The following is a 121,896-nucleotide window of genomic DNA, read 5'->3' on the forward strand; positions in this document are numbered from 1 at the left end:
TCGACTTGTCTATAATTCATCCGCGGGTTAAATAAAGGATACTGACTGGCAGACTAAAGCGAAATAAGGACACGCTGGAGAAACACGGCCAAATGTCTAATAGCGCCATGCCTTTGTGGAGGAAACCTTGATAGGCTGCCCTAACGCTGACTGAAATTTAAGAACCCCACTGTTAAATGGGCGTCCTCATAAGCATGCAGCCTGGCAGCTGAGATAGATAGCGAAAGGTTGGAGAGTGTGCACTATCTAGCCCTACTTTCTTCCGCGTTTTGTGATGAAGCCTACCGACACAACTGGGAAATGCTCAAAGTCTGCCATTCAGCACACCTTCAGAGAAGATCAGCAGTCTTCGTTATAACCAGCGTTATAGAATATTTGATTATAGGACCCAGAACAAAAAGCTGGCGCGACCCAAGGATTAAACACTTCCATGCTTGATATGTTAATAGAGTTCCCTAATCTCCATGTATTAATGACTCATTTTTATATTTTTAGATGCCACCCGGTATCTGTATTGTTGGGTTATAAAGATTCAGCTCCTGCTGGAGAGGCACAGAGAGAAGAACCAAGCTGTGCACGTGTCGTTCCTCGACCTTGAAAAGGCATTTGACAGGGTCCCCCACGACCTCATCTGGCACTCGCTTCGATCCCATGGAGTCCCTGAAACCTACGTGCATTGGGTGCAACTCCTATACAAGAACGTCACCAGTGCAGTCAGGTGTGCAGTGGGCATATCACCGCCATTTCCCATCAGCGTTGGAGTGCACCAAGGATCGGCCCTGTCACCACTCCTGTTTATCCTGTGCATGGACACGATCACTGCCGACCTGCACACGCCCCTGCCATGGTCAATTCTCTACGCGGATGACGTCCTCCTCTCAGATGAAGAGAGAGGAGAAGTGGAAAGACAAACGAGCCAGTGGAAGGAACGTTTGGACGAAAACGGGATGAGGTTCAACATCAAAAAGACGGAGTATATGGAGTGTGGCCCCCAAACCGACGGCACCATCAGTATTGACGGAGAAGATCTGAAGAAAGTGACGGACTTTAAGTACCTGGGCTCCACCATCAGCTCAGATGGTAGCATCACGACTGATGTGAGGTCACGAGTCAATGCGGCGTGGATGAAATGGAGGCAAATCACCGGAGTCCTCTGTGATCGGAAAATTCCGGATAGGCTGAAGGGAAAAATATACAAGACCATCGTCCGACCGGTGGCACTCTATGGATCCGAGTGCTGGCCAGCCACAACTGTACACGAACAAGCTCTCCACACCATGGAGATGAGGATGCTCAGATGGAGCCTCGGGCTCACTCGATGGGATCGTGTCAGGAACGAAGACGTTCGGAAGAGACTTGGTGTGGCCCCCATTGCGGACAAGATGCTTGAGGCAAGGCTTCGGTGGTACGGCCACGTGATGCGAAGTGAAGAGTCATCAGTGGCCAAGACTGCCTTGCGTATTGAGCCAGAGGGCCGCCGTCCACGCGGGCGTCCGAAGAAGCGATGGATGGACCGAATAAAGGAAGACATGAAGACGGTCAACGCATCCCCTGAAGATGCCCTGGACCGAGCCAAATGGAGAAGACAATGCCGAAAAGCGGACCCTGCGCCACAGCGGGAACAACGCTAGGAAGAAGAAGATAAAGATTCAGCTCGTGTACAAGTGCGAGAAAGATCCTGGCATGGCAGGATAATGAGTGATGGTAATGGCATCGGGAGTCCTTCATTCAGATAGACAATAGCTGCTGATGATGATGATGTAATTTGCAATGCCCCTTAGCCATATTGAAATTATGAACATTGAGTATTAAGAAGTGAAAATTAACCTCCCTGCACAATGTGATTACTCTAAGTGGCCGCATTTTCTTATCAAGGTAGAGTTTACAGCCTTTTCCTTTCATGATGGCCAGATTGATCAGACGAACCTGGGAACCCACTCTCTACCCAACCTCTAGCAAGCTACCAATGAACTTGCATTCAATCGTAGGCACATGACTAGACATATACCTATTGATAAATGTTGTGGGTAATGGGTTAACGTGACTCAAGTGACCCACCAGAGGGTCACTACATTCTAGATTTGAAGTTTTAGTGACTGCAATGATCCATACTCTTTGGTTCTTTCGGTAAAGTCACGTAGGTGAAAATAAAAAAATAAAAATAAAATAGTGATTTAATTTAGTTATTTCTATTTTTTTTATTCTTTTTTTTTCACCTACGTGACTTTACCGAAATAACAAAAGAGTATGGTCACTCCATTCTCCGCAATACAAAAAAAAGTGTGATTATTTATTCCATCGCGAGACGGGTGAAACCTTCCATAAACCATTCCAATAATCATTACCTTCATCATCATCAGCCATGATCTATCCACGGTTGAGTAAACTCTAAGATGGTGCATCTCTATCAGTCCTACGATGCCCCCGTCTATCTCATCGCTTCTCATGAGCCGATGTCATCCGCTCCGTCCCTGCAGTGGTCATTACTTGGGATGAATTCTCCCCTTCGACACGCATTCCGTCACCGGTCTCCGTCTCTACGGTGGTCACCGTCTCCGTTTCTACGTCTCGCTCCGTCCCTGCGGTGGTCATTACTTGGGGTGAATTCGCCCCTTCGACACGCAGCGGCCATCCCTTCCCGTGATGCATGTGCCCCTGCGCAAGCTCACTTGACTCTAATTTATATTTGTTCTCCGAAATGATATGTTTCCTCTTCTTCTCGTCTCTCTGTGCAATTCCAAACGTGGATTTGCCTCCACGCTTCTTTGCACACTGTATACATATTGTATGCGAGGCATGGACCTATTATTTGTTAAAAAGGAGAGCAACGCGCCTCTTCTTTGGAGACATGATTACAAGAAAACTATTGTTGTCGTGCATTTTCTTGTGCCTTTGGACGAGGATGCTGTCAGCCTACGAGAGAGGGAAAAAAATAAACCCCAACACTCGAGCGCTGTGTGACCACAACAATGCACAGTCGCAATCAGACCCAAGATCGAGCACATCCAATTTCCAGCGATCAAGAATTGTGGAGGTTTTGCTCAGAGGCTGGAATCCCACATGTGAAAATCAGCTGGCGCCTTGGGGAAAAAAATCGCCTGATGGAGGCTGATCAATAGAGACGGGCCTTAGCAGCAGCGTTAATGGCACAAGCCCAACGCTGCACACGAGGGAAATTATGAAGTGACGTGCGTTGCGCATGCACGCAGGCGTTTCGTGCACGCAGGCGCTACGTGCTCACACGCGCATAGCGAATATTTAGATGTGCACGCGAACGCACACATATGCTCCAAGGCAAGTGCATGAGCACTCAACACGATGACATTTTGCATGAGATGCATTTAAACCTGAGCATAGTCTGAACGCCACCCATTCTCTCTCACTATCTCGAACATGGACAAAGATCCCCCGGATAGCCTTGAACAGACTGTTGAGGCAAGCGCTGTTATGAAGGCCGGCAGGCACACGAGGGGGTGGGTGGCCAAAACCACGCCCGGCCACCTTTGTCTCCCTGTCGCACCAGGTACTCGTTGGAGGCCGAGACCACCAATGGGGAGGCTCAGGACCGGCTAAAATATTGATCGTGATCGGGGAATCGAACTCGAGTCGCTGGGTTTTGGAACACAGTGCGCTAACGACCGCGCCACCGCTCCCCACCACGCACAGACAAACACAAACACACGTGCCATCGACGTGCCTCCACCATTCGCGCGCGGTGTACACAAGCGGGCGGTGCACACACCGTGCACAGGTGTTGATGCGGCGTACCGACGACGTAGCAGGCTTTTTCAAAACCACGCTTAAAAATAGCTCGGGGTCAAATCAAACGACTCGCGGCGAAACGCCACCGCCACGTCCCGACACATCCTCCTTTTCTCCTCCACCGTACACTCCCCTCGGCTCCGAGGCGCCGCCACAGACTTTCCGCCCTCCTCCCACCTGGAGCTTTGCAGCCGCACGAGCAAATTAGGAACCCACCGTTATTTCGCGAGCGGCCGACCCCTCTTTACGAGAATCGAAACCTCCTGGGACCCCACCCTCCCGCTCGCAATCTGCTCGCTGATTGGAGGTGCGCAATCTTGCGATATGCACCTTGTTCCATAATTTCCACGCGTTTTATTTTGTCGGCAGATAAACAGAAGGTGCAGACACACCCATTGATTGGCTGTCATGTCAGCGTCCTGTGCGGCAGATTGCGGGTGGATTCCACGCGCTCGTCCTGAAAGTCCACGGCTCCAGACGCTCAAAGCCGGAATAACAAAACGTGCGGGTTAATTGGCAAAAGGGATCATCGATGCGTCTTTGCGCTTCCGATATAATGCAACTGCGTATAACACCATCAGATATACGTGCGGAGACATTCATCAATATTCACGCATTTGTCTACGTCGCGCGCCAAGAGGCACAAGCCGCAACTCGCATATGTATTTTTTAAAGACCGCACTCTTGCAGCTTTAATGTCTAATTCCCACTCCTATATATACGGAACTGTTAAGCCCTTAATAATTAATGTTACATTTAACGATTTCCCACACAGCACTGGGTAATGCATGGGACGGTCCATTCGGGAAGAAATGAGCAACAATTAGAGTAAGTAAGTACATTTCTAAAGGCGCAACTCTTGTAAGCTACGCTATCACGAGTGTGCACTATTCATACATTGTAAGCTCTATTAAACAGTACCATTGTTGCATTGTATACCGAACTGGTTCAATGTCTGTGCAGAAACATAATTGACTCGCTCCTGTCCTGTATACATAGATGATAGGAATAATAATAATGTACATCCCATTATAATTCTATTGATGGATGAAGGCCTCCTCATACCTTGTCGGTCAATGGGGGGTGGTGGGGGGGTGACCATACTTTACCCTGTTCATTGTGGTTTGGAGAAGTGGGGGAAAGTGGGGAGCCAGAATTGGTTACGATATCACACGCAACTGATAAACAGGTTCAGAGCGCGGTGCACAATGTAACGTGACATTTCGTGGGGGTAAAAGGTGCTTATACAGAAATTAGAGATAGTATCATTAAGCAGCTGTTTCAAATTAGAATTAAAAAATACCCACATGTAAATAGACTGACACACACAAGGGGGGAGGGGACCATTAAAATGAATCTTACAGGTTGGCCCATACGTAATTGTATTCATGTGGTATAAAAGAAAGATGCTGCGATAAGATAAAGGCAATGTGCTGTACCCACCAGACATCATTTTATTATCAGTGGTGTGCCTGGTATCGTCACCATTATGGAGGGACGAGCCAGCGGGAGTGGAGACATGGAAAGGACACAACAGACAACAAATAATAATATCATCGCCGTTGCAATAATGTTTCACACTTCCGCATAATAATTTCAATTCTCCAAAAATATATATGTCTGTTGAACTTCTTTCGCACAGTACGTAGCCAACCAAGCTAATCGGAGGTGTGGGGGAAATCGGGGTGGCGTAGGTTATCTTTCAATATGTATAAAAGTCTAAAAATTACTATTTGTGGGTTTGTGTGTGGCTTTGTGTGTGTTCGCGTGCTTGTGAAAGATTTGGCTCTCCAACAGTGGGGTTTTACGTTAAGTAAAAATAGCCAGGTACCAAGCCGTAAGCCCCGCCGTGAGCAAGCGCTATTCCTTTTTCGCTTCCGTCAAATTTAAATTAGTTTAATTAGCAATTTAGTGCGATTTGTGTGTGCTATCTCTTTATTTATTTATGACGCGTGCACGACCATACCAACTCACGCGCCTTTGGTGGGGGGGGCGGCCCATGCCAAGTCACACGCCTTCGGTGGGAGTGAGGGGGACATTTTCTTTCGCGTTAAAAATGCTATAAAAATACACTAAACGCTCACGTAAATGATTTACTGTGTGATGTCCCCCCCACCCCGATGCGTGCAGTTACTACTATATACAGTCGCTAGATGCTACCACTATAGGCCGTAGATATTACTGCAGAGTAGCTGGGGAGATCGTGGCTTGGGGGGGGGGGTAGCAGCCCAGCCCCAGCCTGCCAAGGTGCCACCTCGGCCAGCTGAACAATCTAGGCGAGGCCGGACACTCTGCACGGGACTAGGCCTCACCACGCCACTCTGTCAGGTGAGTACTTTGTGCTATAGGGTCGATAAATACAACTATAGAGTCAGCATGTACTACTGTAGTGATAGCAGGTACCACCACAGTCGGTATGCACTGCTGTAATCATAGTAGCTACCACCACAGTCAGAATGCACTGCTGTAATCATAGCAGGTACCACCACAGTTAATATGCACTGCTGTAATCATAGCAGGTACTACCACAATATACACTGCTGCAGTGAAAGCAGGTACCACCACAGTATGCACTGCTGTAATCATAGTCAGTTTGGACTGCTGTTAGATTTTTAAGAGTAGAATCTAGATTTGAAGTTTTCGTGACTGCAGGGATCTATACTCTTTGGTTCTTTCAGTAAAGTCACGTAGGTATAAAATAAAATAAATTAAATCACGACGTTTCGATTGCAACACAAGAAATCATCATCAGGTGGGAAAACCACAGCAAGAAAAATTGCTGAAGTGGGAGAGAGAATTGCCATGGTAAGAGGTTATATAGGTAAGAAAGGGGGAGGAGCAAGGGGGGAGAGGGAGGTGTGGGGTGTGGGGGTGTGGGGTGTGGGGTAGGGGGGGGGCGAGCGCTGTGTGGTGTAGTAGTACCCGACAGATATGATAGACGACAACCACTACAAAGCAGTTAGGATTTTACCTGGTTAATAACATCCTTCCAATGATTGCTCAGTTTGTATCCATCTTCTCGGTTGAAGTTATGTCTATGTTTATATATCTGGATGGCTTCATGAACAAACCTTTGATAGTAGCCTGAAGGTTTGCAGAGTACCTTGGTCTTGGAAAAAAAAATATCATGCGAGCCCACAGCATTATAACAATGGTCAGCAATGGCTAAGGTATTGGTTCTGACGTGTTTCAGGTTTGCCTTGTGTTTGTGAACACGGTCCGAGATATGTCGTTTTGTTTCCCCAATGTAACAGCCACCACAGGTGCAACTTAGTTTGTAGACTCCAGGATATTGCATGTCAGGAATGACATCCTTCACAGATGGGATTAGATCACAGATGTTGTGTACTGTATTGAATCGGACCTGGATCTTGTGTTTGTTTAAGATTTTGGAAATCGTTTTGGTAACACCTGCTATGTATGGTAACGTAATGGTTTTAATCGGCATCTCAGGGGGTTGTTTCTCCATGGTTGGAGAAACAGCTTTGTGAATAATGTGGTCCGAGTATCCATTCATCTTGAGGGCCTGGTGTACGTGTTCCAGTTCACTGGCTTGGTGGTGTTGGTAGGAAATGCAGTGGGCCCTATGGTGTAGTGTTTTGATGAGGGAATTCTTCTGTGCCGGGTGGTGGTGGGAATCAGGTTTCAGATAGGAATCTGTGTGGGTGGATTTCCTGTAGACAGTGTCCCAACGAGCCGTCAGGTCTCTTCTCAAACAAAACATCCAGGAATGGTAGCTTACCATCCTTCTCCACTTCCATGGTGAAATTGGTGGATGGGTATACGGAATTAATGTGGTTGAAAAATTGGTTCAATGCTGGCAGGCCATGTGGCCAAATGACGAAAGTGTCATCTACATATCTCTTCCACAAGGAAGGACGTAGGGTGGATGTCTGGATTGCATCTGTTTTAAATTTCCCCATGAAAACATTCGCTATCACTGGTGATAAGGGGGGACCCATGGGGGTACCTTTATTTTATTTGTAGAAAGTACCATTCCAGGTGAAGTAAGTGTTGGTAACGCAGTGCCTAACCAGAGTAGGAACATCAGGATTCAGTCCATGTTAGACTAAATCTTCAATTATTGCTAAGGTGTCAGGCACAGGAACCTTGGTGAATAGAGAAACTACATCAAAGCTGACGAGAAAATCATCTGGGGACAGTGAAATGCCCTTGATTAGAGAGACCAAGTGAGCTGAGTTACGTACTGCTGAGGTAGTCTTGCCAATGAATGGAAGCAAGGTATCAGACAGAAAACGGGCGAGTTTGTAGGTAGGTGAGTTGATAGTGGAAACGATGGGCCGAAGTGGAGTACCTTCTTTATGGATTTTAGGAAGACCATAGAATCTGGGTGGTCTAGTAGCAGAAGGTTTTAGCGAGAGCCGTTTGAATGGTTCGATTAGAGAAGTCGAACTGGTAATGGTATTGTTGGTTTTTGTAGCCAGGCTGTTAGTAGGATCTTTGTTGATTTTGGTGTAACTGCCATCATTAAGAAGGTCCTGGATTTTGTTGTTGTATGTGGTTTTATCCATGATGACAGTAGCATTGCCCTTGTCGGCTGAGAGGATGACTATGTCATCTCTCTTTTTCAATTTTGCGAGTTCAGAGCGCTCCTCTTTGCTGATGTTACTAATGGGTTTCTTAGCATTTTTAAGGATGGTGGCAATTTCAGATCTAGCACGTCTGTCGCGATGTATCCCAAGCTTTTGAGGGCTACGTCGACCTGGGAGATTATATAATCTACTGGGATGTGCTTAGGGGTGACTGCGAAATTCAACCCTTTAGCTAGTACCGATTTTAGGCTGTCGGAAATTGGGATGTTACTCTGATAGATGACAATCTTGTTGACATCTAACTTTTTAACGTGTGGCTCTGACTTCTTTTTTGACAGGAGGTTGAATTTAGCGATCAAGTTAACTTTACATTTGGTTGACATTGAATTATCAGAGGAGACTATCATGTTAACTGCATGGTCCCAATCATAAGTGGACATTTTATCTGTTAATTTTAAGTGTGATTGTAAGAGAGTCTTGTCTAAATGATCAGGTTCAAATCGGAGCAATCTTATTCTCTCTGAGATTAGCGATAGGCTGGCTTTAAACAAGATCCAATTCGCGTTAAGAGTAGTTTTTTAATATTTTAAGACCCAGCAACGCCGGGTACTTCTCACTAGTACGACATATAATAATATATTACATATAATAAGGTACCATTATATCAATTATCTTATTGCGCATGGCAATGTGTTCAGGAACTCGATGCCAATGTCGAGGTGTGATAGCCACGATGAGATAGCTTCAGCAAAAAGTGCGTGTCATGTTCCTATTCCTCAATTGAAAGGATCGCAGACTGCAGTTGTTTACTATTCAGTGAGGGAAAAAAGTATTTGATCCCCTGCTGATTTTGTACGTTTGCCCACTGACGAAAAAATGATCAGTCTATAATTTTAATGGTAGGTTTATTTGAACAGTGAGAGATATAATTTAAAAAATCCAGAAAAACGCATGTCAAAAATGTTATAATTGATTTGCATTTTAATGAGGGAAATAAGTATTTGACCCCTCTTCAAAACATGACTTAGTACTTGGTGGCAAAACCCTTGTTGGCAATCACAGAGGTCAGACGTGTCTTGTAGTTGGCCACCAGGTGTGCACACATCTCAGGAGGGATTTTGTCCCACTCCTCTTTGCAGATCTTCTCCAAGTCATTAAGGTTTCGAGGCTGACGTTTGGCAACTCGAACCTTCAGCTCTCTCCACAGATTTTCTATGGGATTAAGGTCTGGAGACTGGCTAGGCCACTCCAGGACCTTAATGTTCTTCTTCTTGAGCCACTCCTTTGTTGCCTTAGCCGTGTGTTTTGGGTCATTGTCATGCTGGAATACCCATCCACGACCCATTTTCAATGCCCTGGCTGAGGGAAGGAGGTTCTCACCCAAGAGTTGACGGTACATGGCCCCGTCCATCGTCCCTTTGATGCGGTGAAGTTGTCCTGTCCCCTTAGCAGAAAAACACCCCCAAAGCATAATGTTTCCACCTCCATGTTTGACGGTGGGGATGGTGTTCTTGGGATCATTCCTCCTCCTCCAAATACGGCGAGTTGAGTTGATGCCAAAGAGCTCCATTTTGTCTCATCTGACCACAACACTTTCACCCAGTTGTCCTCTGAATCATTCAGATGTTCATTGGCAAACTTCAGACGGGCATGTATATGTGCTTTCTTGAGCAGGGGGACCTTGCGGGCGCTGCAGGATTTCGGTCCTTCATGGCGTAGTGTGTTACCAACTGTTTTCTTGGTGACTATGGTCCCAGCTGCCTTCAGTTCATTGACAAGATCCTCCCGTGTAGTTCTGGGCTTATTCCTCACCGTTCTCATGATCATTGCAACTCCACGAGGTGAAATCTTGCATAAAGCCCCACGCTGAGGGAGATTGATAGTTCTTTGGTGTTTCTTCCATTTACGAATAATCGCACCAACTGTTGTGACCTTCTCACCAATCTGCTTGGCGATGGTCTTGTAGCCCTTTCTAGCCTTGTGTAGGTCTACAATCTTGTCCCTGACATCCTTGGAGAGCTCTTTGGTCTTGGCCATGGTGGAGAGTTTGGAATCTGATTGATTGATTGCTTCTGTTAACAGGTGTCTTTCATAGAGGTGTAATAGAGTTCACGACTCGTGGACGCCGGAGTTGGAGGCACACGGGTTTTATTCACACAGCACGGTTCTGGCATACAACACTAGAGGGGGTGTCGGCCCCCTCACCCGGCTAGCTGGGGATACACGCGCTAGCTACTTCCTAGCCTGCCTCCTAGTCCTCCTCTAACGGGCTAGGGGAGGCTATCTGGCCCGACACTGGTAAGTCGGGCCCGGTACCCTGAGTCCCAGACCAGCGCTGACAAGAGCACCGGCTCTGGATCTCGGGACCACGCCGCTGGCTCGGTCCTGTTCGGCCCTGATAAGGACGGCGAACCAGGGGAGTCCAGGGCTCTAGCTAAGACGTCTTCAGTCTTCACTGGTTAGCTTAACAAGAACCCCGAGCCCTCCGATACATCCCCTTTTATACCTAACCCCCCGCTGAGGGGTGGGGGGGCCCCCCCGGGGTGCCTGGCGCGGACGTCGTAGAGAGCACCTCCCCGTGCACTCACGTAGCCCCGCCCACTGTGTTTGTTTGCCATAAGCTGCCATGCATAACGGGCTCTCTCTCTAACACCCCTACACAGGTAACAAGTTGAGATTAGGAGCACTCCCTTTAGGAGTGTGCTCCTAATCTCAGCTCGTTACTTGTATAAAAGACACCTGGGAGCCAGAAATCTTTCTGATTGAGAGGGGGTCAAATACTTATTTCCCTCATTAAAATGCAAATCAATTTATACCATTTTGACATGCGTTTTTCTGGATTTGTTGTTGTTTTTATTCTGTCTCTCACTGTTCAAATAAACCTACCATTAAAATTATAGACTGATCATTTCTTTGTCAGTGGGCAAACGTACAAAATCAGCAGGGGATCAAATACTTTTTTTCCCTCACTGTATTTGTCCAGACTGAAAGTATATTACAGTGACTGTCTTTCAGTATGTAGATAGGTTGAAAGTATTTTTTGCCTGTTAACTTTTTTCCAACTTATTGCATGAAGGCATACGCTTGGGTTTGTTTGCCGAGTAAATTATCCACGAATGCAGGTGATGTGCGAAATGGTACAAGTGAGAGAGAAAAACCATCTCACGGAAGAGTTGACAGAGGCTGTATACAAGATTGGGATTGGATTGGGTAAAACACGGCAGGAGTTAGGCACCGACAAATCATCCAATTCAAACCAAACAAAGCTGAAGATGAATTCAAAAGATTTTCCTTTAACGAGTTCGCCAGATTTTCTTTAAAACCCTAAAGCATTTACAAATCCTTTTTCACTCCAATGTTGGATGCAAGGCCTTCATATGCCATAGTCGGAAATTGAACTCAGGTCACCGGGTTTAACAGCATAGTTGAGCTAACCACTGCACAACTGCTCCAAATAAACCCTTGATATGATACCAAAAATATATTTTTAAAACATACAGTATATCATGTCATAACATCCTCGCTTACACATTTTTCTTGCATCTCCTCCATTACTCAACAACTGTTTTAAAATATTAGCAAAAATCTCAACTGATGGGGGTGGAGTGCTGGTGCAGTGGTGAGCGCACTTCACTCTGAACCCAGAAACCTGACTGATTCCCAACCAAGGCTATGTTCAACTTCTTTCGCACCATACGTAGCCAACCGTGATAATCGGAGGTGTGGGGTGAGGACAACATACTAAGCACGAAAAACAGTTCAACAGCGGCGAGTGATATCTGAAACCATACTTTGTTCACTCCCTTCATCAACCCACGCTGACCAGCGTGGTGAAGTATGGACAAACAATTCCCATATTAAATTATACTTTCAGGAATTATACCACAACCACCGACTCAGTCTCCAGGCCTCTGTTTCCAACGATGATGCGAAAGCACACAAACATTTGTGATGTTTTGTAATTGCTCCGCTTTCATTATTTTATGCAAATGAAAAACAGCAGTATCATATAATGTGGCACAGGCTGTGACTTCATTATTCACTCATTAACACAGATGTCGGTCTAACAAAGTGCATTTTTCTTCTTCAGAATTCACTGCAATTTGGGACCATACGTTTCCCGTTTTTTCTTTCAATTCGCTTGTAATAAAGATGTTTATTTATCCATTTGCATTGCACCAAAATCGAGCATTCTCACAAAGCGATCGATCTCTCCGCTCTAGCTCAGCGTTACGTTTTAAGAGAGAGGAACATACAACTCGGGAATGCCGCCCGCAGAGTGAGTGACGGTCAGCAGACCCGACTGGCAATCAAGGAGATCGCCGACTCGATTTGACCTCCAGATGCGGCAGATGAAACATCGGTGGCAATATTTTGTTAGTTTTTTTAACCCCTCCGCTGCCGTTTCTGTTCACCCAGCAGTGTAACATGAGCTCACCATCAGCAGCTCACGTGTATTAGGGTGAAGTATGTACTATGTTGAACTTCTTAAAACACCGTACGTAGCCAACCGTGCTAATCGGAGGTGCGGGGGGAAGATAGACAACCCAAACTCAAAAAGCAGTTCTAGAGAAATGAGTTTTAAATCTAGATTATTTAAAAGTGGAGAGCTCCCAGTGGCTTCCCAACATCGGAAGGAAGAGCATTCCAGACGGCCACATCATCGCATTTGAAAGTGCGCGATGCCAGTGACGGTCTTTGCTCGATGGTGAGCCAAGAGGAGTGAAACGACTCTCCAGGGCTGCCTCTAACGGAGGAGGAGGCCCCTTCTGCCAGCAGTGCCCCCTGAGCAAACATTTCAGCACTGCTCCTTTACCTCTTTACCCAACTAAAACTCAGAGCGGTTCGTGCTCATTTGGAGACAAAAAAACATTCCGTCTCTTGCAGCTCTTCTGCCTGCGTTGTTTGCCTGAAACCCCGAGCACTTCATAACACACGGAAACACAAAATGCAGAATTCCAAAGTCACACTCCACCTCTACCTCTCTCCCCAATGACATCACTTGTCTAATACCAAAGCAGCTTAAATAAAAGAAAAACTTGAGACGTGAATAAAAGAACAATATTTGCACCTTGCCATGGATACTTTTATTTTATATAACGACCGGCTTGTGTGTGATTTGGCCAAGCTGCGAGTGTTGTCTTTAGATTAATTAATTATTTCGAGCTTGGGACGAAGAATCATTTAAAGCCCCCTTTGTCAATCCTGTCAATCTACTGTTGGGCGAAGATCTTCCCAAGCAATGTTGATCGTGAGTTTTCTTTTTACCAAAATTCACCATCCTGGTCAATCTTGGCGAGTGAAGAAGGAACCCAGGATCAATTTAAATAAAAAGATAAAACTCGCCAATTATGGCAGCAGTGGCCTCGACTCGAACTCAGGTTTGCTAGGTTCATAGTGCAGTGAGTTAACCGGTAACCAGTATACCGCTTTGATTATATATGCATTTGAATGTCCCCCACAACATTCAACGTGTGCACGGTTATACATGAGGTTTTAAATTTAAAACATCAAAAAGTGATCTGCATATTGGCCATTACAGCCACGCTATTGGACAACTGCATGTTGATCCCAAGCTAACGATTTTGAGACGTAATTGTTTCATAGGCTGCAAATGGTGTGGTGAGTGCAAGCCGTGTCCTGTCAACCTTCCAAAAGCAGTGAGAATTTATCTAAGCTGCCTCGTGACTGGGGAGCAGTTTTTAGCAGGCGTCGTTTAAACCAGTTTCGTTGGATCGCTTAAAATACCGCATTCAAAACTCGAAATGAATATTTGCTGGCTTGAATTATTCAACCATTTGCACAAACATAAAACGCTTAATATGTACAGAGGACTTAACAATCATGCTTTTGGATGTGCAATGTAGAACTTTATGGTGGCATGTATAATTATGCTACCAGTAAAGGCTAATGATGCAGTTTCTTCCCCAAAATTGGAAAGCATCCCCTGAACAGTGCTCCGTTGTCTAAAGCAGTAAAGTGTACCATTAAATAAGGTATGCTATGTAGAAGACATCCGCATCTCTCCAGCTCCCATATTCATACCTCTGCTCCCCACGCCCCCTCCTCCCCCCATCTCTCAAATCATTCTGCTCCGTCTTCACATAACCACATACAAAAAATCACACCGACGCATTAAACTTCCCTTTGTGCGTGTTGACAGATTGGGAGGATCGCTAGTCGCGCATGGCTGGCCAGTGGTATCTACTGAATTGAGAACCACTTCAGTTTTGGTTCTTTCAGAGTAGAACACGCGAGGTCTTTGAGATTGTACACCGCATACACTTGAGCACGCCGTGTTACAGACCAAGTCACTTTGACACTTCACTCCCCGAGGAGGGATTGCTGCTGTCAAAGTACAGAACAGATCCTTCCTACAAACTCTCTCTCTCTCTCCCATCATCAAAATCCTCTTACTTCGATCAAACAGCCAAGTGGCCGGCAGCTGTTGGTTTATGGTGGAACAATGGCTTTCACTTCCCACGAGGCAACCTCAATATCACTGGCATTCGCTAAGAAAGTCAACATTTCACAAAGCTGAAAAACAGCCTCGGGGTTAACGTTATGCATGGAATTAGCATACAGATCAGACATTCATTCATTATTTAAGATTTGAATGTATTTATTTTTTTAAGGAACTTATGGAATGGATATTTTTGAATTTCACAACTGTACCCTGAAGAGGGCTTTAGTGCCACCATATTTGTGCAGAAAAATTGTGAAAAATGGTTTTCTGCACCGGTTGAGGCCTAACCCTCGGTCGGCTGCGACTCTCGAACGACAAGCGAGGGATGTTGGTGGCTATACTTGCCTTAATTAATGTGAGTAAAATTTGTGTACCGAAGTGTGTGACCACAGTTGAACAGTCTGCATTTGGCAAGCCAGCCACCAACGAATTTCTGTCATGTTTTTTTCCTTGAGGGAGAACGTGAGGATTCGGTTAAACAGAGCCTCTAATCTGCAGGGAGTGGTCCAAAATGAAAGGGCCCTAAACAGATTAACAACCAGCGTCATATTCTTGGTTCTTTCGGTAAAGTCACGTAGAAGGGGAACAATGAAATAATAAAATAAACAACATTTATTGTTTCCCTTCTACGCGACTTACTGAAAGAACCAAGAATATGAATCCCTGCAGTCACGAAAGCTTTAAATCAAAATTTAACTAGCGTCATATTGGGTTTGAAGTAGATATGTTTTTAACCCACAGATACGCAAACTTTGATTTTGTAATGCGTGTTTTCAGTGTGGCACACTTAATTTAAGCGTTACCTACATATTCCATTAGCAACTTTATTAATATTTTGGTCTAGTCAATGTCCCAAATAAAACATCACTAAAAGCATGCCCTTAGTTAATATTGTAACACTAAGTGCAATCTAGGCCCAGACAAAGTTACTCCCTCTGGTAATGTTGATGGGGAATGGGAAGGGATGGGGGGCCCAGCCAACATTATGGAAGTACTATATAATGATAATATAAATATATAACAACACAAATATATAATAATATAAATATATAACTCGCCTGGTAAAGGATGCCCCCTGGTAGACTCACCCTGGAACTCTACCGGGCAGCACGTCCCACTGGGCGAAGGCCCAGGAGCCGGCCCAGGACACGCTGGCGGGACTTTGTCGCTCGGCTGGCCTGGGAACACCTGGGAATCCCCCAGGAAGAGCTAGAGTAGTGTAGTGTATCGTATAGTTTATAGTAGTGTCGTGTATAATAGTGTATAGTAGTGTAGTGTATAGTAGTGTGTAGTGTATAGTAGTGTATAATGTGTATAGTAGTGTATCGTGTAGTTTATAGTAGTGTCGTGTATAATAGTGTATAGTGTAGTGGATAGTAGTGTAGTGTATAGTAGTGTAGTGTATAGTAGTGTAGAGTAGTGTACCGTGTAGTGTATAGTAGTGTAGAGTATAGTGTAGTTTATAGTAGTGTCGTGTATAATAGTGGATAGTAGTGTAGTGTATAGTAGTGTCGTGTATCGTGTAGTTTATAGTAGTGTAGTGTATAGTAGTGTCGTGTATAATAGTGTAGTGTAGTGTATCGTGTAGTTTATAGTAGTGTCGTGTATAATAGTGTATAGTAGTGTAGTGTATAGTAGTGTGTAGTGTATAGTAGTGTAGTATATCGTGTAGTTTATAGTAGTGTCGTGTATAATAGTGTATAGTAGTGTAGTGTATAGTAGTGTGTAGTGTATAGTAGTGTAGTGTATCGTGTAGTTTATAGTAGTGTCGTGTATAATAGTGTATAGTAGTGTAGTGTATCGTGTAGTTTATAGTAGTGTCGTGTATAATAGTGTATAGTAGTGTATAGTAGTGTGTAGTGTATAGTAGTGTAGTGCATTGTCGTGTATAATGTCGTGTATAGTAGTGTGTAGTTTATAGTGTAGTGTATAATAGTGTATATTAGTGTATAGTGTAGTGTATAGTAGTGTATAATGTGTATAGTAGTGTGTCGTGTATAATAGTGTATAGTGTAGTGGATAGTAGTGTAGTGTATAGTGTATTGTATAGTAGTGTAGTGTATATTAGTGTATAGTGTATTGTATAGTAGTGTAGTGCATTGTCGTGTATAATGTCCTGTATAGTAGTGTAGTGTATAGTAGTGTGTAGTGTATAGTAGTGTATAATGTGTATAGTAGTGTATCGTGTAGTTTATAGTAGTGTCGTGTATAATAGTGTATAGTGTAGTGGATAGTAGTGTAGTGTATAGTAGTGTAGTGTATAGTAGTGTAGAGTAGTGTACCGTGTAGTGTATAGTAGTGTAGAGTATAGTGTAGTTTATAGTAGTGTCGTGTATAATAGTGTATAGTGTAGTGGATAGTAGTGTAGTGTATAGTAGTGTAGTGTATAGTAGTGTCGTGTATCGTGTAGTTTATAGTAGTGTAGTGTATAGTAGTGTCGTGTATAATAGTGTAGTGTAGTGTATCGTGTAGTTTATAGTAGTGTCGTGTATAATAGTGTATAGTAGTGTAGTGTATAGTAGTGTGTAGTGTATAGTAGTGTAGTGTATCGTGTAGTTTATAGTAGTGTCGTGTATAATAGTGTATAGTAGTGTAGTGTATAGTAGTGTGTAGTGTATAGTAGTGTAGTGTATCGTGTAGTTTATAGTAGTGTCGTGTATAATAGTGTATAGTAGTGTAGTGTATCGTGTAGTTTATAGTAGTGTCGTGTATAATAGTGTATAGTAGTGTATAGTAGTGTGTAGTGTATAGTAGTGTAGTGCATTGTCGTGTATAATGTCGTGTATAGTAGTGTGTAGTTTATAGTGTAGTGTATAATAGTGTATATTAGTGTATAGTGTAGTGTATAGTAGTGTATAATGTGTATAGTAGTGTGTCGTGTATAATAGTGTATAGTGTAGTGGATAGTAGTGTAGTGTATAGTGTATTGTATAGTAGTGTAGTGTATAGTAGTGTATAGTGTATTGTATAGTAGTGTAGTGCATTGTCGTGTATAATGTCCTGTATAGTAGTGTAGTGTATAGTGTAGTGTATAGTAGTGTGTAGTTTATAGTGTAGTGTATAATAGTGTATATTCGTGTATAGTGTATATTAGTGTATAGTGTAGTGGATAGTGTATTGTATAGTAGTGTATAGTGTATTGTATAGTAGTGTGTAGTGTATAGTAGTGTGTAGTGTATCGTGTAGTGTATAGTAGTGTATAGTGTAGTTTATAGTAGTGTATAGTAGTGTGTAGTGTAGTGTATACTATTGTATAGTAGTGTATAATGTAGTGTATAGTGCCATTGGAACCTCCTTTTCCAGTAGCAAAATATGATAATTGTTTTTTTACCCTTTTATCTTGCAACAAAACTGACACCTTTTGTGGCCAATGCAAACATGACTCCTTGTAAAAAAAGGTGTCAGTTTTGTTGTCAGATAAAAGGGTAAAAAACCAATTATCATATTTTACTACTGGCAAATGAGGTTCCAATGGTGTAAATGCTTACCCCGAGCTCTCTTACTCTCATGGTGCATTGCCTTTGAGTTGTGCGCTTTTTGGCGTCATCTGGTCCAACACCATGTGAGACGAGGCTCTAAGAAAAGCTGTCTCGGGGGTGGACCAATCAATTTCAAGGACAGTGCACACATTATCAGAGTTTTGTTTTTTGTTTGCATTCAGGTATTGTGGTCAATGCAAACATGACTCCTTGTAAAAAAAGGTGTCAGTTTTGTTTCCAGATAATAGTGTATAGTAGCGTAGTGTTTAGTAGTGTCGTGTATAGTGTCATGTATAGTAGTGTATAGTGGAGTGTATAGTGTCGTGGATAGTAGTGGATAGTGTATAGTAGTGTAGTGTATAGTAGTGTAGTGTATAGTGTAGTGTAAAGTAGTGTATAGTGTAGTGTATAGTAGTGTACAGTGGTATATAGTGTAGTGTATAGTAGTGTTGTGTATAGTGTAGTGTATAGTAGTGTGTAGTGTATAGTAGTGGAGTGTATAATAGTGTATAGTATTGTATAGTAGTGTATAGTAGTGTAGTGTATAGTAGTGTAGTGTATAGTAGTGTATAGTAGTGTATAGTAGAGTGTATAGTAGTGTACAGTAGTGTATGGTGTAGTGTATAGTAGTGTAGTGTATAGTGTAGTGCATAGTAGTGTGTAGTGTATAGTGTAGTGTATAGTAGTGTAGTGTATAGTAGTGTACAGTAGTGTATAGTGTAGTGTATAGTAGTGTTGTGTATAGTGTAGTGTATAGTAGTGTAGTGTATAGTAGTGTACAGTAGTGTATAGTGTAGTGTATAGTAGTGTTGTGTATAGTGTAGTAGTGTATAGTGTAGTGTATAGTAGTGTAGTGTATAGTAGTGTACAGTAGTGTATAGTGTAGTGTATAGTAGTGTTGTGTATAGTGTAGTGTATAGTAGTGTATAGTGTATAGTAGTGTATAGTGTATAGTAGTGTATAGTAATGTAGTGCTGGAGTCCGTCGCCAGGGAAAAGGAGGTCTGGACCGCCCTGCTCAACATGCTTCTGCCAAGACCATCACCAGAACAAACGGATTGATAAGCGAATGAAAGAATATATAAAGGTAAGATAAATAATAATGTATTATCAATGCATTGCTGGATAAGGGCATCCCAATGTCACGTAATTCATGAGTTGTGTTTTTGTGACCGTACGTCACCATACTGGTTCGTGTGGGTTGTTGAAGGGGGGAGCCCACAGACGGGTTCAGATATCAAATCACCGCTGATGTTAGTTTGTAGCCGACAATTGAACTCCGGTCGCCGGGCTTTTATAGCGCAGTGCGCTAGCCACTGTGCCACTGCTCCCTCCAACATTAGGAAATCGTGGAAATTATCGATTCTCACGCACATCAAGTGTGTTGTTTTTTTATTGATCATATAATAATTTTGCCATTTGCTCGCGAGCATCAGTCTCTCCGTTACTTGATTAATTTACTCATTCCAGTCAGCGCCTTGCCACATGTTACAAAGACAAAGATCCCCCGTGTAGCCTTAACAGACTGTAGGAGCAAGTGCCGTTAGCGAGCACCTATGAAGGTCGGCACGGCTCACAATGCGGTGGGTGGTCAACACCACGCCCGACCGCCTTTGTCTCCCCAGTGGCAATGTTTACACACCGCACCAGGTACTCATTTGAGGGCGAATCGACCTATGGGAGGCCCGGGACCGGTTCTAATAATCGTCACTGGTGTTGGCCGTGAACAGGAATCAAACCCGGGTGGCCACACGTTACACACACACACGTGTAACACCAACACTCGTACACCCTAGAGATGCGGTGTTTCCTTCCACATTTTGGCCAGTTTGCACAATTGTTTTAAAACCCACAGCTATAGCGTACATCAGCTAAATATCAGCTGTCGTGAGCAGTGAACCCATTAGCTGCTAAGATTGGCTTATTTGAAGTATAGGAATCACATTATGTGCACTTATATATGTACAGGGTTATTATAAGGGTATTTCAACGATTTTGGAAATGTTTAAGATATGGGAAATTTATATATTATTTTTTATCGGGTATAGTTCGTCAACCAATTCGCATCGGCATTGAAATCCAAAATAAATCCGCGTTTTCTGAGTTGGGGAAGAATCCCCCTTAAAGTACCACGAAAAGTGTCACTTCCATGACCATTGCAGATAGACTGGCGCGTGACGTCACCAGGCAGTGGATCAAAGCTGGCGCCCACTGAGGCAGTCGCAGTAAGTCGAGAGGGGACAGTTGCAATGGTTACTGTTGTTTAATAGCGACTCGTTGTTACCCTTAATTATGTATTCATCACTACCAGACCATCCTGAGCGTAATCACCGTACACTCCTTAATTCGTAAGAAAGGTTGCCAGGGTAGAAAGCAGAATAGACATCACCGTGACAGAGTCATTGAATTTTGACATCAACTCTAGACACATGGCCCAGTGCTAACTATCGCGCATCACAGCAAATAAGTGCCTGGGTTCGATACCCGAGACGGGCACCTTCTCTGTGTGGGGTTTGTGTGTTCTCCCCCTGTCCTGCAGTGGGTTCCCTCTGAGTTCTCTGGATTCCTTACACAGCTATGAAAAAAAAAATTGCCATCCAATGTAGCTGTCGTTGCAAAACATCCAAATGATGAAATAATGACACTGCATCTTACCTCATTTGGATCACACGTCGTGACATCGCCCACTACTGCGAAAAATGTGCAGCACCCTCCTCGCAAAACAATATTGAGACTCGGTGAGGCGTCCCTTGGCAATCAAGCGTAAAACAAATAAAATAATCATCAGAATATGTATGGAGACTGGAGGAACCCGATGAGCTATGAAGCTCTTTTTCACAGATGTCCATTTGGGGCACTTCAAAACGTCACAACGACAAACAACACAAACACACGACAGGAAGGGTAAATAAATCACTTTAAATATACTTTTAGTTCTTTCTGTAAAGTCACGTAGGTAAAAAAATAAATAAAAATTAATAAAAGTAAAAACAATAAAATCACGACGTTTCGGAGGCAACACAAGCTTCCGTCTGTGTTGCCTCCGAAACGTCGTGATTTTATTGTTTTTACTTTTATTAATTTTAATTTCATTTTTTACCTACGTGACTTTACCGAAAGAACTAAGAGTATGAATCCTTGCAGTCACGAAAGCTTCAAATCTACACTTTAAATATATATATACATACACACCAGGGGCGGTTTCTTCATTAGGGCGATTGGGCGACGCACCACCAATGTCATTCAACCACAGAGTCACGCTAGCCGTCACTGTGCCTCTGGATATAGTCCAATCAGCGTCATGCTATGTTCTTTTTGGGCGATTTCCCTCCAGCTGAGAATCGCCCCGAGTGGTCCCATAGACTTACATTCAAAGATGTTTTTTTTCGAACGGGGGCGCTGCAATGCATTCTCTATGGCTTCCGGGAGGGCTCGCCCTAACGTGCTTACGTCATCATACGTGCTTACGTCATCATACGTAAGCACGTTTCATCCAACAATATAATTTGTCGCCACCTAGTGGAATCTTTAATAAAAGAAACTTGAGTGGTTTGTTTTAATAGTGAGTATAGAAACAAACAAGATGTATTGTAAGAGTCACTTTATTTTTCATTAATATTAAAGAAGTGAAGTTGCCTTTACATGCTTAAGCTGTTAATTTATCCATTGCATGGGTGGACCTTATCCTTATCAATCATCCAGACATTTGCCCCCCCTGAGAGATTTTGCAGGAGCCGCCACTGATACACACACACATAAAACCAAACCCAAAAAACCACACGGCACATAGAGTACACGGACAGAAACACCTCCAAAGTGCAAGCGACAAGCCTGGGGCTCGTATCCGGCTCCGTCGTTATTCGGCACGACTCATCGAGCCAGGGAGCGAACGCTGCGGGCAAGTTGCGGTGCCGACGTCTCGCGCGGCCGCGGCCCCACGGGGCTCTCGCCCAAGTCGCGACGAGGCAGAGCAGGCCGGCGCGTACTCGCCCGTCGGAGGTGAAATTAAGCCCAGCTAGCACAGGGTGGGAGGGCGGGTGGTGGGGGTGGGTAGGGGTCCCTCCTCGGTCACGTTCATGCGGGGTCGAGGGGTTTGCTCCCTCCCATTGACAAAAGGGACCACGGGCCCCCCAGCCCCCCGGCCCCGGGGCAAAAGCTCACCGCTAATAATCGGTAATCACCAGCCGTGCAGGGCGAGCTTGCGAATAACAACAACGTACCATCTGTAACGTCCTTGCAAAAAACAGTTGACTGGTGCCGCATTGCCGGATAACTTCCCGCACCACGAATCGTCTCGTGGTTTGTTTTTTTTTGCGTACCCTTGCACACATGGAACATAATAATCAATGTGGGTGGTTTCCATTAGCAGCACTACCTGCGGGTTTACTCCTTTGCATTGCTTATTTAATTACCTTTTTTTTGCTCTGCAAAAGAGACGGAAAATAACCCTTGCCAGTGAAAACTCTTCCACCGCGGTGCAAATGTCAGCCCGCTTTATATGGATGGATTTGGAGGCGTCGTTTCGGAAGAGACCCTGCGTATCTCATTAAAGCCGGTGCTCGCGTTCGCGCTTGCTGTGCTGCCGCGGCAATTAGACAGGTTATGGTATGATAAATCAATGTAATGGTCAGAGACAGCCATCCGCGCCATCCCCTATTCAGCGTGCCGACAGCTGTAAAATATTGCGCGTTCGTCCAGCCCTCTCGGCATGAGGCCCCCCTTTCCCTCTCGGTTAAACAGCTTTATTATGCAGAGCAGCGCGGGAGCATCCGGCGTCTCGTGCTCGCTCTGCCGTGCGTATAAGTCGGGAGCTTAAACTCGAGACGGTTTTTTCTTTTTTACGATCATCTTTACACCTCGAGCGCTCGCGGTGAAACTTTTAAGCATCGCGGAGGAGGTGGTTCTCTTCAAGATCGCATAAAGGTGGACAAACGAGGGTTTCCCTCTTCCCTCCGCTCCTTCCCAAATGACCCACGCCAATAAACGATCGCTTCGTGCAAAGCTGTGGCTTGCCGGCGAATTCACGAAGAAAAAAATATATAATATCGAACTGCGTGCGGCCACATTTTTTATATATATAATCAGCAAGTACATGCAATTAATTATTCAAGACGTTATTGTAACAAGGTTGAGAAAAAGGGGTCAGCGTAGACGGCGAAACTTCACATTAAGCCGAGGTCCATAATTGACACCGCATGGCCACTGCGAGCTTCCCTTCTCGCTCTTCCCAGTGTCCTCGCTCGTAAATAAGTATCTGGCTGTTTAACGCGCGCAGCTGTGGACACGCAAACTGTGCATATTTACTACGCCTAATGAACAGGGCATGGCTTCGCATAGGTCCCTGCCAACAAAAACAACCTCCGACTTGTCGAGGGGCGCTCATTAACATTTTGCCGTTGGGTAATTGCAGGCCACATTCAGACTTTGCAAATTTGGGCCACATCTCTGATGCAAGACTGCCTTCCCTCGGCCATGTCAGAGGATCTTTAGGTCCATTATATAAGAGGCCTTTACTAACGCGTGCTTTGTTCAGGAAACCGAAGGGTTACTGTATTGGAATGTCTTCGCCGATTATCTTTTAATTGGAGTTTTATTTTTGCATGTGGAGGGGGAACTCACCTTAAATTCCATTAATGATTTCGTTGAAGTGCAAAAGGTGAAATTATAGCTGCCAAAACCCCTCGCAAGCCATCGTCCCAGGGGTAGTCCATTGACACCACCTAAGTGGTGTCAGTCACCGGCATGATGAATGCACGCAGTGTCTGGGAGTATGTGCCCTCGTGACGACGAGGCTGGGGCACAGCAGCCTTTTATCTTTAACAAGCGAGACGTCTGCACTCCAGCAAGGGGATAGTAGCCATCTCCAGTCTGAAATTTAGAATTGGATTACCGTATATACACCTAGAGTGGACAGTCACTGTATGATCCATCATGTTGTAATTAAATTGAGATAATGAACAGATTATCTGTGTTGTGATTTTGGCCCTGTATCCGAGACATCACCAACGACAGAACATGAAATCTGCAGTGGGTCTGGGCCTCCCTTAGGTTGACTCCAGACTTAAATTAATAATTAGCATGGAGTGATAATTCACAAGTCTCGTCAATGTGTAATGCTGACATCAATAGGCATTCCCTAATCATGGCCACGTCTCAGTACAGCTATACAGGGACTCCTCTACTTACGAACGAGTTAGGTTTCAAAGGTCTGTTCGTAAGTCGATTTGTTCGTTCGTCTAAATTTACTCCTGTCGATTCCAAACATGTTGTACGCCATGTACACTAAACAAGGGAAATTGCTTCAAAAGTTGTATAATCTCCTGTAAATGTAGATGCCACTGGTTCTTCATGTTCTGCAGATGTAGATGCAGCCACCGCCATCTATTTCACGGCGGTTGAACTCTCGGTCTGAAGAGCTAACTGGACATACGCACAGGTTTGTTCGTATCTCTGAAAGTTCTAACATTGAATGTTCGTAAGTAGAGGAGTCCCTGTATTGCGTCTTTATCGTTTTCAAGGTGATTTCTTGCACAGTGGACAGTGCTCATATGCTGTTTATAGCCCTATGGAACCGGCGGTGGAAATTCGTCATTCCTATGGCAGGGCTGAGTTTATCCATAGCACCACTTGAGTTAATTTTACAAGAGTGCATTTAATTGAACCTGCATGAACGTGTGCGTCCAGCTCTGTGTGAATATTTGTTGACTATCTAAATTTCTCTGTGGTAAAATCAAAAGCATTGACCATGTAGCTGATTTTTAGTTCGTGTACGTGTATGCTTACGTAACTTTCTGATGGCCAGCGATCTATTACTACCCAGCATGTAATAATATAATCCGGTGCTTAAAATCGATTCTTATTCTTGCTATACATGCATTGACCTATCTCACAGCTGTTGTATCTATTCATGCTATATGCCATTTATTTCCTTTAGGATAATGGCACAAATAACATAGGGCAAATAACAAGCAATGGCTAAAACGAAGCAGTACGAACAAGGCCAAAACGTATCGCCCTGGATCATGATGATTATTAAAATCTCGGAGTGGGCGAGGGGGCGTGATTGCGGGCAGTGAGAGATAGCAGGACAAATTGTATTTGGCAGTGGAGAGTGGCGGGAGGGGACAAAGTGTAACATTGTTGGAACGAAGCACTATTCAAGGTTACTTTTGACTTAAGTCAAACAGGAAAAGATATTTTCAACAATTCAAGATTATTCCCCCCCGTACACATATCCGCAAGGACGATGCGTGCGCGTGTGTGTAAGTTATAGATTCAATGCCAACAAGAGTCAGACCTTAAGCCGGTGCCATCCTATTGTGATTATTGCTGAAAGGAGAAAGCCAGTTAGAAACTCAGAAAGTTGGCTGCAAAGGGCCAGTTGCTTTTATCGTGATGCGCTTGCAAATAAAGCCGAAACAATAATAATGATGGCAATTATTTACCCAGGAAAGCCTCCAGACGTTTCAGGAAAACGCAGCTTTGGGATGTTTATCCAAATTCATGGATGGAAAAAGCTGGAAAACCAGGAGGCAATGCACACGGGGGGCGGGGGCGGGTGGTGACACTCAGTACTGCCATCTCACAGCCATTATTCACAGCCCCTCATCTACAAAACTTGACAAGCCCCAATGGCCACCCATCAAGTACAGCACTCGTCAAGTTCAAGCCTGCTTTGCTTTCCGGGCCCTGATATCCATTCATAGACATTTCGCCATAGGCAATTTCAAGGTTCCTTACGACTGGGGCTGTGAATTTGGCACATCTTCACGCGATGATCTACTCCTGCACTGCGCCAAATGGTATTTTAGCGTCCACTTTCCTCAGAGGGCATGTGACCAAATCACCCGGAACGTGCCCAATCTCATCAGATCTCAGGAGATGAGCAGGCGTGAGCGCGGGGAGCTTGGATGGGCGACCGCCACACATAACAACAACAACAGGTGGCTGTGAGGCTGCTGCGTGGTAGCCTTGTTGTCAGAAGAGGGCAGTGGAGAATTCGGTTGTTTCTACTCGACCATCGCTCCAACGTCCATTGCTTTTCAACCTTCACCAACGCACAATGGCCAGCGTGCTGAAGTATGGTCAATACCCCCCGCCGCTCCCTGCCCCCCGACCCATGACCCGCACTCCGCGGAAGGGGGAGCCGTTCTCCCAGCAGTGGAAGGATGAACAGGGGCTGCAGTACGTGTGCATACTACAATAATAATATTTTACATTTATAAGGCGCATTTCATGCGCAGTTCCCAATGCGTCTCGTGTGTGGAAAGCAAAAATAAACAGAACCTCGAGGGTAAACGGCCAGAACTCGAGGGAGCAGGGGGGGGGGGTTAAGGCCAATTTTAAGAGGTCAGTTTTCCAGACAGACTTAAATATATCTAACGACTCTGGCTGTGGGAGGAGGGGGGGGAGAGACGAAAAAGCTCCCAACGGACAAGGCAGAGGAGGAGGAGGCATGGGGCAGCCGGCGATTGGATTGGCTCGAGCCGTGCAACAGTGACCGCACGTGCTGCACGAGGCGCGTCCTTCTGGCTCAACTTGGTGACTTTTTTCTAATGCGCCCGTTGTGTGAGAAAAGTCCGCGGTGGGGAGATCAACAGAGATCGATTGTTTTCCGTAACTCGCAGACGTGATTGGGCGCGGCGTTGGCACTGTGCGCAACTATGAACAATTAAATATATATTCTTCCAGGTAAGGCCCGCTGAGCTGTATAGATATTTTTGCATAAGCGACCTGGCTATCACAAATGATAGCTCAACGAAGTGGCTAATCATCATGTGGAAATGTATAGCAGACAAATACCCTAAACGCATGTTCATTCTAAATTTGGTGGGGAAAAACCGGAGGACGAGGATAAACATCCACGCGACCACTGAGATAGAGATAAGCCAACTCTAAATATACAGCAGGCGTCAGGGTCAAAGTTGAACCCACGATCTCCTATATACCAGGCGAGGTAGTTAACATCTCGATGCTTTCCATTTTTAGAAGAAGTGAAGCGGCGAGTAACGCTCGGATCGACACTGAGAGAGGCAGCAGCAGGAGGAGCATGTGGGGGCTGAGAAGGACCAACGCACATCGGAGACATCGCATTGGCAAGGTCACGTTGCGGCTATAGAATGGATGGCGATGATGATGATGGCTATTGGGTGAGTGGTGGTGGAATGCCAGCCCAAGGGTAAGTCGAGAAGGCGCCGAAGGACGACCTCCGTGGAGATGAAACGAAGTGACCACCTGGCACTGTACGGGATGCTCACGCGTGTACGGGTGTGTGCACGCGTGCATAGGTGCTCGTATAACAGCACTTGCCCCAACAGTCTGTGCAGGCTATACGGTGGATCTTTGTCTGTGTGCGTGGCGCGCGCAGTGGACAAACACATCGATCTTGATTTCAAGCTTTCGTGGCTGCAGCAATCCATACTCTCTAGTTATTTCGGTAAAGTCACGTGGGTAAAAAAAAATAAGAAAAGAAAAAACACGATGTTTCGGTCGCAACACAAACATCCGTCTTCAGGTGAGAAAAACATTATCTGCTGTTGTGGCTTTATATAGGCACGGCGACAACCGGGCAGGACCAACTCCTCGGTGGCCGATCATTGTTTCAACGCTGTGGGCACACATGACATTGTTTTCTCCAAGACCAAGGTGCTCTGCAAACCCTCGGGCCACCATCAGAGATTTGTTCACGAGGCCATCCAGATATACAAACACACAGACACAACTTCAATCGAAAAGATGGATTCAGATTGAGCAAGCATTGGAAGGATGTGATAAACCGCGTCAAGTTTTAACTGCTATGATTTTCACTCACCCACCCAGTTTCCGTCGTCCGATTGCTACATGTACTACAAGTTCATTTACTTGCTAATTTCTCTAGCCACACCCGTCCATGCACGCCACAAACCCTCCCCATCTCTCCCCTGTGAACTCCCACAGCCAAACTCCTTTCCCCCCTTCCCTCCCCCCTCCCGTGCCTATAAAAAGCCACAACAGCAGATCATTTTTTTCTCACCTGAAGACGGACGCCCCCTTGTGTTGCGACCGAAACGTCGTGTTCTCTTTTATTTTATTGTTTTTCTATCTACGTGACTTTACCGAAAGAGCCAGAGAGTATAGACACACACATTGCTCTGTGAACCTGATTACCCGAGGTCTTCCCAGCAACGATTTCACATCAGTGCTCTGGGACTCGTCTGGGTCGACTCAGCCACAAATGAGTACCTGGTGCGCTGTGTAATCATTAAAAGTCGACTAGGCGTGATGCTGTCCACACCACCCACGCGTGTGCCGTGCCGGCCTTCGTAGGTGCTACTCGATAACAGCACTTGCCCCAACAGTCTGTTAAGGCTCATACGGGGGATCTTTGTATTTTGTCAGTTGAAGCGAGTGTACATGTGTATATTGATGGGTAAGTATGCATGCATGTGGGATGTAGCGATGAGACAATGTAGGGTGCAGGAATTAGAATGTGGAATCGCAAATCTACGATGGAGGCGAGCGGGGGGCGGGGGGGTTCATTCAGCAGTGGATAGACCAAGTCTCGTGATAATTTAATACAAAATAAATACGTCAGAAAGCAGAGTTACGTTGGGCCGGGATTACTTTGGTTTCACTCTGCGCACGTATTGAACAAAGTCAACTCGGTCAGCGTTGATGAAATATTGCAGAGGAATGGCGAGAGGCGAGCAGCTGGGCTCGCTCAGGGATGATTAATAATGCACGAACAGGGCCGATGTTGTTAAATGTCCGTTCATGCGCCAGCAAAGCGCTCAATAGCCTGGCAGCCTGGCAGCCTCTAACCTGCATCTCGGAGGAAAGTGGCGGCGTAAATGCTGAGGGCCCCAAAAACGCGAGTCAAGGGGATCCCCGGAACACATCGACTGAACCAAATATCATCGACAATTAATATCCTAATCAATATTATACAAAAAAAGACAAATTAATCTGTCGCATTCATATCTGGTCTGGAATCTCTCTTCTCGTCTCCTGCCTACATTTCTCTCATTCCACCAGAACTCGGTCTCATCCCTATCTCTCTTTGCTGGCATCACTCCAGCTCCGTATTTTTGTCAACATTTATCTGCATTCTCTACAATTATCTTCTTCACACTGCGGACACACACGGTACCCGTGATGTGTGACATGGAGGGGATTCCACAGCACTCCAGTCCACGCAGCCCACCAAGACGCACCAAGACGAACCGCCTCTCCACGTGTCCCCCCCACCCCCCGTCTGCTCCATTCAAATACAAATCGGCACACACTCTTCACGCGCCTCCTGATTGGTAAACACGTTCCACGTGACACACAGAGCCACGATTCAGATATGATTGTGTGTGGGGGCACCGTGGTTCGCGAACTGTGCACACAGATTCAATGGCGAGTTTACATCTGAACCAAGACTCCTCTAGGTCGACTCAGCCAAAACATTACAAACATATTAATTGCCTCATATCGTATTTTTACATTTGTACTACGCTCTCACCAATTATTGTAACTCCTGACACCAGTTGTAGCGCTTTAATAAAGACATACCACACTACGTGAGTTGAGGCGAGTCTATTAACATTTCCCTAACCGGACGGATTCTATAATTGGTGTAAACGTAACTACCCCTATGTAACACTCTGTAACAATATGTAACCCCCTTACACACGAGGCTCACTCACACATCATACACTCACACAACCACTGAGCCATTGACTCATCATACACCAGAGGTGTGGACTCGAGTCATGTGACTTGGACTCGAGTCAGACTCGAGTCATGAATTTGATGACTTGCGACTCGACTTGGACTTGCATAACAATGACTTTGTCCCACCTATGAGATGTGGACTCGAGTCATGTGACTTGGACTCGAGTCAGACTCGAGTCATGAATTTGATGACTTGCGACTCGACTTGGACTTGCATAACAATGACTTTGTCCCACCTCTGTCATACACTAATTCACTCATCATACACTCACTCATCATACGCTGACTCACTCACACATCATACACTCACACTACCACTGACTCACTCACACATCATACACTCACTCACACTACCACTGACTCACTCACACATCATACACTCACACTACCACTGACTCACTCACACATCATACACTCACTCACACTACCACTCACTCACAAATCATACACTCACTCACACTACCACTGACTCACTCACACATCATACACTCACTCACACTACCACTGACTCACTCACACATCATACACTCACTCACACTACCACTGACTCACTCACACATCATACACTGGAAGTGTCATACTTCCAGCTATGGCTGCAAGTTTGGTCGTACATGTTATGTATATCGTTTATTGTTACATTTGAATCACAGTTCCTATGATTACTGTCGTTACATTGTTTGTATAGCTTTATTTTGGTGATTTCGAAAACATATATTTAATCTAAAACGTCTTATGGTTGTTATTGTTTGACTTGCATCACACTGGGATTATTGCACACAGCGTTGTAATACGTTTTTTTTTTTGGAAGATTTGCCGGTTTATCCAGGATGTTTCTGTCGCGCGTCGTCGCTTTAAGATATTCTCTGTTCATGTTTTGTTTGTTGCGGTTGCACCCGACTCAAGAGCCGCATGGCTCACAGGGCTACACCTAATAAATTAAACTTAAAACTTGCTATTGAAGATCCCAAGCCGACGACGTGACCCGACCCACCGAGTTTTACCCACAATGACGACCCTTCACCGTATCCACGCTGCCCTTGTATCCCCCTAGCGGGGCCTTCCCCCCGCCCTCTGGCTACCCCCTCCTTCTGGCACTCCGCTGCACGCTCGCTCCCTTGATTACCCGAATGACGGGATGTACCGGCATTACACATTAATACACATTCATGCAACACATTCCTGCGGAGGGAGCTGGTAGGAACGTTAGGTTGCTCGTCAATGGCCAGTGTCAACGGCGGCGTGGTGTATTTCGCAAATATGCCTGACTGTGAGGGCGAGCACAAGCCGGCGTGAGTAGGTTAAACGTTGAGTTTTATAAGGGCACCACGGGGTGACCAACCCCTCCCCACCCAGCTCCACCCCTCCCACCCCCCACCCAGCCCCACCCTCCCCACCCAGCCCCTCCCTCCCCACCCAGCCCCTCCCTGCACGACGGACACAATAATCCCCTGTGGGTTGGTGTAACCAGGAGGTTCCTACCAGTATAACCACGCTGATAGCTGCAGGCTCGTGAGGCTGTAACGGGTTGCCAGGGAGGACCGGTTCGGATATCACGCGCCACTGATGTCGACCTCGGGTCACCAGGTCAGTCGCGCAGTGCGCTAACCACTGGCACCACCGCTCCCCACCACCACATTACGTGGCGGGACCCCAGATTCATCTCGCTGGACCCTCCCCCTGTAACGCCGCACCCAGGGCAGCAATTACTCTAATAAAGCAATAAAGCAGCAGCAGCAACCCTGCGATGGAGCCGTGCGCGTGGAGGATGCGTTTAAGAACCGCGGTGACTGTGGGCTATTTTCATGGCGTGGGAAGTGTAAAATAACGCTCCTCGAAGACAATCTGCCTTTGGCAATGAGGGATTAGGGGATTAGAGGCCGGGTTCAGGTTTACGAGGGCCCATATATCATTGCAAGTAAAAAAAACATTTTTAAACACGAGCTGCGTGTGCGCGTGAGCGCGTCACGTGTTGTTTAACGTCGATTAATTGCGCGCCAGCACCGTGATCGTGATTCGACGCGTTATATCATCAACCTGCAGCAGCAGTGCTCAACCCCAGCCAGAGCCGGCCCGGGACGCTGCTCAGGATGCTAGTTTGGCATCCCACATCTATCTCACCCTTTCACGGATTTATCGGGATATAGGGTGCAGCGATACGATGGGATTAATAATCCGAATATATGTAATTTTCACTCTAGTGGTAGTGCCTTACGCCGGAGCATATCAAGCAAGAAATGAATCCTTGAGTTAGGACTACCCAGTCAACATGCCACTAACGTTGGCCAAACGTTCGGCGTGTTTTTACTTGGTAGTAACTGATAACGGGGTTTTATTTCCCATCATCTTTAGCGTCACGCTTCACAGCAGTTGAGTGACGTGGTAATTAGTTCAGTCCGGATGGGGATCGCAATTATTAAACGGATTTAAAAATCGATTACATTTTTTTTGTCAACCTTGTAACGATTATAGCGGCCTCTTGCGGCTTCAGGCGTCACGCGAGCCCAATGTATACAACGTATATGCGTAATGCGGAGAGACTGATTCATAAACGTGCCTGCCGTGTTACTTAACCGATGCATCAGCCATCATTACACCACCAAAGGCTCAACACGAGACTTGGAGCCTCATTGACCTCTGGGCTGACGCTGCTCTGAGTGAGGCCAATACTTGTTGAGGGCCCAAAGTCGAGTTGGGTCTCGTTATGATTGTGGACTCAGCTTAATTTGCGTAAAAATTCAGCTCTGTGGCCCTTCTAGATCATCATGTATACAGAATCGGAATCTTTATTTAGTCTGGCGGAAAAATCCGATGTGCAATGAAGCTCTTTATCACAGATATCCAGTCGGGATGGGCCAGCGAGTTACAACAAACAACAATACACGATGACTGTGCGATTGCTTTATCCGCAACTCCACCGATATTACATAGAAGATATCCACTACCTTCATCCAGCAGTGGATAGATAATGGCAAGTCGATGTGTGGTCGACGGACGAACGGCAGGTGTACACACGCAAGCGTATTACGCGGAAACATGTTTACACTTCATTTACAAAATGCTTTGGGGTTTTTTTTTACATATTTTATCGCGTCACTTTTCTTCATTTGTGCGCGTCGCCGCAAACGACAGGGAAATGTATTTAATTAGCGACCCAACTGGCTTGTTAAAAACAATAAAAGCCGAGGCAGCGAAAACGCGGCAAGATAGTGGATGGGATTCATTCCAGACCGGAGCTCGTGTGAGTTGAGGCCCCCTCCCCCTTCGCCCCCTCTCCCCTCTGGAGTTCAATCGCTTCTGATTGACAAGATTCGTATCAATAATCGAAACATCAACGGGTAACGTTTACACAACGGAGAAGAGAGAAGAACGCCGTTCTATAAAGTATAAAAACAACTTTTTAAATATTTTTATTTAACCAGGTAAGGCTCGCTGAACTATATAGCTCTTTTTTTAGAAGCGACCTGGCAACACAACCAAGTGGCCAATCATGCTGGGGAAATTTATAGCAGCGGCCAAACACACTAAAAGCATGTGTCTACACGTGGAGGGAAAAAAACCGGAGGACCCGGAGAAAAATCCACGCGAGCACGGAGAGAACGTGCAAATTCCAAATATGCAGCAGGCGTCGCTATCGAGATCGAACCCACGCACTCTTGTATACCAGGCGAGGTCGTTAACATCTCTTAGTCACCGTGGCGACCCCACGTTGGTACGTAACGTGTTTGCTGTGCACTGAGACAAAGAGACTCAGTGTGGTCGCCTCCAGGAAAGTTGTGCCAAGTGGTGTTAACAGAATCAGAATATGTATGAATACTGCTGCTGGTCGACCGCGGATTACTCTCCTGGTGCTGCTGGGTGGCTTTGTCTCCCCGAAAAACGTACTGTACTCATTTTGAGGCTTCGTCCAACTACAAGGGAAGACGTCAGGACGGTTCACATGTGAGTCGTGAGTGGCAATCGAACTCGGATCGCCAGGGTTTGCTCGCCAAACTTGCTTGGGCTTCTCCCTAACAAAGACAAATATTCCCCGTATAGCCTTTGCCAGACTGTCGGAGCAGTGCTGTCAACGAGTTAGCGCCTCTGAAGGCGATGTACGACACGCGAGGGGGTGGGGTGGGCCAACAACTACGCCCGGCCGCCTTTGTCTCTTTCTGCTGTGCTGATGTTTGACGCACCGTACCAGGTACTCATTCGAGGCTCAGTCGCCCTACGGTGGATGCGCAGGACCGGTTCAAATATTCGCATCTGTTGTTGTTGTTGTCGTCGTCGTCGACCGTGAGCGGGGAATCGAACTGGGGTGGCCGGGAGTGGGGGGGATGGGGGGGGTCGTAGCGCGCAATGCAGCGCTAACCGCTGCGCCACCGCTCCCCCCGTCGAATCGCCACGCGTGCATGCGCGGACAGCGTCACCTACCGTGGCAAAGTGACTCGGAGGGGGCCGATCGTAAAATATTTTATTTATATTCAAAATAATAAATAATAGCGCCTAACTCGCTTAATAGGCTTGCATAATTTATGCCCGTAACTTTGCGAAATGAAAACGGAGGCTTTAAATTCTTAATTAAAGCGAGACCCGCCGCGTCGCCATACGCACACACGCAGTCGCCCTAAGTCAACACCGCACCACCCCCCTCGAGTTGTGCCAAATCGCGGCTCACAGCGAATACAGAATCCCCCCCCCCCGCCCCCCCCCCGTGTCCGTAATCCGAAAGTCGCCTCGTTCTTTCGGTCGCACTTTTGCCCGCATTGTCCACTTATTCGCTTGTCCCCGCAACCTCCGGTGAGCACATTAGGCTACGTACGGCGCGAAAGAAGTTCAACATAAACACACGACACACGTGCCGGATTATAAGACGCTGCGGGAAGTAAACACGCACACCCCCCAATGCAGTTGTGGGGCCGTTGGCCCCCGGGGTCGCCCCCGCCTGCATCCCCTATTCCGGTTGCGTTACCGCACCGCCCTAATACCCGCTAGGGTTTTGCCGGCATTCGAACGAGACGCCCCTACTGTTACAGCCTCACGCAACGCTCCCACGCTGCGAGCATACGTACGCACAGCATCATCAATCAAACCCCATACTCCCCCTCACGCAGCTTCGCGCAGCACTCACTCGCTACGAGTATACGTATGCCCGTCTACAGCCCTGAGCAGTACTCGCCTCCACGCCGAATAACCACGTTACCAATCGCGCACCTGTATCCTACACGTAGCGAACGTACGCCCACACCCACACACAGCTCCACACGCGACACCCTCTCTTGCGCCGCTCCGCGCAGCGCTCCCACGTGGCGAACCACTGTGTACCCAGCACCACACGCGTGCACCCTTCTCAGCGAGATCACACGAGGCCACGATCAGCTATTAATGATTTATTCTCGGCGACTGCACTTTACTGTTAAGTCAGTATGAATCGACGAGGCTGGCCTACGCTGATACCTCTATGCCTATTCCCGATGTATCTCCTTACGACACTATTTCACCTTCTTACTCACGGTTAGGTGCCCACGGCGGTCCGTTGATCCCGTCCTCGCAGCGTACCTCGATGCGTCGCACGGACGTCCGGGTCGCTGGGCTGGAGAGCGTCTCGTGGCCTGATGCTGGAGCAAGAGAGAGCTCTACCCGTTTTCGCCCCCCCCCTTTTATCGTCCCTACATCAAAGAGATGCTGCTCCGCCTGTTGTGGTGCTCTCCCAGTTTTTCTTTAACAATGGGCGCGCGCCAGTCAGGGCGCGTGCGGCGGTTCCGGGCGCCTTTGCTATGCTAATAAGATGCGCTGCGTGTTGCGGCGTTTATTCTAATTAATCCCTTTCTCATGCATGGTGCCTTGGTTATGCACATTATGCAGCGGCGTCCATCACAATGGCCTGCCGTGGGAAGTTATGCGCGGAGCCTCCGCGTACCTCCGCTTATTTGTAATTCTAGCTTTTACCCTTTAACTTCCCTAATTTCCCTAATCTTGGTGCCCACGTGCTCAAGCGTAACCATCCCAACCATCAGCGACTAAGCGCAAGAACCCCTGCGGTCATGCTAACCATGCCGTCCCGTCCCTCCCCTGCCTGCCTTGTCGATACGTGTGTGGGTGTGGGGGGTGCGCTTCAACCGCAGTGGCCGAGTGGCCCCTCGCTGCGACCTTGCAATCTTAATGCCGGTCGCAGCGCCGCGAAGTAGCATCGGGGGAGGTCGTACAATTCCCTGGTCACCAGAAACCGTGAAAGTTATCCCGATAAGGGCTTCTCGGATTAAAACCGGTCGGCCAGGTGACTTCCCCTCGGAGCTCTACGGGGGGGGGAAATGCGTGCGGGTGTGTTCATGTGAGGTGAGGTGGGGGGACGCGGGGGTCGGCTCCGTCACTTGGTGGTGGCGTGGTCGGGGATAGGGCGCCCGCCGAGCGGCTTCATGGCGGCGGCATCACATAGCCCCCCGAGGTGCCAGTCCCCGTCCCGGGGTGACTGGAGCACCTTGCTTGGGCCGCGCCCACGAGGAAACGCTGCGGGGTCCGGGGGATCCGTCCGGACCTTGTGGCTGGTCTCGGGGCAGGTGGCTCCGTCCTCTGTAGCTCCTGCGGCGGCCTCCTCCTCCACTCCAGCGGCTCTCCCCATCCTCCGGCACCTGTGGGCTGGGGCACAAACTCAGCAGCGGAAGGGTTTAGGGGCCGTCGTCCGCGCCGTCTCCTGACTGGATCGGGGCGTCTCGGGATCGGGGGCCCGGCGGGGCCCATGTAGCGTGCGAGGCCCCCAAACACGGGGGGTGCGGGTACCCCGGGATTCCCGGGCCTTCGGGTGACGGGGTTCTCTCTCGCCGGGGCCGCTTTCCATGGTTTTAAGCGGCGGACGTTGACCACTGTCTCTCGACCCCTCTCCCCGCCATAGATTAGTACCGTCCAGGGGGAGATCTGCCGCACCACGGTCCAGGGTCCCCGCCAGTAGGTTGTCAGTTTCCCCACCTGCCCGGCCCCGACGCGAGGGTTGTGTAGCCATACCTTAGCACCGGTCAGGAATAAGGGGGGTTCCATGCGGGGTCGGGCGCCCTGTTCTTGCCGCCGATGCGCGGCTTCCCCTTGCGGGTATGCTCGGGCTTCTCGCAGGGTCTCCATCAGGTGTTCCACAGGGCGGCTTCCCTCCTCCGGCTGGGGGGAAGGAACGCCGAACAGCAGGTCTGCGGGTAAACGAGACTCACGGCCGAACATCATTAAAAACGGGGTTTGTCCCATCGACGTGTGTACGGTGGTGGCGTAGGCAAAAAGGGCGTAGGGGAGGTGTTCGTCCCAATCCCGTTGATTTGCGGCCGCCATACGTTTGAGTTTCCCCGCTAAGGTCTGATTCATGCGCTCCACCATACCGTTCGCTTGGGGGTGGTACGCTGTGGTTCGGTCCTTCTGGATTCTGAATTCTCGGCACAGTGCCTGGAACAGCTCGGCCTCGAACTCGCTACCCTGGTCGGTGAGGACTCGTTCTGGGATCCCGTGCTTAAGTACGTAATGCTCCACGAATGCCCGGGCCACCACCAGGGCCGTTTTATCAGGGATGGCCACTGCCACGGGGTAGCGGGTGAAATACTCTACTGCGACTAGGATATACCGGTTGCCTTGATGGGACCGTGGGAATGGCCCCTGTAGGTCGATCCCGACCAGCTGGTTCGTGCGGCTGACGCGGAACGGCCTTAGGGGTACCTGATATCGTGCCGGCTTCGGCCCGCACTGCTGACAGGCGCGGCAGCCCTGTACCCAGGCGGCCACGTCTTGTGCCAATTTGGGCCAGAGATACTGGCGACGCAGGGTCTCTCGAGTGCGTCGTTCCCCATCATGGCCCCCGAGCGGGTGGTCATGCACCAGCCGTAGCAGCTGGGGTCGCACCTGGGCAGGAACACAGATGCACCCCGGCTGGCCGGCCTCGGTTAACTCCCGTACCACTCCGTTCTGCACACACAACCGGGCATACAAACCGCTCCAGGGTCCTAGTAGGGCGCTCTTTCCCTCCCGCAGTGCCGCCTCCACCGCCGCCAGATCCGGATCCCGCTGTTGGGTCTGTCTCAGCTGCTCGTCGTTCAGGCCCGGGAAGGCGCAGCCGACGTCCTCCTGGATCCGTCCGATCGGGGCGGGGTGGTCCGCCGGGCCCCGAGCCGTGGGTCCCGCGCTTGCCGGGTGGTCGACGGGATCCTCTGTGCCACCTGTGAGGGTCTCTGTGGCGCACACTGCACTCTCTCTCGCTGGGGGGGGATCAGTGGCCGCGGCCTCTCGGGGGTCCGTTGCCTGCCGGCAGCGTCCCCCCGTGAAATACGGGCAGGCCTCCTCCGGCCTTGTCTCGGCGTACACCGTGGGCTGCCTCGACAAGGCGTCCGCGTTTGCATGCGTCCAGCCAGCCCGATACTCGATTTGCAGGTTGTACTCCTGCAACTGCGCCAGCCACCGGGCCATCTGCCCCCGCGGCTCCTTGAATGTAAGAAGAAACTACAGAGCATAATGGTCAGTGCGTACGCGACACCTCCTGCCGTACAAATACGGCCGGAACTGCTTATATGCGAAAATCACGGCGTACAACTCTTGGCGGGTCACGCAATAGTTCAGCTCGGCCCCACTCAAGGTCCGGCTGGTGTACGCGATGACTCGTTCCGTCCCATCCTGCACCTGTGACAACACCGCGCCCAGCCCGCTGCTGCAGGCGTCGGTGTCCAAAATAAAATCGGTGGTAAAATCGGGGAAAGCGAGGGTGGGGGCGTGGGTGAGGTGGTTTTTGAGAGTGGTGAAGGCCGTCTGGCAGGCCCCCGTCCACTGATAGGGGTGCTTAGGGGAAGTGAGTTGGGTGAGGGGGCGTGCAATCTCGCTGAATCCCTTTACAAATCGACGATAATAGGTGGCGAGCCCCAAAAATGATCTGATCTCCGTCAGATTCCTTGGCCGTGGCCACTCCACTACGGCGCGTACCTTCTCCGGATCGGTGCGCACGCCTGCCTCGCTGACGCGATGCCCGAGGTACCCCACCTCGCGTTGTGCGATGTAACACTTACGTGGCTTGAGCTTGAGATGAGCCACTCGCAGTCGCTGGAACACCTCTCGTAACCTGGACCAGTGCTCAGACAAAGATCTACTGAACACTATCACATCATCCAAGTAAATCAGGCACTGTTCCCATTGCAGGCCCCGCATCACCAACTCCATCAGCCGCTGGAACGTCGCGGGCGCATTGGTGAGTCCGAATGGGAGTACTCGAAACTCGAATAGTCCCATCAGGGTGGTGAATGCGGTTTTCGGCCGATCCTCCTCCGCCATCTCCACCTGCCAGTACCCGGACGCGAGATCGAGGGTGGAAAAATATCGCGCTCCGGCGAGGCTGTCAAAACTGTCGTCGATGCGGGGTATGGGGAAGGTGTCGCCGAGCGTTACTGCGTTCAATTTACGGTAATCGACGCAGAACCGGGTTGACCCATCCTTTTTCGTTACTAGTACCACTGGGGCTGACCAGGGGCTCGCCGAGGGCTGAATTATGTTATCGCAAAGCATTTCCCCAACCGCCTCTTTGATCTGGGCGCGTTCGGGTGCGCCCACTCGGTACGCAGGGAGTTTGATGGGTCGGGCTGCACCGGTGTCAATTTGGTGCTTAACAAGGTCGGTCCGACCCACGTCCGCGTCGTGTTCACTGAACACGTCGGCATACTCCTGCAGTAACTCGCGCAGCCGATCGGCCCCTCCCTTAGGTAAATCTGCCCATGGTACATGTAAGGCGTCGAGCAGGGGAACGACCTCGGCTCGGGGAGTCGGGCCGACTCGCCAGGCCAGGTCCTGGTCACCCTCAGGACGACCGGGGTCCTCAGCCCAGAGTGCGAACACCAAGTCGTCAGAGTGGCGTGCGTGCAGGGGGTGTACGGTGGCTATCGGGGTGCGCCGTCGCAGTATCGCTGGGGTACTGTGAGGGTTAAACATCCGCATAAACAAACGGTCCCCATCTGCGTTTACCAACGTGGCGGATCCCACGACCCCATATCGTTTTGCCAACTCCGGGTGAGGAGTTAGCATTACCTCACCCGATGGTCGGAGCGCGGGGTCGATGGGGGGTGTTGCCACCGGCACCAGCATCTCGGTGAGCGGCCCGATGGTGACTGCCGTCGCCAGGATAGCGGCCACAGGTGCGAAGCGGGGGCGCGTCGGCTCTCGTCCCAAGAACGGAATCCGCTCGCCGCTGCTCTCCATGGTGGCGCATCGCTGGCGGGGTTGCACGTTGAGTCCCAGCTTTTCTAGGAGGTCGGTACTTGCAATACACTCGTGACACAACACACTCGACACGTAGAACTCCTGGGTGCACACCTGGCTGCCTATGCGGACCTCTAGGGTGGCTCTCCCCAGTAGCCCCATTCCGGCTCCGCTCGCCGTGTGCAGCGCGCGGTCCGGGGCCTGCAGGCGGCTCACATCGACCCCGATCATGCTGCAGTGCGCAGCGCTCACGAGTGAGGCCACCGCCCCCATGTCCAGCAGGATCTGGGTACGGCGTCCCTTGACCTGCCCCTCCACCAGCGACGTGGCCCCCGTGATTCCCGCCACCAGCTCCCGCAGCCAGTCACCAGGAGTCGCCGCGTTCCTTGGTGTCGTTGCTGGAATCTGCGTGGAGATCACTCGCTCGCCATTATCCTTACAGCTTGTTTGGGTCGGGGCTACGTCGATTTCATCCCCCGGTGGTCCCCTCTCTAGCGGCTTCATGGCAGCGGCATCACACAGTCGTACAAATTCGGTCACGGGCACACCGGTTTACAAGACGCACCCCCGACTTTTTTCTTTAATATACAGCGGATACAAGTGTGTCTTATAAATCCGGAGAACACGATACGCGTGTTGCCGTACAGCAGCGAGCAGCTTTTGTTGGTGGGTTTAACCTTGATGTTATATGAAGGGAGCGGTGGCGCAGTGGTTAGCGTGCTGCCACTATTATGAACCTCTGAGTTCCTACTCCCGGTCACGACTCACCAATCCGCACTCACCAGCTTATGGTGAAGTGTGGTCAAACGAACCCCTATGACCGACACGGCGCGCGGAAACTTTCATCCAGCGGCGAATTGACAAAGGGCATCACCTACAAAAACACCACACTCCATGCCAGGGTCCCACGATCTACGTGGCTTTGGAAGCAGAGTCGAGGTGGCTTCCCCTCCCTCGCCTTCCTCCACTGCAGTCGCGACTGTTTGTAGCCCCAGGTGGAGGAGGCAACAAAAGTCCACTTCACGTTTCCCAGTCCCACATTATAGCGTGGACTTATTGATAATTGGAACACAAAGACAGCGTGTGGTGGTGGTGGTACTGGTGATGATGACGCAGTCGCCCTCCAGCAACAACAGGCTCACAACAATGAGCGGAGCGCTAGGCGTATAAAATGCAGCAAGTTGGCACAGTAGGGGGTACATGGAGTGCATCTACCAGCCATCTCAGTCAGCCAAATCCATGGCACCTGGGTCTGTCCCGAGACCTCCTGTCAGCGAACCTTCGACACTTCACGTGGCCTCCAAGTGCACCTGGCCCGGCACAGGCGGCGTGGTGACGTCACCGTCACTGAGTGGCGATTAGCGGGTATTGGTATTAGATGATGATTATGCCACTGCTCCATCCGTGCTGCGCTCCCACCAGACCGGTTCCCCCTGGGAAGCTGCGTGAGCTGCGTGTGTCCGTCTGCTGGAGAACGCCGATGATGATGATGCATCCACTACTAGCGCATTCCAGTGTCGCAGTGGGTCCCTATGTGACTCTATGCGTATCTGTGTGAGTATGTGGGTTTATGTGTGAGTCTGTGGGTCTCTGTGTGAGTCTGTAGGTCTCTATGTTAGTATGTGGGTCTCTGTGTGAGTCTGTGGGTCTCTGTGTGAGTTTGTGGGTCTCTATGTGAGCCTATTGGCCTCTATGTGAGTCTGTGGGTCTCTGTGTGAGTCTGTGGGTCTCTGTATGAGTCTGTGGGTCTCTATGTGAGTATATGGGTCTCTGTGTGAGTCTGTGGGTCCTTGTGTGAGTCTATGGGTCTCTGTGTGTGTCTGTGGGTCTCTATGTAAGTCTATGGGTCTCTGTGTGAGTCTGTGGGTCTATGTGTGAGTCTGTGGGTCTCTGTGTGAGTCTGTGGGTCTCTATGTGAGTCTATGGGTCTCTGTGTGAGTCTGTGGGTCTCTATGTGAGCCTATGGGCCTCTGTGTGAGTCTGTGGGTCTCTATGTGAGTCTATGGGTCTCTGTGTGAGTCTGTGGGTCTCTGTGTGAGTCTATGGATCTCTATGTGAGTCTGTGTGTCTCTGTGTGAGTCTGTGGGTCTCTATTTGAGCCTATGGGCCTCTGTGTGAGTCTGTGGTTCTCTATGTGAGTCTATGGGTCTCTGTGTGAGTCTGTGGGTCTCTGTGTGAGTTTGTGGCGCTCTCTGTGAGCCTATGGGCCTCTATGTGAGTCTATGAGTCTCTGTGTGAGTCTGTGGATCCTTGTGTGAGTCTGTGGGCCTCTGTGTGAGTCTGTGGGTCTCTGTGTGTCTGTGGGTCTCTGTGTGAGTCTGTGGGCCTCTGTGTGAGTCTGTGGGCCTCTGTGTGAGTATATGGGTCTTTGTGTGAGTCTGTGGGTCTCTGTGTGAGTCTATGGGTCTCTGTGTGCGTCTGTGGGCCTCTGTGTGAGTATATGGGTCTTTGTGTGAGTCTGTGGGTCTCTGTGTGAGTCTATGGGTCTCTGTGTGCGTCTGTGGGCCTCTGTGTGAGTCTGTGGGTCTCTGTGTGAGTCTATGGGTCTCTGTGTGAGTCTGTTGGTCTCTGTGTGAGTCTGTGGGTCTCTATGTGAGTCTGTGGGTCTGTGTGTCTGTGGGTCTCTGTGTGAGTCTGTGGGCCTCTGTGTGAGTCTGTGGGCCTCTGTGTGAGTCTATGGGTCTCTGTGTGAGTCTGTGGGTCTCTGTGTGAGTCTATGGGTCTCTGTGTGAGTCTGTGGGCCTCTGTGTGAGTCTGTGGGTCTCTATGTGAGTCTGTGGGTCTCTGTGTGTCTGTGGGTCTCTGTGTGAGTCTGTGGGCCTCTGTGTGAGTCTGTGGGCCTCTGTGCAAGTCTATGGGTCTCTGTGTGAGTCTGTGGGTCTCTATGTGAGTCTATGGGTCTCTGTGTGAGTCTGTGGGTCTCTATGTGAGCCTATGGGCCTCTGTGTGAGTCTGTGGGTCTCTATGTGAGTCTATGGGTCTCTGTGTGAGTCTGTGGGTCTCTGTGTGAGTCTATGGATCTCTATGTGAGTCTGTGTGTCTCTGTGTGAGTCTGTGGGTCTCTATGTGAGCCTATGGGCCTCTGTGTGAGTCTGTGGTTCTCTATGTGAGTCTATGGGTCTCTGTGTGAGTCTGTGGGTCTCTGTGTGAGTTTGTGGCGCTCTCTGTGAGCCTATGGGCCTCTATGTGAGTCTATGAGTCTCTGTGTGAGTCTGTGGGTCCTTGTGTGAGTCTGTGGGCCTCTGTGTGAGTCTGTGGGTCTCTGTGTGTCTGTGGGTCTCTGTGTGAGTCTGTGGGCCTCTGTGTGAGTATGTGGGCCTCTGTGTGAGTATATGGGTCTTTGTGTGAGTCTGTGGGTCTCTGTGTGAGTCTATGGGTCTCTGTGTGCGTCTGTGGGCCTCTGTGTGAGTCTGTGGGTCTCTGTGTGAGTCTATGGGTCTCTGTGTGAGTCTGTTGGTCTCTGTGTGAGTCTGTGGGTCTCTATGTGAGTCTGTGGGTCTGTGTGTCTGTGGGTCTCTGTGTGAGTCTGTGGGCCTCTGTGTGAGTCTGTGGGTCTCTGTGTGAGTCTGTGGGCCTCTGTGTGAGTATATGGGTCTCTGTGTGAGTCTGTGGGTCTCTGTGTGAGTCTATGGGTCTCTGTGTGAGTCTGTGGGCCTCTGTGTGAGTCTGTGGGTCTCTGTGTGAGTCTGTGGGCCTCTGTGTGAAAAAGCGCTGACAATGAAGAAGCCACCTGCCAGCCCGCTTCAGGTTATCGATAAATCCACCTGCACACATCGTCACCTCAGGCTGGAAAACAGATGCGAACTTTTTGTTTGCCTTTGGAACCTGATGCCCCGCACCGCCGCTGCTTCGTGGCTTCAACATAATAATAAAAAACATTGTTTTTTCCTCTTGCGGGACATCACAGGATGCGGTTTAACGTGACACCCGCGACGACGGAGAGACAAATATTAGCACGCGCGTGAATGCCGCTGCCGGCGATGTCGCCACTAATCAAAGTGCATACCGAGACGCAAATCGGGGTCGTCACTCGCAAGCTGCCGGAACTCGCGTACGCATTCGCAGATGCGTCGAATCGAGCGCTCTCCCAGCCACGCTTGAACGCTCGTGAAATGAACGCCGACACCAATGACTGTATTCATCCTAACGTTGTTGGGGTTAAGGGGGCGTAATGTTGTGCCCGGAGGATAGATTACGGATAGATTATTGAATCTATCCGCTCGTGCGCATGTGCTTTCACCGAGGTCAACTCAGCCTCAATTTCCGCCTCGGTTGAATATCTGGTGCGGTGTGTAGTAACCATCGCCGCTAGGAAGACAAAGACGGCCGGGCGTGGTGATGACCTTCCTCCGCCCTCTTGTGTGCCGTGCCGGCCTTCATAGGTACTCGCTAACAGCACTTGCCCCAACAGTCTGTTAAGGCTACACGGGTGATCTTTGTCTTTGTTACCGAGTGGTCCAGTTTCCCCCCCCCCCCCCACGTGGAGCCGGACACTGGTTAAAGTGGAATTTGGCCAAACGTGCCAAACAATGCGGGGACAAAACCTCCTGAGCAAGATGTCTTGAGACACGGTGAGGCTTTTCCTGGATAACCAAAAGGACAATATAATAATTATTGTCATTGACATATATATATTTTTTACAGCTAAACAGACAAAAAAAACATGCACATTTGAAGCAAAACGGACCGGTTCCTTGTGAATACTCGCACGAGTCTTAAATAAAATGTTACCGGAGAAATCAGCCAGCATGAGATGGTGAGATGGGCATTGTTTAGCTACTGAGCATAGTTGGGGAGGGGGTTATTTCTTGGAAAGTTTGTCCCTTATTAATTTTAAGTAAATCGCATGGCCAGATATGCTGCGTTGAAATTTGTGTGCGCTGCTAGAAGTTGAAACCAATTGATGGTTAAGCAAATGTAAGCAGAAGCTTAATCCGCGCGAACCTATTTGACACTATATTTTCACTTAGTTATTTATCACACGTCCTCACTAATGCAACAAACATACATATGCCCTGATAATGCTCGAAATTTGGCGGCTATAATTACGGGCCCGTCAACCGGGGTAGACACGTGGTTCACGATTGCACGTTCCTTACAGCTCTCCCGCGCTGAGCCTCAGAGCAATTTGTGAACATGCTTATCCCCACTGCGGTCATTTACAAACACTTGCACTCTACAACTTGCATACCGAAATGTCAACGTCTAACGTGCCAATAAGTCTGCGCCCGTTATTGGGTCACGGCAGTAAACTTGCAGCCCGAAGAAATATCTAACGATTGTCTTCAGTATAATTGGGTGAATTATGCACCTGCAATAGTGACTAGATAAATGATGGCAGCGGCCGGTTAATCAATTGATATGCTCGAGGCCACGGATCGAATTTGCAGAAGAGAGCGCGCGTTCCGATGGCTCTACAGCCACCGCTGTTGACATGTTCCATCACACACTCAAAACCAGCCGCAAATTGAATGTTTGATGCTGAGATTTTAACGCCGAGGTCGCAGCTCAGAGGCGGTCGCAATGCTCTCGACAGGGAGGTCACCGATGTTCCCCAAATTAACAAGACCCACGCGGCGATCAATGCTCATGCTCGATACGATATTGACATCAAACAATTACAGCGACCTGAACTTTGCCACCTTATCGCTCACATCGACTGCTCGGGCTTTCGCTCACAGGGGCCTCGCTTTGGCTGCCGACCCCGGCGCGCGCGGCGAGGCGAGGTGGCCGCTGCACGGGACGACCGGCACCGACCCCGGGGTCAGACGCAGTGCAGAGTCGCAAGGGGGTCTCAGGGCGCGCATCGAGCGCATGAAGTCACACCGACGCGCAAAAAGTGGAGTCGTGTATTCGTGCTTTGGCTGAACTTTTTGCTGAGAAAAGTGGCTTGAGATGTCGTCTTGCACGGCGATGGCAGATGATGCCTTGGCAAACAGACTGCTGAACGTAAACAGGACAGGTTCATAATAAGGGAAACACCTCATCCAGCACGCATTTCCAGCTGAGGAGATTCATCTGGCAGCGTATTATCTCGTAATTATGTAGTGAGTCCAACGGAGTCGCAGACGTTGTCTTGGGAGCAACACTATTTATTAAGCAACTTCAACACAACATCACACAATCTACACTCGGGTATCGAATGCCCATCTAACCACGCTACAGTAGAACTAGGCACGGTTCGCTATCCCGGCCTGGACCACAAGCTGCTAGGTCCCCGAACGCGTGGCGAGATGCTTCTGCTCCCCGACGTGGATTTTCTTCACACCAGCACACGAAGAACCCCGAGCTCCTCACGGGGCCCCGTTATATCCCCCTGGGCCGGGGCTGGCTCCGCCCCTCGCCCCGCCCACCTTCTAGATCTCTCTCGAGCTCTTTCTCGAAGGCTCCCGAGAGTTATTTTAAACCACGTGACCGCCCAGCGGCCCTCGTCCACCGGTGCCCCCCTCCAATATCATCACGTGTCGGCAGGTCAACCAGCGAATCATGCCCCAACGTAACCCTGGCTGGCTGACGCTCCCTCTTGCTCCTTCACCGGGAGCCCGCACCGCACACTGTACGTGGTGCCTCTGCATTGACCAGCGCTCACCCAAGCCCCGCTAGGGCTGGTACTACGCCCAGTAAGCGGCTACACATAATGCCAACACATTATCCACCGTGGCTTCGTAAGCCCGGCACCACACAGTGACATTCACAGTCACTACAAATATATTAATGTGGATACCGCTGATCATCTCATTAAGCCGTTTAACTCGTTGATATCGCTCATTACGGCTCGTGCCGTATGATGCGCTTTTTACGGTGCAATTACAACGTGAACTCGATTTCAAATAAGCCGTCTCTGCTTTTCCAATCACAATAGAGGCTGTGCTGTTATACTGGTAGGAACCCACTGGTTCCACCAGCCCACAGGGGATTATTGTGTCCGTCCGTCTGTCGTGCAGGAAGGGGCTGGGTGGGGAGGGATGGGCTGGGTAGGGAGGGGAGGGTGGGGAGGGGCTGGGTAGGGAGGGTGGGGCTGGGTGCGGGGTGGGAGGGGTGGGGCTGGGTGGGGAGGGGCTGGTCACCCCGTGGTGCCCTTATAAAACTCAACGTTTAAACTACTCACGCCGGCTTGTGCCCGCCCTCACAGTCGGGCATGTTTGCGGAATACACTACGCCGCCGTTGACCCTGGCCATTGACCGAGCAACCCAACGTTCCTACCAGCTCCCTCCGCAGGAATGTGTTTCCCAACGTGTCACTGTCACAAGTAGATGCTCTCTCGGTCGTCTGATCAGCGAGAGAGAAAGAGAGCTCAGGTTTTTGACAACTAAAATATTTTTTGCGAAACAGAGCAAAACGTTATATGCATTTATTTTTTATCCCAGCTTTCATCAATTGCTGGATGAGCGGTTCCCCGACCTCTGTCCATATTTTGTACGTACGTTGAACTTCTGTCGCACCGAACGAAGCCAACCGTGCAAAACCGAGGTGCGGGTGGGCAGGGGGAGCACAACGAACTGAACACAAAAAATGCAGTTCTGAAAGAAATGAGTTTTCGATTCTCACCAACACAACAATCCATCAAGCCTCCTGCACGCGGGCTGACGTCCTCGCTCCACCGCTGCTGGACATCTTCTCGGGCACGTGTTCCTCTCCCCTGCCCACCGCCTAATTAACAAACAACGCATTTTGCAGTGTCAAATATCTGAGATCCCCGGTGACTTTACTGAGACAACGTCTGCCTGTGACGATTCCCTTCTGACAGCTCAACTTTAGGAGTAACACGATCGCCTATGTTTTAATTGAAAAATGAAAGACGGCTCTTTTTCAAATCGTGTTCAAATCGTGTTCAAGTTCACCGTGAAAAAAACGCTTCATACGACACGAACCGTAATTAGCGGTATTAACAAGTGCAATGGCTTAATGAGATGATCAGCGCGATCCACGTCACTATATTTATGAGATAATACGTTGCCAGATGAATTTCCTCAGCTGACAATGCGTGGAGGAGAAGGAGGTGGAGGAGGAGGACGGAGGAGGAGAAAGGAGGTTTCCTTCATTATTAACCTGCCCTGTTTTTATTCAGCAGTCTGTTTGCCGAGTCATCATCTGCCATCGCTGTGCAGGACGACATCCCAAGCCACTTTTATCAGCAAAAAGCTCAGCCAAAGCACGAATGCACGACTCCACTTTTTTGCGCGTCGGTGTGACTTTATGCGCGCCCTGAGACCCCCTCGCGACTCTGCGCTGCGTCTGACCCCGAGGTCGGTGCCGGTCGTCCCGTGCAGCGGCCACCTCGCCGCGCGCGCCGGGGTCGGCAGTCAAAGCGAGGCCCCTTGCGAAGGAAAGGCCGAGCAGTCGATGTGAGCGATAACGAGGCAAAGTTCAGGTCGCTGTAATTGTTTGATATCAATATCGTATTCGAGCATGAGCATCGATCGCCACGTGCCTCTTGTTATTTCGGGAGGACGTCAGTGACCTCCGTGTCGAGAGCGACCCCCTCTGAGCTGCGACCTCGGCGTTAGAAGCTCCGCATCCAACATTCAATTTGCGGCTGGTTTTGAGTGTGTGACGGAACATGTCAACAGCGGTGGCTGCAGAGCCATCAGAGCGTGCGCTCTCTTTGGTAAATTCGAACCGTGGCCTCAAGCATATCAATTGATTAACCGGCCGCCGCCATCATTTATGTTGTCACAATTCCAGATGCGTAATTCACCCAGTTGAAACTGAAGGTAGTAATTTGTTCTTATAAAGACTGCAGTTCCCTCACCATCATTATCATCGTAATAATAATAATAGATTTGTTTAAATCTAGATTGGAAACTAATGTCTTTAGAACTGCTTTTTGTGTTTAGTTTGTTGTCCTTCCCAAACACCTCCCATAAGCACGATTGGCTACGTACGATGCGACAGAAGTTCAACATACATCATCAGCCACAATGTATCCACTGCTGGGTGTAGGCCACCCCAAGCCGTTGTCATCTGTCACAGTCACGCGATGCACCAATCCATCCAACTACTGCAAACGAGCTAATTCCATCGCTCCATCTCCACAATAGACATCCGCTGAACTGTAGTTCCACCTTTGACTGCCACTCCATCATTAGACTCAACTACCAGACATTGCCAATTTTGAAAAAGTGTCCTGCCCAAGGCCACCTACTTTTCCTGACCATCAATATGATGCCTCTAAATTGGGTAGACTCCATTCCGTGTCCCCTTGTATATCAGTGTAATTCCAAGCATGCGTTTCTCTGTGCTTTTATGTATTTTTTTCCAGCATTTATTTAATATTCTTTGTCAATATCCATGTTTGTGATCCATGTCCATATACTGATTAGAAACGTTGCTTTCATCAACGTATGCGTGTTGCTATTTATAATTCATTTCAGTTTTCGGTGGGCATTGCAACCTGCTCTTGATTTCAATTACTAGTCTCAATTGACCCACACAGTGTTTTCCACTCGAGTCTCTTCCTCTAACAGATAGCGACCATTGTTGAGGAAACTTTGATATCCAGGTTTTGCCCAGATTCATCTTGAGCCCAACTTTGCAGCGTTGTGCATTCATGTCTCCAGTCATATCCTGCAGCTCACTTCCCTTTGCGATTACAACCGTGTCATCGGCAAACCGGAGATGGTTAATACTCTCCCCATTTATGCTTATTTTCAAATAAGCGGAACCATTTGTTGGAACAGAGTTAGTGGACCTATTTCACAAAATGTTTGTACAGAAAGTGAAATACCTGAACCGTAGAATGATGCTTCAACCATTAAGTTATTGCCAAAAGGGGTGAGAAAATTGACTTGACTTACAATCTCATTACACTTGTATCTTGCATGTATGTAATTGTTCACGAAGCTCACTGGGAAAAGAAAGGAAAGCAGAGGCTAAGTAACCATTTGAGCAGTCTGGGTTTAGAAAAGCTTTTTTTATATACAAATGACCGTACATACATACTATCAATCAGACGTTGGGAGAAAAATAATAATGAATATCCAATTCCATTATGCGTGGCATTTGGAGACTATGAAAAGGAATTTCACTCGGTGAAAATTGATGCAGTCATCAAAGCTCTCGTGAAAACATAACTACAATTTAAAACAAATAATTTAGTAAAAGTGGAAATCATTTAGAAAAATGGAACTGCGCCACTCAGATTGCATGACGGAAATAGAAAATTACAAATCGGACGGTAAATTATAGCAGAAAACAACCTTGTGCCCAAAGTTATTTGCAGCGACATTTGGGAGAAAAAATCAGTTCATGAAGAATTGCCAGCTGAACGTGCAGAGGCATCCCTCGATACGTGGAACAGACACGGTCCGGAAAAGTTGCCCACAGAGCAAAATGCCGTTTATCGAACCCTACGTTCCCATTTACGTTTATTACATAATCGGAGATGCATTCCTAGGGAGAGAAAAAAACATTGGCCCCAAGACATAATAGAATAACACTTAAGGATGCAGCTAACAATTTTGTTCGGCGCACTTTTTGTAATGGGAAAATCGATTTTTTTTTTCTAAATAAAACAATAAGCCAAATAAGTTGCGGTAAACCAACCGAGTATGAAAAGTGCGGCATGCGAACGACCTGGGTAAGAATGAAACGCAGGCTTGAACAAATGACAGATGGCCGTGCATTTTTTTTCTCCCCCCCATCCCCTCCCTCCAAAACCAATTTTAAGTTCGGGATTCAACATTCTGAAACGTGCGATTCAACGTAACTTATATCAAATTCGTTCCCCGATTCCTACGCCTGCGTTGTAGTGACATTCCGTATACAGAGTTGCCATCTACCAAAGGGGGGTGTACGTTTAATTCACATTATCATGTTAATTTAACATATTGGTGTATCTGAGAACAGTGTTATGAAAAAGCAAACACTTATCCTAAATATTTACATTTCGAAAGCAACTGGCTGATGGACTCAAATTAAAGACATCGATTATTTTGAAATAACAACGTCCACTTCCCCCCAAAAATGTACATTAAATATTCGGAATTAACTACCAGCCCATAAGACCAGAATTAATCATTAAGCACAACGCGTGTATTTTTTATCTACACGTTAAAGCATGAAAGTTGAACATCTAAAACAACAAAAGTATTAAGAGTATGTAATAATACTGTTACACTGACAATTTTGTTTTAAATTAGTATCCATCATTATTACTCCGTTACATTTACATAATTTCAAACATATTTAACGATCATTTTGAAATGTTTGTTGTTGTTGCATAGGATGGAAACACGTTTTATTGCATGAGCACCAGCACGCTATCGCTCACAGTGTAAAGGCTCACAGTGTAAAGGCACGCGTAAATAAGAGAAGTGTATATATCCTTACACAGCGCGAGTGAACCGACCTGCCGCATGAACATCCTAAAGTAAAAGGTCTAAACAAGGCTTGGGGCCCACAACTTGAGCGATAGAAATTTCCCTCTAAATCGCGCAACGCCATCGCTGCCCGCAACCGCTTTATCCACATCCACGGTGGCTAGGAAATGTCAACTCCCTCGCCTGGTATACAGAAGGTCGTGGGTTCAAGGGTTCAATCCCGACCCTGAAGATGCCTGTAAATTTTGAGTTTGCGTGTCTCTTTCCCCGTGGTCGCGTGGATTCTTCTCCGGGTCCTCCAGGTTTTTTCCCCTCCACATTTAGAATCAACATCACGCGTTTAGACGATTTGGCTGCTATAAAAATGTCGTACATTATAAGCCACTTCCATTGGGCTATCACCAGGTCGCTTTCTCAAAAAAGAGCTTCATAGCTCAGTGGCCTTTACCTGGTTACTGTAGAATAAAAAATGTTTAGTTTTAGTTTACATCCGAGCGACACGATGTGTCTGGGTGTGGCTCATGCTGTGTCTGGCGAAGCTTCGCCCTTCCCACCCCGCCACCCACGCCAGAATTGTAACGGGCAATCGATAGTTGCCACAGACGTTCAAGCCTTGAAATACGTCGCTAAAAATTCGCCCGAGCAGATCGACGCTTGAGAGTCGAGTCCCTTACTCGACGGTTGGCAAGCAGTTGCGCGGCAGCTTGCCACCAAGTTGCATATATCCACACGGAAGCAATTCGCGCATACCCAGAGTAGCCCGCCTTCACCTGGATTCACGTGTGAGATGCAATCATAGAAGTTATATAAGTGCATATCAGCAAAACACCCTTGTCAAAAGTAGTCAATGTCTCCGTTTTAAAAGCCACAAACACAACAGTTCCCCCATTTTACCTTACAGGCTGCAGAGGCAAGTGCCATTATCAAGCATCATATTAATGCTTTTAAAATTAATTTTGAGTGCTGCGGTAATGGTTGGTACGACACTGTCCAACGATCATTAAGTGAAAGCTGTATCTCGATCTGGACTTGGCTTTTCCGAGGTCTTCCTCAGTATAGCAACCAGCAAAGCCTCCGAAAACTAAACAATCGCCGAGGTACAGACTCAGTACCGTCAGCAAATACAGGGTGTTTTAAAGAGATGGACCCGATTTGAAATCGCTATATCTCTGCAACCACGAACCGCCCATGAATGAAACTCTTACCACTTGAAAGGGCGGGGCATAGAGGGCGGGGCATAGAGTTTCAAATGATCACCGCTAGATGCCTCTCCCAGCATACAAACAGCCCCTAGCCTCAATCATTCGCAAGACGGTGACCCCGTAACACAAGGCGTTTTGCGTTCTGCAGTTCAGAAAGACTGAATCCGTAATTGCTGTGCAGCGTGCGTTTCAACGGCGTTTTGGCATTGATCCGCCAATGTCAAAGAGCATGGTGGCACAAAGACCGTATTTTTGTGCCACCATTAGCGACTAATCTGGATGACCTCAAAAACAGAATCACGGCAGCGGTGAAGAAGACACTTTGAGAGGCGTTCGGGACGAATTCAACTATTGTCTCAATGTTGTCCGTACAGCAGGTGGAAGGCACATAGAGCATTTATAAAATGGTTAGTAAAACGTGATAACTCATTAAACCGTTTGTAACGTTTTGTGTAATTGTAAAATGTTGCCATCGTGAAATATACTGCTTTGAAATTGGGTCCATCTCTTTTAAACACCCTGTATAATGCAATAACGAGTCAAAAATTGTGTATTTATGCGTACATTACCAATGTACGTGAAGATTCACCGGCCAGGGAAGACGATAACCCATACGTTGGTCTACGTATGGGTTTTAGGCACATTTCCTGAGGACCTCACCGCTTGCCGGCGGTGCGGTGCTGGAGATCATCATAGCAGGGAGAGCATTAACGGACCCACCTGGTGCTGCTCGTAGCCCCACCTCCTTCGCGTGCCATGGTGGCCTTATAGGCGCTTGCTAACGCACACACCGTAAGTATATGTATGTTGAACTTCTTTCGCACGGTACGTAGCTGACCTCACTGGCCTCTCCGTGTGCCGTGAGGAAGGCCCATTGCCCAAAGCGTAAACTATTATATAATTTATCTTTTTTTAAGGCGGTGTTCTTGACAAATGTATTGTGGTTGTTTTTTGCAATGTTAATTGGACGTGTGGCTGATCAATGGAAGTCGTCGATACGGAAGTGCATAATTACTGCAGCATGACAGGCAACCGTTAGATATTCCATTCTCTCTCTTAGAATAACACATGCATCACGGCATGGAATGTGAATCTTTTCCCCTTGTGAAAGAGAAAACTATAAGCCAGTACGTTTTAAACAGCTATTTAAAGCACAGTATATACAAAAGGCATACATTTCATATGTTACTTTAACAAAAACCTGAAAAACAATAAACGTGATATATTACTTATTTATTTCGTAAATGACAAATTATTTAAATATTACAAAAAACACTATCTCATTTCCAAGTCAACCTGTACAATAATTTACAAAAATATTTACAAACCTAACGGTACTATTTTACACTGTACAAATTAAATGGGGACTAAATCCATCAGGTGTATTATCCAAGTCCGCGGCATTTTTGGATATTCAATAAAAACCACAAGTGGAAGTCACGAGGAATTATTATTATTTTGCCAGAATGCAACTCGGAGACTCATCCCATAATTCTACCTCTCATAAGATCCCGTAAACATCTGCGCGCACTCCTCCCCGTTGGGTATTACGTGTATTTATATGTATTTACATATTTATTTTTAGCGAGTTGAAACCCTTTTCTCCAATCTTGCCTAGCGTGTTGCTTGTAGATGTTACTCGCTGAACCCACCCCATCCTGCCTGCCCGCCCCTATGGGACATGTGTGGAAAAAGAGCTTTACAGCTCATTGGATTCCTCCGGGATAAATAAAGATTCTGATTGTGGGTGGAGGCGTCTGTCGTGTCAAGGCAGCTTGTGAAGGAGAGTAATCCTGTGGCTGGTTCCCAGCCTCTTCACACCTTGGTGGTGTCCACCAGTGAACCCTTCTTGAGCGGCTCTTGTTCAGGCTTTTCATTGTTTGAAGTTCTACAAGAAACAAGGCACATTCTTCATTATTACAACAACACAAGCATTGATGACCCTTCTTCACAGCACATCGAGATTGCAGAGAGGTAGAGTGTAACACAAACAAACAAACAAACGAATGTCCCCCGTATAGTCTTAACAAACTGTTGGGGCAAGTGCTGTTAGCGAGTAGCACCTATGAAGGCCGGAATGGCACGCGAGGGGGGTGAGTGGCCAGCAACCACGCCTAGCGGCCTTTGTCTTCCCAGTGGCGATGTGTACACACCGCACCAGGTACTCATTTGGGGCTGAGTCGACCTAGGCGATGCCCAGGACCTGTTCAGATAATCGTCACTTGGTGTTGGCCATGAACGAGAATCGAACTCGGGTCACCGACTCGGGTCACCGACTCGGGACACCGAGTTCGTAGTGCAGTGCACTAACCGTAACACTACTGCTCCCTAACACACAAACATACACACATATATACTCTGATATGTTTATCTGGAAGTGAAACGGAAGTGGAGCGGTTAGCAGACTGCACTACAAAACCCATCAACCCCGAGTTGTATTCCTGGTCACGGCTCACATAAATAAATGGTCTTGGCTCTTTGCCTTCACGAACCCAAGGGGAACGACGGCGCGGCAAAGTGTGGCCAAACAAAAGGAGTGGGAAGGCCTTCCTGCAGCAGTGGATTGACAAAGGTCTGTAATTTATTAATTATAATTGAGTATTTCGCTAAACAAAGTCTCTTTTCTATCCAAAGTACAATCTATATGTACACAAAGCGCGAGACCAAAGGGCCTTGCTAATGTGTTGCCTTATTTTGCATGCTGATTTTTTTTGTTAAATCAATTTAACAATCAATGGCCGCAATTGATTTAAACAGACTTTGTCAAGCATAACGCATTACGAATTTAATCCGTTTGGAATTAAATCAGTCGGCAAGTAGTTAGCAATGTTGTCGCGACATAAGAAATACAATTCATATGAAAAAACAATAATGCAATAAACAAAGGGATAATAAGTGGTGACAATTCCATTACTGTCATGTATTTAGGGGGCAGAGGGACGTAGTGGGGGGCAGATAAAACTCCGCTCGTGCGTCCGATTTCTCGCGGCAGTGCTGACGAGCCCAGGGCTGTGCACCACTTCTTCAAGAAGTCCTCGGGGCGCGCGCAGCGAAACGTCAGACGTCGCCGGCGAAACGACGCGGCAGCTAACGCCGGCGGCGGCAATGCTCCGGTGGAACGCGCCACTTGCCTGGGCGTCTTGTCGGGCGGCGTGCAGCCCCTCCTGCGCTTCAGCTTCACCACCAGGACCACGACCACGACGACGAGCGCCAGCAGCAGCGCGCCGCCCACCGCCAGGGCCAGGACGAGGGCGTTCTGCAGCCAGCCTGGCGGGCGACAGGAGACACGCGGGGCCACGACGACCCTCTGTCACGCAACGCCAACATCCCCGCGGCAGCAAACAAACCTCCCTGAAAACCGCGTCCTCCATCTCGTCCTTCCCCCCGGCACCTCCGCTAGAGCACGATTGGCTACGTACGGTGCGAAAGGAGTTCGACATACGTACATATTCATACGTCCCATCGCAACATTCGCAAGCTGGACCGCGGCCTTCTCCGCGCTCGGGATTAGTGATGGCCACGGTTGGCCAAGCGTCGTGTCAGGGGGCCTTGCGTGGTGTTGCTGGGAAATGGCAGCGCCGAGCGTTGCGCCCACCGCTATGCGAACTGTGGGGTTCAGACTATTTAATCACAATTTTGTATTTATCCCGGAGAAATCTGATGAGCTGTGAAGCTCTTTTTACAGATATCCAATAGGTTTCTCCAGGGATTCTGGTCTCCTTCCACGTGAAGTCACAAACTCTTTTGACTCTCCTAAAGTGAGTCTTGAGACTCGGCAAAGATTTCCCTAGCTAAATAATGGGCATTATTATCATTTCATTATTATTAAAATAATACGGCATTGATTAAATACATGGGTTCGTAGAGGCACATTGCCTTATCCTGGACCACATGTGGAGGGCCAACAGCAAGCGTTTAACACGTAGACTTTCGCGACCAATATGATTCATAATAAAGGTTTTTGGGTTACATCGTGTAAGTATAAATGTGTCATAACCCTTCACCACCATACACAGCCAGTAAGGTTTGTAACGTAAATAACGCGCCAATTAGTTACTACTTCAGCCCACCAGTGTGTTGGAGAGTCAAGCCACAACATTTACAATTTGAATATGATGTTTCGCTGGTAATTACATCCAGAATCATCGGGAGATTTGCCAGAATAGTGAAGCAATCCACCTGCTTTACCTCCCCCAAGAATTAAAGAATTATAACGCTGTGAGGTTCCAATTCGTATCAATGATTGATTTTAAAAAAATTGTCTCACTTTCCATCTCATTTGAATTTTGTTGTTGCGGTTTTTTGTCCATACAATTTATAAAAAAAATGTGTTCGCTCCTTTAACCTAGATGTAACAGGAGCGTGTACATTGCCACACATTACGAACAAGCGATTCTTACGCACACATTTCGGGGAGTGTGACGTCATTAAGATTCTATTTCAATCGATGTAGTATTAGCACGCCGAACCAAATTCTTTGGGTCTTTCGGTAAAGTCACGTTGATAGGTTCAAAGAAAATAACATCAGGATGACGACCGCTTGTGTTGCGATCGAAACGTCGTAGTTTTTTGTTATTTTCTTTGAACCTATCCACGTGACTTTACCAAAAGACCCAAAGAATGTGAATTCCTGCAGCCGCGAAAGCTTTAAATCACGCCGAGCCAATATTGCAGCATCTAAGGCCAAAGGCAGAGGCTCGAACAGCAGGGCCACATGCGTGTTGGAAGAGAAATCTGAAGGGGATGTTACATAAATTGCAGGCGAGTGCGCTTGCAGAGTACAGCAGTTAGCACGCTGCACTATGAACCCGGCGGCCCGAGTTCGATTCCTACTCGCATCCACACCAGTGACGATTATCTAAACTGGTCCTGGGCCTCCCCTAGGTCAACTCAGCCTGAAGTGAGTACGTGGTGCGGTGTGTAAACATCGCCACTGGGGAGACAACGGCGGTCGGGCGTGGTGCTGTCCACCCACCCCCTCGTGTGCCATGCCGGCCTTCGTAGGTGCTTGCGAACAGCACTTGCCACAAAAGTCTGATGAGGCTATAAGGGGGACCTGTTTCTGTGGATTGAAGAGGTGGTGGCTGGGGAGGTGTGTGTTGGTCAGGATGTGCCTCCCACTGCCACTATCAATATCGTCTTCCGGTGCCAGACTCCTGATCCGCACACCGAGATACTCTAAACAAATGCAACTCTCTCTCCAGATTGCAGAGCCACCACTGTACCTCCCGCTTCGAGTGAAACCCAATTATCATTGATCATTGTCAAACCAGCCAGAACATCGGAGGATATAAATGCAATTCCAATCCAAACACACCCTGTCAAGATTCTCTACAATCCCATGAATGCAAACATAAAAAAGTAACATGCAGAGAGAATAAAAAGCAGCCTCGCTATCTACAGCCTCGCCGTGGCCTCGGTGACTAACTATATTATTGTTGTGTGCAAATGGATAAAATTAACATTTTTCTGCCAACAAACCTCCTCCACACCTGCATTATTTTACAAGACTGTGTAAAGCCCGTATTGCAATGTTATTTTGCTTAGAACTGTGCTAAAATGAGTCTATGTATATGTGGAAATACATCCCTATTTTCTTGTAGCTAGCTATTTGTACGTGAATTAATCAAACGTACACCATTGTATTGATTTTGCAGCCAGATGGTTGCTCCGGAAAATATCCTGCTTATCCATTCCTCTGTCCCGTCTTGATCATTTTTAGAACGCTGCCACAGTGGTGTAACGATTAGTCCATCGGACTTGCAAATTCAGAGATCGCTGGTTCCATCCAATCGCCTGGCTCGACAGTCAAAGCAATGGTGGCGAATTTCTGAAATCCCCCTCCCCCCCCATCTCCCACTGCCTCTGTCCATCTAACACCAGGGGTCGGTAACCTGCAGATCCGGAGCCGCATGCAGTGGCTCTTTAAGGACTGCAGTGGTGGCTCTTGAAATTCGAACAAAAAAATGGAAGTCCAATTCACCGCGGAAGTTCAGTTCACCGTGGGCAGGGAATCGGCAAACCTGCAGTCCCAGAGGCGAATGTGGCTCATTAAGGACTGCTTTGTGACATTATTTATTAAGGACCACCATCTCGTATTCACCACGTGCATTGCAGCTCTTGAACTATTGAGGTTTTTATCTTTACTTACTTCGAAAAAACAGCTCTTCTTTTTATTTGGTTAACGACCCCAGATCAAACAGCATAAAACAGCAACATTTAGTCCATCGGCAGCCTGTACGTGGTGGGATAAAGCGTGGGAATTTCCACCGCATCCCAGGCATCTCGAGTAGGCCAAAATAGCTTCTCAAGGGACCCTCCGGAGCTCCCTCTAGTGAAGTTCCTTCTGCCAGCAGTAGCGTAAGCAAGCAATCCCAGGCATGCACCTACCTGTACCTACCGATCGCATGATCCCACCTTATTAGTATTTACATAGTACATCACATATAGCAGAATATATACACCCAGCGGCACTCCATTAAATCTGTGACCCAAATCCCCCCACACAACAAGTCAGCATGAATCCTCTTCACACCTTCGACAGATTCAGGCAGCCAACAGTAATATTATCGCCAGCTTTACCGGCTATCCATAATAATAATAATATGCACAATGTCAACACAGGCTCTCCCTGTCAAGTAGACACCAGGGAGCAGAACACAACAGAACACAATTGGACACAAAAGCAACAGCGACCGATGCCGTTTTTGGCGCAGCAAACGAGGAGCAACCGCACGTTTTTTTTAATCGAAGCGATCTTCCCTTGCATCGTAGGGATTGTTCCGATGTGAGCGTGCAATTAAGTTTTGACGTTTTCGAAAAATAATGTTTAATTTTCCATTTCAAGTGCAATTACATTCCTTTGTCGAAATTATATTGCTGCCATCTCTTCTGGTTTGTCCGTAAATTGGTTATTTAGCTGTCATTGCCGATGTAAGGGGGGGGGGGCGGTAGGGGTGAGGAAATAGTTTTGCAAAGTAAAATTAATCTTTGCATATTATATGGGGTTAAAAGTGTCTCCATGTCTGAATAGAACGGGGCTCTGTTGTTGCGAGCGAGCGTGCGGCATGCACGGTGTCGCGCCCTAGCGCTGCATTTTTACCTATGAAGCTTCGTTTTGGTGGCAATATCTGACAAGGCAATATCTGACAAGGAAATAACGCGACGAGAAATGGCATCTCCTTTAACGCAGTGCACCCCATTTAACAAACACACACAGCAAATACAGTAGAACCGATTTGATTTAGCCATAATAATTAATTGGCAGGGTTGTTAATCCAAACACCCATTTACAATACTTCACAATTCTGTCAAAAATTTAGGCAACAAAACGCATACTATTTTAAAATTTCAGATCGCCGGTTTTGTGCCGACTTTGGAAGGCGGGGGGGGGGTTCTAGTGTACTTTTTTTTTCAAAGTAAACACTTTTGTATTTAGAAATTCAAATGGCAGAAATGTTATGGATCTTACTGCTACACTCAGCGTGAGGCAAATTGTTGCTTGGGAGGATTTGGTACTGACAGCTGCGGCTCAGGGTGAAGCGTCGCCCCTCCGTGCCCAGCCGGTTGCTGGCGTTGCATGTCACCTCCTGCTGCGCTGGCTCCAAGCCAGACACCGCCAGCCGACTTATGAGCAGAGCATTCTGCTCCTCCCACTCCTCGGACTGAAACGACAGACGAACGGAACACACGACGTTGCGCGCACGCACAAGCGCACGGCACAAGCGATAAGGGGGAGAGGCGTTTGCAGGCGACGGCGGGACCACGGCGAAGAAGGGCCAAAGGCCTGGGGATATGATCCAAGTTCAAGATCGGGGGTCGCTTGTAATTATATTATCATTAGCTCGACGAGGGTGCCAAAAGAAGTACGCTGCAGGAGGCGCTGGACTGCAGCGCTTCGCGTATTGTATTTGTGCGAAAGCCGATTCGGCGATTGGATGAAACATTCTCCATTGCCCAAGCGCTGCACATATGCCCGTTTTAATTGGATACCTATTTAAAAAAGTATAAAGAAAAGGGCAATGTATGATAAATAGATAAACGCGCTGATTAATCACGTACATGATGAGAATTAGCAAAAAAACACCCGCTGTTGTACATTAAAAATGACTCTCATCCAGCCACTTATATCGCCCTCCACAGTTCAATTTGTTATTCATTGACTTCTTGGAAAAATTACAATTTAAATTGTGTTTGTTGCTTATGGTTAAAATATGTTGTGCATTTTCATTAAGGCCTGAACACAATGCGAAAATATGCATTCATAGCATTCGTAGCTGACGGTTATAATCTTGAAGTGCATTTTGAGTACTTGTAATTTACAACAAAATATATTTGTGATTTAATGAGAATATTGAGCGCAATGTTTAATATATTTTTTCTCCTATGGGATAGATAGTTGTACTTTCGGTTCCATTTATATGTACGCCGCATAAGCAGTCAGCTTAAACCAGAAAGGCTAATGCTATAATTTTCATACCAAACAGCAGCTCATAACTTGAAGTTGCGCCTCAGAGGAAATAAAATTGCTGGCACTAATAGCTTGTAAGAAATATCCATTTAGAATTCTCCATGTAAAAATTAACCCAGAAAAAAGAGCAACACCAATCTGGCCTTGAGAAACATGTGACCACACAGTCCCTTGCATCGTGCAGCAGATGCGCCGCGCAGGCTTGGAACGCAAAGCGCGCAAATGGCGATAATTGACCATGTCCGTAAAATGAATCGTAAGAAATGCACTCGCGAAAAGCGTGTTCAAGATCCATGATGTGCATAAGCCAGACTGAGCCACATTAAGAAAATATAATAATATTCCAAGTGGTAATGTCCCCAGACTCGCGGTGCCAAACGAAGGCAAACCTTTTCGCGAATTCTTAGAGAGGCAGAGATCGACAACGGCCGTGGCGAGCCGGTCCCCGCGGCTGTCCCTGTTTGTTCGGCGTTTGTGCCCAATGGGTGCCCGCGTGCGCCCTTATTAGCGTGAGCCACTTCGATCTTCTCGCAATACAAATGCACCCTGCCGCTTGCCCCTGCCCTACCCAGGCTCACTTCTGGGGTGTCGTCACTCAACCCTGCTCAGCTTAATTAGAGGACCCACCGCGCAACTGTTGACTGCGCCCGTGAGCATCGCACTAAAGAAAGCTGAATGGCGTTATGGCCGCGACGCCTCAAAGTACATCGGTCGTGGTGTTTATGTTGACAACCATTATACACTCTGGTGCAGTATATTAGCCGGTGCTGGTCTTCATCATTTTACATTATTACTTTCGCGCCAGCATATCGAGTGGACATGGCATGTGAGGGCTTTCATCCTGCAGTGGGTTCACAAGGGGCTGTTACATTATCACTATTTATTCTAAAAGCATGCATATGCAGAGGTTGCTTAAGAGTTCGTTGTGGATGACCTGCCATACGAATGTCACGTAATGCATGTAAATATTTGGTTCTAATAATTGTCACGGTTAAGAACTTCACATCTAGAATGAGTACCTTAAATTGTGATGGTGTTTCCTTCCTGCTCAAGGCTTACTGCAGGTGTAATGGGTTCGATTGAGGCACGCACTCAACTTGGAGACAACACTATTTATTAACACATAACACCAACGTGAACACTATATATAAGGTGGTGACCACCGTTCCTAATCTCGGGGAACACTGCACAGAGTGACCAGGGCAGGTGACGGCTGCCTGGTCACGAACGACGATCAGAGACTTAAGGACTTCTCATGGCGTCTTCAACCAGGAGTAGAACAGCCCAGCTGCCCGTTCACACCCCGCTTATAACCGCTCCGGCGTGGCCGGCTCCGCTCCAGGCCACGCCCCCTTCTCGTTCCACGTGACCCCAAAGCTTCCCCCTGGAAGCTTGTCTTGCCTCCGAAACGTCGTGATTTTTATTTTATTTTACTTTTATTAATTTTAATTTTTTTACCTACGTGACTTTACCGAAAAAACCTAAGAATATACTTCCCCCTGGGGCCCCTGGACCCCCTTTATTCGGTCACGTGTCCTGTTGGGTTCACGCGGAGTGCCACGGCCTGACACGACCCCAGTGACACCCGCCTACAGCCCCCATACCGAGCCGACACGGTAGTGACGTCATATGTCCCTACGCTCGTACAGTCCCGACATAGTAGTGACGTCATATTTCACTACACAGGTAAGTTATCATCAGATCGCATCCTTGGGAGCAAGATCCACTGACAAATATATTGATAAACTGAAAACTTTGTGTAAAGATTGACAACTAATGTAATCCGCAACTGCGAAACTTGGTGTTTAATCAATGCTCCTTCAACTATTTTTTTAAATGTAAAATGCCATATGACAGCAATTCTAGATTTGAAGCTTTCGTGACTGCAAGGATTCATCTTCTTAGGTTTTTTTGGTAAAGTCACGTTACCTACGTGACTTTACCGAAAAAACCTAAGAAGACATATGACAGCAGTTTATGTATAGCACTTCCCAAGGTCAAGGCCTCCAAAAATCCCTGCAAATGCTGACGATCACCTTGTTATGATAACAAGATTATCTCATCAAAATCAGCCACTGTGAATCTGCTTCTGGATCAAGGCCCTCCACATTTAATGTCAGCATGGGGTTTGTTTGACCGCACTTTATCACACTGGCCACTCTAATACATCACTCGCCACTGATGTTAGCCGTAGCCGCAAATCAAACTATTTTAATTGTAACCACGATACCGTCCACCCGCGCTCCATAGCACGCTAAGGATATGATGATTTTTTTTCTTGTCCCTGTGAAATGTGTATTTATACTGGAAACCTCCACCACTGTGGTAAATACACCATTAGCACTGCCTCGTAAACATGCACATGAGAAGTAGAATATTATTATTTTTTTACAAATATGCAAAAACGTACTTTATTTACAGTTGTAAACGTAACCTGTACGATCAAATAACCTTAAACAATTGGGAGGAACCAGTTACACAGTGGTGAACCTGGCGACCCAAGTTAAATTCCTGCCCACGGTTAACATCAGTGGCGAGCGACAGAGGCGTAGCTAGGATATTTTGCGCCCGGGGACGAACTATAAAATTGGCGCCCCCCCCCCCCCCCCCGTTAAATCACATTTTCCTATTACATCGAATAAGGAATAATTTAAATTTTAATGAAACATTGTATTTAAAGAAGCAAATTTATAGAAATTATATTACATGGCTCACTCAGTCACTGTCGCAAACTGGTCCATCATGTAATCAACATCTGTTTTTTTCCAATGTTTCTCTTTCAACGCTAAGAAGAGCAAGATCGCTGAGACCATCTTGTCCCATTGAAGCACGCAAATACGACTAAATAAGTTTCAATTTGCTGAACGACCGCTGACAGCTTGCAATTGAAACTGCTATTGTTAATACAATTTGCAGTGAAATTCGCAAATTCGGAAATATGTCGTCTCCATAAAACACAATAAAACCAAGAAGATCCAAAGGAGCTTCTGGTAGAACTTCATTCCGGTTACTGAGCAGCATTTTGCAATCTCCAATTTCTGTGAAAAGTTCGTGGCCATTGATGTCGGTGTCATAGAAATTTCCAAAATCTTTGCAATTTCGACGAATTGCATCGACATCTGTGTTGGATAGAAGAGTTTTGACGTCCAGCAGAAATCAAAATTTTGTGTTCAGGTCTTTTAGTCGTAAAAACCGTGTTGACATCTCCTGTTGAAGTCGATAAAATACGCTCTTCATAACGCGCACAATTTCTTCTTCTACTGAAAGTCCTGCATCTCTTGCCAGTTCTCCTGGCATCTTCCGACGTCGCCTAATTCTTCTGTCCACATCGATCCCCCAGGCTGTGCATCTTGTTTTGGCGTTTTCTACAGCAACTTGGCTCAAATCATCACGAAGCTTGACAAATTCATGCTCCAATGATTCAAGATCAGTTGCTGCTTCCTTGAAATTCATAGTAGGATCCTGTAAGCGCTTCTGAACACGATAAATTTTTCCAAGAATGACATTCCAGAAATGTAATAAAACTATGAAGTTAAAATGTAATACGCATGCCTGTAACTGTTCTGCACCACTTCTGGTTTCAGGCGTCATAGTTACGTCCTCCGATAATTTGTCTAGCAGCCCTACTAGTTCATCCAGTCCTTCAAGATAGCTTCAACAGCTTCTGATCGTGCACTCCAGCGTGTTTCAGGCTCCAGCTTTACTGTGATGGGCACAGCTTTTTTTAACTCTTCCCAACGAATTGTTGAACGAGAGAAAAACAAATATATACTTTCAACTGTTCCAAAAATGTGACAAGTGGATCCTGTTTAGCTGAGTGTACTCCTGCTAAGTTTAAGCTGTGGTTGTCACAGTTGGCAAACAATGCTCTGTGATTTTTGTCACATATTCGTTGTTGAAGGCCGGATATAAGCCCAGTCATCACAGCAGCATTGTCATAACATTGTGCCCGACAGTCGGCTAGAGGTATGTTGTCAGATTTCAGTCTCTCGACGATGACTCTTTCTAGGCTTGCTGCATCTTTTGCATGTATCTCGATATAACCTAAAAATGATTCTTTGATAGTTACTTTTTTAGTTTGAAAATTCACATCCACAAATCTTATGACCTGAGAAAGCTGTTCCCTATGTCCTAGATCAGGAGTTGAGTCAAGTAAGATACCGTAGTACTTGTTTTGCCTGATATCACTCAACAATTGGTTCTTTACAGTCGACGCAAGTATGTGGATAAATTTATTCTGGATTTCCGGTGACAAATAAGAAACTGATCCCGGATTTTCTCGTGCGTGCTGTACGTGTTTTGCTAACAATGGGTCATACTGCGCAACGAGTTTGATCAGCGCGAGAAAGTTTCCAACATTTTTTTTCATCCGCATTCAAATTTTCCTCATGGCCATGTAGTGCCAAATTTTGTGAAACCAGAAACTTAATACAGGTGAATATTCTTTGCAATATATCTCGCCAACGTTGTTTTTCCAAATGAATCTGAGCTTGAACCACTGCGTCAATTCCAGCACCATCAATCATCCTTCGTTCGGCTTCCTTCCATGTAGTAAAAGCTGTGTGCGGTGGCTAGGATTGTTTTCATGAGAATTTAGTTTTTCTGGCTTCCTCTACTTGTTGAAACCGTTTGTTAACTCAAACGAAGCTCGTGAGTTTGAACTCGATTATGTAAATAATAGACAACAGAAACAGTAAACAGCTTTATTGATTGGTGAATAACGAACGAGTCACTTCCTCTCCGTTCGCTAGTCGGCGTTTAAACCATGATGATGTAATTGAACGTGCGTGGGCTGCTGCGGCTGCTGCAGCCGCCTGGAGCGTGGTGGTGTCACTAATAAGAACTAAAAATAGGCCGTTGTAGTTTCCGCCACCAAAAAACAGGCCAGTGACTAAGGCTGAAAGACTGCGCCTGTCTGTTGCTTGGGACGTTCTTCCATGTAAGTTCTTAATAGACGCGCGTACCAAAATGTAATTACATGACATGTAGGCTGTGTGTGGCGGGATATATAAACTTTTAGGTTGAGGTGTAGATTTGTGCAGTCGTTTCAGGCTGCCGCGCCCGCCGCAATAAGTTCTAATGTGACGTTGTAAACCTCATTTTGGCGCCCCTTTACCTTGGCGCCCGGGGACACGTGTACCCCCCTGCCCCCCCCTAGCTACGCCTCTGGCGAGCGATATCCAACATGCACTGACCAGTGTGACAAAGATCCACCGTATAGACTGAACAGGTGCTGTTAACGAGCAGGAATCAGACTCGGTTCGTGATGTAGCGCGCTAACCACTGCGCCACCACTCTCAAACACTCACCAATGTGGTGAAGTATTGTCCAACAACCTCCATGACCGACACGTGTCCTTCATCTAGCAGTGGATTAACAAAAAATTTACGTTATCCTTGATAATGAATTAGTATATTTAACACGGGGCCTCAGACAAGCCCTAAACGCCGATCGGTGCAGTTATTTTTAGGCGTTTAATTTTCACGTGGCACCTCGCAAAAATGAATTCTCATCAGCGCCCGTTGCTCGTGCTCGTATTAAAATGGACCTCGGCGGAGGGCGGTTGATGAAGTGAGCGGCTGGTGCTTTCATCGTAATCTTTTGAACGTGAGTCTACATCGGATAAAACGCAGCCAAACGTTAACTTCCCCCCACCTCCCCGTTCCCATAAACGCCTCACCCTCCTCCTTGGGTGCGCGCACGAGGCAAGCGCTCCCCGGAGCGCGGAGGTGAGATGATTGCGCACATATCTGATACGTTCCAAACCGTTTTAAGTGCGTTCGTGTCAGCCACTTTGAATCTGGGAAACAATCCGTTGCGGTCATCACATCCAGCGGCCGGAATAAATTCAAGCGCGAGTTGCTGCTCATATGGGATCAGCGGCTCCCGTGTGCGATCCCGGATTAACTTTCAAGATTGCATTCGCTGTCTTCAAGAATCCTCCGCGGATTTGCTCCTGCCCACCCCGTGCCTCTCATCTCACTCTATTCCCTCCATACGCACATTCTGGATGGTTCGGTCAAGCAATCAAAGCGCTGGCCGTGGAAGCCTCCAGTCAACCTTCACTCAGTGGAAGGTCGCCCATTTTGTTTGCTTCCCCCATCGTCCGGAACTTTCCTGTATGTACTATGTATGTTGAACTTTTTTCGCAACGTACGTGGCCAACCGCGCTCATCAAAGGTTCAGTACAGAACAGAAGATACTTTGCTGCACTGCTCTCTGCTGCCCGCAATGTAGCCCCGCAGCAACCCATTACAACTTCATTGTCCGTGGTGATCACCTATCCGAGCACTATCCAGGCTCACCCCTGGTTAGCTTCTGAAATCTGACAAGGTCGGGCACATTCTGGATGGTTCGGTCAGACACTTAAAATGAATACCGTATTCCAAATTAACAACGGCAAGAACATATTGCGTTTCAAAGGGGCCACGTAGCTGATGGGATGTAAAAAAAAAAAAACGTGTGTTTCTGTTCAATAATATATATGAAGGAGGAGACGCAATGATGCCCTCAGTTATTTTGTCACTTCCATACTTCTGCACGACGCATGTATGCACGTTGAACTCCGTTCGCACCGCACGCAGCCAACCGACGATGCGAATAACGACGTGGTTTGCGCGGCTCCACGGGGAGACGGAGGCACCCACCTGGCTCCCGGTGATGCTCCACATGACGTGGGGCCTGGGAAAGCCCTGCATGGTGCAGGCGAGCTCCAGGCTCTCGTTCAAATCAACGCACGTGCTCGGCTGTCCCTGCAGCGCTGGGGGACCTGCGGAGGAGCATGGACCAACAGGCAGGGACAGTTGATGAACAACAACAAAAAAGGAATAGGCTTTACCCTTTCCGGCAAGGATACAGGTGTTCGAACACCAAATAGAACACCTCTCATCAAGTCTGCATTAACCACACACGCTTGTGGTAAAACATGCAGGGAAAAGTGCTTTGATGATATATATGTGTATTGTCCTTGAAAATGATTGGCCTACACCAGAGACGGCCTCCTCTGTGGCCTTGTCTCACCGCCAGTGTTAGACCAGAGAACACACAGAGTCAATGCAAATATCAAAGCATTAAGAGCTCGAGTCGAGCTGCTATATCTATGGGACCGTCGTCATCTTGATACTGGCAAAATAGGATCCCATGAACAGGGACAGCGTTTTTACAAATAATAACATTAATATACAAAAACTAAACTATTTTTTATTTTACCAGGTAAGGCCCACTGGGCTATATATTAATTTTTTTGAAGCGACCTGGCCACGATAGCTCAACGAAGTGGCTTATCGCGTGGAAATTTATATCAGCCAAATACTCAAAACGCATGTTGATTCTAAATGTGGAGGGAAAAACTGGAGGACCAGAAAAAAAACTACGCGACTATAGGGAGAGAGACACGCAAACTCCAAGTATACCCGCGTCAGGGTCGGGATTGAACCCACAAACTCCTGCATACCAGGCGAGGCAGTTAACATCTTGCCACTGTGGCGAGATGTTAATATTATTAAATTATAAGAATAATAGTAGTGTTGATTATGATGATAATCCTTTTCGTACCCCAACACAAAGTATCCGTTCAGTTCTGTCGCTGAGCAGCGCTTAGAGAGAGAACGGTCCACAGAAGAGGATATCACAGAGCCACCTCTGAGATCCCGTCGAGTGAGCTCGATTCCACACAGCAGGGGGCAGCGTTTTACCACCAGCCCCGCCACCGAGACCAATTGGGCGGCAGGGTGGTGGCGCAGTGGTTGACACTCCTGCCTCGCAGCAAGAACGTCCTATGTTCGATTCCCAATTCGGGCACCTTTCGTCTGTGGAGTTTGCATGTTCTCCCCCTATTCTGCATGGGTTTCCTCAGGGTTCTCTGGTTTCCACCCATGTAACTCATGTTGGCCAAACATCCCAAGGCTGAAAATGACATCGCAAATGACTTAATGGGGATGATAGTAGGTTTTTACCCTTTTAACTGGTACAAAACTGACACCTTTATTCAAGGCATCATGTTTGCAATGACCACAACACAAGTAGTCAAAAAAGCAAACAAAAAGAAGCAACTCTGATAAGGATGATAATATGCACTGTCCTTGAAGTTGATTGGCCCACACCCGAGACGGCTTTCTTTAGAGCCTAGTCCCCATTGGTGTAGGGCCAGATGACACCAGAAGGCGTACAACTCAAACACAGTGCAATATCAGAGTATTGAGAGCTCGGGGTAAGCATTTACACTATGAGATCTCTTTTACCAGTGGCAAAATATGATAGTAGGTTTTTACCCTTTTAACTGGTACAAAACTGACACCTTTATTCAAGGCATCATGTTTGCAATGACCACAACACAAGTAGTCAAAAAAGCAAACAAAAAGAAGCAACTCTGATAAGGATGATAATATGCACTGTCCTTGAAGTTGATTGGCCCACACCCGAGACGGCTTTCTTTAGAGCCTAGTCCCCATTGGTGTAGGGCCAGATGACACCAGAAGGCGTACAACTCAAACACAGTGCAATATCAGAGTATTGAGAGCTCGGGGTAAGCACTTCAAGGACAGTGCATATTATCATCCTTATCAGAGTTGCTTCTTTTTGTTTGCTTTTTTGACTACTTGTGTTGTGGTCATTGCAAACATGATGCCTTGAATAAAGGTGTCAGTTTTGTACCAGTTAAAAGGGTAAAAACCTACTATCATATTTTGCCACTGGTAAAAGAGATCTCATAGTGTAAATGCTTACCCCGAGCTCTCAATACTCTGATATTGCACTGTGTTTGAGTTGTACGCCTTCTGGTGTCATCTGGCCCTACCCCAATGGGGACTAGGCTCTAAAGAAAGCCGTCTCGGGTGTGGGCCAATCAACTTCAAGGACAGTGCATATTATCATCCTTATCAGAGTTGCTTCTTTTTGTTTGCTTTTTTGACTACTTGTGTTGTGGTCATTGCAAACATGATGCCTTGAATAAAGGTGTCAGTTTTGTACCAGTTAAAAGGGTAAAAACCTACTATCATATTTTGCCACTGGTAAAAGAGATCTCATAGTGTAAATGCTTACCCCGAGCTCTCAATACTCTGATATTGCACTGTGTTTGAGTTGTACGCCTTCTGGTGTCATCTGGCCCTACACCAATGGGGACTAGGCTCTAAAGAAAGCCGTCTCGGGTGTGGGCCAATCAACTTCAAGGACAGTGCATATTATCATCCTTATCAGAGTTGCTTCTTTTTGTTTGCTTTTTTGACTACTTGTGTTGTGGTCATTGCAAACATGATGCCTTGAATAAAGGTGTCAGTTTTGTACCAGTTAAAAGGGTAAAAACCTACTATCATATTTTGCCACTGGTAAAAGAGATCTCATAGTGTAAATGCTTACCCCGAGCTCTCAATACTCTGATATTGCACTGTGTTTGAGTTGTACGCCTTCTGGTGTCATCTGGCCCTACACCAATGGGGACTAGGCTCTAAAGAAAGCCGTCTCGGGTGTGGGCCAATCAACTTCAAGGACAGTGCATATTATCATCCTTATCAGAGTTGCTTCTTTTTGTTTGCTTTTTTGACTACTTGTGTTGTGGTCATTGCAAACATGATGCCTTGAATAAAGGTGTCAGTTTTGTACCAGTTAAAAGGGTAAAAACCTACTATCATATTTTGCCACTGGTAAAAGAGATCTCATAGTGTAAATGCTTACCCCGAGCTCTCAATACTCTGATATTGCACTGTGTTTGAGTTGTACGCCTTCTGGTGTCATCTGGCCCTACACCAATGGGGACTAGGCTCTAAAGAAAGCCGTCTCGGGTGTGGGCCAATCAACTTCAAGGACAGTGCATATTATCATCCTTATCAGAGTTGCTTCTTTTTGTTTGCTTTTTTGACTACTTGTGTTGTGGTCATTGCAAACATGATGCCTTGAATAAAGGTGTCAGTTTTGTACCAGTTAAAAGGGTAAAAACCTACTATCATATTTTGCCACTGGTAAAAGAGATCTCATAGTACTTAATGGGGATGACATATAGCAACAGCGTCCCCTACTGCAAAGAGTCTTGAAACTTAGTGAGACTTTCCTTTGTAAACAAGCGGAACATTAGTCATCAATGCTCGTCACATGACAGTAAATCCATTTACGAGTCAAACCAATATTTAAAAAATTTAAAGCCAGAATTTTGCCAAAAAAAGTACGGAACTATATATTTAATTTGTTTTTTCTTTTTGTGCGTATAGCCATTGGTGACTGGGCTGAGCCGACCAACTCAGTACGCTCGACAATCACCCGGTTGAATCACACGTGCCTGCATTGTGGATTGGAACCCAGAGTCTCAGCACGCTTCGGTGACCTCTGAGCCACCATGCCCCATCTCACGAGCGAGGTCTAAAATAGGCATGTCCTTTATTTTGATCACACTATTTTCAAGAGGGTCTTGCAATGGGATGATTGGTCAATTCAATTCATGAGAATTTGGAACGTGCAAAGAAATTATATTACACGGAGAAAGCCTACTGACACATATAAGGAGATACATCCTCAAAGCTCCACATGATAAGCCACTTCATTGAGCTATCATTTGTGGCCAGGTCGCTTCTGAAAAACGAATCTAATAGCTCAGTGTTTACTTTTATTTATATGGTATTTAAGGGATTCGTTTACCTTTCCTATACTTTGCACTGCTATCGTTTTGTTGTAACGTTCTGATCTGCCCCTACTGGACATCTGTGAATAAGTGCTTCATAGCTCATCGGATTCCTCCTGCAGTATGAATAAATATTCTGATTCTGACATCCATGACTGCATTGCCATCGCCTGGCCAACTCGCAGCCCACGCTGACACGAGCCCGGTCTTCCCTGGCACTCTCCCATCCAATCCACGACCACCCAGGCTCCGTCCTGCTCAGCTGTTCATATGCCACAAGATCGGGTGAATTGAGGGTGATTTGGTCACACTCACTGAATGATGGGAGAAGCTGTGTTGGCAGGGAGGAGCGAGTGGAAAATTGTGGGGGCGGCGGGGGGAGGGCGGCTGAGATGGCCGTGTCAGAAGCTAAGGGGTAGCTGTGTGGTGCTGGGCTCATTGAGCCACATCACTGCTCATTTACTGGGTTTTATTCTGGACAACCGCCCATTACTGAAGCAGATTCTCAAGTTACCGTGAGATGGCTGCAGGGGAAAGAAAAACCCCCGTAACAATAAACTTGGCTTTTAATTAAATTTGCCAAAATTCCAACTCTAAGGCTTAAGGATGTGATTGACACGTGATGAATACTCGTTGTAATGCAGTACAAGGTGTGGCCCGCGTGTGTGCATAAAGAGGAGGCTTATTGAGGGGAAAGCAGAGGTTCTATGACATAATCTTGGAGATGGGGGAGGGAGTTCTCTGACGCAGTGTGATGCGCTGATAGCTGCGTAATAATTCCCAATGGAGATTTCGTCATATCACGACACGCCGCCCGTATCCAGAGCTGGAATATAATTGGGAGATAATGCAGCAACAGCAGCAGCAACAAAACTAATAAAGAAGTGAAGGCCTTGTGAACACGACGTACAAACATCCGTGTAACTTGAAGCGACGCGGTGAGAATAAACGAAAGGGAAGATTGCCTTGGGCAGCACTTCCACGTTGTGAAGTGGATTGCGTTACACAGGCCGAAACGAGGGGGTGTGCATGAGTCATTGGGAGACTTAATGAGAGTGCCGCTTTAATCCGTGAGGCTCTAACGAAGATGACAATTAAGACGCGTGCAATCTTGCTGATCATTACAAAAAAATTACAACAAAAGTCACGGAACAAATTTAAATACATTTTGAGAACGTTGGCCGTTTTTTTTAATCATTTGCATATATGAGTGTGGGTGAAAAAAACAATTATTGAACTTCGGGTTTTTCGGTAAAGTCACGTAGATAGGTTCAAATTCATAAAAAATAAAATCAACAAAAACCACGACGTTTCGACTACAACGCAAGCGATTGTCATCAGAAGGATCGCTTGTGATGTGGTCAGAACGTCGTGGTCTTTAAATTTTGATTTAAAGCTTTCGTGACTGCAGGGATTCATATTCTTAGTTCTTTCAGTAAAGTCACGTAGAAGGGAAACAATAAAATAATAAAAATATAAAACAATCAAATTCTCACGACGTTTAAACTGCAACACAAGCAATCATCATCAGGTGATGATGATTGCTTCCCTTCTACGTGACTTTACCGAAAGAACCAAGAATATGTCGTGGTTTTTATTTATTTTATTTTTATTCATTTGAACCTATCTATGTACTCTTTACCGAAAGACCCAGAGAATATGAATTTCTGCAGTCACGAAAGCTTTAAGTCGAGAATTATTGAATGTCTACTGGACATCTGTGAAGAAGAGCTTCGAAGCTCATCGTATTTCTCCAGGATAAATAAAGATTCTGATCTGATCCTTAATCATCTTTAAGCAGACGCCCTTCGCAGTCCGTCTTTGAAAGTGATCGATCCGCCAAAAATATGAACGATTACATTTTTCCTCTCACGACCAATGTGTCACGCAATATGTTCCCGTGTTTACGGCGAGCGCCGTGCGATTTGACGAGCGGGGGGGGGGAGAGCGAGCAAGTGAGTGGGAGAGCGGGGGGGGCGAGTGGGAGAGCGGGGGGGTGAGTGGGGGGACGAGCGGGCAAGCGATGTGGCGAGTGGGGAGGCTAGCAGGTGAGCGAGCGAGCGAGCGGGCGAGTGAGTGAGCGGAGCGAACGACCTTCCACAAGCACTTGCACGGAGCTGTTGCGGCTCAGGTCCGGCACCTCCTCCAGCGTGCACACGCACGTGTACACGCCCATGTCCGTGTAGCCCACGTTCTGCTTCCTCAGCTTGAAGCCCTTGAGCAGCACCTGGTCGTTCTGCGGGGCCGCACGCACCACAGACACCGAACCCCGATTGAGCGCTCGCTCTGGCAACGTTTCCTCAACCAAACTCATGAGCGGAGCGCCGGGCGAACGCCGCTAACCGTGACCTGCTCGTGTGCGTGTCATCACGTGCCCACTTCGGCCGACACCAGCGGCGATTATTATCTGAACCAGTCCTGGGCCTCCACTAGGCCGGCTCAAATGAGTAATCTGGTGCAATGGGCAAACATCGCCGCAAAGGAGACAAAGGCAGCCGGGCATTCTGCTAATCACCCCACCCTCTCGTGCGCCGTGCCGACCTTGATAGGGTGCTCGCTAACAGCACGTATCCCAACGGTGTGTAAAGGCTATGAGGGGGATCTTCATCTTTGCTACGTTCCTGACGTGTCTATTGACACACCCTGGACACACCTAAATCAGGTGTATGGTGGGACACGTGCGCAAACCTTTCAACTGAATTTGACAGAAACCAAAAATCTGCAACGTGAACCTTTTCTTAATCCTACAAAAAAAAACACGCGCACGCACACCGTTAAAACGTCGTCGACAGAGAGAGGGACAGAGACGACGAGGTGGAGCGGGTTCCGCCGCTCGGCTCACCTTGACCCAGGTGCACACGAGGGTCGTGGACGCCTCGGCGGTGCACCACACGGCCAGCGTGCCCCCCTGCGGCACCACCACGGGTGCCCGCGAGCTGGGCGCCACCTCGCCCATGACTGGCCCGGGCACACGGAAAAAATAAAAAATGTAAAAAAAAACACACGAGGGATGGAGAGAGAGGGAGAGAGAACAGTTTCACAACGAATGCACATGATGCAAATGTAGTTAGTTGATTAATGTTGCTGTCAGGTTTTTCATTTAGATTAGTCAGCTTGTCGCTGGAAACTCACAGGAACAACAACAAAAAAGTGGTAGAAAAGTAACCATCATGTCCAACTTGTGACAGCTCTGAATGAAATGTATACAGGCCCTGTGAGCTCCATGGGTTGTATTCTGAAAACTCGGGTCTCAGGCTCGTCCATTTTGAGAACGATTGGCAGCCCTTCATGAAGCGTCGCGAGCCCACGCCCGTGGCATCCCCCCATTCCAGCAATAAAAGCGGCGCTGGATGAAACGTGAGGCTTGTTGTGTGCATGCAACGCTTTCGCCGGCGGTGAGATGTCGGGGACGAGAACTTCCAGAGAAGCATCACTCGTCACCACCTGTGATGAACGACCCAAGCGGTACGTTGGGCGGGATCCGTGCATTGCGTGTCAAACCACGGGGGCGCATCGCGAATGTCCAGCAGATGACTCAGTCCATACTCTTCACGGTGCTTTGTGCAAGTCAAGGAGATGAGAAGCTGCCTTCTTATCTCGACACCACCAATTTGTTAAGAGGGTTAAAACGCTGGGCGGGTTCTGAGTGGCGCTCTTACGAACGATTATTGCTCAGAAACCCCACGGGGGGATGGGGGGTTATGGGGGGGGGGAAGGTGCCAAGCCCTCGCCCCAACCCCACGCATCCCACTCGCTCTCACAGTGTACGGAGAGGGCCTTGCGATCGGCGGTGAGGCCCGGTCCCGGTTGGCCGGGCGGCGTGACGGTCGGCGTGCAGGCGTAGACGCCCGAGTCGGAGCGCCGCACCGCGGGCATGGTGAGCCGCGCTCCCCGCACGCCCGTGGTCAGCCGCTCCCGCCTCTCCTCCTTCTCCTAGGCGCAGGGGAAGGGTTAAAGGCTTTGTGATGCGGCACGGGGGGGGGGAGCGGCTCCCCAGCTGAAAAATGAATGAATTAGGTGTTTTACATACCTCTGTCAAGAATGACTGATGATGCACACCGACTATAAATGTGTAAAACGTTTTGTTTTGAATTTCAATCGAGAACTGACTGAAGCTTCCACCATTTATCTTGGCTTTTTCGAGTCAACCTTCCGTACATAATATTATCCAAAGCCGGCTCCATATTTTTTTATTTTTTTTGTTCCATCAAAATTAAATTGAATAATTGGTATGGCACTCTGCAAAAGTTTAGGTGTCAAAAAGAAACCAGAAAATACGTTAAAAAATTATTCTATTATTTTGTGTCCCGCTGACACAACACAGCTAAAAGCGAGGTCGTATTTTCACTCGACAGTTCGACGTGTGGTTCTGCTTTGCCCCTGCAGCCGACATTCTCACAGCATTTACCCAACAATTTCAAACGCACCTACCGTAACCATTCCTTTAAGCAAGTCCCCATCACGTTATATATTTTTTTCTTTTGTCCTTTCTCCATTAATCTTTCATAGGCCAGAGGGCTACACGGCGGGAGTAGAGTCTAAGCAAAGAGTCGCAGGCGTGATCATCCTTTGTCGCCACCACAAGAGTCATCACGTACAAAGACCCTGTAGAACTCGAAGGAAGAGGGCTGCGGGTTCCCGTCCGTGCTGCACTCCATGACGACGCTGTCTCCCTCCTTGACAGTGGCCGGCTCCACGATGAGCGTCACTCTCTGCGGGGGATCTACGCTCCGCAAAGATGCACGGGGGGGGGGGGGGGCGGGGGGGGGGCACCACTTAGGGGGCGTAACGACGGTTCGGTATTTAGAAGCGGGATCTTGACTTTTTTTTTTAGGCTGGTGGAATCCGATGAGCTGTGAAGCTCTTTTCTTACAGATGTCCAATAGGGGATGAGTCACAAAGTTACAACAACAACAAAAATACAAAACCCGATAGAAGTGCAGAGGTATAGGGAAGGTAAGCAAGTCACGAAAAATCTTAAATAAATTGCCTTCATCCCCCCCACCTCCCCCTCCACGATATGAAGAATTGTGAAGATTCCAGTTCACCATGTTATTATTATACTATAAATTAAACTTTTTTTATTTTAGCAGGTAAGGCCCACTGAGCTATATAGCTTTTTCAGAGGCGACCTGGCCACAAATGATAGCTCAAAGAAGTAGCTTATCACGTAGACATTTATCACGGCCAAATGTATGAATTTATTTCGCCAACCATGCTAATCAAATCGATTGTCTGTTACTACGTCGTGACAATGATGAAGGTGAAAGTAGCGGCCACTAGTGGCTCGTGAACCAGTCACGTGGTGCATGTTCGAGTCTGAATGCGTTGCCGAGTCGTGAAGAAGAAAAAAAACTGCTATAAATAGATTCATCAATGCATCGTTAAACGTCTTCCACATCTGTCAGGGCAGGGAAAGTTCGGTGAACAAAACGTTTCATTTCAAACAAATGTGGGCGTCCATTGGCACAGAACGTCTCTTGCGAGAAAGCCGACCTGTACAAAAACAGGACGTACAAAACTAAAACTGCAGCGTGAGCCATAAAAAAAAAGCGTATTTACACGGCACTTGTAACGTTCAGTGGAAAACAGAACAACAATAATACGCGGCGACATAAAACCGCGCGGCAAAAATTACAAACTACATAAAAACGCTTAAACGAAACGCAAAATTTGCCCGTGAAATAAAAACTGAATTTAGTAAGAATACCAAAAAAGCAATGCGTGCATTTACCATTACAGGTCTGCAAAGTTAGAAAACACAGTGGCACGGTGGAAATATTTATGGGGCAAGAGAACAAAGTGTAAAACGATCCATAACAAAACATTAAACATTTATATTATGAATGGCACCAAACCACCCGCCGTACTCACTGAATTCATGATGTGATGGCAAAACATATTATGCGCTGGCCCTTGTTTTTTTTGGTTAAATTTTTTAATGGAAAGATTTTTCAATTTGTAGTCAAGATAATAGTGGCCAAGAGGCAGACCGCAACATGAGAAGGGGGGCACGAGATGAGATGGTACTGAGATCGGGGGTGCATGCAAATTAAAGATGGACATCAGAGTTTCAAAGCGTGTATGTATGTTGAACTTCTTTCGCACCGTACGTAGCCAACCATGCTAATCATAAGATTGTAGTAAATCAAATACACAAGTCCTTTGTCCAACAGCAAATTGAAAATGGCTGATCAACATTCGCGCGATGTTAAACAAGGTATGCGCTGAATTATGTGTCCTGAAAATTTACATGCGAAGGGAGATTTTATTCATAACATAGTGACAAGGTTCTTTGCCTGCCGAAAGGTTGCGTTGAACTGAGTAAACTTAAACGCAAGTGAATAGAAAGCAACAATGGAGAAAGTCGAATTGTATGGCACGACTTCATCGTTCGTGGTACACGTTGCAAAAAAAAAACACAGTGGCGGCTCGCCGTAGCATTTTGCCCGCCAGCTGTTAAAAATGAATACCGGTAAATGTTTAGTGACAAAGCGCAAAGTATGCTGCTCGACTGGTCACAACACTGCCAACACACCCACCACTGACAACACAACCACAAACAACTCAACCACGAACAACACACCCACCACCAACAAAACCATGAAAAACACACCGACCACCAACACAACCACGAACAACACACCCACCACCAACACACCCACCACCAACAGACTCACCACCAACACAACCACGAACAACACACCCACCATCAACACAACCACAAACAACACACCCACAACCAAGGGGCCGTCCATAAATGACGTCACGCGATTTTGGCCGATTTTTGACCCCCCCCTCCCCCCTCGTCACACATCGTCACAAATGTCTGACCCCCCTCCCCCCCTAGGTGTGTGACGTCATTTATGGACGGCCCCCAACACAACCACGAACAACACACTCACCACCAACACACCCACCACCAACACACTCACCACCGACACAACCACGAACAACACACTCACCACCAACACAACCACGAACAACACACCCACCACCAACACAACCACCACCAACACAACCACCACCAACACACCCACCACCAACACACCGACCACCAACACAACCACGAAGAAACACACCCACCACCGACAACGGACTCACAGTGCACCGTGACGTTGACGGCGGCGGACTTGAGAAGCTTTTGCTGCGGGGGCATTCCGGGGCCTTTGCCCGGCGCCCAGTGAAGGAGCTCGCAGTAGTAGAGTGAGTCACGGTCGGCCCTGGAAGGCCTCGAGCGTAACTTTGAGGTGACGGAGAAGAGGCCGTCCAGCTGCACGGCCGACTCGGTCTCAGCTGCGGGAAAGGTCGCAAGGTCGGAGAGAAGGAGGACTTTTGTCAACATAAAAACTATTTAAAATATATATTTTATTTTACCAGGTAAGGCCAACTGAGCTGTATAGCTCTTTTTTCAGAAGAGACATGGCTACCACAAATGATAGCTGAACAAAGTGGGATATCGTGTGGAAATTTATAGCAGCCAAATACTCAAAATTCGTGATGTTGATTCTAAACGCGGAGCGGAGAACTGGAGGATCCGGATACAAATTCACACCACCACAGGGAGAGAGACATGCAAACTCCGAATATACAGCAGGGGTCAGGGTCGAGATCGAACTCATGACCTCCTGTATACCAGGTGAAGTAGTTATCATCCCACCATGGTGACGATGGTCGCAAAGTTTTTTCCGGAGACATTCATACAGATTTTAATATCCGCGCCAGCTTGGACGCCATCCGTGCAGAAGTGGCAGGTGCTTCATTATCCCACAGCAGAAGGCAGATTAATCTACCAGCTGAGGGTGCCTAAGTGCAGGCTTTGCAAGAATTCCAGTCATTATTTTAATACGTATGTCACTTTATTTCCAGGTATTCTTTACGTGTCTGTCCTTTTTGAGGCTCTAAAAGTATTCACGCGTTCGACCGTAGCCCCTTAAATACAAATTGTTATTTTTCTAAATGTATCTATGGTGAAAGGAATTACTCGATGGTAAATCCCTCTGTTCTATACATGAACATGTACATATGGTGATATATATATTTTTTACCCATTTTTAATTGCTATATGTCAAGCGTAAAAAAAACTTCGGTTGACCGAAAAATAGGGATGAAACAACGATTAAACTTTGCCTGTGCAGACAATCCTTCCAAAGAGAGATACCTGTTTAGTTCTTTGAACGGTGCGACGTTTTTATACAACTCCCAACATGACACGCAAGATTGTTGGCATAAAACTCCCAATTATGGCTTTAATAGAATATATATGCGCTCAAATGTCATTTGGGCCGATTCTGCTTGGTAAAAAGGACGCAGCACGCGTCAATGTTAAGTGCCTGACATTGTACGCGCGCAGCTACGCTGTGTTCAGGGATTAAACACGAGCTGTCAGTTTCTTGGAGAATGACAAAAAAAAACCCCGGTGACATCCTCTGTTCTGTTCACTCCACATGTCGGCGACATCTGCAGCGAGTCACATGCAGCTGTGTGCACTCAGAGGCATCAATTAGCGCCGACACTTAAGCCCTCCGCGGAATTTAATCATACAAATTACGATAGATGACAGATTGATATGCTTTATTTAAAATCAGGTGGGAGCCACAATGAGGCTAAAAGACATTTTTACGAAGGGAGACTCCGGTTACAAATGAAATATAACGCATTACGTGTGACCATTACTTTACGAATTACAATTAAACTTGGACTTAGTACAAATGTAGTGGCATAGAATAGTAATGTAGCAGCATAGCCCTTGCTGCTGGCAGAGAAGGGGGTCTGTGGCTTACAACAGCCCTGACGTCAGCAGGCCACGTGATACACCAGAGGGAGATCTCGGGGGGAAAGGTCACAGAAGGGGCACACAAAGAACCGCTGGTAGGTTCTAGAAAGGGGGCGTGGCCGGGGGCGGAGCCAGGCCATGCTGACAGTATAAGAGGGGCCCCTGGAGCGGACCTCGAGGCTGTCGTATGGAGTGAGATCCCCGCCGTGCTACTGAAGTCTTCACCATTCTTCTCGTCGTCTTCACCATCTCGGGGCGTCACCAGCCAGGCGGTCTACCAACTGTCCTGGCTGAGTAACGTCGCTGACCATAGACGGACTTGTTATGAAAGTGGAGATCCTAATCAACCAGATCGTAATCAACCAGGCTATGCGTTAACTGTGTGTTAACCGACTCTCTGTGTTGCATTACATTACATTTCAAAAAGATTGGCTACGTTTTGTTTTCTCAAATTATTTCTCTCTCTAAAATTTACCAGGCTCTCATAGGGCCATTTGATCTTCTTTCCCTCGGTCGCTTCGGGGTGGATTCATTGACATGCTAATTTCTCTGCTCCAGCAGCTGCCCCAGCAGATCCACCTCTCTCTCTGCCCAACCCACCCCCCTCTCTCTATTTAAGGCCTCGACACAGAGGCATTGGGTCTCTGTGTGTCTATGTTGTGTGTCTCTCTCTGTGTGTCTGTGTTGTGTCTCTTTGCTTGTGTGTCTGTCTGTGTGTCTCCGTGTCTGTGTTTTGTCTCTCTCTCAAATTTAGTTCCACCTGATGACGGTTGCTTGTGTTGCAATCGAAACGTCGTACTCTATTATTAAATTTATTTTCTTTCTACGTGACTTTGCCGAAAGAACCAAAGAGTTATTATAAAAGTGTTAACCGCCATGGTGCTTATTAATAAAGAAATGCCTCCAACTCTTAGTGTCTCCGAGTTCGTCACTACACAAATACTAACACTGCGCGGAGCAGTGGCGTGGGTAGCACACTGCGCGATGGACCATGTGACCCGAGTTAGATTTAGCCATGGCTAACTTCAGTGGCAAGTGTTATGAGAGCAGCTTCGAGCCCTCACCCCAATCTCATCTTCATAAACGTGTCAAACAAAAACTGCCATGACCGGTCCCGCATGAGCAGGCCTATGTTTCAATATTTTAATAATGACAATCAATATAATAACCACAATGTATTTGTATACGTAACAACTGACGTGGCTGCATAGGTGTGCGTCACTTTGCGGGGAGTGGGTCGGTGCACTGCACTACAAAGTTCGATTCCCGCTCACGACTAATAACAGTGGTGAACATCTTAACCAGTCCTGGGCCCCCTTGGGGCGACTCAGCCTACCTGGTGCAGCGTGCAGTAAACATCGTCACTGGGGAGACAAAGGAGACTGGGCGTGGTACTGGCCAACACACCCATCGTGTGCCATTCTGGCTATAAAATGTGCTCACTAACAGCACTATATGGTGGATCCTTTGTCATTGTTAGTGTTGGTGGAGGTTGAAGGAGGTGGGGGGCTGGCGAATTCTGCATGTGCGACTCCATTTGGCTGCCACGCACGGACAAACAAAGACAAAGATCCCCCATGTAGCCTTGACACACTCATTAGGGTAAGTGCTCAGTGAGCACCTACGAAGGCCGGCAGGACACACGAGGGGGTGGGTGACCAACACCACGCCCGGCCGCCTTTGTCTCTCCAGCGGTGATGTTTACACACCGCACCAGATTCGTAGTGCAGCACGCTAACCACCCCCACCTGGAGATTTATCCATCTTCTCTCCATCCTTGTACCACACGATGATGGGCTCCGGGAACGCGTTGCTTGATGTGCAGGTGGCAATCTGTAAATCAAAAGAGCGGGGGGGCCATGATGTACGGGGTGAGAAACTGGCCCGATCCAAGACAACGTGGTGCCATTTAATAAAAAATGTTTTTGTTTTTCTACGGTAAGTACCTGCTCAAGCGTGTTGGCAGGAATGGGAAGGCTGTTTGCTGTTATTTTCGGAAGTGTCGGTTTACCTGTAACAACACAAATATATATAAAGGTTTGAGACGCAGACCCAGCCTGGGTTTAATTGGCACCACTGTTAACTCAAGCCACTGGGAGCACGTCGCTCCCACTTCCGTACGTGCCTTCCTTCGATTATCACGGTTGGCTACGTACGGTGCGAAAGATGCTCAATGTGCATACATGCAACATACATTTATCATCTTCATACAGGTGCGCTGCATTGCACAGATACATTCCTGCGGTTGCTTTCATCAGCATTATTATAATCATCGTCATCAACATTGTCATCAATGGCATTGGCATTAGCATCATTGTTCACGCTTTGAAAAAAGGCAAGACAGATGACATTAACAGAATGTGAGAACCCCGAGTTCTGAAGTTGCCAGCCCAACGCTCCCAAGCTCCAGCGCGGCTGTCATCAGACACCGAACAGAAGCAGCCATTCATGAAGCAGGGGCGACCACGCGGCTTTGTGCACCGCACGCCAATCTCTAAACTTGCCCGGTGCACGACCTGGGGAGGAATCGTCTGAGTGTCCATGGGGGGGTGGAGGGTGGAGGCCGTCATGCATCCCACCCCGGGTGCATGGAGCACGGACGGGGAAGGGAGGGCGATGCACGGGACGGACGGTGACGGCAGGGGCCGTTTATAGAAGCCGGTCTGCCACATTTGTGATGCCGCGCAAAATGTTGGCCAACGTGCCGACCGCAAATGTTAGTTTGAGAGCAGCTGTCCTCTGTGCGTCTCTGGTCCCAGTCGGGTATTGTCGGGGGTCTGACCCTCCCATAATAAACTGTCAGCGGCGTGTCCAAGAGCCTCTGGAGCCTCGCTGCACTCTGCCCTTACTTTTAAAGCTCATATTAGCACAATTCTTAGGTCAGCTTATTTCCATTTGTGTCACGATGCTAGAGTATCAAAGTCACTCAGATCGCCCCTGCCGTATTACACCACCTCTCACACTGTCTGGCCTCGTCTGGGCTAGACCTCCGCAATATGTCATTTGCTGTCTGTAACAAAAACTGTCTCTAAACAAAAACCGATGAGACCCCTTCAAGTTTAGTGGATAATTCGGCTCCTAAAACAAAGTATTAAATAGCAATCATTGTGAACACGTGCGGCTCCTCTGCCCCGAGATGTACCCTGGTCGCCTGCTGCCCTGCACGGGAGTTTAAAGCAGGTGGCTAACTCACTGCACGTGGTCGCCCTGACTGCACGTCCACGTGCCCCCCATCGCAGCTGCACACCACTGCCAGCGCGCTCAGGTGCAGTGGCGGCCATGGACGGGGTCCCAGTCAGGTGCCATGGGGGTCGCCACCGTGGGCCCTGAGCCCTCGCCACCACGGTGCCGGCGTTAAGGCGGCAATCTGCCCGAACACGTCGCTGCATCGACGGGCTTGGATCCATTCAAGGTCAGACTCGATACTGACATTTTTTTTATGGGCTTTAAGCAATGTCCCATGGTACATTGCACGTGCAAACATACACCTATTCAATGTTTTTTGTTGTTGTTGTTAGATTGTATTTATTTGTATGTATAGTTATACACTAATATGCCGTTGGTGTGTTCAGAAATCTTTGGGCATTTGGTTCACGTCTCATGAAATATGTGAATCATGAAGGGATGATGACGACGACGATGATCAAACCTGCGCTGGGTCGGTGTCATGTCGGTTCTAGACCCATCTTGTGCACAGTTGGCTACGTATAGTGCAAAAGAAGTTCAACATACATACTGTCCTCTTAACCCCCCCCCCCCCCCCCCCGTTATACAATCACTATTATCATCAAATCTGCAGTCACCTGCACTGCCTCTCCCGTCCGTGCCACCCCAACCCTAAACGCCCGGCTCGCCACGGGACGTGTCTCAACGCGCTCGCCCCACCCCCCGCCCCCCGGGTATCGACCGAGCACGACGCCGAGACTCGCGAAACGCGCGCACCGCCGGCATTCGACTCTGATTCGCCACACACGAAGACAAATACAAAGATCCCCCGTATAGCCTTAACAGACTGTAGGGGCAAGTGCTGTTAGCGAGCACCTAGAAAGGCCGGCGCGGCACACGAGGGGGTGGGGGTGGCCAGAACCACGCCCGGCCGCTTTTGTCTCCCCTAGTGGCGATGCTTACACACCGCACCGGGTGCTCATTTGAGGCTGAGTCGACCTAAGGGAGGCCCAGGACCGGTTCAAATAATCGCCACCGGTGTTGGCCGCGAGCGGGACTGGAACCCGGGTCGCCAGGTTCGCAGCACAGCGCAGCGCTAACCGCTCCGCCACCACTCCCCGTCGGTCCGTACGCAGGCGCACGCCATCGGCATTCTACTGCCGACGGGTGGCGGGCCCACGGTTCTGATTCGCCACACACGGACACACGGACAAACACGCGCTCTCGCGCGCGTGTTTCCCTGGGCTCCTGTCAGCGTTGGGACAGATCAAGCCTGCGCACGCCCTGGGCACATCCGAAATGAGGAGGGCGTGTGGGGGAGGCAGGGTGTCGTGGCCCTCTCAATCAGTTGGCACCGATTTTAAAATCGCAGCCGGCAGGTTTTGCCGCATCCTTCTGGTGACCAAAAAATTATTACCCTCGATTTCACAATGAGGCGAGCTGTTTATTCTTCTCACTGTGCCCAGAGTAACGATATCAATCATGTACGTTTCGCTTGACATTTTTGCTCTTACATTTTTTATAACGTCATATTTTTTGTCACTCCCTCGTCGACATATGTAGTGAGACAGAAACACAACGTTAAACCTGTTAAACATTCATTTCATGAAGTTAAAGTGAATGTAATTTTGCAAAAACAAGGTCTCACTACGAGCCAACATTTTCCAGCATCTGACTCTCGTGATGTTGCATACAGTCATGAGCCCCTTTATCCTGTTAGAAAAAAATTTATATTGGTTTAACCATCATGCCGTGTCGTGGCGGATCACGCTGTACGCGATGGCTCACATTCTAAGATATCCTATAGCGCAGTGGCACGGCCTAGCGTGTGGCTCGCCGCTTGTGACAGAGGTTCGAATCCATCGGGCCGCCCTGATTATTACCGCGGTGTGTAATAAGCAGAACGGTACGACTACGCGCCGTCTGCTTCACGGTGCACGTCAATGATCCCCTGACGCCATTCGCAAGAGAAGGCCACTGTGTTCAGGCCTGCGGGGTCCACATCCGCTAACTTGGAATAATGCGTAGCAATCATCACCCTCCCAGGTCACTTTAAACAAAATAAAGTTTAACTTTATTGGCACGGCCGCTCATACTTTTTTGAAGCCAATTTTCTCTATTAAATAAGCAATTAATGAATCATTAAAATAAGTTTGTACTATTACTCTTTTCAAATTTGGGATTAACTATCACACGAAAAAGGCCTTAAAGTGTACAGTAACATCAAACAGCCTCCCACTTTAATGTGGTTACGCGGGCACAATACGTGGCACTAAATCAAAGGATTGCACATCCTTGTCAAAACGGGCGATGCCTCGACACGCATTGGCTATTTGCTCAAACGCTGGTGATGAACCATGGGCGGAGAGATAACAGTACCTGCAACAAACACGCTCGATTGGGATTGTTCGGCAGCAAAGCCGCCCCCACGACTGCGAAAACTTGGCAGAGCCCTCCAATTCTTGTCTTGCGTGCGATCGTAGCGAAACGTTGTTCAGGAGCGAAATATGTCCCACCTCTCTGACTTATATGAAGCCTCTTAACTCCAGCATCTCTCCCACTTCAGTAAAAAAATGTCTTGCTGTGGTTGTCACACCTGATGATGATTGCTTGTGTTGCAATCGAAACGTCGTGATTTATTTACTTCTATTTTCATTTTATTTTTATAATTTTTTTATTTTAATTTTTTTCACCTACGTGGCTTTACCGAAAGAACCAAAGAGTACGAAATATCAATGTTGACATTTGCTCGCCACAAAGAGAGCTTCGGGAGAGAGTTCGTGTAGTTTTGTTATGCCTCCATTGATGGAGCACAGGCCACAGTGGTTTACCAAAGTTTAGATTTGCACGGCCACAATCGCACTGACAAAGTGTCGCTGCATGGTAAGCGCTTTGCTGGATCAAACCAAACAGAAATACGAAAAATAAATCGCTCGGATGATTTTAACTGTCAGGCTGCACGCACTGCTTCGCGGAACTGCTGCGAGACGCGCAAAACGCGACTCAATGCCATGGATGGGGGAGAGGCCCGCGAACGCGGGGGCGGCGCGGACTCACCAAAGACGTTGACCGTGGTGTGGGCCTCGTTGGTGCCGTGCGGGCTCACGACCTCGCACGTGAACGTGCGAGCGTCCTCCAGGCGCGCCTGGCGAACGGTCAGCGTGAGGTCGGCGGACACGTCCACGCGCCCGTAGTAGTGTACGTTGTTATCGTGGTAGATGGTGCTGCCATGTTTATATAGAATACGTTGAGGGCTGGTCCGTCCGTCCGTGCCCTTTTCTTCCTGACAGCGGGAGAGAGAGAGAGAGCGGCAGCAGCAGCAGAGGGCCGATCGGACAAGGCGGGTCACGTGGTCACCACCCCGACAACACTCGGTATTCACGGTCGGTCTCCCATCCAGAGATCAACCAGGCTCGTCGCCACTTAGCTGTCGGGATCCGACGTGATCGGGTGCACTCGGGGTGATTTGGTGACGCTAAAAGTATGAGCGGAATTTTTTTTTGGATGGGGAAAAGGACAATGGGGTTTTCCTTTTTTAAACCGTGTATACTTGCGATAATTATTTCGAACGATTGTCCGACGATGATATGTTTTTTATTATCATTCTGAGAAGAAGAAATTAACCTCAAACCAGGTATTAAATTAGACTCAAAACAACAGTGTATTTCATTGTTGTTGTTATTGTTGTTTTAATGAACTCGCAGTGTCTTGCGAACTGCGATAATATTGAACAGTCGAAGGTGCTGCAAGAGGAAGAAACAAGCTCGACTCTGTTGCCGGGAGACGGTCACCTCGACCGTACGAGTCAAACTCTAAGTAATTGTCCTGAGCGACCGCGTGTTTGCTTAATTTGACGGACCACGGGAGCTTTGTGGAGACGGTGTCTGTGAAGCTCACGGGAGCGAAGTCAAAATATTCCACCAGCAGTGACCAATGTCTTCCCGCTGATTAAAAAGAAAAGCCAATGAGGCAAGCGGTTGGGCGGTGGTTTAACGTATGTATGTTTAACTTCTTTTTCACCGTACGTAGCCAACCGTGCTAATCGGAGGTGCGGGGGAAGGACATCAAGCTGAACACAAAAAGCAGTTTTAAAGAAATTACTTTTCAAACTGGATGATTTAAAAGTGCATCGCTCCCAGCAGCTTCCTAATATCGGAAGGAAAAGCGTTCCAGACGGCCGCAGAAGCGCATATGAAAGCGCGCGATGCAGTGACCGTCCTTGTTAGAAGACTAGCTAAAAGCCGCTGCTGCGTAGATGACCGGAATTCGCGTGATGATTGGATGAGAAGGTGCAGAACCACGGAGGTTCAGTGAACCAATGGGGGGGGGGGGGGGGGGGGCAAAGGAGCAAGAGGAAGAGTTCGCATCCTGGCATCGGGCAACAACGCTTTTCCGCAGAACGTTCAGTCGTGGCATTTGCAGGAGGACACATCCCCGGAGTGCTGGAGTTAGATGAGATGGAGCCAAATAAAACGGGCGGCAAATTTCACGTCCAGCGATATGGAACGTCAAAAAAACACTGCACTCATTTCAGAAACATTTACACTTGTATATACGGTGATTACAGTCGAAACGATATCTAAGGGTTTTCATTTTCTTTCCATTTAGATCCAGAGAGACTCTTTATTTCAGCTATGTGCCATCGCATTTTAGTTTCAATTTTATGCTTCGCTTGCTCACTTTACTTATGCGATATATTTTACTGGGACCCGGCGATCAGTGCTTAATCAAGTATAGGGGGCCCATTTGATTGCATGTTTGCACAACACAGGCGCAAGGTTGTTTTTTTATGAAATATTTGTTTTTGTATAATGGAATGTCTGCTTTGAGGTGTTTTTCAAATGAAAGCTGGAAATGAAAAAAATAATCTCATTTAATAGGATAGTCAGCTGAGACAATAATTTCACCATCCCCTTCTGCCCAGTCACGGCTTTAAAAAAAATTATTTGGCGTACATTTGGGTTCGTCCAATAATGCCATTTCTGGCTTGGTACCTGCAATTAAACCGTACACAATCATTTCATATTAAACTGTAAAGTATTAGCTTTGTGCACAAAATTAATGAAGCTATGGCTCATGACACAATGCATGACTACTTTAAGAGCCCAAAGGAGGTTCTGCGGAATTTTCATTTTCTTTCTTTTATGTGCTCGGCCATTTATAGGCATTTTGATTACATATTCGGTATATGACACGTGCAGTTCAGGCAACGTCTCGGGCTTGTTCCGGTGGCTCGCCATCGATCATAGGCGGTCACCACATTGCGCGCTTTCAGATGAGCTACTGCAGCCGTCTGGAACGCTCTTCCTTCCGATATTAGGAAGCCACTGGAGCTATGCACTCTTAAATCTAGATTGAAAACACATTTCTTTCGAACTGCTTTTTGTGTTCAGTTTGTTGTCCTTCTCCCGCACCTCCGATTAGCACGGTTGGCTTCGTACGGTGCGAAAGAAGTTCGACATACATACCAGAGGTCGCAACCGGGTACCCGATACCCGTACCCTACCCGATACCTGGCTACCCGTACCGGGTACGGGTACCCATTTGCGACCCTGGTGCGGCCGGGTACGGGTACGAGTAGACCGTGAGTCACTGGTGAGTAACTGTTTGTCACTCATTTCCCAACGTCTTGTCTCTTCTCACAATTCAAGTTCCTAGAATCAACCCACCCGCGCCTGCAACATGGCTTCATCCCAGAGGTCGCAATCAGGTACCCAAAACCCGTACCCTACCCGTACCCGCCGGGTACGGCCAGGTACGGGTACGGGTACCCGTTTGCAACCCTGGTGCGGCCGGGTACGGGTACGGGTAAGGAATCAAAACCCGTTTGCGACCTCTGATACATACACACAGTCCGTGTCGTCATGAGCTCGTGGGATGGCCTGCAACTCCACGTATGGAGCCAGGTTGCGTGCGGTTCATGGCCCATTCAGGAGGCGCGTTCTCTCCTTCGACTGCAACAGACGTCGTTGCCAACCTCGTTGGTGTACGCTGCTTTTTTCTGGAAGACTTTGCAGTTTTTTCCTGGATATTTCGGGTTGCGCATAGTCACTTTAAGATGTTTTCTTGTTCACGTTTTTGTTTTTTGTTTGTTGCGGTTGCACCCGATTCAAGAGCCGAATGGCTCACAGGGCTATGCCAAATAAATGAAACCGAAACTGAGCATTCGCCACCAAACCTCACTGGCGACGTGGCCATGTCCAATGCCATTGAATTTTATTTTTTTCTAACGGGCCACGACTACAACTTGCATGTTCTCTGACCCACGTGCTCCTCTTTCTGTCTCTCGGTGTGATTCCAAGCACGCGTTTCTCTTCCACGCTTCTTTTGCTTTTGCATTTCTTCGAATTTTTTACTTGGTTTTGTTATTCCTGCAAATGAGACTGCCTCTTGAGTTCTCATCTGGTTAAACAAAATAAACCAAACTGCTCTGTATACTTGTCAGCTCGTGTTTCATTTTCATTGTTGTCAATCTCTCTGACCCATTTTGTCATAGCAGGTGACATGCACTGCTAATGTTGCAATTCATAATAAAGTTTTGGTGTGTAAATAAAAATCACTGTACCTTGGTCTCGTCCATATCTTTATTTCATAACTTTAATCCCATTTCACTTTCCAGATTTTCACAAATACTGTATACAGTATATATATTGCTTTGTTCTGCGTGTCCCTGATAATTTACAGTTTTGGAAATGTCCGCTAAATTCTAGGCGTGCGTCAGTGTCAGGGTTGTCAGCCAAGAGACAAATTCGCTTTCATTGTTTTCTGTCAGCTTTGATTCAATGCAATGTTCATAGAGATCCCAATGCCCCATCTGTTCGTCTGAATTCACCATTCAATATTTGTCCTGTACAGTGTATGTATTTGCACAAAAACGTATCAAATCGGAGCCGATTTTTTCGATTAAATCCACACAAACACATCAGAATTACGGCCACCAATTCAATCATTAACAGATTCGCTTTTAGTGAAATAAAGAATTACGTGTTAAGCTCTCCGCATTCCAACACGACCATCTGCCCGTTACACATCGCCCTAATTAAACGATTCCCAGCCCGAGACGCACTTAACCGCGAAACAATGTAATTATCGCAGCTGACCAATTACTCGGATGTCATGGTCCGCAGAAGAGCTGGCAAAACTGCCATTGCCGAAAACAATGCCAACCGGGTCGCGCCTTTTAGCAACGAGTCGCATTGACCAATTCCACGCACATTGCTTATTGAGTTGCTAATGCAGTGCCTCGATGTGCCTTGATGTGATTCAACCCCGCCCCCCCACCCCCCCCCGTGCGTATGTCTGGACACATCTCACGTGTCCTGCAAGGCGGTGCGTGTGTGCATGCGTGCCTAGGTGTGGATGTGTGCGTGTGTAGTGTGAGGGTAATGTAGTGTGGGGGAGCGGTTCATTTTCCGCTCACGGCCAACACCGGTGACGATTATCAGAAACGGTCCTGGGCCTCCCCTAGGTTGATTCAGCCTCAAATGAGTAGCTGATGCGATGTGTTAACATCGCCACTAGACAGACAAAGGCGGCCGGGCGTGGTGTTGGCCACCCACCCCCTCGTGTGTCGCAAACAGCACTTGCCCTAACAGTCTGTTTAGGCTATACGGGGGATCTTGTCTTGTTGTGTGTGTGGGTGCGTGTGGAGGTGTGGGTGTGTGCGTGTCTGTGGGTGTGCGTGGGTTTGCAGCAGTGTCTGCTGCTACTGTGTGCTTTTCAGCGCTTTGACAGCCTTGATGAAAAGCGCTAAATACATGGAGTTATTATTAGTGCAGTGCTTAAGGCACTGCACTACGAACACGGCGACCCGAGTTCGATAGCCCGCTCACGGCCAACAGTGACGAATATCTGAACGGGTTCTGGGCCTCTGCTAGGTTGACTCAGCCTTGAATGAGTAGCCGTTGCAGTTCGTAAACATCAGCACTGGGGAGACGAAGGCAAGCCAGGAGTGATGTTGGCTGCACACTCCACCCCGTGTGTTGTTGGTATTTACAGGTGGCTCACAGCACTTGCCCCAACAGTCTGTTAAGGCTGTAGGGCAGTGGTTCTTAACCTGGGGTGCAAGCACCCCCTGGAGATGTGAGATGCCCTCCCTGGGGGTGAGAGATGCCCTCTCTGGGGGTGTGAGATGCCCTGTCTGGGGGTGTGAGATGCCCTGTCTGGGGGTGAAAGATGCCCTGTCTGGGGGTGAGAGATGCCCTCCCTGGGGTGAGAGATGCCCTCTCTGGGGGTGTGAGATGCCCTGTCTGGGGGTGTGAGATGCCCTCCCTAGGGGTGTGAGATGCCCTGTCTGGGGGTGTGAGATGTCCTGTCTGTGGGTGCGAGATGCCCTCTCTGGAGGTGCGAGATGCCCTCCCTGGGGTGTGAGAGATGCCCTCTCTGGGGGTGAGAGTTGCCCTGTGTGGGGGTGAGAGATGCCCTCTCTGGGGGTGAGAGATGCCCTGTGGTGAGAGATGCCCTCTCTGGGGGTGAGAGATGCCCTGTCTGGGGGTGAGAGATGCCCTCTCTGGGGGTGTGAGATGCCCTGTCTGGGGGTGTGAGATGCCCTGTCTGGGAGTGTGAGATGCCCTGTCTGGGGGTGTGAGATGCCCTCTCTGGGGGTGTGAGATGCCCTCTCTGGGGGTGAGAGATGCCCTGTCTGGGGGTGAGAGATGCCCTCTTTGGGATGTGAGATGCCCTCTCTGGGGGTGTGAGATGCCCTGTCTGGGGGTGAGAGATGCCCTCTCTGGGGGTGAGAGATGCCCTGTGGTGAGAGATGCCCTCTCTGGGGGTGAGAGATGCCCTGTCTGGGGGTGAGAGATGCCCTCCCTGGGGGTGAGAGATGCCCTGTCTGGGGGTGAGAGATGCCCTCCCTGGGGGTGAGAGATGCCCTGTCTGGGGGTGTGAGATGCCCTCTCTGGGGGTGTGAGATGCCCTCCCTGGGGGTGTGAGATGCCCTCTCTGGGGGTGAGGGATGCCCTCTCTGGGGGTGTGAGATGCCCTCTCTGGGGGTGTGAGATGTCCTCTCTGGGGGTGAGAGATGCCCTCTCTGGGGGTGAGAGATGCCCTGTCTGGGGGTGTGAGATGCCCTCTCTGGGGGTGAGAGATGCCCTGTCTGGGGGTGAGAGATGCCCTCTCTGGGGGTGTGAGATGCCCTCTCTGGGGGTGAGAGATGCCCTCTCTGGGATGTGAGATGCCCTCTCTGGGGGTGTGAGATGCCCTGTCTGAGGATTTGAGATGCCCTCTCTGGGGGTGAGAGATGCCCTCCCTGGGGGTGTGAGATGCCCTGTCTGGGGGTGAGAGATGCCCTCTCTGGGGGTGTGAGATGCCCTGTCTGGGGGTGTGAGATGCCCTGTCTGGGAGTGTGAGATGCCCTGTCTGGGGGTGTGAGATGTCCTCTCTGGGGGTGTGAGATGCCCTCTCTGGGGGTGAGAGATGCCCTGTCTGGGGGTGAGAGATGCCCTCTTTGGGATGTGAGATGCCCTCTCTGGGGGTGTGAGATGCCCTGTCTGGGGGTGAGAGATGCCCTCTCTGGGGGTGAGAGATGCCCTGTGGTGAGAGATGCCCTCTCTGGGGGTGAGAGATGCCCTGTCTGGGGGTGAGAGATGCCCTCCCTGGGGGTGAGAGATGCCCTGTCTGGGAGTGTGAGATGCCCTCCCTGGGGGTGAGAGATGCCCTGTCTGGGGGTGTGAGATGCCCTCTCTGGGGGTGTGAGATGCCCTCCCTGGGGGTGTGAGATGCCCTCTCTGGGAGTGAGGGATGCCCTCTCTGGGGGTGTGAGATGCCCTCTCTGGGGGTGTGAGATGTCCTCTCTGGGGGTGAGAGATGCCCTCTCTGGGGGTGAGAGATGCCCTGTCTGGGGGTGTGAGATGCCCTCTCTGGGGGTGAGAGATGCCCTGTCTGGGGGTGAGAGATGCCCTCTCTGGGGGTGTGAGATGCCCTCTCTGGGGGTGAGAGATGCCCTCTCTGGGATGTGAGATGCCCTCTCTGGGGGTGTGAGATGCCCTGTCTGAGGATTTGAGATGCCCTCTCTGGGGGTGAGAGATGCCCTCCCTGGGGGTGTGAGATGCCCTGTCTGGGGGTGAGAGATGCCCTCTCTGGGGGTGTGAGATGTCCTGTCTGGGGGTGAGAGATGCCCTGTCTGGGGGTGTGAGATGCCCTCCCTGGGGGTGAGAGATGCCCTCTCTGGGGGTGTGAGATGCCCTCTCTGGGGGTGTGAGATGCCCTCCCTGGGGGTGTGAGATGCCCTGTCTGGGGGTGTGAGATGCCCTCTCTGGGGGTGTGAGATGTCCTGTCTGGGGTTGAGAGATGCCCTCTCTGGGGGTGTGAGATGCCCTCTCTGGGGGTGTGAGATGCCCTGTCTGTGGGTGCGAGATGCCCTCTCTGGGGGTGCGAGATGCCCTCTCTGGGGGTGAGAGATGCCCTCTCTGGAGGTGTGAGATGCCCTGTCTAGGGGTGAGAGATGCCCTCTCTGGGGGGGCGAGATGCCCTCTCTGGGGGTGTGAAACATGCCATGATGTTTTTACAAGGTAAATAATCGGAACACAAATTAAGCACGGGTACCTGAGTACAACTACTTTGTTTCATCAAACCCTATGTATTTATTCCCATTATACATTTTGTTTACGATTGAGAACCAACGGGATGCAAGGCTGCAGTGAAGGTTTAGGGCCACTGCTATAGGAGGATCTTTGAAGCGGGCTTTCAGATGCACTTCTGCGTCCGTCTTGGATATTCTTCCTTCCGACATTAGGAAGCCACTGTACTTTTTAATCTAAATTGAAAACTAATTTATTTAGAACTGCTTTTTTTGTTTAGTTTGTTGTCCTTCCCCCGCACCTAGGATTAGCAGGTTTAGCTACGTACGGCGCAAAATAATTTCAACATACATGCACATCAGTCCGTATCTGTTTCCCCGTGTGGCCTGCGTGTCCATGCCCGCTGTGTCACTCACGTAGAGCCACTGCAAGGTGACGGGCGAGGAGGACGAGGTGGCAGAGCTGCCGTCCGTCACCTCGTATGAGCACGGGATGATGATATCGCTCCCCAACTCCACCGTCACCGGAGAAGGGACGATCACCCTCAGTGCCGACTGAGTTCCTGCCGCACGGAGCAAAAACAAAAAGCCACAGAAGACATCACTCAGAGGCAGCGCCGTCCATCGGCACTCGCTGGAACAACTGAATTGACACGGAAGGGAAGCGGTGGCACACTGCAATGCAATATGTGGAGCATTTCCATTCAAACTGCATCTCAAGGCACTGTACAGGTGAATAAGTCACAGGCAATAGGACACAGGACATGGGCAACAGATGCTGATTCGTTGTTTTGTTTACGAACGAAGAGTCAGTCACAGGTAGAGGAGAGAAAGTAGGCATTGAGCCTGGACTTGAACAGACACAGAAAGTCTACAACATGGGCATCTGGGGCAACAGAGCACGAGACAATGGGGCCAGCAGAGGAGAATAAGTGGCCTCCCACTGAGCAGAGGGCGACTGGGAGCTTTGACAGAAGGCGATAGTCGCTGGAGCAAAGAGTGAGTGGATGGTAGTAAGAGTGAGATGAGAAGGCCGAGGTGGGAGCAGTGAGAGAGTCCCTGGAGGGGGGGTAAGAGTGAGATCTTGAATAGAATTACGTCAATTTTGAAGTTGATCTGGACTTGGATTTAGAATCAACCTGAGTTGAATTTACAGCCACGGCTAACATCAGGGGTGAGTGCTGTCTGACCAGTGTATCACACCGACCAGCGTGATGAAGTAACCAACCTCCCATGACCAATACAGCATGGGAACCTTCACAGGGCAGTGAATTGATGAAGGGCTGAAATGTACTCTTACCCTCATAAGCTAAAGGGTAGCGTGTCTATGCTGTTCAGAGACACCGGATTCAGCTGGCAATGCTTTCGAATATAGAATACACAAGCTAAGTTATCATGACACAAACCATGTAATGGAATACTTGTTTGAATCAATCGATCAGTCAGTGTCCCCTATTTAACCAGGTGAAACCACCCTGAGAAGAATTGTAACTTTTTATAATTTCATGACAGCAAAGAATACCAGTTGTAGTAAACAAACTTCATACTTTACCATTCACCTATACACAAGTGATTCAACCACTTCTGCCACACCCACAAGGTAATAATACTTAAGGCTCAGTGGAACTGTACTGCATTCCAAACAAGAGAAACAGTGTAAATGCTCGGCTCCTTTTTCCGCGTATCTCGACTCTCGCGCGCACGACGGGATGAGAAACCAGTTGGGGCACAAAGGCACCAGTCGACAACCTGTCACTCGCACGAACAGGCACCGCGAGTCGACAGCACGCGCATCTGGAGGAACAGAGTTCTAGACAATGGGAACAGCAGAGGAGAAGAAGTGGCCTCCAACTGAGCAAAGGTTGACTGGGGGATTTTTGACAGAAGGCGATGGTCGCTGGAGCAAAAAGTGAGTGGATGGTAGCAAGAGTGAGATGAGACGGAGGCAAGGGGCGAGCCCAAAAAATATCTTGAATAGAGTAACGTCAATCTCGAAGTTGATCTGGAATTGGTTTTCGGACCAATCTGAGTTGAATTTACGCTGAAAATCTGAACAAAATGCGACTTTATGACGATACAGGAGCCTGTGCAGAGGTCACCGGGCAGACATTTGCGAGTGCATGAGAGCGACTGGATGCGTTATCATTATTATTATTTTCGCAGCGTCATTTGTGGGTCGGCACTGAATACAATTCCATGCCAACTTTATTCAAAACGCTGTCCTGCGCTAATGTGATAGGCGAGCGAGTGAGGAGGCAAAGCACACGGCAGTGCTACGTTGCTGCGATTTCCACGTTTTTGAAATGTGGCACCCCTCGCGCAGGCCGTCCTCCCGTGACCACAATACTCTCGAGACCTCGGGCGCTCCTCCCGTGCAGCGTAAACGCCACACTGAAGGGCCCCAGCATTCTCTGAATTTCATTTCCACCCCCCCCCCCCACCAAAACTGTCGTTCTGTCAATACATTGCTTGTGAAAAACATGGCATTTTAAAGGCATGGGTTATTTTTTTTCAAAGATACTCTCTGCCACAGGAAAGTGCTGGATTAAGGCTCAGCTTTTTATTTGTTTTAATTTGTTTTATGGAACGGCTGGTGCAAGGTGTGACTGCCGCTTTTGTTTAGCTCATCTCAATATCGCAAGGGCAACGTGGAATGTCTTTGTTCATTCGTTTTGCTTTTAATGCCTGCTCGCCGTTCAACCGAAACATCTTGAAATTGCAACAGATAATGTTTGGGCCTCAACGGTCTTATCACTTCGGACAAATATTGAATCACGAATTTGTGTTTGCATATCTGAGCGAAGCGCCACGCTGCCGTGCCTGACGGCTATTTTTTTTTCTAAGCTTCTTTGTGGATTTGAAAACATCTACATTCAGTTTTGGGGTCAAGCCTTTTACAAGTCACGGCATATCCTTACCTTGGGGTGTCGGCATAAAAGTAAAATACATCTAAAAGGGACTTCAAAAACAAACTTTATTTCATACATTTCTATCACCACTCATATGCTGACAAAATGCCTTGAGGGGAGTTTTGATGACAGACAATGCCTTTCAACTTTGGCCAATTAAAGTAAACCATGACAAAGTCATTGATATGCAACGGTATGGTTACTTACTTATTGGGGATGGGTCTATAATAATAAATGTGAAGCCAGGTGGTGGTGGCAGCAGCTTGGGGAGGCCTTCGTCCAGCAGTGGATTGAACATGGCTAACAATAATGATGATGATGAGCATCATGATTATCATGATAAATGTCAGCGCGGCTAAGAATGATGATTACACTGTGTAACACATATTTTTTGTTCCTGGGTAGTAAGTGTTATTTACTAATTGCTTATGGCTCAAAGTACAGAAAATGGCTATTATTCCCCACAAACTTTGCTTTTGTGACCAGGACAGTGATATTTAGAAATGTACCTATTTTCCAGAACATTCCAGATAGATTCAGTGCTGAGTAAATTTGGAGTAACTTCTAGAACATTCTAGAGCTTTCCAGTAATATAAATAGTAGTATAAAAACAGGAGCCTTAAGCCCACCAATTCAGTTTAGTTCCTGTTGCCTAAGTGGATACATATCTGCATTTTTCTGAGATGGCATCAAGAGGCTGCAAGCATCTGGCAGATGCATTTTGCTATGTCGGCGGACAATTTATCAAGACAAGAGCGAAAAAGTACTCTGTGGAAGCATCTGCTAAGATATGTGAGGCCTACAAGGCATATTTCGGCATGCCTGTCAGGGATCAAGACAAACCCTGGGCACCTCATTTCACCTTCGACCAATGCAAAACAACTCTGGAAGGTAAGATGGACAATTGTTGCTCGGAATTTTATGTTATAAAATTTGTTGCAATTTTTTTAATTGTAAAAGTTTTTCATTTGTAAATGTTTTACAATTTTCAATGTTATTGAAAAAATATATATCACATATGAAAAATGTTGTGAGAATCTCTTCCACATTAGTCATGGGTGAAATAAATGTATTTTTGTAGGATGGTACAGAGGGGAAAAGAGAGCCATGAAGTTCGCTATCCCAAGAATTTGTCAGGAACCCACTGACCACTCAAGCAACTGCTACTTCTGCACAGTGGACCGTTCCAAACATCGGACTGGCAAGAATGCACCTGCCATCACGTATCCGAACCTTCCTTCATCCATCGCCCTTGGTGCCACACTGCCATGAGCTCCCCATACCCACTCCTTCGGAGAGAAAGCAGCCATCTTTAGAAGAGAGCAGCAAGTCAAATTGCGAGGAAGATGTTGTAGATCCAGACAACAATTTCAGAGGTGGAGCTGAGGTGAAAAACCCATACTACACCAACCAAAAATACCTGACGAACTGGATCAGAGATCTTGGTCTCACCAAGTCCAATGTTGAGCTTTTGACGTCTAGGCTCAAGCAGTGGAACTTGTTGCATGAAAGTGTGCAAGTCGCAGATCAGAAGAAGCGTCACCAACCTTTTTGCAGCTTCTTCACCCGTCAAGATGGCCTTTGCTTCTGCCACAATGTTACCAGTCTGTTCGAGGCAATCTGAATCGCCTGTAACCAGAATGAGTGGCGCGTCTTCATTGACAGCTCATCCAGGAGCCTCAAAGCCATGCTGCTCCATAATGGTAACAAGTACCCGTCTCTTCCCCTGGCTCACTCGGTGCACCTCAAAGAGGATTACAACAGCATCAAGATCTTGCTGGACGCCTTGAAGTATGATGAGTACGGTTGGGAGGTCATCGGAGACTTCAAAATGGTGGCATTTCTGGTGGGTCTCCAAGGCGGTTTTACCAAGTTTCCCTGCTATATTTGCCTTTGGGACAGCAGGGACACCAAGGCGCACTACCACAGGTGGGACTGGCCACAGCAGACCGAGCTCTCTGTGGGGAGGAACAACGTCAAGTGGGAGCCACTGGTGGACCCCCGGAAGGTGCTGATGCCACCACTGCACATCAAATTGGGACTTGTGAAACAATTTGTCAGAGCTGTAGATAAGGAGTCGGCAGCCTTCAAGTACCTTCAAAACTTCTTCCCTAAGCTGTCTGAGGTAAAGGTCAAAGCCAGTGGCTTCGTCGGACCACAGATAAAGAAGATCCTGGAGTGCAATGAATTCCCCAAGAAGCTCACTAGTAAGGAGAAAGCGACTTGGAACAGCTTTGTCGCAGTGGTTCGTGGCTTCCTGGGCAATCACAAGGTCGAAAACTATGTGGAGAAGGTTGTGACTCTGGTGAAGAACTATGGCACAATGGGCTGTTGGATGTCCCTCAAAGTCCATATCCTTGATGCTCATATTGATAAATTCAAGGAGAACATGGGAGCGTACTCGGAGGAGCAAGGCGAGCGCTTCCACCAGGATATACTGGACTTTGAACGCCGCTACCAAGGAGAGTATAACGAGAACATGATGGGAGACTACATTTGGGGGCTGATTCGTGAAAGTGATTTACAATATAATCGTAAATCTCGAAAAACAACTCACTTATAAATCTGTTGTAGTCATTTTTGTATGACTTTAGTATAAATAAATGTTAATTTTGATTAATATACTCTTTGGTTCTTTCGGTAAAGTCCCGTAGGTAAAAAAACAATAGATCACGACGTTTCGATCGCAACACAAGCAATCGTCATCAGGTGGGACAACCACAGCAAGAAAAAAACTGCTGAAGTAGGCGAGAGATCTGCCGTGGCACGAGGTTATATAGTAGGCCTCGGCAGTAGGGGGGAGAGGAGGTGGGGGGAGAGAGGGGGCGGGGCAGAAAGTGGACCCCGAGGCAGCACTTGGAGAGATCTGGGAGATCGGCTGCAGTGGGGGAGAGACAAGTGGGGGGGGACATAAAGTGGAGCCCGCAGCAGCACCCGAGTCACTGGAGTAAAGTGGACCACCGCAGCAGTCACGAAAGCTTCAAATCAAGATTTCATTCATATGTTGTTTTTTTCTGACTTTATGTGAACGAAAAGACACAAATTCGCCCATTTTCTCATTTAAAAAAGGTAAATTTCTAAATATCATTGTCCTGATCACAAAAGCAAAGTTTGTGGGAAATAATAGCCATTTTCTATACTTTTTAGGTATAAGCAATTAGGAAATAACAGACTACCCAGGAACAAAACTTGCGTTTCATAATGTTATCATTGTTATGATTATCATCATCATTATTAGCCATGTTCAATCCACTGCTGGATGAAGGCCTCCCCAAGCTACCGCCACCTCTCACGATCCTTCGATGTAACAATCCACCACGGCACCTGCAGTGTTGTCACAGGTCCCTTTTCCCAGAGTCACGGGTGACGTATCCCAGTCTACTCCAAAGTGCTCAGTTTCGTAATTGGCCAGGGCTGAATAATCTGAGAAATATGGTCAATCAACTGGACATGACGTTCGTAATTTAAACTAAAATATCTTCAAGTACTTTATCTCAAGGATGTTCACATAATTAGAAAAACATGGGTTAGTTTGGGTTGTTTTTCTTTGTGATACAAATGTTGATGTGTAGCTCTGGATATATAATGATTTACATCAGCGATGTCCTTGGTGGGCTGTGTCTGTTTAATGGTGACACACGAATCTCTGGGAACTAATTTTACATGTTTATGTAGTACTGTCATCATCATCCGCCATGTTCAATTCACTGCAGGATTTAGCATGGCTATTTTATGCTATTACTGTATCAATTCCTATAGAAAAGGCAACTCTGCCAGCTCAGTCAACTACAGTCCATCCCAGTATAAATATCCACATTCAATGAGCTTTACTATTGCAACACATTTAAAGATAATATGGAGAGCAGAGATAAATGTGCTAACTCAGAAAAAGCTATTTAAAGTGAGTGGATGTAGATTAATGTAAAAATGATTAATGTCAGGACGGTCTTAATTTAATAACCCTTTTCAACAGATGACATAATTCATTTTAACAGAATATTGGCTCCTTCGCTAATCCGGCTAACTTTTGATCATACTATTCATCTATTAAATCACGAGTACTTTTTTTTCAAATTCCATTTCCTATGTATTGTTGGAAATTACAATTTAGCTACACTGTACTTGTCTTCATGAAACTCAATTACTTTGTTTCTATTTCATCGGTGATGAGGCCTCAAAATGTGACACGCATGTGTGCGTATATCAGGCGCCTTAATAATGGCAAATGATGACTGCGCGAAAACCCTTTGACCGCTGCTCATACGTCGTGTATATATAGTCGTCGTGTTACAAGTACAAAAGGACTCCAGAGAGCAAAAACACGGTACGGAACATCCGCAAACCGCAAACACATTGCTCGTTCAAAAGTATTGAATTCTACATCGCATCCAATATCTAGCCGACGCTGCATTCCCCGTAGGTACGGACAAATAACTTAACTGTGATAGGATAAGCTTTTGTTAATTTGATTTCCATAAAATCTGTTTGACCTTAGACATTGTGCCAGTACAAACGTATATGCCTGGGGTTTACCTTTATTTAAAAATCTTCGTTTAGATGTTATAGGAGAGGAGACAACAGCCGTCCAATCCCACTGCAGGCAATTCCACAAAAAAGCCATTCATAACGTGGCCAAGTGGCCCAGGAGTCAAGAGACATTGAGACAGCATCAACTGGGAGATTGAGTTCAAATCCAAGTTTCCATCGCCCGTAATTAAAGCAGATTCTCAAGAAGGGGGTGGGTGGCCAACACCACGCCCGGCCTCGTGGCGATGTTTACACACCGCCCGCACCAGGTACACATTTGAGGCTGAGTCGACCTAGGGGAGGCCCAGGACCGGTTCAGATCATCATCACCGATGATCTGAACCGGTCGTAGCGCAGCGCGCTCACCGCTACACCACCGCTCCCCACATCACACACACAGACACACACACAGACACACACGTGCGTGCAAAACAATCCAAGGGGGCGTGCGGTTCAAAAAAAGAATTCAACGTCGTTGCTCGTGGGTTTTTTTTGCACAATGTCGGCCCTTTTTCATTATCGCGCACTTTGGGCTCCGTCAATCAGAGTTCGCTCGCTGCAACAACAACCGCGGCGGCGGCGACTCCGCGGCGACATTTCGCTCCCCAACTCGGCGGCGTTTTTATTGAGCGCCCCGGGGCATCGGCACTCATGAACCCTCCGCGAGCCTCCCCGAGATCGGGTGAAGTTAGCAACAACAACAACAAAAAACTTCGTACAACAAACGAACAGACGAAAAAAAGAAACAAGTTGCCTCCCTGGGCAACGTTGCAACTTAGGGGCCGTCCATAAATGACGTCACGCGATTTTGGACGATTTTTTACACCGCCCCCCCCCCCTTGGTTACACGGCGTCACAAAAAGTCAGACCCCCCCCCCCCTCAAATATGACGTCACAAAGCTCTGCCTCCCCCCCCAAAAAAAAACATGCTTCAAATAGCTTTAAACTATTGTCATTGTAGTGCGTATTTAATGTGGCGCTGCACTCTGATGTTGTGGGAGAAAACATTTATTTAAAAATATATTTAATTAAATATAACGTCTTGTCTATATTTATTTAAAATTGCGCATTTTGATGTGACGTCACATTTCTCAAACCCCCCCCCCCTCGCCACACATCGTCACAAATGTCTGACCCCCCCCCCCCCCCAGGTGCGTAACGTCATTTATGGACGGCCTCTTAGCAACGATCTGATCTGAAATAAGTGTCAAATTTTTGGAAATGTCTTGCTTTAGAGATCACACGTTGAGGTCGTGTTTGCGTGCGGTAAAGAAAGTGGAATGCGTAGAGAAATTTCACCATGATACGAGGAGATAACGCGCACACTTTCTATACTTGCTTCACCGCCTTCCACCAACACCTACTCGCTGCACTTTACGTTTATTTTTATTTTGTTACGCGGATGATCCCGTTTCAGCAGTGTCCTGCCTATTTCACAAGCGAGACCCGTGGTGTGTGTGAGCACAGCATGGCTCACACGAACCACAGATCTCCGATTATCGCGGTTGGCTACGTACGGTGCGAAATAAGTTCAACATACATCCACTAACAGAACGTCAATATTGCAGAGATACACGAGTGCAGGATCATCGAGGAATATTGTACAAGTAGCCAACGAGGTATTTGACGGTCGAAAACAAATGAAACCGTTGAATGCGACAAAAATGGATACAGATGCACCTATGTCACTGTTAGTCTAACTGTTTATGTCACTGTTAGTCTAACAGTGACGTAAACTTCAGCAGCTGGACTGTATATAAGTGCTGTATGTTGAACGTATACTCTTTGGTTCTTTCGGGAAAGTCACGTAGTTAGAAATAACATAAAAATAAAACAAATCACGACGTTTCGATTGCAACACTAGCAATCTTCATCGGGTGTGACAACCACAGCAAGACAAATTGCTGAAGTGGACGAGAGAGATGAGAGAGAGAAGAGTATGAATTCTTGCAGTCACGAAAGCTTCAAATCAAGATTATGTTGAACCTCTTTCGCACCGTACGTAGCCAACCGGAGGTCTAATGATGTAGATGCTTACCCCGAGCCCTCATTACTTTAATAGTGGCATTGTCTTTGAGCTGTACGCCTTTTGGCGTCCTCTGGTCTAGCACCAATTGAGACGAGGCTCAAAAGAAAGCCGTCTCTGGTGTGGACCAATCAGTTTCAAGGACAATGCATATATTATCAGAGTGTATTTTTTGTTTGCATTTTGACCACAAGTATTGTGGTTAATGCGCACATGAATCCTTGTAAAAAGGTTTCAGTTTTGTTGCCAGAAAAAAAAGGGGAAAACCCTATTATTATATTTTGGTACTGGCAAAGGAGGTCTAATGAAGCAGTTCTAAAGAAATTCGTTTTCAATCCAGATTTAAAAGTGCATCGCTCCCAGTGGCTTTCTAATATCGGATGGATATGAGGCAGCCACCAAAGCTGCCTTGACAATGCTCCACTGTAGACATCCGTGGACGAACCTGCCTCGCATTATCCACACGATTGCCTCAAGACGGAAATATTATTCCGCAAAGCATATGAATCATAAGTGCAGTGCCTTCAACACCAACGCGCAATAAGAACAGCGCGAATACCAAATGTGCTTTTCATTATTATTATTATTTTATTATTATTATTAGGACATCTGAGCATGCAAAAGTAAATGTGTCATTAGGGCCTCAACGGTCGCGTTTGTATCGCGTTACTCCGAGTGCAACGCTTGCGTTCAGTTCATATTTGCATGATATCATTTAAGCGGCAACGCATCGATTGCATAAGTGCTGCACATTGAAGCAGTTAAGCACCCCTTTTAGAGAGAGCATTAGCCTGAAACGTGTTGCCTCAGAGAACTAGGGCGGGCGCGATGCCTTCCAACGAGACTCCCTCGACGCGACGTTTCGGATCAGGTTCCAGGTGCAGAGGCGCTGGCTAGCAGCTCGCCCTTTGGGATTACGCGACATCTCAACCGGTGCAGCGCGGCGCGTGTGACTCGGACCAACTACATCGCGACGACTGCTCTCTCTCTCTCTGTGTGTGCGCGCGCATTAAGCGGAACACGCCTGCGGCACGGATGAGCGCACCAAGGCAACTGAACCAAGACATAATACGCAGGGCATGTGTAGGTAGGGGGACGGACATTGAAAAAGCACTGCCACCTACAGCAGCTGTTCTTCTCGACCAACTTTATCGTGGGAGATCTTTTTTTTTGGTCCTAAAAGCAAATGTGTAGAATAATAATACGTAATATTAAGTGAAATAAATTTCGGTCTGTTATATGTTGTGTATGCAGTATAAATGTGTGTACTGTGAACCCAGTGGCGCCGGGGTTCGATTTACGCCCGTGGCAAAACATGAGATGCGAGAGATATCTGAACCGTTCCGAGCCCTTCAGCCTTCACCATCCCCGACAGACCAGCGTGGTGAGTATAGTCAAATACAAACGAAGCTATTACATTTTTTTAACCAGATAAATAACGAAATACTATCTCGGGATGACACGGGTGGGAAGACTGCCTGTCCAGCAATGACTTCAATGTGTGCCGCATTAATTAATTGTTGGTGCCAGACAACCGCATGCGGAGCGAATTCATTGACACATTAACTTCCCTCGGGGGGTGAAAGAAAAGCGGAACTATCTTGCGCCACGTTTGTTTTTAATTTACTTGTATGGCCAGACAGGCCCTCTGGAGGTGTGGGGGAATTAGCAAAGCCAGACGACGAGGTCCACACCGCTAATCCGAAAAATATTACCCTCCAGCAACTTTGTTATTCTTCAAACGTTTGCGTTAAAACTTAAACATCATTACACTACCATGTCGCACACAACGATGCTGTAAATTTCCACCAACATCCCCCAACCACTTGAAATGTACTCTGCTTTGATTTTCATTTCCTTTCGGTTATGATTTAGGGGACGTAAACGAGAACGGATCCTGCCCGCAGAGTGAGGACGGCATGGGAACCAGGCGCTGGAGATTCGTTCCGAAACTTTGCGAAAATCTCCGTGCTCGGCAACTGCTGCACATGGGGATGTGGCGACGAATACAACTGTACAGCGTGGTCCAGATGTTTTGTGACCCCCCCCCTCGACACAATTAATTATATTAAACGCAATATTTTTGTCTAAGTAAGGTTCATTTCAAAAAAAATTTTTATATGAAAATGAAAAATAATGTTAACAATCTCGCCTGGTATGCAGGAGCTTGTGGGTTCGATCCTGACCCTGACGCCTATATATTTGGAGTTTGAATTTTATCTCCCCATGGTCTCCTGGATTTTTCTCTGGGTCCTCCGGTTTTTCCGTCCACATTTAGAATCAACACCATGAGCATTTGACTGATATATATTTCCACATGATGATAAGTCACTTCGTTGAGCTACCATTTGTGGCCATGTCGCTTCTGAAAAAAGAGCTATACATGTTAGTGGGCCTTACCTGGTTAAATAAAAAATCTTTAGTTTAGTTTTAGTTTAGACTTCTGGCCAAGCGTGGAAGAAGAGGCCAAGTACCCTCGAGAGGGGGCCTCTAGCCCTTGGGCCAGCAGTTGCGCAAGCAAAGCAATTTCAGGGCTCCACATATAGCTTTTAAACACACATTTATGTAAAGAATGCTTTGAACAATCATTTATAAGAAGTAGTACATTTTCTCTACGCACACAAATGCTTTAAAGAAACTGGGCCAAGTTATTATCATTGTTTTGGCGTCAACAAAAACCCGGGGGAAAACGTTACTTCTGCGTTTAGTGTCACTCAGTCATCGGCTGGTAACACCCGACCGATCCATGGCCATCAAATCATTGGACTCGAGGTACAAATACCAGCTCGTGCTTATTTATATACAAATTATTTGCTATTGTTGGAATTTGTTCTACATGGTCGCGAACAAAGCTACAAACGAGACACCAACATCCTCGCATTCAACGACTGCCACGCAACTCAACGCATACACTGCCTGCGTAGCCACGGAGCACCCGGCAGGGATCGCGTGATGGTTTCAGGTGGTCTTGCGTGGACAACTCAAACTCAGCCTCATCACCGCGAGCTAAAGGGTCTGGCACTGCAATGGATCGGCGCAAATAACAGCGGCGGTGACCGAAACACAATCTCTTGTGGCTACACGGCGGGAATTAGGTACCGTGTTGACACAGCTGACAAGCGTAGGTTTTTTTAATCTTCACAATCTCAAATCCAGTGGTGGTGGTACAGCGGGAATAAATACGGAGACGATTTTAATCTCTACACGATCCTTCTTCAACGGGCCGCCTTTCCTCCGACAACAAATAGATCATTCCTTGTGGGACGGTTTAGCCACAAACTCTTCCATATCACGGTAGAGTTGTGTGTGCACGCTTTAATTTCCACTTTTTTATTCAAACTAAGTAATCTATAAGTTTACACATATGTGTTGAAATAACGTAAAAAAATGTATACAGCCATTTTTCTTTGCACTTCTGGATGAACGCTTTCTGGTGCCGTGTTAACCCATGCGGGTTGTTTGACTTTAGTTCACCACGCGTGGTCAGTGCGAGTTGGTGAAGTTGTGGGCAGGCAGGACCGGTTCAAATTTCGCTCACCACTCATGTTAGCCAATGGTTGGGAATCAAATTCAAGTCGTCGGGTTCAGAGCTGCGTCCTAACCAATGCGCCACTACCCTACGCCCCAAGGTGTAATTTAATTAATTGTTTCATGTTTCTACATACATAGCGTTAATTGTATCAGTACTTAAATCAACGGAACACATGGATCTGGGAACAAATGCAAATTAGAGATAATACTGAATGTTGAGAAAAGTAAGTGGGGGGCTTGGGAAGGACAAATCACGGTGAGAGGGGATGATGGATGAGAGTGGCGACAGGAATAGCAGCCAAAGGACGGAAGATGCAGTGCCGGATTATCCGAGTAGCAAAAGTAGCACATGCTACGGGCCCCGCACTTTAAAGGGCCCCGCGCTAAATGCTTTCAAGCTATCAATTCCGGTTCAGTGATTCTGCACTTGCTCTATTACTATAGCTGTATTACTATAGCCAACTACTAAGGGTTGTTATGTAAACAGAACATGCCAATTCGTCACTAGTACAGCACTAGTGTATAGTGTAGTGTATAGTGTAGTGTATAGTGTAGTATACTAGTACAGCACTAGTGTATAGTGTAGTGTGTAGTGTAGTATACTAGTACAGCCCACCGGTGTGTTGGAGAGCCAAGCCACAACATTTACAATCGGAGTACGACGTTTCGCCAGTAATTACAACCAGCTTCATCAGGCGATAGCCAGATTTGTGGAGAAGTCCACCTGTTTCGTTCCTTATACAGAGGTGTAGATGTGGTGACCACGCTTCTGCACTCTTGCGCAAAGTGGATGGGGGGGAGGGGGGTTAATGAGTCAACCTACATTATGCATGCGCATTATGCGAGCCCTTTGATCTGCTCCTTCCTGTCCACTGTGTGTATTAATGCAAAATAATTTAATAAAATACACTACACACAGCCTACAATTGAACCATGTGTACGAGCTGAACATGTCTGCATGCAATGCACCGATTCATCTGCTAGTCTTGTGAAGCGTTCCTTCCAAAGACCAGGGTCGGGGCAGCCTCTGCTTGGCAATATCATGGAATTAAAACTTTGCAGCGCGTACCTCCAGGTGTCAGCGGTTGTGCCGTTTCTCTGCGGTCGCACAATGTAAGCATTGAGTACAAAAAACATAAAACACCCTTTGTTGAGCTTTATTTGACAACGACACAGAAAGATCAAGGGTGAACCGCTTAAGGTCTGCACACTGCTTGCGCAACGGCGGTGAGATGTTAACTACCTCGCCTGGTATACAGGAGGTCGTGGGTTCGATCCCGCCCCAGACTCCTGTATATTTGGTGTTTGCATGTCTCTCTCCCCGTAGAATCAAAATGCGTTTAGAGGGTTCGGCTGCTATACATTTCCAAACGATAAGCTACTTCGTTGAGCTATCATTTGTGATAGCCAGGTCGCTTCCGAAAAGAGTTGCATAGCATGTGGGCCTTACTTCATTAAAATAAAATACACGTTTCGAAAAAACTGTAATGCCGTCGGCGGCTCGTCCTGTTAGCGAAAATTATACAAGTCTTCATTCGGTATTGGTTTCCAGCTCAGAGCTGATGCACGTCCTATCAGCACAGTTGGCTACATACGGTGCAACAGAAGTTCTACATACGTGTAAACTTCCACTTGTGTTCTGACAGCATCCACTTGTGTTCTGACAGCATCCACTGATTGGCTCTCGAGCGCACAGAATGCCAATGGCCGGTTTTTAGCCTGACACCAAATATTTCCACTGCAGCGGGAATGTAGCCTCGCTGATCTGACTGTGTTGTGACTCACCCATTAGACCTCAGGAGGCTCCCAACAACACGAGATCTCATTAGCGGCTTGTACGCTAGAAATTCAGAATTAATGGGGACGGCGGATAAGGACCTCGGATGAAGATGAGCACGGCTCAAAGGTCAATTGAGCAGGGAGACGAATTGACTTTTGCTTTTTGTTGCAGGAAATTGGCTCGTATGAAAGCTAGAGGACCCGAGCGCGATTCCCGAACGTGGCTACGAGGCCATGGGCCAGAGCAGAAAATTGTTTGTTAGAGGTGGCAAATATTTTGTCATGCTAATTTTTTTGCTATCTGGGTGATACAAGTAGATAATGTGATTTGAATAAGGTTATTGCGTAATTCACTTCAAATTGGCGATTTAAATGTATTGGATGAAGGCTTCTCTTCATTGAAGTGTTGCCATGTCAGGTGGTACCAACAAGACAAATAAATGGGCTGGGCCCTTGCATGGGAACATGGGTGGGCGAGTGATTATAATCTGAACGGGTCTCGGGCCTCTCGTCCACTTCACCAACCCATACGAGCCATCACGGCGAAGTATGGTCAAACAATATCCATGATCTACGCAGTGTGCCTTCTGTGGATTGTATAAAGGCAGTAAAACGTGTTTTTATTATTGTTATTACCAATGTTCTTCCTGATCATTCTAGATTTGAAGTTTTCGTGACTGCAAGGATCCATACTCTTTGGTCAGAGCCATCTCTTTGGCATACCTCAGCAACTGTTTTCGCTGTGGTTGTCCCCACCTGATGACGGACGCTTGTGTTACGCCCGAAACGTCGTGATTTAATTTAGTTATTATTATTTTATTTTATTATTATTATTTTCACCTACGTGACTTTTCTGAAAAAACCAAAGAATATTATTCCTGATAATTAAAAACTCAACTTGTGGGTGCGTACAATTCCAAAGTCTTCTCCCTTGTAAGGCTGATGCAGATGTCGAGCAACAACTCGAATTTTACAATGAATTCGCAAGATTCAGGATCCTGATTTGATTCAAGTACACATTTTAGTTTTTTAGTCGTGGTGAACGTAGCAAAATCTAGTGGCTGGAGGGGGGGGAGTCACGTAAACTCATTACATACGAGTATATATGAATTGAACACACTGATTCGTGCAATGCAATGCATGCATCGTGGGCTTAAGAATCTATATCATATTGCACAGTCCTGGGAAGGTTTTACAATGGGCTGCCGATGAGTGACAGCGCATCTGCTACCGGGGCACTGTTCTGACCAGCGCAGCTGATAATATCCTCTTCTGTTTGTCCGCAACAGTTGCCGTGTTGCAGCCGAGTTTGAGCAAATTAATGACACTTTTTTTGCTGTCCGAGATGCATCGGGGCAATATTCTACACCGCCAAGACGAACCTTCACGGGTCAAGAGGGCGAGAGGAAGCTCACAGTCACGCTGAGCAGCGCTCTCGAGCCGCACACACAGAAAACCTGGAGTTGAAAGTACAGATTTTTTTTTTAACAAGTCTACAAAATCCCAGGCAATCGCAGCCGTGTGCTCGAGCGAAACAGCTCCGGAGTGAATTTTGGCACCCGCCACGACTATATTGTGGGGGTGTTATCAATTTGAATGGCTCACGTCGTCAACTGTGCCGTGTGGTGCTCACCATGTGAGCGTTTTCACTTCCCGAATATCAAAGTTGCCCATGTCTGTTGATACAGCAGGAGTGTGTAAGTGAATGCATGCTGGAATTTCTCTACTTACTGTACTCTGGTTTCCTCCCACGCAAAGCCAAATGCTCGTTACAGCACTTCAATTGGCCCAAAACATTTAACAGGACCCTCCGGGACTTTAAGTGCAGAAGTGACGCTTTCACGGGTCAATAATTTACATTATTGTTATTATTACCGCAAGCCCTCTGCCTGATACACAGTCCATTTTTTATTCAGCGGCCCTGACCGGGCGTAACACGTGCTGAATCTCTACCATCGCCGCCCTACGTTGTGCACTCCCAAATGTTGCAGCAATTTACTTGGAAACCGACCCCAACCACAGAACAGGTTGGTCCGCGGGGCTGTGCCGTGCAGCCCCCTCTGACGAGATGTCCGTTCGTTTCGCTCCGCGCGCTGTTTGTTCGCGTGGAGGTCGAACGACGCAACCGCACAAATCGTAAACGCGTCTGAGAGAGATCGCCGTGGGTGCTTTCAAAGTTCAACTGCTTGATCAGAGGCCCAACTGATTACTGTCAGTCACCGTGCCCGTTGCCATGCAACAAAGCACCCAACTCAAAAGTGTCCACGAGTGTCAAAGTCTTCTGTCTACCGCCATAAACGACAACGTTAAGTTTCCAATGTACGGAAACCATAACCCAAGGACAGTCCAGCTCTGTGCTACTCACTAAAAAAAGTACGAAATAGAATCTCAAGGTGCTACTTCCGATTTAGTTTATATATATACGGTGTGTCAAGTAAAGAAAAAGGGCAGGTTTGTGGGTACATTAAAAAAAACTGCAGCAAATGCTGTCTGGTTGCAGACCGTGAGGGCATACAGTCACTCCACCTCTCTAAATGTCTATCGTGGCTCAGAACAGGCCGGGCAAGTGGCGTCAATTACCTGGCCGGGCAGGGCCGCTCCAGGAGAGATAAGTTCATCGCAAACCCAACAATTATCACGTCAGACCCGTCGGGGAGGGGGGCCTCTCTTACCTCGAGGGGGCAGCGGGAGGGGGAGCTCTCTTACCTCCAGGGCAAAAGCAGAGGCACAGGAGAGCCGACAAAATGACTTTGCACAAGATGCCGAACCCCATCGTCTTGAGTGCATGCACAGCAGCAGCTGCCTAGGGCTCAGGGCAGAGCACGCCCCGTGCAGCTGATGTCACCGCAGTGGCGATTCGAGTGGCTGAAGGTCAGTCAGCGCAGGTCGTTTTTTGGAATTGGACTCTTTTTTTGTCCTTAACTTGCTAGTTCCTCAACACGTCTGTGGCTTTGCTGTCGGTCAAACGCCCACGCGCGTTTGCCGGTCACGGAAAAAAAAGAAAAAAATCATCACATTAAACGCCCAATTCCAAGTATCACAGCATGTCCCAAATCCGTCTATATCTGTGAAGCAACGCGGCGGTGTGCGACGAGACGCCCTCGTCTCAGAGACACGGCACACAGACGAGTGTGGGCGTTGAGGGGCGTGCATACGACAACATATACGTGCAACCGATGTCTCCGTTGTGTTTTGTGGAATTTCCAACACCAATTGGCCGTTTTTCAAAGGCCCCTTTTTGGCACAAAGCGGCAGCAGCAGCGGCACGACACGCCGGAAGACACCTTGACATGGCGAGCCACCAAAACTAGGAAACTGAGGTCTGCGTGCGTGCAATTTCGTTTTAAATCATTAAGCTTACGTGTGAGTGTGTTTTAGGAGTGCTAGGGGTTAAGATTAGAACATGAGTTAACATTCATAAATACGGGGTGTATTGTGTTCCCCTACACAATTTAAAATGATGCATTGTAATAAGTGTGGCATTTTTAAGGTTTTACGCATAACCCAGATACATTCATATTTAGATTGTGTGGAAACTATCATACACAATAGATGGGCATCAATAGTACATTAATAATCTCGTTTATTTACCCAGAAAAGCCTCAACGAGTCTCAAGTCGATTTTTCAAGGGGTCCCTGCTTTTGGATGTTTTCCGATTCTGTCTTAAGGTGTGTTTTGCACATGGGAAAGAAAAAAAAAACTATCGACCAGAGAAAACCCCATTCATACAAGGAACTAACCCTCAAGGATCTGTACAGATGGGTTTACAAACACACTTGTTGTACTGCCACCCCCTGGCCACCGCGCAGATCAGTCGGTGATCCGCAAACCCTTGCCCCCCAAGCGCAGGATAACCACCCCGGCTAAACCTCACCACCGTGGGAGTCGAGTGCTAGGTGAGTGAGAGAGAAAGAGCGGTGTGGAGATCGGTGGTGCAGTAGTTAGCGCACTGCGCCACGAACCCCCGGCGACCCAAGTTTTATTCCCACTCATGCCCAAATAACAGTGACGAACCGATCCTGGGCCTGCACGAGGTCGACTCAGCCTTGCTTGAGTACCTGGTGCATTGTGCAAAACATCAGCACTGGGGAGACAAAGGCGGGCGGAGGTGGTGCTGGCCACCCACCCCCTCGTGTGCCGTGCCGGCCTTCATAGGTTCTCGCTAAGAGCACTTGCCCCATCCGTCTGTTAAAGTCTATAAGCGGGATCTTTATCTTTATGAGTGATACACATTTGAATTGACATGCGCTTAAGAGGTGCAGCCGACACGGAGTGGTTGTGCTACACCACTTCTCGGAAGCGTGGTCACAAACAATTCACATGGCAAACAAATTCAAACACCTGTGAAGCCAACAAAAGGTTCAACATTTGTAAAAGCTGGATAGGTGTGGCGCAGATAGCGTGCCTGAATTGAAGGAAGATATTAATCACACGTGCTTTACCACCAACACTGACCAACATGGGGAAGTACAGCCAAATAGCTCCCATGAACAGAGGGCATTATGAATCCACTCACCTGAACTTGATTCAGCCGTGGATGCATAAAGGGCTGATACATTACATTGCAAGATAAAAGTGTAACTGTATCTCCTGCGCAATTTTGAATGTGGTTCAGTCCTGTTCTGTGGGAAGGCAACTGTCGTTGCGTTCCATTTTGCGTGACCGGTAAAGAGACCGGGAGGCTTCAGGCAATGTACAGACTACAGACGCATACTTGTCTCGCTTGCACGGGATAATGTAGCATTAGGCGAGCACTACGGCTAATGCCTTGCTCAGGCGAGCCTGACTTTGCGGATGAGATACCGAACATCACAACCGGTCCAGAGTTTGAACCAACGCTGCTGGAATGATGCACCTCCCAGAAGGCCGGGTGGCTTGTGTTTTATATGCACAGGGACAGATATGTGAAGGACATGTTTTGATCTACTTATTGTTTAGTTTCTCATGCTCTGCGCTATAACACTAAGACCGGCAAACAATTTGCATGAACGCCATACGTGGAATTTTCCACTTGGTTCAAGGGAGACTCGGTTCACGTAAATGCTTCGTAACAGAACATCTATTCTCGTGCCACAACAAACGTCTTTAAAGCAAAAGTTACAGAGTGACATCAACTCATAAAATCTTCAATCGTTATTTAATTTCAGAGACTACAATGACATTTGCTTTTATGGTTTTATACCCATAGCAATCACTTTGAAAATTATAGTGCGGAGGCAACTCTTAAACAAATATCATCTCAAGATCACGCATACAATTTAATAACGTTTATGTTGACTTTTTGCAATCTGACGAAATGCATTTGTCAATGACCTTAAATTCAATTAACCAGGGGGAGCGGGGGGGTCATGACCAGTTCAGATGCCACTCACCACTGATGTTAACCGTTGCCGGGAATATAAATCAGGTCGCTGAGTTCATATCCCAATGAACTAATGACTACAGTGCCTCCACTCTGCCCCAAGTGAAGATACAAGGTTAAGTATTATAAAAAAAAAATCATGCAAAAGATATTACCTTTCATCCTTTCATGAGAATCCCTATGGAATGAGAGGAAACCAAAACAATCTTACAAATCACAATGGTGACCTCGACGTGTAGGTTCAGCATACGATGTGATGCAGAATGACGAAGTCAATCTGATTTATGGAGGATGAGTAAGCGTTCACGCCTCCATCATTTAAAAGGTTGGTGGTGGTAGGGAGCGGTGGTGCAGTGATAAGCACACCACACTATATACCCAGTGACCTGAGTTTCTGGCCACGGCTAACATCACTGGCGAGCGATATTCGAACTGGTCCCCACAACTGACCAGCGTGGCCAAGTACGGATCCATACTCTTAGGTTTTATCGGTAAAGTCACGTATGATAAAAATAAAAATAAATAATATAAATAATATAAATAATAATAAAAAATAAAATAGTACGGATCCAACAAACCTCATGACTGACACGGTGTGGGAAGGCCTTCATTCAAGCAATGGCTGTACAAAGGACTGTGCGAATTTTATCATTCTTAGCAAAAGCCAGGATGTAGTAAAGATTGGACATTTATGAGGAAAAGAAGTAAGAGCATGATTTATTTCCATATTTTGGACGTGAACATGATGGCCCCATCCCATCCAGATGGCTCCATATTTATAGAGTCGCGTTCTGAATAAATGATCAACGTGACCCGCGCATGCCCATCACAAGAGATTATTATTTTGCGATGTTTCGCGGATTCATAAAAGGCCATGCACTTGGCTTTAACAGCGCTTAATAATAGTTCGAGAGATAATAACGCCTACTGAACAATATAAAAATCCGATTACTTACATTTTATTTTCATACTTTGTGCGCTACATTTGGAAGTAGTGAAATCACTGTTATAGTATAAGGCAGAAGTGGCGGTGCAGAGGTAAGCACACGACGCTATGAACTTCTCGAACTGAGTTCGAATCCCGGCCTTGGCTAATATCAGCGGCGAGCGATATGACTAGCACTACATAGAAAATGCTTCATCCAGCAGCTGATTAACAAAGGGTTGTAGAGTATTACTTAAGGCAAGATAGGCAAATCATTGATAAAGTCGTACCCAGTATACATGCTATCGTCTGCATCACCTACAAATTAGGCAAGAACTGATTCACTCACTGCCTGCCACCCCCTACGCGATTAGACGAATTGTGAAAATTTTGCAGTCGTGATTTGATTCAAAGATGAATTGTTTTGACCCTTTTTTTACTTTGGAAAGGTGTAATTTCCACCACAGTATGCCAGCGCTTTAAACAGGAGTTGAGCTTCCATCTCGGATTGGTTTGAGGCGGGAATTAACTCTGACTGGCAAAAATCAAACCTGTAAAGTGAACACAGTACGCTCATTGGTTGATTTGTGAAAGTGAACCGATACAAGTCCTGCAAACTCTGAGCACGGTGGTTTTTAATATCCCTGGAATAAGCTCATTATGCAAACAAGTAGCTGCTACATTTAACACGTGGGCTTTCACGACCAACATTATGATTCGTAACCAATTTCCACCCAATTGTAAAATGTTGTGGATTGCTCTCCAACACACCGGTGGTGCTGAAGCAGCATTACATTGGCGCGTTTGTTCACGTTACCACTTTAAAAAGTTGGGTCTGTCGGGTGGAGGGAGGGGGGTACACGACACAACTTTTTACTCCCACGATCCGACTCCAAACAATAACGAATGAGGTGCAGGGCGGCAGCCATTCCAGGACACAGTACACAGCGGTTCCATACCCACAACCTCAACGTAACGTTCAAACAATCTACAGTGTGCAGTGCATTGCATTGTCCGCAGACTATAATTGGGGATTCTAAAAGTAACGCGGCAAGCGCTGTTCACGCAACTCCCCTTTCGTACGGCCGATGCAAGAGGCAGAGGGATGATCACAATTTCCACATTCACGGCGTTCAAGGCGGCAGGCAAACCCGCGTCGGGAAGTAGTGCATCCCCGCTGCGATTGCCCCCCTTTTTATTATTACACGCTTTTATTTAACTAACTCCGTCTGTTGTATCCTCAAAAAAGAAATCTTGTAACTCAATTTTTACCAACTTTCCAATGTGCTATCGACTGCAAACTTGGTATACTTATGTCATACTGATGGCACGACTATATTATACCATTAAAATTAAAATATATATTTTTAAACATTTTACACGCTTTTTTATTTAACTCAAATCTTGTAACTCAATTTCAACCGTCTTCCCAATGTCGTATCGACTGCAAAACTTGGTATAGATATGTCATAATGATGACAATACTATATTCTATCAATAAAAAAATAAAATGTATATTTTTAAACTATATTTTTACGGGTCTAATTGTCCACGCTCAACTGACGTTGACTGTACGTCACGAAAAGCTTCGGGGAGCCACGCCGAGGGGCGGGGGATGTGGAAGGAGGGGAGGGGCGTTGGGGGCAGGGGGATGGGCAGCTCGGACAGTACATTTCATTAAAGCGTATTTTTTTTTAGTTTTTTTTAAATATTTTATCATTTGCGGCTCGGGGCATTGCTTCGTCGGTATAAGTTGTTACGGTCAGCTCTGGATGACCCACAGTCGCACCCACTACCGGAGAATTACCACGATACAATTTGTGTTGACTAAGTTGTTTGGGGGCGGGGGGGGGTACAAATGCTATTGTTGCCCAACCCTCTGTTGCACCACGCGAGGTTGAATGTAAAGGGGGTGGGGGGGGGAGGTTACGGCGCTGTGCTTTCGTGTCAACCGACGGGGATGTAACGCCTGAGCACAAGCACGAAGACACGCAGCCTCGGCAGCGAGCCAGCCTCCTGCGTGGGCTGTAATCATGCCAGCCGGCAAACTTCGCCATACTTCTCTCGGGGCTCACCCACCCCACTGGGCTCGCTTGCCCGCGGGCACGGTGCCATGCAACGTATTCACGTTATGTTGGGTTTCTATTTTGAATGACAGTGCAGCGTGCTCCTACACGTACGCTATATATGCGTACGTGTTGCGTTTAATGTCGGGTTAGGTCTACTGTACGCTTTTTGTTCACCCACAGCTGAAATGTAAAATTAGTGTGGGTTCTTCATTCACCTATTACTGTACTCGTGAAACTCTCTCACACACACACACTCTCCTGTCTGGGCACCAAACCCCAGATCTTCTCTGATGACCAGTTGAGAGCTGTTGTGTAGGTCATCACCGTAACAAGTGATTTGCTGCTATGCGGAGAGTGAACTTTGGGGCAAGTGCTGTTAGCGAGGAGCACCTATGAAGACCGGTACGGCACACGACTCAGTGCCGGATTTATCCCAGTAGCACAAGTAGCTACTACACATGTAGTAGCTACATATGCAGTAGCTACATATGTAGTAGCTACGGGCCCCGCACATTGAAGGGCCCCGCGCTAAACGCTTTCAAGCTATCAATTCCGATTCAGTGATTCTGCACTTGCTCTATTACTATAGTACTATACTGCCTTCAACTTTTGTGAACGACTGGGTGTTTAAGGTTAGCGATTTGTCGTATTATCTGGCTTATAGCAACTAAAAAAATAACCAATTACTTTACTATGCAAGTAAAAAGTTTGTGTTTTAATATTTATGTGTGTTTTAGGGCCCTTTTATAGCATATGCTACAGGCCCCACACTAGCTTAATTCGGCACTGACACGAAAGGGTGGGTTGCCAGCAACCACGCCCGGCCACTTTTGTTTCCCGAGTGGCGATGTTAACTACACACTACACCAGGTACTCATTTGAGGGCTGAGTCAACCTAGGGGGGGGGGAAGGACTGGTTCGCATAATCGTCACTGGTGTTGGTGGTGGCGGGGAGCTGGAATCGAACTCGGTAAACCGCTGGGCGGCCGCTTGCTGAACACAGGCTCGCCTTCAGTGGGCACAGGTTTTACAAGCACAGTAAATCTTTTACAGGCACATAGACGCGAGTCCCAATGAAGATGAAACCGGTTTACATGTGCCCTTTTGCCAAATATAAAATGTGCCACTACTTCGACTCTATTGCGCCTGTGGCCTTCCCTGGGCTCTGTGTGCGGAATATATGCAAGGCTGGATATGTAATATTGCCATGCCCAGCCTGGTGGGACACATGGCAGACTTTAATGTTGAATACACCTTGTAATTGTTCATATAACACATACGTACACAGTACACAAATATTTCTGCAATGTGTTACCTTCCCTGTAAGCGCCAGTGTAAAAAAGCTGTTATGATTTTTAATTAACCAATGTAACTTTCACATAAAAGGCATTTAATAAAAATGTACTGCCCAAATTAGAGCCCTCTGCAAATTATCAGCCAGCTGTATACATTTCTGCTGAGGTCAGAGTTAACGGACATTGTGAAAATAATTATTTTACACACATATAGATGTGCATATCTGTATTTGTGTGGGTGAGGCCATGTCAATATACTGTACCACACATTTAATTGGCAGTTAACTCCAGGAATTCATGCTGCTCATAAAACATCGTCAATTATCGGCAGACTTACAAATCGATTTTGGAGTTGACTGATAGATTAAGTGCGGCACTAATTCAAGTGAGTCGATTGTCCTGCTGCCGATGTATATTAGCACAAGGTTAGGTTAGAAACCTAAGCGTTGCTCAAGAGATTTCGTGACAAGGAAGTGAAAGTATTTGTATATTCCCATTATGCAAATTTCAAATAAAGGTCACGCAAGTAGACTATTACATTAACGTTGGTAATGTTTTACTGCCAGAACGCTTCCTTTGCAGTTAGAATATTGCAAAGAGTACTTAATTTTCGCTTTGTTGGAAAAGGTTGTGAATCACGAAGGGACCCAAATGCACTTGTGCATTAATAAACGCAAGCGAAGGGAGTGATTCTCAAAACAGCATGCGATCAACAGTCGACTACACCGAGTGTCGTAGCTATAAAGTGTGTAGGCAGTGAAACTGCGCTGGGGTTCACACGCCAGACAGGGCCAAGGTGCCAGTCTACGAAGTGGGCCCATGCCAATCACACGACACCATTGTGCCACATCTGGCAGCAGACTCATTTGACATGGGATTGAGATATGATGACACAAAGGCAAAGGTCATCAGTTGGCCCCCAACAGTGATCAATCCAGGTCGAGTTAAATCACTCAGATTTGATATTGCGGAATTTGGACCATGAGTCCCTGACGGTCGCATGGTTAGCAGCTTTATACGTTTGATTGTGCTCAACTCAGTAAACTATCTCTACGTTGCATACTAAGGGTCGCTGCCATGATGACCAAGACTTCTGGCCAGCGTGCAAGCCTAGGCCAAAATATCCCAGGAGAGGGGATCTCAAGAGCACCCTCTAGCGGAGGCCCTTCCGCCAGCATTGGTGTAAGCCGGCAATTGCAGTGCTGCACCTTTACCTTTTTAACATTTCAGCCTGGGGCAGATTCACATCTTGACAATGCGGACACAAACGGCAACGTCCGCCTACTGAGATGGCCTCGCCAATGTCGGTAACGGGAGAGCATCGTCACTTATTCTCCAAACATTGGAGAAAAATGCAACATTGGCCATTGTGAATCAGACCCCACTGTACGTGAAACATTTACACTCGTGCTCTTCAGCGAGACGTGGAAACACAGGTGCTGCGGGTACGGTTAATCATCCATGTTAATTCATTACATGGAGAAGGGGTGGGAGTGTGTCCCCGTCATGAATAGCAGTTGTGTCCCTTACATATCGCTCGCGTCAGACAGCTAGTGTCTGACGCATTTGGAGACGCGTTAGGGGTCATCGTGTATGATAATGTTGATGACACATCGGCTCGCCATCGCTTCCTTCCATCTGTCGGTTCCCAAAGCAGTTGCACAATTGAAACAGCCCCCTCCACCCCCCAAAATCTGCTTTTGCAAAATGAATCATTATTACTAGATTTATAAATAGAGAGAGAGTTTGTGGAGTTTCGCAATTTCCATCGCCCCACCACCAATTCTACGAATTATCGAGATTCATAGTCATGCTTTACTCCTAGAATCGATTAAAAAGAAAGTCGAAGCCACTGGTGACTTGCAAGAGACTCGTGGAACCATTGCATGCAGTACGATTCGAAAACGTGGATCCTTACACGTGTGATGAATCAATCGACAAATCCTTACACCACTCGTAATTATGGGTGCTTGCTCCCCCCCACCCCCCAGTAGTGTAAGCCGACAATTGCGAAACAAGTTCAACATGCCTACATCCCATAACCACCACTGCCTATTACAAAATCACCCTGAATGCTCCCGCGATATCAGAAGCTAAGCAGGTGGCAGCCTGCATAGCGGAGGGACCATGCACAAACAGGGCTGTCATCGGTGTTGCTGCAGGGCTACTTCGTTTGACACTCACATCCGCAGCTGACAATGTGGGTTGGTGAAGGCCGAGAACTATTTAACCAAACCCGCACCGTGTTGAAGTGTGGTCAAGCCCCAAACCTCCCTGCCACAGGACCTGATCCTCACTGCGATAACAACCTCCTCCTTCTCATCCTCCTCTCGTGAACATCATCGAGATTCAACATGGGCCACAGGTAGACAGCGGAGAATGAACACAGGCAAGGAAGTTAGAGTTGGGGTGGGGGGCTGATGGAATGAACCCCCTTTGGCTGTAACTTGATCCTGACCACCACCACCACAAATACTCACAAACAGAACTTAACTTCTCGCTGAAAATGTACTCGCGGCTCGCTGGTAAGGCTACAGTCGAGAATCGGTGTCGCGCGTCTATTGAAGCCACAGAGTCGTCGTGAGAAGTGTGCGCCGTGTGCGGAAAACATTTTCCGGGGGGGTCGCTGAAGTCAAAGCCCTGCTCGCAACTCACCTGGGAAGGTGAAAATCAGCAGTAGCAAGAGCTCGGCCTCGTGAACTCCCATCCTTGGTGGCTTGGTGTCTGTCCCTGTGTGTGTGTCTCTCTCTCTCTCAGCTGTCTCTCATGCTCCGTGCTGGGTGTCACCCACGCGGTGGCGCGGCCACGTTGGGGCCCCACCAAAGTGAACGACGCGGCCAGCGAGCGAAATAATCTGAGTGTGCGCGCACGCGCGTGTGTGTGCGTGGGCTCGGCACGACTGGGATGTGTGCGATGGTGTTGGGTGTGGAGTGCATGTGTGTGCGTGCGAGATTGCTGGCTGGATACGCTGCCTATCCGGGCTAGGGATATAGGCTTGGCAGCGATGTCAATAGAAGTGTGGGAGGTATCGTGACGCGGGCTGCTTTGGCCCCGGAATGTCTCCCCGCGACACCTGTACTGACCTGTGGAGGCGCCAGGGTGTGTTCGTCATTGTTCAGTACCTGACTGAACACATCTGAGCGTAGCTGAACGCACCTGCCAACGTGGCTCCGCTGCGGCTGCAATCCTCAAGGGAGCGCGCTCACTGAACGGACGACGATGATGCCTGGCTAGTATAGGGAAATAATCCAAATATTAATTTACGAAGCTAAAA

At 47.5% G+C, this 121,896-nt stretch overlaps 1 protein-coding gene across 3 annotated transcripts; it reads right to left on the reverse strand.

Annotated features, from left to right (window-relative positions):
• Nucleotides 1-50,033: 50,033 nt before the first annotated feature.
• On the reverse strand, nt 50,034-121,683 carry LOC144719136 (CD166 antigen-like). Of its 3 annotated transcripts, none has more exons than XM_078595005.1 (14): nt 121,278-121,683; nt 94,616-94,761; nt 86,737-86,962; nt 82,461-82,525; nt 82,263-82,347; nt 78,843-79,034; nt 76,337-76,461; nt 75,500-75,671; nt 74,581-74,696; nt 73,833-73,974; nt 67,780-67,901; nt 60,134-60,326; nt 55,794-55,929; nt 50,034-54,550 (listed from the first exon to the last, which is right to left on the reverse strand). In XM_078595005.1, the coding sequence occupies exons 1-14, from the start codon at nt 121,327-121,329 to the stop codon at nt 54,478-54,480; spliced, it is 1,845 nt and encodes a 614-aa protein (XP_078451131.1). In that variant the 5' UTR covers nt 121,330-121,683; the 3' UTR covers nt 50,034-54,477. The 3 variants fall into 3 exon arrangements, with proteins under 3 accessions (XP_078451131.1, XP_078451130.1, XP_078451132.1); XM_078595004.1 differs by lacking the exon at nt 121,278-121,683 and adding an exon at nt 111,677-112,189; XM_078595006.1 differs by lacking the exon at nt 121,278-121,683 and adding an exon at nt 111,677-112,186 and having other exon boundaries at nt 60,185-60,326.
• Between the last annotated feature and the right edge of the window lie 213 nt (nt 121,684-121,896).

Source organism: Lampetra planeri, chromosome 5, assembly GCF_965212315.1.
Source record: "Lampetra planeri chromosome 5, kcLamPlan1.2.h2, whole genome shotgun sequence".
Taxonomy (NCBI): Eukaryota; Metazoa; Chordata; class Hyperoartia; order Petromyzontiformes; family Petromyzontidae; genus Lampetra; species Lampetra planeri.

Excerpts from the sequence above, each read along its gene's own strand:
- LOC144719136 (XM_078595004.1), bottom strand. The coding sequence starts at position 111,743 with ATGGGGTTCGGCATCTTGTGCAAAGTCATTTTGTCGGCTCTCCTGTGC. Across the intron at positions 76,462-78,842 it reads CGTCAACGTCACGGTGCACT|ATCCCCCGCAGAGAGTGACG; the intron begins GTGAGTCCGTTG and ends TGCGGAGCGTAG. Across the intron at positions 74,697-75,499 it reads CAAGGCCCTCTCCGTACACT|TCATGGGCGAGGTGGCGCCC; the intron begins GTGAGAGCGAGT and ends TGCCCGGGCCAG.